This window comes from Melozone crissalis, unplaced genomic scaffold (assembly GCF_028551555.1).
Source record: "Melozone crissalis strain CALT ecotype California unplaced genomic scaffold, PUWL_Pcris_2 ptg000251l_1, whole genome shotgun sequence".
NCBI classification, from domain to species: Eukaryota; Metazoa; Chordata; class Aves; order Passeriformes; family Passerellidae; genus Melozone; species Melozone crissalis.
Genome location: NW_026536010.1, coordinates 299,941 through 423,578, shown reverse-complemented (window position 1 = coordinate 423,578; position 123,638 = coordinate 299,941). Strand labels below are relative to the sequence as shown.

The 123,638-nt window shown below is 49.5% G+C and overlaps 1 protein-coding gene and 1 long non-coding RNA gene across 2 annotated transcripts; both read right to left on the bottom strand.

Moving 5' to 3' along the window:
• Positions 1-35,980: 35,980 nt before the first annotated feature.
• Positions 35,981-51,028, bottom strand: LOC128949582 (uncharacterized). The gene is made up of 5 exons (XR_008484219.1): positions 50,963-51,028; positions 50,154-50,393; positions 45,615-45,751; positions 36,954-37,002; positions 35,981-36,166 (listed from the first exon to the last, which is right to left on the bottom strand). It is a non-coding gene; the product is annotated as an uncharacterized LOC128949582 (long non-coding RNA).
• Positions 51,029-57,027: 5,999 nt separating this feature from the next.
• ZBTB40 (zinc finger and BTB domain containing 40) lies at positions 57,028-90,229 on the bottom strand. Its single transcript, XM_054294438.1, is given in 25 exon segments — positions 57,028-57,061; positions 57,063-57,193; positions 57,900-57,958; positions 57,961-58,008; positions 58,011-58,058; positions 58,061-58,099; positions 59,097-59,119; positions 59,504-59,567; positions 61,087-61,194; positions 62,146-62,171; positions 62,173-62,560; positions 68,288-68,452; positions 68,928-69,101; positions 71,509-71,600; positions 71,602-71,690; positions 80,232-80,268; positions 80,270-80,372; positions 80,894-80,995; positions 81,031-81,114; positions 87,423-87,560; positions 88,153-88,373; positions 88,375-88,485; positions 88,487-88,674; positions 88,676-88,882; positions 90,218-90,229. Coding segments are annotated over 25 exon segments (2,691 nt in total).
• Between the last annotated feature and the right edge of the window lie 33,409 nt (positions 90,230-123,638).

Here is a 123,638-nt window from a genome sequence, read left to right as displayed (position 1 = left end):
CTTTCTGCGTGGAGGAGTGAGAGGAGCTCCCTGCCCGCCTCCCAGCGTGTAGTGGCAGTGATTTCTCACTGAGAATGGATGAGGGCTGTACCTGCAGGGACGTGTCTGCACCACTCATCACCAGGACCTGGGAACAGCACAGAACCTCGGGTCCCTCCAGGCTGTGTACCCTGCCTGCCTGGGAAGCAGGCAGTGCAGAGACAGTGCTGGAGAGATCCTGTCATCAGCAGGATCACAGGATGGGCTGGCAGAGTGCTCAGGCGGGGACACAGCCGTGCCTCAGGGGACACCAGGCACTGCCAGGGCAGCTGGCAGAGGCCGAGGGGGCTGCCAGGTGACAGGTACAGCTACACAGGGCACTTTACATGGATCTTGGATCAAAGGTCAGGGCTGATGGCCTCCAAAATCACAGCAAGCCACCAGGAAGCCCCCCATGATGCCACAGTAGTTGCACCCCTGCAGCTGGTGGGAAAGCAATTTTTCTGCCAGCTATCACATTGCTACTCTGACCCAGACATTTCCATTTGCTGAAAGGGCTTGTCACAGCTCAGTGCTGGATCATTCAGCTCTCTGTCCCACCGGCCCAAGCAGAGCCAGGCATTCCAGAGGGATGATATTCACACTGCCACCATCTGCCTGGCTCTTTTGAAACCCCCCTGGAGAGCTACCTCCAGCTCTGGTGCTCATCTGGAGAAGAGAAGGCTCTGGGGACTCCTTATAGCCCCTTCCAGGGCCTAAAGGGGCTCCAGAAAATGGACTTTGGAGAAGGGATGGAGTGATAAGGGGAAATGGCTTCACACTCATACAGGGCAGGGATGGATGGGATATTGGGAAGAAATTCCTCCCTGTGACTGGCACAGGGTGCCCAGAGCAGCTGTGGCTGTCCCATCCCTGGGAATGTTCAAGGCCAGGCTGGGTAGGGCTTGGAGCAACGTGGTCTGTTGGATATGGGGTGGAATGAGATGGTCTTTAAGGCCCCTTCCAACACAAACAATTCTATGATTCTGTGATCTCAGTCCCAAACTCTGGATAAAGCTCTGGGGAGGCAGAAGCCAGCGTTGGCCTTCCAGCACTGAGTGATTCCACTCCCAGTGCCATGCCCCCAACCCTGCAGACCTTCAGCACATCCCAGCTACCCACATGGGCTCTCCAGTCCCCTGTGCCCTCCCAGCCCCATGTGTGACAGGACTGTGGGTCCTCTGGGGCTTGCAAAGGGGCCAAGAGCCAGCAGCTGTTGCTTGTCCCCCCAGGTTGGGCTTTGCTCTTCTCCAGGACTGCAGAGAAGCTGTGCTGGCTGTCACACACTGTAGAGCAGCTTTGTAGGAGCCAGAAATGCCCTGAAATCCCTGGCAGGGCATGGGAGGCCTCTCAGATACACTGTCAGCTCTGGGGAGAGGGGATGGGGGTAATGGGATGCCTGCAAGCAGAGGTGGGTGCAGCAGGGAGAGGGGTCAGTGTGAACTCTGTGCCACAACACAGTGCACACACACTGGGCACAGAAGGGCTGTGGGGGTAGGGACAGACATTCTGCTTTCTCTGGACACTTGGTTTTGTGGTCAGGATGTGCCTTGAGTGCGTAATCAATGCATGTGCATCGAGGCTGGGCACTGTCAGGGGTGCTGGAGCTGGTACAGGACCAAACACTTTTGGGATGCTCCTGGCTGGGAATGCAGATCCCTTCCACGCCAGGATCCATGTGCAGCCACAAGGGGTGGTCACAAGGTGTCCCAGGAACCCCAAAGAGAGCAGGGAACAGAAGCATGGAGGGCATCACACCAGGATCCCCATCCCTGTCCCCACCTGCAGCTGTCCCCAGGCTCCCATTCAGCTACCTCTGGCCTGAGCCCAGCTGCCTCCCCCTTCTTGCTGAGTGCTGCTGCCTCCTCTCCTTGATGAGTCTCTGGCCACGTCCCTCAGCCATGGTCCTGCACCTGGCTGTCACTGAGATGGGGAGGATATTTATAGATGCAGCAGGGAGAGGAGAGTGCAGCTCAGACAGACAGATCAGCAAAGGGGGGAAGCAGGCCTGGGTTTACCCCCTTTCAGCAGCTCCCATGTCACTGTGCATTCACCAGCGAGGCCACAGCCTCCTGGGTAACTTGGTAGCTCTAACCTGAGTGGTTGCTGCCCTTTGCATCCAGCTTTGCACCCAGGGATTGCCCATTGCAGCCCTGAAAGAGCAAATCTGTGCCTGGACTGAGGAGGGCAACCCTGCCTCTGGTGTTCCAGCACTTCTCCAGCACGTCCAGGCACTTGTGCTCTCCTGTAGCATGTGCAGGGCCATGTGCCTTAGGGTTAAGGCTGGTAGAGACACTACTGGCAGTCATCATGGGAACAGGACCATCTCCACACCCATGCCATTCTGGGTTGGGGCACCAGCAGAGCCAGGACTCGCTGCTCCAAGCCCTGCAGAGAAGGAGATGCTCAGGGCAGAGACAGAGCCGTGGTGCAGGTCTCCATAACCCCTGACACCTCTTCATCCATCTGTCCCCAGCTGTACATCCCTTTCTGAGGAGGAGGAGACAGGATGGGACATGGTGCCCTCACCCAGACCCAGTGCTCTTCCCGCTCATCAGGTGTCTGCAGAAGGACAAGGACAAGCTGTATATGTCCCTGAGCAGTAACAACACTGCACAGAGGTCCAGGATCTTCCCAGAAAAGCACTGATCATTGTCAGTAGGGGGACAGGACTCCTGGGGGACTTTCTCCACCCAAATAGCCTTAAAGTATGCTCCATCCATGTCTTGACCAGGCAACAGCCCTGAATCCAAGGAGCTTTAAAACCTGAGGTTCAAGAAGTCAGATTCCTACTGCCTTCCCCCCTATTCTGAGCCCTCCATTCTGGCTCCACAACAGAGCCCCAGAGGTCACAGGACAGAAGGGGGGTGCTGGACCCACGCAGGTGGGACATCCCCCTCTGCACCTCTGGTGGCTGTGGCATCCCCCAGTAACGTTTACATTTGATGCCCCAGTCTGAGCTGTCAGCAGGAATTCCCTGGGAGCTCCAGTGTGCCCCATGTTAGGATGCCAGTGGACAGCCCTTTAAACTGGCATCTGCTGCATAAACATGCTGACAAGTTCTCTACGTGCATGTAACAATTCACCTGAAGCAATCTGGGTGCTAAATCACTGTAATTCCTTGTGCTGTGTCAGGGCTGGGACAGATTGCTCAGCTGCGAGGCTGAGGATCACAGGGGCCATGTCTCACCTCCTCCCTGCCTCCTGGGCTGACTCAGGCTTTTTTCCTTTTCCAGTGCCTTGGGGTTTTACTTTTCCTAATGTGCCAAGATCCTTTTTCAGCCAGGTGCCTTCCCTGCTTGCCCAGTCCTCCCTGGGGTTCACGAGCATTCCCATCATTGCCTGGCCTCCTACCCAGGGGAGCAGCCATTCAGCCAGGACCTTTCATGAGATCCATGGCTGAAGATTGCCTCCAGTCCTTCAGCACAGCCAGGTGGAGGGTGCTGCTCCCTCCTCATTATCACAAGCAGGTGCCCAGGTTGTTCCATTAATGCCAGCAGAGAGGGCCAGCCCTTGGCATCACTCGTGATGAGGTACGACTGTGGGAACCACTGGCCAGCTGAGCAATCAGCACACAATTAATTCCGGTCAAGGCTGGGGAGGCTGGGCATGCCTCTCCTTGTCATTATCAGAAATGCTGTGAATTAATATCCTTTATATTAAAAAAAATAATCTCATCATAATTTTTTCCTCATTGAAAGAGACAGTTTGGAACTGGAATTGAGACAAACACAAGCCAGGAGAACCAGCTGCAGAAGGGGAGAGTTTAAGAAAGGTCTTTTGGTAATATCCATCGTTCCCTTATCAGTGAGGATATTAAATGTATTGAAATGCTAAGCAGCTCTTTAAGGGCTGTCTCTGATTTTCATTAAACAAGCAGAGGATGAGCAGGAGGGAAGGTGATGCAGCACTGTTCTCTCTCTAAGAAATTCTGATTGCTGGATATTAACAGCATTAGTCCTTTTATCCAAGAGCACCAGGGTTGCACTTGCCTTCTTGCCTATTCTGTGTCTGGCTGAAGTGGAGCTAAGTCTCTGCTGTCTAACATGGGCACACAGTGGCTTTGGAGCTGTTAGGGACTGGGGCTGTGCAGAGATGCACAGTGAGAGTCTCCCAGGGATCATGAGTTGGGTCCCTGCATATCCCAGTCCCACCATGTTCCTATTGCCCAAAAGGAGATGTTAGCTCATGCCTTGTCAGGGCAGTCTGGTCCTGAGAGGAGATGGGGATGAGCAGTCAGAAGTTTAAACCAAGTGAAATCACCCCAACAGCCCCAGGCCCAAGGTGGAAGCATCGCCTGAGGGATGGTGAGGGAATGGGCTGCACCCTTGAAATGTATCTGGCATTGAGTCCTGATGATCCCCAGACATTCCAAGCATGGAGAAAAATACTTCTGTGTCGTGCATGAAGGGAGCCCTGGGGAGCACCTCTGCCCCACTCTGGGGACACACAGTGCTGTAACGACCCCAGGGACCATCCCTCAGCTTCCCAAATGGGGACAGTGCCATGGGAATGTTGGAGGGAGCCACCACAGCACACGGTGCTGCAGCACGGGTCAGCAGCAGGGCTGGGGCACACAGGGCCACAGCAGAGGGGTTGGGGTGCTCTGCAGGGGGTCTCAAGCCTGTCTGCAATGCTGGCATGGCCAGCTGAGCACTTGCAGGAGCTCCAGCCAAAACTGCAGCTCTGACACCCAGGCAGGGCTGCAACAGCCTCTGGATTTCTCTGCCAACAGCCCAGTGATGCTTTGCTGGCTGAAGGAGCAGAGGGGCAACACAATCAAGTCCAACCACTTCAACGACACATCACAAAACAAAGGCCATGAATTAGGTGCTAAAATGGCATAAGTGCCACAAGTACACCTCAGCACTCTTCATATCTTTTCTTTGCCTTCCAGTTTCTAACCTTGGCATGCCCCTGGCTCTGCTCTGAATGGTCATAGAGGCCAAAGACTCTGATGCTATAACCACAGGCCTCCAGGAGCTGGAGCTTGACAGCACCTGAAAATAACAAGGCTGCCTATGGCATTTGTGAGAGACAGCAGCTGTGGAAGAAGGCAGGCAACCCCCATCCAGTGTACATGCATTTGGAAAAGAAAGGGACACAGGGACAGCCCCAGAGCTCTCTAGAGAAGGGCTGGTACAAACAAACAGAAATTAGCTGGAGCTAGTAAAACAGGGGCTGCCACAAGCCCAGGCATGTGTTTAACCCCAGTCTCCAGAGCCCAGCAGCTCCGACATTGCCAAAGGGAATGGCTTTGTGGGCTAAGCAGGTGGTTTGAAATGCTCAGGCTTTGGGAAAACACAGGGTCCCTGCAGGACAGCTGGAATCTGCAACCCAGCTCACTTCCCCTCCCACACAGGACCCTGGCATCATTGATCTGGGCCATCCCTCTTGCATCTTTGGACCCAGCTTGTGTGTCTTTCCTCCCAATTTATTCCACACTTATCTTCACTCCCTTCTGTCCTTGCTCTTTCTTTTCATGTGCATGGTTTGTTCTGTCCTGTCTCTGAGGCTTTATCCCACATGGACAGATGAACAGCTTTGTGCCTGCCAGATGGCTGTGGCACCTCCGTCCCCATCCCCTGCCACCCATCGCCACCCCCTCTGTTCACAGAGCTGGCCACTGCTTCCAGAGAATCCCAGAACAGTTTGGGTTGGGAGGGACCTTAAAGCTCATCTTGTTCCAATCCCCTGCCATGGGCAGGGACACCTTCCCCTAGACTGAGTTGCTCAGAGGTTGCTTTGCTCCCAGCTCAAGCTCACCCTGCCTGCACCATCAGGCTCCTCCAGCAGCAATGAGACAAATGTTCTCCAAGGCACCCAATACTCCTGATATTTGTGCCATGGGATACACATCCTCCACAGGATCAAATGGGGCACTCCCATAGTTGCTTCTTCTTCTGGTTTCTTGACCAAAATTCTTCAGACACTGTCATGAGATGGAAAGGAAAGCAGGACAACAGCACCAGACACCACTAGAGTCCTGCAGCCCTGCATTGGAAGTACATTACAGCAAGAATCACCCTCTGGCATTCCCAGTCTCTGCAATCCCAAGATAAAGAACTCTGTTTGGCCCCAAATTACTGGTGCTGAGGGGCAAAGACACAAGACAGGCAGAAAATACCTCCAGCCCCATCTTGGGCGACCCTTGCATAGCCAAGAGAATGCTCTGATGCTGTTGAAACTGTCAGCTTCACTTCAAGCACATTGTTTCTGCTGGAAGTGGAAATTTCAGAGAGACTTAATTACAGAGCTGGGTAGACCCAGACATAATCCTTTTGAAAGCTGACGATGAGATGCTGTCCAAAAATAATTTGGATGCTACAAAAACAACGAAACAAAGCTGCATTTAAAATGGGATGAGTAATGGGGAAACAATAGCAAAACATATGGGAACACCCACAGCCACTTCAGAGCCCAGGCAGGGTTTCCCTGTGCAGAGGGAGGTACTGGTCAGGCAGGAGCTGCTCCTACAGAGTGATACCCAGGTCCTACTTACCTGGGCTGTGCTTTCCCAGAGCTCTGTCTGTGCTGTCTGCCACTTCAGGGAATTTGGGAAGAGGCCACCAGCATGCAAAGGTGGGGCTGGCAATGGTAAAGGACAGTCCAAAACCACAATTTTCCCCTCTGGTTTTGGTTACACATCCTGGGATCCCCAGCTGCAGCCTCAGGTTTAATATTTGCTCTGTCCAATGACAAAGTTCAGCTGTAGCAGGGACCATGGCACCACCTGGACCTGTTTGTTACCCAGCATAGGTCTCTGTGTATGCAGTGTGAAGCCAGCCTCCTGCCCAGTAGCATTTCCTCTTGTGGGATGTTGGATGCAGGAATACTTAGGAAGAACTGGAGCTATGCACCCAGCCCTGGCTATTGCAGTTATAAATACCCAGGTTACCTTGGGTAACCTTTCAGAATTGCAGCCTAATTTCTTCAAACAGCCACCCTTCCACCTCATGTCACTGAGATTTAACTCCCTGTGGGGTGTGAGGGGTCAGTGAAAAGCCCTTCATCAGTTCAAGAAGAAGATGAAAAAACAAATCGAACTTTCAGAAAGAAAGTGTATTCAATTAATACTGTCTCAGGAAATAATTAACAGACTCACTTGGAAATTGTCCAGAATATAACCTTTGTTTTAACAGAAGGTGGAAAAGGGTAAGGGAGGACACCTGTATTTCACATTGTGAGGACTCGGGTCTGGGACTCAGATGTGGACAAAGCCCAGCCTTCAGCCTGGAGCTGAGTCCCTGCTGCCCCCCAGAAGCACCGAGTGTGATCAGAGGCAGGGCAGAGGCCACAGTCTCCTCTGGATCTCATGCTCAGGCCAGCAGGAGGCTGCTTGCTGCTCCCAAGGGTCAGGGCAAGCAGCCCCAGCTGCACAGGGGAGCCAGGAGCAGCTGAGCAGCCACAGGAGCCCAGGCTGGCAGCATCTGGCACCACCAGCTGCACCCCACGGCCTCCTCACCCCCAAACCTGCCACCCCACGGCCTCCTCACCCCCAAATCTGCCTCCCCACGGCCTCCTCACCCCCAAACCTGCCTTCCCACGGCCTCCTCAGCACCAGCTGCCACCCCACGGCCTCCTCACCCCCAAACCTGCCACCCCACGGCCTCCTCACCCCCAAATCTGCCACCCCACAGCCTCCTCACCCCCAAACCTGCCTCCCCACAGCCTCCTCAGCACCAGCTGCCACCCCACAGCCTCCTCAGCACCAGCTGCCACCCCACAGCCTCCTCACCCCCAAATCTGCCACCCCACGGCCTCCTCACCCCCAAATCTGCCACCCCACGGCCTCCTCACCCCCAAACCTGCCTCTCCACGGCCTCGTCAGCACCAGCTGCCACCCTACAGCCTCCTCACCCCCAAACCTGCCACCCCACGGCCTCCTCACCCCCAAACCTGCCACCCCACGGCCTCCTCACCCCCAAATCTTCCTCCCCACGGCCTCCTCAGTACCAGCTGCCACCACACGGCCTCCTCAGTCCAAACCTGCCACCCCACAGCCTCCTCACCCCCAAATCTGCCACCCCACGGCCTCCTCACCCCCAAACCTGCCACCCCATGGCCTCCTCACCACCCAACCTGCCACCCCTGCTGGGTCATAGCACAGCTCTAGCATCAGAGACCAGCTCTGCCCCTGGACACACTTCAAGGGCTCGACCAAGCTGTGTTGTATTGCTGCCTGCTCAGCTGAAGGCATTTGGAGCAGCAGCCAAGTCAGAAGCAAGGGGTCACGTTGCCAGATTCTGGCAGCACTTTTCCCCATGCCATGTTTTCAAACATTGTGAGATTTTCCTAGTCTGCAGCATGGGGGAAGTTTATTTCTCCCCTGGTTTGGGGAATTTGGGCTAAATGGAAGTCAGGTGACTTCAGATGAGAATGTCATCAAACTTCAGATGAGAATGTCATCAAACTCCAGATATTGCAAGGCCTGAGATGAAATGCCCAGGAATAAGAAGGACAGACACTCCCCAGTCATCTTCCTCTTGCTCTGACTGACAGCAAGCTGTCTCTAACTTTTAAATATATACATTTTTTCCCATTCTATCTTTGGAAACAGTCTCTCCATAAGGCAAAATGAACAGAGCTCCAGAGCTGATTTAGTCACTCCAGCTTTCCCCATGGCTGTTCTCCTCTCCAGTACCCCATCCCAAGGACACTGCAGCAAAGCTCCTCACTCACTGCCAGCAACCCTGGCACAGGCCCTGTTGTGCTGTGTGAGGTCCCATGGGGCACCAGGCACTGGCCAGAGCCACCCAAGGCTTTGGTCTGCCCACAAGGCAAGACTCTCTCCTGCTTAGGCACTCAGCCCACCAAGGCAGCACCCCTAGGCCCATGCCTTCTTTCTAAGCTCTCATTGAAAATATTTCTCAACAGCATGGTAATTCTCCTTCCCACCAGCGTGTCTGGGGTCTTGAGGTGCCCGAATTTAGCAATAGGCTCCCTTTGAAGGCAGCTCTGCTGTCAGTTGCACTTCTGACTGTGTCATGCCCTGAGGGTCTCTCATCCCAATCTGGCCACTGAGAGCTTTGCAGTAGACTCCATGCCCCCTGTTTCTGTCATCTGCCTATGCAGGAGGACAGTCCCTAACACATTCAATTCCTTTGGTCCTCCAGTTACAGCACTCAGGTGCTGATGTTAGCAGAAATAGGTTCTTATCTGGTCAGTGGCACACTCAGGTGATGTTCACACAGAGCAGAGACGAGTCTCTTCACCTCTTCACCACTCTTAGAGTAACTCCTTTTGTAGAGATACTTTCTGTTTTGCTCTCAAATATCTGTATTCAAAGTAAAGCTAGTTGCCTTGACCTGGATATTTAGAGTCCGTTTGCCTTCTACAGCAGCTCTTTCCCTCACTGCTTTGAAGAACTCATCTGAGCTAATAGCATGGGCAATTTCATCTTTATCCTCCCCGTGCATCTGCTGGTGCTCACAGGCTCTTGCATTTGCTGCCTCTCCCAGCTGCGGGTGCTTTGCTTTGGGTGCTTATCAGAGCCCATGCAGCATTCAGGGGCTGTGCTGGCTCCATCCCTGCTCTCAGATCTGCTCTCATCTCCGCCACAGGTCACTTTGGTGGTGTCAAGTGTTTTCAGCAGTTTATGAAGGTTCCACAACTGCTCACCCTTCAAAGGTGTCACTCTGGACAGGGTGACTTCTGCCTGGAAAATTCTAATTGCTGTGCCCCAGCTTTAGCTCTGCAACCACACTTTGCTCACTGCCTCTGCCTCCCTCTCAGTTGCCTGTTCTCCAGCCACACATCAGTCACCAGCTCTTCTGAGATTTCCCTCTCTTTCAGTCCTCTTTGATTAAAGCATGTCTTTTATATGTTTCATTTTTCCCATGGTGTTCCCACATGCCTCAGGTTTCTGTGCCACTGTGCCACACTCCTGTAATTAGCTTTCTCAGCCTCAGTCAGCTGAATGCTACCAGAGAAATCAAATGCTTCTGAACCAGCCAGTGTCAAAAATAAGGCCTTGACACCTTTGTTTTTACCACAACCTACTACTTCCAGTAGCTGTGAGAAAGCTTCTTGAAGCTCTCTTCCCATGCCAGGGAACTGCAGCATCCTCCCACGGAGCCCAGGACACAGAGCAGCAGGTCAGGAGAACAAACACTGCAGGCACAGTGACCAGCAAACTCACCTGTGCTGGGGGACACGAGAGTCACACCTCCCTCTGCCCAAGAGGATTCAACCCCCACCTTTAGCCTCTCCAGACTGTGCTCCAGTGTAGTGAAACCCACAAGTTTAGCCAGGGCCCCGTGGAGAATCTGAATAATAGAAATGCTGACACAGCAGCAAAAAATCTTCCTGACTCCAGGGACATCCACCCTATACCCTATCTCTATAGCCATGTAAGGCAATATCGTGTTAACCCTACTATTGGGCACTTATGGTCACTCTAACACCTTTGCCATTGGTCAGGATTGGATCCGGGCCAAGGGTATAAAAGTAGCATACTGTACCCCTACTAACTCGGAAGAAGAAGAGCTGAGACCCTTCACAAACCCCTAGAATAAAGCCATACACGTGGAACAGCGGTGTCTTCTCCTTCTCCTCTCTCTACCGTCTGCTGGAGCCTTAAGACAAGGGAAGCTACCTAGCAAGCAAAGCTGAAATCATAGGAGCTGCCTAATCACTATAACAGCTGAATATTCCCCTGCTTGCTAGGGGCTGACCCGCGGCCTTGGTCTGAGAGCGAGCTGGCTTCTGGCACTCAGTCCCCTTGGGGGCTGAGCTCTGGAGCTGTCATAGCTTGCCTTAGGATGAGACCAATTAAGGCTCATTACTCCAGCCCTTCACAGATGGTGCATGGCTGGACCCCTTGGGCAGATGTGAGCCTTGAACACAGAGCCTCATGCAGCAGCTCATCCTTCTGCAGGGCTTGGAGAGACAGATGTTATCCCAACAAGGTCCCTGGAGGGTCAGATGTGGAAACCAAACTCAGAAGACTCTGGAGTTAGGATCACACCTTAGAAAGAGTAGAATTTGTGGCTTCTCTGCTTTTCCCAAGCTCCAGAAGACACCAGCCCATCTTGGCATTATTGCAGGTGCCTTGGGAAGGTGGGTTGCACCAATCAAGCTGGGTTTGTGGGGCCAAAATCCCATTCAAAATGTTGCCCCCAGAGCTGAGGCCCATGCGAGGGAACGGTACCACACTAACCAGCCAAGTAAAAACCTTATCTCCCTGCTTGACTGGGAAGCTCAGTCTTGCACAGCAGATCATCCATAACATGATCAATGTTGACGATTTCCAGACCATATTTTTCCTCTACCCACAAGAAAAGGCTGCTGTTCCAGAAGTTATTAAATAAAATGACTGAAGAGGAGAGAAGGGTACAGAGAGGACAGAACTGCCTTTGCAGAGCAGATAGAGACCTGGGTCCTGTTCTCTCCTTTGCTTGCAGGTTTACTCCCCAAGTCTTGCCTTGCCTTGTCTTAAAGCCCAGGAGATGTCCTGTCTCAAGATTTTCCACATACACATTACATGGAATGCCCTTGTCCTGCCCCATAGGGTTGGAAAATTATTTTATCCACTCCCAAGACACTGTGAGTACTTCCCATGCAGCAGAAATGAGGAGATGAGGAAAACCTACATCCAGGAGGGGCATAAATGTCCTAAAGGATGGGCTCCAGCCTGGCACCAGGGTCTCCCACAGAGAGAACAATTTCCTCAGTGGACGTCTGTGAGGAGACAAACCTAAAGTTAAGCTAGAACACTTCCTCTGCCTAAATAATTTGGTGAATGTGGATAAGACATACACACCACCAAGGAAAAGTTTCCAAAATCAATGGCTGAAGTTAAGGACCGGGCCAGGTACTCTCTACATGGCTCTGCAGGATCCACTAACCACATCTCCTTCCCTGCAGGAGAGCTGATGTCCCAGTTATCCCAGGGCAGTGTGAGGGCACTGCAGCAGGTACTACTGTTCATGGGAACAGCAACACAGAGCAAACAGCTTTAAACTGGAGTCAGAATTGTGATCTGAAATCAGAATTAATATCCCTGTAGCTGTTTTATCTTCAGCCTGTCCCACTCTGGCACAAAGCCGTTGAACTTCCCACAAGGCACTGCCTGCTCCAGCAGGTGCTGGGGAGCAAGGACAGGGGCTGCTGGGGCTCTTTGCAGACACCTGCCAGATTCTCCAAGCCTCGGGAGGCCGAGCAGCACCCCTGCAGCTCAGAGCAGCATTTCCAGAGGGCGGAGGAGGTGATGCTGGGGGAGCTGATGCTGGAGAGGTGATGCTGGGAGAGCTGATGCTGGAGAGGTGATGCTGGGGAGGTGATGCTGGGGGAGGCGATGCTGGGGGAGCTGATGCTGGGGAAGCTGATGCTGGGGGAGGCGATGCTGGGGGAGGCGATGCTGGGGGAACTGATGCTGGGGAGGTGATGCTGGGGAGGTGATGCTGGGGAGGTGATGCTGGGGAGGTGATGCTGGGAGAGCTGATGCTGGGGAGCCGATGCTGGGGGAGCTGATGCTGGGGAGGTGATGCTGGGGAGGTGATGCTGGGGAGCTGATGCTGGGGGAGCTGATGCTGGGGGAGCCGATGCTGGGGGAGCTGATGCTGGGGGAGCTGATGCTGGGGGAGCCGATGCTGGGGGAGCTGATGCTGGGGGAGCTGATGCTGGGGGAGCTGATGCTGGGGGAGCCGATGCTGGGGGAGCCGATGCCGGGTGGTCGCTGCCGCTGGGTGTGCTCGGGCTCTCGGGGTGCTGGAGCTCAGCTCTCAGCAGGGCACACACTCAGCCAGGGGTTCCAAGCACCGCAGGGAGACGGCCCCTTGCCCTGGAATGGCTGTCAGACCTTCCCTGGCAGACCTGTCAAAGGCAGAGCCCGGGGATGGGCTGGCAGACAGACGGACAGGGCCCGGGGTGAGGGCAGCGCTGTCAGCAGCACATCAGGCTGCAGCACGGGCCCGGCTGATGCCGGCAGACACGTCCGGATATTCCTGCATTCAGTGAAGTTCCATCTGGCCCTGCAGAGGGATGAGGTGCCTACCCAAAGGTGCCAGCCCGAACCGAGCCATGCTGCGATGCTGCCTGCACCCACTCGCCCTCGTCCTGTCCTTTGCCTCCTCACACGCAGGTGCTGAAGTCCAGCCCAGCACTCACCACTGACAGGTTTGCTCTGGGGAACTGCTGTCTGCCCACCCTTGGGCAGCCCAGGGGCTGGGACCCTGCACAGGTCTCCAGCTTGGCTTAGGGGATATTCCTTGTGCTCTTTGCTGCTCCACCCAGCAATGAAGAAGTTCAACTTGGTTAAACTGAGAGAGGGAAGGGTTGTATTAGATAATGTGAAGAAATCATTCCGTGTGAGGGTAGTGAGGCCCTGGCACAGGGTGCCCAGAGAAGCTGTGGCTGCCCCTGGATCCCTGGAATTGTCCAAGGCCAGGTTGGATGGGGCTTGGAGCAGCCTGGGACAGTGGAAGGTGTCCCCGCACACGGCAAGGGATGGAACTGGATGGGCTTTTAGGTCACTTCCATTTCCAACCCAAACCATTCTGGAGTTCTATAATTACAAGTGATAATTTATTCATTGCTGCTTTACCTGTTTACTCTGTCTAAGCCTGTTCCCCCTGAGCTAGAAGACAGGGCCAGGGAGCAGAATGACACCCACCATTATAAAAGGGTTAATGGTCAGCAAACCACACCAGAGAGATTCACACATGTCTATGGAGTCAGATGCAATCTGAGGGATCTGGTGGAAGTGCTTATCAAGCCACTTTCCATCATTTGTCAGCAGTCCTGGCGCACTTGGGAGATCCCAGTTGTCCCAAAGTGGTGTTCCCCAGGGCTCAGTAGTGGGTCCAGTCCTGTCTAACATCTTTACCAATGATTTGGATGAGAAGACTGAGTGTACCCTCAATAAGTTTACTCACAACACCAAGGGTAGTGGGAATGGGATCTGCTGAAGGGCAGGAAGGCTCTGCAGAGGTATCAGGACAGGCTGGACTGATGGGCCAAGGCCAACTGCACAAGGCCAAGTGCCAGGTCCTGAACTCGGGTCACACCAAACCCAGGCAGTGCTCCAGGCATGCAGAAAAGTCTGGAAAGCTGCTGGGCAGAAAAGGACCTGGGGGTGCGGAACATGAGCCAGTGTGTGCCCAGGTGGGCAAGGGGCCAAGGCAAAGCAGGACCAGGGCAGTGATTGTCCCCTGTGCTGGGCACTGGTGAGGCCCCACCTCAAATCCTGGGTCAGTTCTGGGCTCCTCATGACAGGAAAGACCCTGAGGGGCTGGAGCGTGTCCAGAGAAGGGAATGGAGCTGGGGAAGGGTCTGGGACACCAGGAGCAGCTGAGGGAGCTCCTGGAGCAAAGGAGGCTCAGGAGGGACCCTGTGGCTCTGCACAGCTCCTGACAGGAGGGGACAGCCGGGGGCTGGGCTCTGCTCCCAAGGAACAGGGACAGAACAAGATGAAGTGGCTCAAGCTGTGCAAGGGGAGGTTTAGATTGGATATTAGGAAAAATTTCTTCCCTGAGAGGGTGAAGATATTGAAACAGGCTGCCAGGGCAAGGATGGAGTCACCATCCATGGAATTGTTAAATAATGTATTGATGGGGCATTTGAGGATATGGTTTAATGGTGGTGCTGGGTTGATGGTTGGACTCAATGATCTTAAAGGACTTTTCCAATCTAAATGATTCTATGATTCTAAATAGAAAACAGGGAACCAGCTGCCTGACCTGGGAGGTCTCTTTTCCATCAGCAATGCCCACTGCTAAGCAGGAATGGAGCTGCAGGGGCCCTTCCCTCCCAGCCCAGTGGGGCAGGAAGGAGGGCCTGGGAAGGAGTGAGGGACTCTGGCTGGCTCAGGGCAGCCCTCAGCAGGACTGTGCATCACAGAGAGGCATGGGAGGCACCTCATCCATTGTGGAGGGATCAGAGAATCCCAGAATGGTTTGGGTTGGAAAGGACCTTAAATCTCATCTCATTCCACCCCCTGCCATGGGCAGGGACACCTTCCACTATCCCAGGTTGCTCCAAGCCCTGTCCAGCCTGGCCTTGGGCACTGTCAGGAGTATGGTTACACCTTCTCTGGGCAACCTGTGCCAGGGCCTCACCACCCTCACAGGGAGGAATTTCCTCCTAACACCCAATCAAAACCAGTCCTCAATTAGTTTAAAACTGCGTACAGACACACACACACACACACACACACACACACACATGTTCTGTCACTGACTGCCTGTGCAAAAAGTCTCATTTCCTCCTTTTTATATGCTCGGCTTATCAAAGCTGCAGCTGCCTTGGATTAGCAAAGAGGAGAGGCTGAGACCCCCCCAATCAGCAACATGGTCAGTGGCTGGCACAAGGGAGGCCCTGAGCCCCTGGGCCAGAGCAGGAAAGCCAGTATTGATGCAGCTGGCTGTAGCAACCAGAGCCCATCTAGAATGGAAATGAACAGAATAGAAATAGAAATAGAAATAGAAATAGAAATAGAAATAGGAATAGAATGGAATGGAATGGAATGGAATAGAATAGAATAGAATAGAATAGAATAGAATAGAATAGAATAGAATAGAATAGAATAGAATATCCTGAGGTGGGAGGAGTCCATAAGGATCATGGAAGTCTCCTGGCTCTGCACAGACAGCCCTACCTCCCTCTCCATGAACGAGGAGCTGTTCCAAAGCAGTGATGCCTGGAATCAATGCCAAGAGTCCCTCCTCCTCCTCACGTCCTGTTCTCTCAGCTGCAGGATGGCCCTGCAGGGAGAGGAAGAGGAGGGATGTGTGCTTGCAGCAGAGCATCAGGAGCAGGCTCAGCGCAGCTGCCTGTGCCTGCAGCTCCCTGCCAGGCCACTGCAGTGCAGCCTGGCCTGCAGCAAGCTGCACACAGCTGCCTGCACTGCCAGGCCTCCTGCTGGGCACCAATCTTCATCTCTTTGAAATCCACATTAAAATACATGAGCCACACTCTCTGGCCAGGGCTCCCAGCTCTGGATAATTGCCTTTTAAGTGCTTTCTAAATGCAAACTGCATGTCATTCTTACCACCATTGCCACCTCCCCTGCACCAAGTCTTTGATCTGCTACATCTCATGACAATATTGCAATTACCCTGTCAGCGTGGGGAAGTGCAGGCACTCCCAGATGGAAAGTGCAGGGATGTGCTGGGCACTGCCCTCCCAGCTGACCCTGCAGAACAGGGGCTGGCAAGAGTCCTGCACACTGGCTGGGCTTGGTGGATCCAGAGGAGCACGTGGGGGTCACCAGCGAGGAGCACCAGGACAGATCCCCTCAGGTAACCTGCTGCAGGCTGGGGCTGGGCAGGCAGTGCATCCCTGACTGTGCAATGGATCCCTGGTGATGAGATGAATCCCCTTGTAAGCTGTGTGCCACTTCCTGGCTGTGTCCTCCCTCTGCAAGGCATCTGCGAAGTCCATGGCTTTTAAAACTCAATCAGATCCCTGCCTATGTATCCTTTTTCCTCAGGCATATGAGCCCAAGATCTGCTGCATGCTGAAACAGCAAAAATCACTCAATTCACCCCAAAACCAACTTACAGTCACAGAATAATAGAATCACTGGGGTTGGGAAAGCTCTCTAAGGTCATCAAGTCCAGCTGTTAACCCAGCACTGCCAGATCCATCACTAACCCATGTCCCTAAGCACCACATCCACACCTTTTTTAACCCTTACAGAGACCTTTTCTGTCTTTCTGCTTTGTGGGAAATGCTGAAGGAGAGAAGGAGAAAAAAAAAAAAAGAAGGGAGAAAGAAGCCAATATCATTCTGGACTGGTTCCAGGTGTTGATTTAAAGGTGCTATTCCCAGACTTGGCAGCAAAGCTGAACTCTGACCCAGCCACCACATCCTGGGAGGACACAGCTCTGACGGCAGCAGCATCAGGCTTCTCCACAGCTCACTCAGACTCTGTGCCAGCATCATTCCCAGCTGCTGGAGGGCTGCTGGTGGCAACCTGCCCCTGCCACCACCTGCAGCTGCCCAGCCTGTCGTCCCCACACAGCCAGACCGTGGGGCAGGGCACATCCTTGGCACAGAGGTGAGACAGGGCAGTGCTGTTTGCTAGAGTGTGGCTCTGAAGACCCTCGGGGGTGCCATGTGGATGCAGTGAGGAGCCCTGGGGTCTTTTCCTTCCCCACCTGCTCCATCTGGCCCAAACAGGGATGGTGAGGCTGGGACACAGGCGGTCCCCAGCAGGGAGCACCGACTGGGATGGAAACAGTGTGGAAAGAACCTTGTGGTGGCAGCAGAGCCTTTTGGACTGTCACGTCAGCAGACCCAGGAGAAGCACCCTAAATGATCCTAACACAGCTCTGTGGGAGCAACATGCACCATGTCACTGTCCCCAGCATCCCCCTTCTGCTGTCACTGTCAGCAGGCAGGGTCAGGAGCACAGGGCTGTGACTGGCTCCTCCACCAGCTCCCAGTGTGCCCAGTGTGCCTGGCACAGCTGTGCCCAGTGTGCCCAGTGCGCCTGGCAGTGCAGCGCCCAGGGACAGGGCACAGGGAGCAGCAGCTCCCATCTCCACAGGAAAAGGACAGAGCAGCTCCTCATCCATGGCAGCCCCAGAAGGCACATTGCTGTCTGACCCTGGAGAAAGGGGACAAAAGCAACATAGAAAAGAGAGTATTAATGCTGGTTTCCTTCCCCATTCACTCTGGCTGGGTAACTCCCTTCTGACTTTTCCTAAGTCCTACAGGGATCCCCTGAATACCAATTTCCACATCACACGCACCTCTGAGACTCTGTGCTATGCAGCTCCCCCACAGCCATCTCCCCATCTCCCCCCACCTTTACTCTGGAGTGCCCAACTACATCTCAGGCAGCATTTCCCAGTTTCCAGAGCTCCTTGCCCATGCACTGAGTGGCCAGGACTCAGCAGGAAACTGTCTTTGAGCTTGCCTCCACTTGTATTCCCTGCCTTGGGGTGCAGCACCTGGCAATGCTGCATCTGGGACACGGGCACTCCAATCCCCATGGGTGTGCCCCACTGTGTCTGCAGTACACAGTCATTTCATAACTCATTTGGTGCCCAGCACTGGATTTCATGCCTGGCTGACTCATTTGCAGTGTGCCAGGGCCCTGTGGTCACCACCACAGTCTTTGTGCCTATGAGTGGCCACAGCCACAATCTGCTTGCTGTGACACTAGAGGGAAACACCACACTGGGAGCTGCTGGGCGTCCCTGCCATTTGGGGAAGGAGACACAGCAGAGCAGAGATCCTGCCTTGCTCAGTGCTGGTGAGAGGGTAGAATGACATGGAGACATTGCAGGCAGAAATGAGCTGGTACTTTGTCCTCTGCTTCCTGCTGCCTTGGATCCCACAGGTCACTTGAACCCTGCAGCCCCAGATTGCACAGACAGATCGCTTGAACCTGGAGAAAGCTCCTTCCTGCATCCATTTGCAAGAAGGGCCCTTTCAGCTCCCCAGACACCTCTTGCCTTGTTGAGAGTGGCTGGTGGATGCATCTCCCCTGCCCCATTCATTATTCTATCCATCTCACCCTTTCATTCGTCCCTTCTCAAACTAAATAGCTCCTTTCTCCTCTCTTCTCATGTGGAAATCGCTCTCCACCCATTATCATTTTCATGATTTCACTTTCTGCTGTATCCACTGTGATGAGACATGAGGATGCAGCAGTTCTCTGTGCATTTCTGGGTGTGTGGAACATCTGCCCTCACGATGGTGTGTCTTGTCTTAATGCATGTGGAAAAACTCATTTCCTCCCTTTTAGTGGCGATACAGTCCCCTGGTGAGAGGTCATTGCTCTCTGTTCCCAGGCCGTGTCTCAGTGCAGGGGCATTGGAAACACATCTGAGGGTCTTGTTCCCACCTTCAGATGATCTTCCTCTCAGCTGTTGCACTGCTGTCTTTAACTTCCTTCTTTTCATCCTCTCATGGTGCTATAGGAAGATGCATCATGTACCTCCCCATGGTTCCTCACCAGTTTGCTCCTGGATATCAGGAGCGTGGCACCATGGCCGTCCCTTCAGAGGGATGCAGTGGCTTGGAGGCATTTCCAGCTGTGGGTCATGTGTGGTATGGTCCTGTCCCAGCCATCAGAGAGCTGCCAGCACCGTGCAAGCAACAGGCCAGGCTCACACTGCATGGCTCAGTCTCTCCCTCATATTCAAGAGAGCAGGGCAGGGACGCAGTGCAGGCAGGGCCTCTGCCAGCTGGGATCCAGCATCCAGCCCATCCAGCCCCTGCAGACACTGCCCACTCCCAGAGCCAGCTGCTCAGAGAGCTGAACAAGCACTTGGGCTGGTACACTCCTGATAAGGCTCTTTTTTATTCTGCAAAACAATGTCACACTTCTTATCTGACACAAATCCTGGTGTTGCCCCAGTAGCTCTCCAAAGCAGCAATTTAACCCCAGACACATTGGTGTGAACTTGGGTGATTACAGCTGGGGCTGCCCCCAGCTCTGGGAGGGCCATGGGTGTTACAGGTGCTCTGTCTCAGCAAGGGGAGCTGGATTAGAGACATCATCCTCCCAGGAGAGGGAACCTCAGTCCTGGAATATAAATCAGCCTCTTCTCCAGGCTGATACGTCATTTTCCTGACCCCTAGGGTGTCATGCAATGCTTTACACCAGTTCCCCTGTGACTAACCAAGGCATTAGCAATGGCAGCTGGGCTTTGCAATCTGCCCATTCATGGCCAAGTGGTTTTTATGTGTGGTTTCCAGATGATGACCAGGTGTCACACCAAGCCTGACCAGCACCACCAGCAGAGCCTGGAATGGTGTGGCTCAGGGTGGCCTCTCCTTCCACTCCCCTACTCTCAGCAAAATTCAAGACTGAAAGCACAGGTGAAGCCTTTCCACCCAGTCCATTTCCTGTATAGCCAGGCCAGGCAAGGAAAGGCCATCACCAACTGTCCAACACAGAGAGGAATTGCCAGCCTTGAGGACAGCCCAGGGAGGGGCCTCCCTGCCCGAGGGCTTGCTGGGATGAGGGAGCCTTTCTGAAGGGCAGATCTTACAGTGGGGAGCATCCTGGCACTTCACAGGTGATCAGAGAGCCTAGTGCTCCTCCACAAGGTGGGAACAACCTTTGTGCTGTTTGTCCCCGGCTGTCCTTGATGTCTGAGGCTGCAATCACCTGGGCACAGTGGGGAAGGGGAACAGATCCAGACCATGGCCCTTGGGGTGAGCCTAAGGGACAGTGACATCTGCAGGGGCATCTGCAGCAGCACTGCCCCACTTGGGTACCAGCTTGAGACCCTGGGCAACTAGAGTGGGGCCACACTGGCTCTGCCCAGAGCCCCAAGGCCTCCTAGGCACTGGCTGCTGGTGGGGACAGCAGGGGACATGGCCGGGGTGGCGGACAGGACACAATGACCAACATGCTGCAGTGACATTTGCAGCCTGATCCCAGGAACATTCTCACATCCTGACACATCCCAGAGCCACCGTCTGGTGGCAGACCTTGCTGCTGGAGAAAAAACCCACTCATCCTCCAGGCTGTGGGAGAGAAATAGGGATTTCCAAGGGTCGAGGACAAAAGGATGTGTAAGGCTGGAGCATCAGCATTGTGCATAGGTCTGGGACAAATTTCAGGTCTGATCTCTGCATGTCTAATGGAAGAGAAGCCTCCCCACACAGGCTGTTCCACTGCAGCAGGGACAGGCTCAGATGCACGCCAAGGGAGGCACGCAGATGCCAGCATAATTAGCCACAAAATAGACTTTTCAGTATCACACAATGACAAAGGAAAAAAAAAAGCTCTGCGTGCTGATAATTCCTCAGTGCGCCTCAGTGACAAGGAACTGGGACAGACCTGAGCTTCCACTGAGCCAGAGGAAAAGGTATTTTTAAAAAGCAGATTATCTGGTTAAACAGAGGGCAGGGGGCTGAGCCGGGAGATAATGGGGGTGTCTGTGACAGCTTTATTAGGAAGTGCCTAACGTCGGAGTGATTTCACAGAGGCTTTCAGAGCAGAGGCTAACTCTGAGAGCTGGGTCCCCACCAGGGAGCCTTGGCAGCACTGTCACACGGGCTCAGATGGCAACTGGCCCCAGCTCTGTGCAGCAGGGCGCAGTGGGAGCAGCAGGGATGTGCTGTAGGGGTCCCCACCTGCGTGTCCTCCTGGGGTACTGCCCAAGGGTGGCAATGGGTGAGCGCTGTACCCATGAGCCATCAGCAGCAGGAGTAGCTCTACTATGCCAAAAGAGGGAATGCTCAGAAACACAGGGGAATGCCATTGCCTCCATCATTGGGACTGGCAGTCCTGGTCCAAACACTCCCAGGTTTGGCAGGGGCTGGATACAGCCCTTTATTGGCCTTGCAGCTGCCACTCAGGACACACTCACCTCCTTTTTGCAGGGTTTCCTTGTTGCTTCTGTCTCATTTCTTGCTGTGTCATGTCCCCACATGATGCAAAGACCCCTCAAAGTTGGCATGGCACTGGTGCAGCTGACCCCAGTAAAGGGTGCAGGCACTGCCCAGGCTCCCCAGGGAATGATCATGGCCCCAAGGCTGCCAGAGCTCCAGGAGCATTTGGACAACACTCTCAGGCAAGGGTGGGATTGTTGGGGTTTTCATGCAGGGCCAGGATTTGGACTCAGTGGTCTTTCTGGGTCCATTCCACCTCAGAATATTCCATGACTATGATTCTCATCACATCTCCAGCACCTTTTGCATCCAGGGTCTGCAGAGAGTTACTATCTCCAGCTTTCAGGGTCCTCCTGCCCACCCTGGCAGCACACCATGTCTCACACAGACACCTCCCAGCACTGACCCCTGTGGTGCTGGGCTCCCGGAGGTGTGGGAATGCACAGCTCCAGAGTGCATGGGCAATACACTGATGGGATGGGTGCATGGGGATGCGGCACATGCTTTCCTTCTCCAGGCTCTTCTGTAGGGCAGGGACCCTGCCTGGCTTCAGGTTGTCACCAGTGTCACTAGCAGGATGCTGGCCACTGAGAAACCCAGGCTGTGACCATCCCGTTCCCAGCCAACAATGCAGGGCACCAGAGAAAAACAAGGCTTTGCCAGCGTGACTTCTGGCCTAGGTCTCTGGGAGCAGCTGTAACTGGGAACAGGGGCACTTGAAGAGGTCTCTAATCCGAGATTTTACATGAGCTGAGCAGGTCCTGCCGCTTGCCTGGGCTTACAGTGGGATTGACAGCCGCTCCCATGCTGCCCGCATGCCCTGGCCAGCCAGAGCTGCCCCGGGTGGCTCCCGTCATCCGGGCCAGGGCTTCCCTGTGAGAGGAGGGCAAGCTCAAACGCTGGGAGTGGCCCTGAACATGCCCGGCCGTGGCTCTGTGCACAGGCATCACAAGGGGGATGCAAATGCGGGTCCCGGGGAACAAAAGGCTGCGGTGCCTCTGCCCCCAGCGCTGCCAGCTCAGCGTGAGAGGACTCCCCAGGGCCCAGGGCAGCCAGCAATGAAGCTGTCTCTGACAAGGGAAGCTAAAGATGTAAGAGGCAGCATGAAATCACAGGTGACAACCATAACAGGCAGCTCCAGACGTGTGAGGGGGAGCAGGAGCTGTGCTGCATCCACCCGGGAGGCACAGCCACGATTTTAGCGGGTGGTGCATGGTGGTGGGGTGCAGGACTGACACAGGAGGAGACGGAGACAGGCCCTGCACTGGCCCCATTGCCTGGTGATGCTCTGTCCTGTCTCACAGATCAGGGACTGGGTGACACGTTGTCCCAGTCCCGGCCATGATTCCAGCTGCTGTCCAATGCTGCAACCCTGAATGAAATGTATTTAACACAAAGGGGATTGCAGCACCCAGGGTGCTTCACCTTCACTGGGCTGCCAGCCTGAGTGCCCAGCTAGGACAGAAAACACTTGCTAATTTCCTTGGGAAAGTATTCCTGTTCCATTATCAGTTTTACCCAGAATGCCTGAGCCAGTGCACCCTCTAGTCAAACCCTGGAGCTGCAGATTGCCTGTGCAAGCAGGGTGCTGCCTGTGCTGGGGTGTTACCTGGGCTGGGGTCCTGTCTGTGGTGTCAGTGATGCTGCCCAGCTGCTCCCATCACTTCTCAGCACCAGCTCCACATCTCCCCTTTGTATGCCTCTGCATAAGAGCACCAGAATTTAGCCACCCTGTCTTTCAACTTTTCCCCTCTCTCCTTTCCCCCACTCTGTAACAAATCAGTGAAAAGAGGGAAGAGAAGAGGCTCCAATGACAGATGGAGCTGGCACTATCATCTCTCTTAACTGTCACAGAGAAAATCACATGGCAGCCACTGAAATTCAAATTAGAGTTTTGCTGAAGCTGCTAAAACTCATCAAAAGATATCTTTGAAGTCCACTGTCAGGCTGGTCATTTCTTTTAAATTAGTCCCTGTTGAAAATGAAATTGCAGGGAGTTGATGTATTAGCATATTGGAGTGAGAGAGCAGCATAATGCTGCCTTTCCAGGGAGCAGAGGCAGTTTGCTCCCGCACAGAGCCTGCACTCAGACGGGGCTCTTACTGCATTAGTGCAAATGAGCCAGTCTTTCACAGCTGCCATTCAGGGGCCAGGCTGGTGCTTACAGAAGCCAGGTCAGCTCTGTGCCCGTGTCTGTGCCCTCCCAGCCCCACAGCACAGCCCATGCCAGTGAGAGCTGCCTCGTTAGAGGAGCCAAACTGACACCCAGGGGACAGGGCTCCTTCCCAGCCCCAGAGCAGGGCCTGGCGTTGGCCAGAGCTGATGTGGGGCTCAGCACGTGCAGCTCATCACAGGGGGATGCAGGGCCACGATCAGTCCCACAAAAGCAGGGACACTTCCCTCCCCAGGCTTCTTCTGCATTGTGCTTTATTCCAGCACCTTCCAGACAGACTGGAGCCAGCATCCTGCTGTCCCAGAGGTAGCTGAACCCCAAGGAAGAGCTCTGGGGAACCCCAGACCACGCTTGGGAAGCTGCAGCAGCACCAGCAGGAGCACCAGGCAGACCTCCTCAGATAATCTGGCCCTGAAAAAGAGGATCAGTCCCAGCAGTGGCTTCTCCCCACCTGAACCCCAGGTGCCTTGCATCCCAAAGGTGCCTATTGGGGGTGAGTGCAGGCATTCATGCCCCTGTGAGCCACAGATTGTGGTGGGACTCCCCTGAGACATGGGAAACCAGTGAACTGGATACAGTGGGATGGCGGGCAGTGGCTCCAAGAACAGCTGCCATTAGCAGATTTTTTCCAACACAGACAAAATTGGTGTGTCAACCTGCTCCCACCCAGTCCAACAAGGATTTGCCCAGAAATACTGATTTTTAGGATAAGTACCAGCCCCCTTCTCATTTCCCAGGCCCTGCACCACACCACTCTCCCCTCCCACAGCATTCTTTCTCTTCAGGAGGTAGTCAGCCACTGCTTCTTCTTTCCCCAGCTCCATCAGCCCAGAACATACCGTTTCCTTTGCCTGCCCTGAATCTCCGAGCAGAGGTTTCCCTATCACTCTCAATCCTTAGGCAGACAGTTGCTGTTGGATAGAGCAGCTTCTTTCATTCCCAGGCTGATGTGATGGGATTTAGAGTGGCACTAGTCACACTCTGGTGTCTTGACACAGAATGTCTTCGAGCCAAGAGCTATTGGCTGCAGATTTCACAGGGCTCTGAGATGGGTTGGGAGCAGGTCAGAGGTGGAGAGTGTGGCCAATTCCCCCCTGAACTGCTGGAGACAGAACAGAACTTGCCCCAGAGCATGTAACCTGTGACATTTTCCTGAGCCAATGCAAATTGCACCAACCCCCAGGCGGAGGAGCTCCTGCTGTCACCAGCTCACTTGGCACAGGCTGAGCAGGGGCTTTTGCTGAGGGTTTTGTCAGAAAGGTCACACAGTCCACGGCTAAGCCTGTCCTCCAAATTGTTAGCTCCTTACTGTGATTTTCCCTGGATTTCTGACAAAGAGGCACAAGGAGGCAAAGATCCAATCTAGCAAATACACCATTAGGGTGCAGAGTGAGAAGGTTTTTCTCCACCCCCGTGGCTAGTTTATGGCATTTAACTGTATTTCCCAGCCTTGAGTGGGCTGGACACTGAAGTGTTGGGTGGGATGGGGACTCTGATGGTCATGCAGCCTATGCTGTGATATTGCCCAGCATTCCAGCATCCCAGGCAAGCAGGGAAGCCAGTGCCAGGGTTCTGATCGTGTGTTTCTGACATGCAACCCCAAATCCCCTGCATGGCAGGAGGCTTGAAGCAGCAACTGCAGTTTGGCCAAGGTCACCAACCTTCAACTTGGAAGGAACAGCAGTGCCCAGGGATCACTGGGAACATCCACCATGGCTGCTTCTCATAGTGTCATAGAACTATGGAACCATAGAATATCCTGAGCTGGAAGGGACCCACAAGCACCATCAAAGTCAAACCCCTGGCCCTGCACAGACTCCCCAACAAACCCACCCTGTCCCTGAGAGCATTGTCCAATGTTTCTGGAGCTCTGGCAGCCTTGGGGCTGTGACCATTCCTTGGGGAGCCTGTTCAGTGCCCAACCACCATCTGGGAGAAGAGCCTTGTCCTGATATCCAGCCTAAGCCTCCCAACCTTTGATAAGCAGATGGCCAGTTGGTCTGCAACTGGTGTGATTACATCCCAGTCACCTCCTGCAGGGCACTGCCTGAGCTGGAAATTCAAACCTCCAATCCCGGTTTTCAGGATCTCATCTCAACCCCCTGCATTTCCCCAGAAATCCTGCCACTCAGCTATCAGGAAGAGTAGTAGGATGGCCAGAAAGCCATGACAGAAACAAAACTTCTTCAGCTCTGGACTGTTAATTGCCCTCTCTAAAATACCAGAATCTGGATTACTGTAGGCTCCAACTGCTTTGCTTTCACCCCAGCAGCTCTTCATCCCTCCAACCAGCAAGGCAACCAAGAGTGTGCCTGGGGCAAGGGCAGCAGCCTCCTGCCCACCTGGGCCGACACCTCCATTGCTCACTGCAGCACCAAACCCCATCAGGACCCGCTGAGCTCCTTTCTGCTGCCCCTGGAGCCCTTGGCTCGGAGCGTGGCTGCAGTTGGAAGGGAGAAGGGAGCACAGGGGATCTGCCCCAGCCACAGGAGGACCGGGGGGATCGGGAGGATGGGGAGGATGGAGAGAATGGAGAGGACTGGGAGGATCAGGAGGACTGGGAGGATTGGGAGGACCAGGAGGATCGGGAGGAGGAGGAGGATGTGGAGGATGGAGAGGATAGGGAGGATCGGGAGGATCGGGAGGAGGAGGAGGATCGGGAGGGTGGGGAGGACCGGGAGGATGAGGAGGATGGGGAGGATGGAGAGGATCGGGAGGATCGGGAGGATCGGGAGGATGTGGAGGATGGAAAGGATCGGGAGGATCGAGAGGATCGGGAGGATCGGGAGGAGGAGGAGGGTCGGGAGGATGGCAGGGAGGATGAGGAGGATGGGGAGGATCGGGAGGATCGCTCCTTCCAGCTGCTCCATGCCCCCAGAGCAGCAGCTGCCGTCCCGCTGCTCCTGTGCAGGCCAACAGCCCCAGCCCAGCCGTGCAGGTGTGTGTGGATGGGGAGCAGGGAGGATGGCAGGGAAGGGCAGAGCCCAGAGCCTGCAGGGCACGGCCGCCATCATCAGCTTCTCGTTGTGTGCTCCTCTTCCTCCTAGGGAGAAAGGCTTTAAATGTCACCATTTTCTGCTGCAACAAACCAAGAGGTGGTGACACACAGAGCAATCCTTGAGTCTCAAGCCCTGGTCAGGTTTCCAGCCTGTGGGCATTGCAAGAGCTGACAGGGTCCCACCAGCCTGGGCATCAGCTCCCAAAATATCCCTTTTCTGAGCCCAGAGAGCCTTGTGTGTGGTGGGAGGCTCTTCTTGGGGTATTTCCCGAGGGTTTTGAAAAGCCCCTAAGATGGACAGGATTGTTTCCCATGGGATCACAGGAGAAGTGAGCTGGAGGATGGGAGTAGGGAACTCATGTCCCAGACACAGACACATATCAGTCCAGGGACCAGCATGACAACATCCAACAGGGCTCCCATCTGAAGTGATCTTGACACTTCCCATTTTAAACCTACTTGTTTTACCTTTTGGTAAGATCAAAAGTGATGTAAAACCTCAGTGGGAGACTGCATTGGGAAAGGGATTTATTTAATACCATTTCCAGCATGAACCCTTCCACTTGCCCTCGGCACCCAGCAGTGTCCAAGTGGCATGAGCAGAAGCCCTTGTGTGTGACAGAAGGAACACGGGATGTTAGTCAATGTACCATCCCCAGCAGAAGTGACAACAAACTGGCTTTAACACCCTTTGGGAAGCAGTGGGAATTCCAGGGTCATCTCTCATCTCGGGATCTTGCTTGTCCCACCTCACAGACCATGGCCCCAGCCACTGCCTGTTGTGTTGGTCGTTGTGTCCTCATCCTGCATGGCCAAAGCCACTGCCAGGGGTCTTTGCCAACTGACCCTGTGCTGCTGGCTGTCCCCAGGGGCAGGGCACAAAGGCTGTTGTGCAGGATGGATACAGGGGGAGAAGTTCAGGTCATGAGCTGTTTTCAGGGCAGGGATCTGGTCTTAGTCCTGTGGGGAAGGAAGAACTAATCTGAATTTCTGCAGGTTGGTGGAGATTATCTACTGCTCCAAGGGGACGTTCACGCCAACACACACAAACTGCAGAACATCCCCTCAATGTCTTGCCCAAAGAAAGATCTGTCAGAGAGGCAAAGACAGTTTCAAGTGCTCATGAACAGCTTTATCATGCTTTTGTATTTGTCATCTGCCTTTGTGCCTGGTGATGAATAATCCAGGGTCCACTGAGGCAGTTGGGGAGACAGAAATTGAGTGACTGCCCCATGAATGTAGACAGGTAAGTAGGAAACCAAGATCTTTTCAATGTTGCCCAGGAATCGCAGGAACCTTAGAAGGAACCTTCCTTAGAAGGAACCTTAAGGCTCATCCAGTGCCACCCCCTGCCATGGCAGGGATGCCTTTCACTGTCCCAGGCTGCTCCAAGCCGCATCCAATCTGGCCTTGGACATTCCAGGGATGGGGCACCCACAGTTTCTGCTGGACAACCTGAGGCAGGGCCTCACCACCCTCACAGCCAGGAACCCCTCTCTTGTATATATTCTAAATCTGCCCTGATTCAATTTAAGGCCATTGTGAAAGAAAGGAGCCACATTCTCTGGAAGGATTAATGGTAGGAGTTGCTCGGTCTGTGATGGGCTGAGGGAATCGCTCACTCCTCTTTCTGCTGGGCTCTGGCACTTTGTCTGCATGGGACAGTTGGGTATGGGTGATGGATGGCCACACAGCGAGCTTCCAGAGCTACATGTTCTTTGGGCTGTGTCCCTGTGAGGAAGCCTGACAGCACTGCAGGGTCTGCTCTCCTGCTCAGCATTATCTTAATGAGGGGGCACATAAAAAATAAAACTACATGTATCTTATTTTTCCGTTCAGGAGATAAACAACACACAAATGTGAGTGAGCAGAGTTTGGAGAGGCTGGAGCAGAGTTTGGAAACACTGGTACAGACTCTGGTGCTGCACAGGCAGGCTGGTGCAGAACACCCCAACTCTTCTCACTGGAACTAGGTCACTGTTCTCCTTCCAGAAACAGAAACAACATCTGCAAAGGGCCCAGCAAACACCACAGTGCCCACAGGCACGTGAATAACTGTGAAGGAGTTTTGCATCTCCAGGCAGGAGCAGAGGAATAAGTTTTACTTTTTGAAGCACAGACCAGCTCTGAAGAAAGAGATTCTGATCTTCAATCTTATGGCTTCCAAAGGGGTCATGTTGGAAATCTGGAACCTCCTGAATCCCACATTTTTTTCTAAAGAAGTATTTTTTCCCAAGATAATTTAAAATGTCTTCAAGATTAGCAAAACAGCATTTTCTGTGGAAAAACCCCCAAACTGTCCAGCTCCAGTCCCCCCCCTGCATCTTTGATCCCTCTAAAGACACTATCAAATCCAGCAGACACAAAGCCTGAGATGGAAGCTTCCACACCAGTACCATGTGCCAATGCAGAGCTCACCAAGCATCTCCTCATTTCCTGAAGCCCAGGACACAACAGTATCTTGGACCTCTCCTTCCCACTCCTGCACTGCTGAGGGCTATCTCCTGTGTTGTGTTCTGGAGCTGGCATTGCTGGGTGAGGCCATCGGCCCTGTCCCCACTGCACCTGCAGGGATGGGGACATGGTGGCCCTTGAAGCAGCCGACACCTGAGCAGCCTGCTAATGCCAGAGGCTGCTCTCACCACACATCCCTCACATGAGGACAGGCCCAACCAGCACAGCCATCCCTGGCAGGCAGTGACAGCTCTCCCAGCCCTCTCTGCCTAGCAGGGAGGCAGCAGGATGGATTGGGGGCAGTGTGCCTGGCTCTTACCCCGCTGTCCCACCCACACTCACATCCCAGCCGTGCTGTGTGCAGCAGCAGGTGCCCTGTGCATGAGGGATCAGGCCCTGGGATCACATCCTGCCACACGTGTGCAGACCAGGGCTGTGGGGAAGGAAATCACTGGCTTGCATAGGGGCCTTCCCAAACCTCCCCACCCATATGATCCCCACTCAGATCATCCCTTCCCAAACCTTCCATTCCCAAATCCTCCCTGCCCATACCCTCCCTACCGAAACATTCCGTTCCCAAATGTTTCTTTCCCAAATCCTCCCCACCCAAAACTTCCCTTCCCAAATAATTCCCACCCAAATCATCCTTTTCCCAAACCACCTCACCCAAATCATCCCTTTCCAAACATTCCATTCCCAAACCTTCCATTCCCAAATCCTCCCCCCTGAAAACATCCCTTTCTAAGTCTTCCCTTCCAAAATCATTCCCACCCAAGTCATCCCTTTCTCAAACCCTCCCTGCCCAAAAAATCCCTTCCCAAACCTCCCCCACTGATATGATCTCCACCCAAATAATCCCTTTCCAAATATTCCATTCCCTAACCTTCCTTTCCCAAATCCTGCTCCACGCAAAACTTCCCTTCCCAAATCATTACTTTCCAAATAATTCCTACCCAAATTATTCCTTTCCCAAACCCTCCATAACAAAACATTCCATTCCCCAAACTTCCATTCACCAACCCACCCCACCCAAAACTTCTCACAAGCCTTTCCCAAATCCTCCCCACCCAGGTCTTCCTTTCACAAACCACATTCCCTCAAACCACATCTGCCCAAATCATCCATTCCCAAAGCATCCCCACCCAAACCACACCTGCCCAAATCAGCCCTTTCCTTCTCACACTCTTCCTACCAAAACCTTCCATTACCAAACCATACCTCTCCCAAATCATTCCCACCCAAATCATACCTTTCCCAAACACTGCCTTCCCAAACCTCCCCACCCATATCATCTCTTCTCAAATCTTCTCTTTCCAAATATTCCATTCCCTAACCTTTTATTCCCAAATCTCCCCATGAAAAACTTCCCTTCCCTGACCATTGCCACCCAAATAATCCCTTTCTGAAATATTCTCTTCCCAAATCATCCCTTCCCACAGCCTCCCTACAGAAACATTCCATTCCCAAATGTTCCTTTCCCAAATTCTCCCCACCCAAAACTTCCCTTCCCAAATAATTCCCACCCAAATCATCCCTGTCCCAAACCACCTCACCCAAATCATCCCTTTCCAAACATTCCATTCCCAAACCCTCCCCCCTGAAAAAATCCCTTCCCATTCATCCCTTCCAAAATCATTCCCACCCAAGTCATCCCTTTCTCAAACCCTCCCTGCCCAAAAAATCCCTTCCCAAACCTCCCCCACTGATATGATCTCCACCCAAATAATCCCTTTCCAAACATTCCATTCCCTAACCTTCCTTTCCCAAATCCTCCCCACCCAAAACTTCCCTTCCCAAATTATTCCTTTCTGAAGTAATTTCCACCCAAGTCATCCCTTTTTCAAATCCTCCCGGTCCAAACCTTCCCTTCCCAAAACATTTCTTTCAAGATCCTCCCCACCTAAATCATCCCCTGCCAAAGCTTCCCAAACCATCCCTACCTAAATCATCCCTTCCCAAACCTTCCTTTCCCAAATCATCCCAACCATCACCCCCACTCAAATAATTTCTTTCCTAAATCATTCCTTCCCAAATCCTCCTTACTCAAACATTCCCTTCCAAGATCATCCCTTCCCAAATCATTCCAAACCAGAAATTCTTTTCACAAACCTTCCTTTCCCGAATCACCCATTCTCAGATCATGCCTCCCATGCCAGTCTGTGCTGGTCCCTTCTCACAGTCCACAGCTGCAAAGTTTCCGTGGGCATCATTTGCTCCTTTTTCCTGAGCTGCCCTTGAAGATGGGAGAAATTGGGATGCTTCAGTTATGGAATCATGGGATGGTTTGGGTGGGACGGGACCTTAAAGCTCATCCTCTTCCACCCCCCCCCCCCCCTTCCACTACCCTAGGTTGCTTCAAGCCCTGTCTAACCTGACCTTGGACACCTCCTTGAACATCTTCATGACTGTCCAACCTGCCTTGAATCTTCATGGACCACCAGAAGAGCTGGAGAAGTGAATAAATTCCATTATTTCCCCCTAGAATGCCATCCCTGGCTGCAGCTGCAGCCCCTTAGCTCCCTTCCCTGTGGGAACCCAGCTGGAAACTCAGTGCTCCTCATCCTCCTTCACAGTTTGGAGCCTTCTCAAAGAACTGGGAGAAAGGGTTCAAAATCTTTCCAAAAATTTCCCAAGCCCAATTTGATTTTAAAAATCAATACATGAGTTTCAGGAGGAAAAATGTAAGTAATTTTAAACTTCATCCTTGTCATTGTTTGAAAAGTTTCTTATTTTGATATTATTCGAGATTAGTAATAAGTTTATTACTAATTTTATTTATTACTATTTAGTAGGACTTGTAAAGCCAATCTGTCTTGGTTTGAAAAGACAGGTGCCTGCTAAGGAAGGTAGGAGCCTCCCCTGAAGTTCAAAATGTAAACCCCCTCCATCCAGATTATTATAATTTTGAAATTAAGGGGCTTTCAGGCAAAGATATGGGAGTAGGAATAACAGCTCTTTATTAGGGAAGAAAATAAAAATAAAATTAAAAATGCAATAATATAAAACAACACTGACAGAGTCAGAAGAGGAGCTGACCCCCTGTGTGTCAGGATGGTGGCACAGCCCCATGCCATGGGGGCTCAGCCCTCCTGCAGTGCCAGCTGTGGCTCTGCTGCAGCAGGGATCCTGCACAAGGGGGGAGTTTTCCTCTGCAGCTCCAGGGCTGCTGCAGATGGGCCTGGGCTCCCTCTGGCCATGCAGGGCAGCAGAAAGCTGCTCCTCTGGCCATGCAGGGCAGCAGAAAGCTGCTCCTCTGGCCATGCAGGGGGCAGAGGCTGCCCTGGTGTCCCAAAGCTCAGATTGGATCCAGGTAGGAATGCTTGGCTCCTCCCCTGGGCGCAGCATCTCCCCGTGGGATGCTGGGATTGGATCAGCCCTGCAGGGACACTCAGTGGCCATGGACAGCAGAGATCTCCTGCAGGGAGGATTGGCTGTGGAAGAGATAAAGATAAAACTGCCCCATGGACAGCAGAGAACTGCCCCACTTCTAACAGATGGTGATAGAATAGACACCCTCAGCTATGTCTTCTAACCTAAGACATCTTCCTAGGTGGAAAACTGCTTTTCCAGGGAAGTTCAAGAGCAGGAATAGTGATAACAGACCAGGAAAAGTGAACATTTTTTATAGCAGGAATTCTGCTCAGGAAGAAGCTCTCAATGAATTGACCCAATCCCAACTTTTGAAGGTTCAGTTGTCAAAGTCCTGGATTTGAAAGTCCACTCAGGAGTGCTGGAAATGGATGGTTCCCTCTGCTCTAAATGGCAATTTGTAACTGGGGATGAGCAGCGGGAAATGCAGGAGACTCCCTGGACTGACATTGTCTTCCAGCTGTCACCCTCTTCCATCCTTTTCCAGAGAGAAACTTCCAGTTGCTCCACCTCATCTCCTTCCATGGAAATGCTGTTCATATTCCTTAGAAATGTTGAACTTTTGTGTTCCCTGTGCAGAACAAGCCTTCCCAGGATGTTTGGCACCATTTCATCCTCTTATCTCCGGAAGATTCCCTGCCTGGGAATTCAGTAATCACCAAAATCCCTTTTTCCACATAGAAGTCACTCAGACATTCATCCAAATCTGCAAACAATGCAAACAATTCTTTGGCACCAGGAAGAGGTGCTGACTCCAGAGAGCTGGGAATCAGGGCCCAGTGTTGGTTTAAACACTCTGCATCGGATTGTGGAGAGAGGAATGAGCCAGAGCAAAATGGAAGGAAAACATGGGGAACTAAGGACCTTAATATGTTGATGGGCAGAGAAGAGCTGTCTGGAAGTAGAGAACAGGGAAATACAGGTCCTGCACCTGGGGAGAAACAACCACCCCAGGCTGGGGGGACTTGCTGGAGCAGCTCTGTGGAGAAGGACCCAGGTAGAACAAGGTGTCTCTGCCCAGCAGACCAACCTGGGTACAGAGAGCCAATGGGATCCTGGGACCATCAGGAAGAGCATTCCCAGCAGGCCAGCCAGTGATCCTGCCACTCTGCCCAGCCCTGGGAGGTACCTCTGGAGTGCTGTGTCCAGCTCTGGCTCCTCAGCACAGCAGGGACAGCAGCTCCTGGAGCAGGGCCAGCTCAGGCTGTGAGGATGAACAGGGCCTGGAGCACCTGGGTGCCCAGGAAAGGCTGAGGGAGCTGGGGCTGCTCAGGCTGGAGAGGAGCCGCAGCTGAGAGGGGCCCTCAGCCCTGGGTGTTCCTGTGTGCAGGGAGGGGCAGAGCAGGGCCCAGGCTCTGCTCCAGGCCCAGCAGTGGCACCAGAGCCACGGGCAGGGCCTGAGCCCAGCAGTTCCCCCTGCACAGGAGGCACAACTTCTTCTCTGTGCAGTGCCCAGCCCTGAGTAGAGCCCGGAGAGGCTGTGGAGTCTCCTCCCTGGGGAATTCCAGAGCTGTGTGAACACAATCCTACGCCCTGAGCTCTGGGATGGCCCTGCTGAAGCAGGGAGGGGGCACCAGTGACCCACTGTAGATCCTCCAATCTGACCCATCCTGGAGGATCCCTCTTCCCATTCCGGGGGCGCAGTGGAGCCTGTGCTGACCCTGGAGCCATCGGAGCTGTGCTGCATTCCCATCCCTCCTCTCCTTCCTCACCTCCTGCAAGGAGAGAACAGCTGTGTTTTCCTGCCATCTCTTGGGCCTCCTTCATACCTCACCAAATATCATTGCAGAGAGACAAATCACTGTGTTTACAGTGCTCTGTTTACAAAAGATGCTCTCAATTTAGGGTTTTTATTATGATACTTTATTTTTAGGGCTCTCTGCATGATCTGTTTGTTTGCATTAATTTGAGTCAAAGGCTTCATAATCTGATTATGGGCAGTAGGGCTTGGGAAGAACTTATAAAAAACTCAGAGTCCAGCAATGCACCTGCATTCCTGGGCACTGGCTGGGTTTGCTCCTTGATTCTCAACTTCTTCCTTTCCCAGGGCTTTTTCTGGAGAAGAAAGGTTCTCATGTATCTGTGGCCAGGAAAAGGGACAGTAAAGGTAACACAACAAGGACTTTGAAGACTTGTTCCTTAACTTCTAAAAGTGTTCCCTGGCTGTGCCCTGTGACCCAGGACTTGCCTGTTCACGAGTTTAACAGATCCATAGTTACGAAGCAGAGTGATGCAGACTCCCCAGGCAGGTGCAAGTGAGAACTCTTTATTGCAAAACCAGGACTTTTCAAGCAGTTAGGCCTTTATTAGTTACATTCCATTTAACCACAACAAATGTAATTCAACCAATCACCATAAACCACAATGTGAACATGTAGTAGTTATACAACTTATTTTTCTACCTCTAATTCATCTGATTCACTTTCCCATAGTCCTTTTCTACTTAGTCAAAGTAATAGGCCTGAGCCATATTTTTCGAAGGGTAACAAGGCCCTTATTTTGTAAAGTTTTGCCAATATCAACATCTCCCCCTTTGTTTTTTGTGCGAAGGGTTCATGTACCCTAATGCCAAAACAGTCTGCACCTGTAATAATCTTATTAAGACTATTACTGGTCATCTGCTGGACACAGGATAAGATACAAGGAACACAGATCACAATCAATAAAAACCCATCAAATATAACCATGCCACTGACAAAGACACTCACAGCAGAGGAAAACAAAAAGATGGTGTCCAATGTCCCCAGGAAGTGGAAAGAAATGGGTCCTCTTCCAAAGTTCATATGGCTGGAGCTCAGAGGCCGTGCTGTTTAGGTAGGAGGAAGTCCATTAGATAGAAATGCTGTCTTTGACATTACTGAATGTCCTTCTAGAAGCATGGAACAGGGAATAACTGAAGAAGGTCAGCAGGAACACAATACAGTGGGTGCAGTGCGACACAAGCAGGCTGCCTTCGTGAGCTTCCAGACAAGGCCATGTCCTGGCAGTCCTACCCCTGCTCCTGCATTGGCACCAGGGCTGGGCTGTGATTAGGTCATTTCTCCTCTCACTGGGCCTCATCTCCTTGGAGGCAATCACTGTTTGTCCAGACAAGCAGGTAACCACTTTAGACCTGTTGGCAATAAAAACACACGCCTACGTCTTCCCCTAGGTTAGTAAATCAGCTCGGCCTTGCCATTGCACATCCAGTTGTGGATCCTTATGTAAAACTTCTAGAAACTGGTTCTGTCATAGCCAGCATTGTTCAGAGTGTCACAACCTTCGCAAAGAAGTGTCTTGAAAAAGACACCTTGGGGGCACAGGCACGTCTGTGCTCACACCAGGTGATTTCAGCTCTTCTATGATCCAGGCAGTGCAGAAGGAGAGACAGGGTCATGGTGTGGTGTTCCAAGGAGACCCTTTATTGAGCTTCCTCCTCAAAGGGATCCAAGAACAAAAGAGCCACTCAGGCATGGAAAGCAAGGGTTTATATAGGGATATTGAGGGGTGGGACAGAACACCAGGACGAATGGGATGAGGGCACAGGGGTGGAGCAAGAGGGAAGGGCCAATGGGATACAAGGAATCAGCATAAAAAACCAAGGAGTGCGGGGGATGCTCTTTTTGCTCACCATACCAAAGGGGTTGGGGCTTAGGGGTCAGTCCCCCAGGGGAGGGCAACAGGCTTTTGCTTGGCCAGATTTCTGGCCTCCACAGGTTCTGTATCGGCAAATCTTCAGAGCAGTATCGCTCTGTCGGGGATCAAAATTGATGATCTGCTTTCAAAAATTCTTGTGTAAGTATTGCATTATCTAAATGTTCTTGAGGAGCCGTATTCCCCCTTCTTTGTTTTTTCAACATGCACGTCTCTCACTATGAACACGAAGGCAACATAAAAGTAAAGCAATGTGGCAAAGCAATAAACTCACACCAAGCAAAAATAAGCAAGGTAATACATGTAATAATTAGCACACAAGAAAAAGCATTGTTATTTAGAATGATGCATCATCAATTGCCTAAATATTGTACCATCACCGAGAGTCTGCAATAGCTGGCAAACCCTGATTCACAATGAGGACCCAGAGAACCATTCCTGGGAAAAGTTTCTAGGTTTACCTCAAAAGGGGGTCCAGCTTTTATAAGCCCAAATTGGCAAGTCAAAGTGACCTGAGTACAGTTTTAATGCAGAAAACACCTGGGTCTGTTGGCATACTTCCACCCCAGCTAGGGCTGGGGCTTGGCCAGGGTGAAGGCCTTAAGTGGAAGGCTTTCCCTAACATATCCTATGAACAAGCCTTTAGTAATAGCAGTTGGGAAAGTTCCTTAAAATTATACATGTCCTTCAGATAGCTACCAACGGTACGGGAAAGTTTGTAAAGCAGCTAGCATTGTCATTCATGCTTAGCTAAGCAGTCAATGGTACCACAAACATACTCCAAACAACCAAAGCAATGCATGTGTCAACCTCAAATAATATCCTATGGATAATGCCCATTATGAAAAGTCAGTGGATTCACACTGTGACATCCACAACATATTCAGAATCATTAATACATCAACAGTAACCATCCTAAGAAGTTGAGAGTGTTTTTCCACACATCTATGCATATATGAAAATAAAGCAAAATAAAAGCAAGAAACAAAGTTCTAAACAGCTTACAATTAATAGCAGCCATAATTTGGAATTGTTACTCATTCCTCTGTGTTACCTATGGAAAATAAAACAGCAAAGATTGTTATGAATAATTACGTTAATTGATCAATGTAGAATGTTTAAACCCATAGAATTTTCTTTGAAATTAAGGATCTAATAAACTGCATCCTCACATATTTTTACACAACCTAGTATCTTATATTCTTAAACAGTTGCTTACCAAATTCTTCATCATAATTGTTTCAGTCAGTTCCATCTTGTCTCTATAACAAAATAACTGTATCTTGTCATTTAAATGAACACATTTCAACAGATCTTAAACTTAACGTCATCCAAACATAACAAAAAGTACCCCTAACAAAATTTAAAGTTAACACTACTGAAACTGAACAGAAATTAATCTTAATAGAATTTAAACTTAACAGAGCTTAAAATAATGGACTTAAACTGAAAAACACTTCACTTAAACTTGACAGAAACTAAACTTAACAGAACTTAAATTTAACAGAACCTAAACTTGGCAGAACTTAAATGAATTTAAAGAACTTCAAATTAACAGAACGTAAACCTAACATCACTTAAATTTAACAGAACTTAAAACTTAACATCACTTGAATTTCACAACACTTAACAGAAATGAACCTCAACATCACTGAAACATAACAGAACTGAAAATTAACATCACTTAAATTTAACAAAACTAAAGTTAGAGTTGAGAGTGTTCCTTTAAAAGTTTCAAAACCAAAAGAATTTAACTAAGTTTGACTCCATCATTACAAGAAAACTGTTGAAAATTTATCATACAACAGTTAAGTATCAATGAACAATATGCAGGCAACCAACTGATTTGTAACTTAAATAGCAGCAACCTGGGTTTACTGGAGAGATTATAAAGGTGTGGCAAATGCATTTATGATGCATTAAATGCATTAAATGATTTTATATTATTTATTTTTGAGAATAGCTCATGGTAAGTGCAAATATTATTGAAAATACTTGCTCACAGTCAGGACTTTTCTGGTGTAAGTTTGCCAGGGTTTATTCAGGTGCAGCTTTACTCAGAAAAATGACAACAGTGTATATCTTGCCAAATTGTACTTCAAACCTGTTCAGTTCCAAGATGGTAAGACAGCTTTTCGAGACTGTCTGTACAATAGATTTTGGATTATTAAAGGTAATGAGATATAAATATTTAGGAATAAAACATCAAGGATCTATATAATACTGCCACGAGTTTTGCACATGTAGCTCAGTTAGGCCAGTGAGTGTGTAAGACTCACATGTGGAACTAAACTGCTACAAAGTCATGGTTTCAGATTATCCTAAAGGAATGAGCTACTGTTTACTGTACTTGTGGTCCATCAATTTAAACTGTTTAAATATCAACTCCAATTTTAATTTATAAGTGGCAAGGAAGAATAACTATGTTTGAATCACTAAATAGCTGTACCTAACCAAAATGCTGTCACATGTGTCTTCATGGCAAAAGATTCACAATAAAATTACTTTATCAAAGCTGTGAGGTAAAAAGCAAGCGAACAGGTGAAGCCAGCACAATTCTGCCTGCCTTTACAGTAGAGAGTCATGAACTAATTATATCTAATTCTCTAATAGCTTCTGCAGATAACACTCAGGGTTTGCCTTCAAGTGAGCACAGGAATGCCTAATTTATGAGTGGCATTAATTGCTGTGGCTTAACATTGTGTTACATTCATATCCACCTGAAATATTTCCAAGGAGGGATCTATTGAATTTTCTAAGGAGCCACAATATCTTACAAATATGAATCTTCCTGTCCACAAACTAAAACATTAGCCACATAGTGATAAATGTGGCTCTTAGTGTATCGACTTGCAAATATTTTTCCAGGTATACAAATTTCTAATTTTCATGGTAACAGCTAGCATCATTATAACTTAGCAAATGATTGGTATTAATTCAGTCCAATCAGACTTTTAAATCGAAATTCCTGAAAAGGGAGTATTCATCCCCCATGGCAAGTTTTACCAATCATGCACTCTATCAGCATTTGTGTTGAAGAATTTAGACCTTGCTAAGCAGCCTCAAAGCAAGAAATTACATAATGCAAACAGCATGTGGAATGACACTACCTTCACACACCTAGCCTTGCATCTCTCAAGTAAACAATCCTATCAAAATCCACAGCTCACTGAAAAAAACAAGGTTAGTTTTAACAGAGTTCTGGTAATGATGTCTGTGTTCTGGGGTTTGAGTGTGCAGCATCACCGGTTAACTGAATGACAGTCTCCTGTCCCACTCTCCCCAGATCTCTGATAACAGAGTAGCCTAAGTCCTTGTAAGCAGGTGGGCACACAGTAATAACCAACAGGTCTGCATGTTTCAATGTGTCCTCTTGCCATTCTGACAGTGATGTGCTGCAGCACCAGCATTCCGGGTAGGCTGTAACTCTGCCATGTGCCCCTGGGTTACGGTTCCATGGTTGGAAGAGTAGGCTGAGAGAGAAGCTACATGGATGCTGAGTTCACCTGTGTGGTGCTCCTGGGACACTCATGCTGCACTGAGACAGAGCTTCAAGAAGGTACAGCCTCTGACCAGGGGAAAGCCTCTTCCCCAAAGGGAGGGATGGGGACAGGAGGCAGTAGAGGACGAATCAAAGCAATGGTACCAGTTCTGGAGACTGGGAGAAATAGCTGCAGATGTAGTTGGACTGCATCTCTCAGTGCAAATCCCAAACCAGTGCCAACGTGTAACACAAACACACTCCTGCCATTGCAGCCACATGGTGTGGAGAGAGACCAGCAGCAACACCATCAAGAGTTGCCCAGGAGCTGCTTGAGAAGAGGCTGCAAATAGTGCATATGATCTTTGCTGCTAAATGAGCCTTTGCTGCTAAATTCCTGAGGGCCTCCTTCTGTGGCCCTTAGGAATGATAAATTTGGCATTACTCAGCAAAGAGCCCCAGCTTTTCCCCTGCTGCAGGATGGCACATGCCATCCTGGAGCTCCTCTAAGGGGTCTGCAGCTGCAGACCTGCATCAGCAGGGGGGTGTTGAGAGAAAATGGAGTTAGATGGGACAGGTAAACTGCACCTACAAGAAAAGTCTGGAATGGGCTCCCCCCAGGACCTATGAGCACCCAGAAGCAAAATGTGTAGATTCTGATTAAACTGCAGAAAATAGTTTAAATGCAACTGAGGTCCTTTGCACAATTTAAAACATAAAAGACAGTTTTGGACACCAGGTTTCCAGGTCACATTCTACTGGAGAAGCAGAGGCATCTTTCAGATCCAGAGGATCCTCAGCTGCAGGGGAATGGCCCTGGGAGCCTGTGATGCTGGATCTCAGTCCCTTTGGGCTGTCTGCAGAAGCAGGGGAGAGGGAGAGCAACATGTAATCAGCAGATTAACTTTGTGTCAGAGCAGAAAAACCCATGAAGCAGCTGCTGGTCCACAGCTGGAGCAGAGAGCCTGCCCTGAGCAAGGCAAACTGCTGTCACGCTGCAGACATCATTTGAGGCTCGCTGGCTGGGCACCGTGTCTCCCCCCCATCATTTTAAGAGACAGAGAGGAGATGGTTTCTTCCTCCTGAAAGATAAATGCCTCCAGATTGTAGCCACTTGACAGGTCCACTGAAATTCATCAGTTCTGACTTGAAATGAAAGCTGTAATAAATCTCCCTGCTGAATAGGAGATCAAAGGCAGATCATTAGAGTTCTTGGATTACCCAGTGAGAGCGCACTTCCATCAGCCACTGTGCTGCCAGTCCCCCATGTCCAGAACGACCCCTTTGACAGTGCAGCTTTGACTGTAAAGAAAAGGACAGCTTTCCTATGAGAAGGTCTGGGTTGTGCCCCTGTCCTTTATCCACCTGTTCCTTGACTTCTGTCAGAGAGCTCTGTGAGGCTCGTGTCCTCACCCTTGGCAGCCACAAGAATGGAGTGTGGCGTTGCTCCACCCCACAGGCACAGCAGAAGAATTTGGTGTTGGCCAAGGCCTCAGTGAAAGCCCTTCCCCACATCAAAAGCTTCCTGCATTTTCTTTCCAGGGAAGGGAAGTCCTCCCCAAGACTTGGGAACTATCCCAGCTCAGCTGCTCTTCTTTAATTAAAGACAGACCTCAAAACTGCAAAGTAGAGCCCTGCAACCCTTCAGTGGGACCAGGTGTCCATGTCACTCCTGTCTCTGGAGGCACGTAGGATGTTGCACTGATTTTACACTCTGTTCTGAGGATTCCCAGCAGGAATCAGGAGCAATCTCTATCTCAGCCTCTCAAAACATATTTGTTTGCAACAGCCTATGATATGGCCACAGTTGCAATAAGCTCCTCGGGGAAAACATCCCTCTTTCCCAAATCTGTGTGAGTTAACCCCTTCTCTCTGCTTGGGCTGTGAGATCCCAAACTCAGTCAGCCCCTGGGCTTCCTGCTTTCTCATTTCAATCTCAGTAGCCATGTTCACACATCCAAGCTGGCATCTGTATATGGGTGCAGGGGAAGGTTGTGCAGGAGGAGCATAAGGTAGGGAGGTTTCAAGCTGCAGGTGGTGGCATCCTATCAGCAATACAGCTGCTGGTCCACCCTTCCTGGCTCCTTGGTCCTGTCAGGGAGGATCTTCTCCCAGCCTAATGCTGATCTGGTGAGACAGTTGTGCCTAAGCCAGCTGGAGGATGCCGGAGAGCAAATTCTCTAAATACTAACAGCATAAGGCAAATAGGTCTTTTCCAATGCCCTGACCTGTGGATTGCTAGATTTTCACCAGAACAAGCTGGAAGCCATCATCTGATGTCCCTGGCTCAGCACAGTTGGGATACAGGCTTTGCTTCACTGCAGCAGAGCTGGATCTGGGCTGTGGGCTGCATGCCCAGCCGTGCCTGGGGACAGCAAGGGGACCAGGCCCTGCAGAAGCCACACAGAGGGAACTTTATCTCCATGCAAAACGTGTTGCACACAACAGAATGAATTTCATCCCTGGAAAGATTTTTTCCCCCTGAGACCAGGTTTGCTGAGCTTAGGTCTGAAATGAGGGACCATAATAAGTCCATTAGCTTCAGAGGAGTTATCCTGAGCACATATTCGGCCTGTGATCCTTCATTTTACAAAGGGCTAAACATGGAGAGGATATAACAGTGGAAGAGAGAGAACCTCTGCCATTTTGCACGGCTGTGATGTGAAAATCAGTGCTGGGGTGAAAGTGGGGTTATGTAGGACTTATTTCACTGACTGAAATACATGATCCTGGTAATCAAGCTTCTCATGCTGTAGCTGCTCTTTGTTCTGCAGGATGGGGCATGGGGTGTCTTACACCAAAGGGTGTCTGGGGACATGGAGTATGTGTGTTGGGCGTGTCCCATGACACTGGAAGTCCTGCAGCTGGGTATCCTGTGATACACCCTACCACATAAGTTATCCTCAGTTGCAGGGTATCCCAGAGAATAGAAAGTCCTGACAACACAGATACTGATACAAGACATTGAGCACCCTGAGAAGAGACACTTTGGGTGGACTTGTACTGGATACCAGCCTGGCTGGCTGCAGGGAAATATCTGCAGCTGGGCAGAAAGCCTCATAAAAGGTCCCAGCACTGGGCCTCTGATAATGAAGAAACAACCCTGCAATTTGTATCTGAGCCCAGAGTTTTGGAAGCCCATGGTCTGACTTCTGAAGTGCAAACCAGCACAACACCCCCCATTACTCAGCTCACCCTGGGAGCAGCCCCAGCCCTTTATGTCACCTCCAGCACAGAAGGTTTCCTGGACCCCCAAGCACAGCTCCCGCCGGACACTCGCACAGATGAAACTGCTGAGCAAGATCAAACACAAACCACTACCCAGGCTTCCCCCCCGCCACCCCCGACTGCTCCAGCTGCCTGATAATCCCTCTGACTAAAAGGGAACCTGAACCCTGAGTGGTTTTGTGCACTGGGAAATGGAGCTGAGCCCCTAAACCCTCTTTGTGCTGGGATAATGGTCCCGGTGCCCTCCATCCCCACACTGTCCCCATCCCCACTGGCACTGACCAGCCAGGAAGATGAGCTGTGGAGCTGTCACCACTCTGAGCTTCAATCCAGCATAAACCAAACTTTTTGTTTGAGGTAGTAGTTTGAAAAAAAAAAAAAAAAAAAAAAAAAAGCATATGTCTTTGATCTTGAATAAAGCTTTTATCACAGCGCCTTCAGTCCCGGTGAGCGAAGGGGATTATCTTTCTTTCGCACAAAAGTTCACCTCCCAGTGCAGGTCACGGGAGGAAGATTTCACTGGAGTGGGAGGCGTTTTCTCCAGGGCATTCACCTCAAGTCCAGCAGGCAGCTGCTCCCAGGGAAACCTTTTTATGAGCTAACCTACTGCCTCAAATCCTTTCACATGCAAAGGGAACAAAAATAAGAACCCTCCAGAAGAAAGAAGTAGACGCAAACTCCCTGACAATCACTGCCAGCCTCATTTAGCACAAAGACCTCAGCTCAGCATCCTGCCAGCTCTGCTAACTCCCAGTGAACAGCTAGGACTCAGGGAAGTCACTTGAGACAGTATCCTGGCCCAAATCCAGCCTGCATGCAGAGTAGAGACTGGATTTAGCCTTGTGCAGGGTCTGCTCTGGATCTGGCCAAGGGTGTCCCCATGATGCTGCTCCCCATGTCAGGCAGGCTGATCCATGAGGATCATCCCTTTACCCACAACAGGTTAATGCCAGAGGTGTTTGCTGCCTGGAATGGGGCTCATGACCTGAGCTCTGGGCAGCCTCCCTGCCCTCACCTGCCCTGCCTATGCATCAGACAGGCAGTGCTGGATAATGGGATTTACCGAGAGCGCCTCAAAACTGCGCCTGTTCCCAGGGTCTGGCAAGAACCAGGGGCAGGAGGCAGCATCACCAGCACACTGTAACCTGCCCGTGGGGGCACACAGGTAGGCAGGGCTGCCTGAGGTGCAGCACCCACCTCCACTCTCCTCCAGCCTTCAGGAGCAGGGTGCTGCCCTGTCAAGGAAGGGTGCTGTGGTGGTAGAGGCCCAAGTTCTCCCACTCCCATGGACAGGGACATTAATGAAAGTGACAAATATGCTTTGACATCAATTATGTTGCTTTCTTGTTCAGCCAAGAAGTAATTAACTTAAGTGAAGCAATTAGGTAAACTTATCAAGTGAAGTTTGCAGCACCTTAAACAAGCAGATAATTGGGATAGGAAGGAGTGGAGATAAAAGGAGATAGGATGAAACTCCCAAAAGGGGCCTGGAGATCCCCAGGGGCTGAGGCTGCTGAGGCATCAGTTCAAGGGGGAAATTCTGTAACGGGGATGTCTGAAATGAAACATCCCTCCTCCCATCTGTACCTCTGAAATTGTCCCTCCTGCTCTTCTCAGGACATAGGCAAGAGGAAAAGACATGGCCCCAGGAGTCTGCTAAGAGCAGTGGTAAGAGATGAAGGGATCGATGGGGACCCCCACTGTGTACAAGAGACTGTACAAGCAGGTCTCAAAGCATTTGCTGATAATAACAGGTAAGGCAGAAGATGGACATGGACACTCAGTGATGGACTCCCTGCAGGGACAGCAAAGACACAAGTGGCTGTGTCTCATTCTCAGCCTTCTTCACTAGAGGAGCAAGAAGGGCTGGGGTGTTCTGCTGGGACAGATGGTGACAGAGCTCTGTCCCATGGAAAGGTGGGACAGAGGCATGGAGAGAAGTGTCATGGCCCAGAAATACTCCTGGAAGCCTGTGTGCTCCCAGGACCCTATCACTTTATAAAAGACATAAAATTCTGAAAAAGGTCCCTCAAGAATGACAGAGAATCAGCACAGCCACGCCAGGCACCAGCCCCCTGTCATGTTTGGAAATGGATGGGGTCCCCCGGCCAGTGCCATTCCCTCAGGCAGTTGGTGCCACCATACCCCTCTGCTGTGTCCAATCCACTGCCCTGCCTTTCAAGTCAATGAGCTGCTAAATTTTAAGATTTAATTTCCAGATTTCAGAAGAATCCATGGCACAATCCACTTTTAAAGGTTGCTAAGGTGTCAAATCAACATGCAATACTATAAATCATTAATGCACCCCTGTGTTGCAATGAAGCTGGAATATTTTAATCACTGAATAATGAAGTCAATACTCACAAATCTCAGCTGTCATTAGAAATTCACATGCCTCTGTGCACCCTGCTGGAGAGGAAATTTTGCAAGTGGACTGGATTTACCCAGAGAAGTGCAGGCAGCAGCACCGCAGCAGCGGTGGGACACAAGTGGGTGGGTTTTACAGCTCAGTTTTGTGACCAGCAGTGAGTCAGCAGGCTGCTCTGAGCAGCATGATGGACTTATTGCAAGGGCATGTAGTGATGGGACAAAAGGGAATAGCTTTAAACTGACACAGAAAATTTATATTATTAGGAAGAAATTCTTCCCTGGGAGGCTGGTGATGCCCTGGCACAGGTTGCCAGAGCAGCTGTGGCTGCCCCATCCCTGGAAGTGTCCAAGGCCAGGCTGGACAGGGCTTAGAACAACATGGGAGAGTGGAAGGTGAACACAGGGGGTAGAATGGGATAAGCTTCAAGGTCTTTCCAACCCAAATCTCTTTGAGATTCTGTGATTGCTAAAAGAAAGAAACTCGAGCTAACCCCTGATGTGGTTCCTGGTAGAAATAACAGTGGCTGGAGCATTTACAGCTTGGATGAGCACTGGGGTTTTGAAGTGAACACTACTGGATTGCTCACCTTGGCACCAGGAGAGTTTTGCCACTCCCACTGAGGACAGTCCAGAGTGGGAATGTCCTGCATCCAGGACCAGACACCATCCTAGAGCTGGAAAAGTCCTGGAGACAACAGTGTGGAGAGAACCAGAAAGGGCAGATCTGGAAGGTGGTGAACAGAAGGCAGAAGGGCAAAGTTAGCACAGTTCTGTGAATGCTGGGACATGCCTGCAGGCAGCAAGAACCACTGTGTCTCTGGCACAGATGGAGCATGTGGCTTGGAGCTGCAGCAACTGTGCGGGTGGGAGGAGGGACGGCCCTGCCAGGGAGAAGAGGAACAGGCATTAGGCACTACTGAGTAACGCCAGCTTCCTCAAAGAAAGGAAACCTCTGGAAGTACAGCATCAGGATGGCAAACAGCCATAGCCAGCACAGAGGCTGAACACAGAGAGAAGTGCTGGTGTTTCTGCCTGCCCCAGCTAGGATGTTCACAGTGATGCACTGCTCAGGTGCACTACTCAGGTGTGATAACAAGCCTGAGGCCCCAGCATTGCAACAGGGCTGCTATCCACCTGGATGTCTGAATACTCATGGAACCTGCATGGTCAGATAACCATCACCAGGACAAGAGGGACAGAGGGACAGAGGGACAGAGGGACAGAGGGACCTATCGCTTCATACTTCCACAGCTGGGTCCAAATCACATTAAGACAGAGCTGGTAGGACCTGTGGGAAGTGGAATAGGTGAGAAACTGCCTCTTTATTTCATCATAAAAGGAGGAACAGTCATAAGAGTGCTCTCACAGGGTTGTTGCAGTGGGGACAGAGCTGTCAAATGGTCACCTGAACCGCAGGAAACCTCCCTGTGGCTCAGGCTGAGGTACCGCGCACCCTGGATAAGTGGCATAACTTTGAGTCAGATATTCCTTCCTCAAGAACCTGGTGAGACAAACTGTCCACCTTGAGCTGTCCTGCTCCAACCTGTCTTGGCATGAGGATTGCACTGAAGCCCACACTTAAAAGTTTTTTGGGTTTGCTTCATATCTTCTCTAGCTGAGAATGGAAGCAGCACTCTTGAGTTCACTATTTGCTTAGACCGGAGAGGGACATTTTCAGGGGCATTGTAGTGACAGGACAAGAGGAAATGGCCTTAAGGTGAATGAGGGTAGATTTAGAATGGAAATTAGGAAGGACTTCTTCCCTGTGAGGGTGGGCAGGCCCTGGCACAGGGTGCCCAGAGGAGCTGTGGCTGCCCCTGGATCCCTGACAGTGTCCAAGGCTGGGTTGGATGGGTATGGGAGCAAACTGGGATAATGGAAGGTGTCCCTGCCATGGCAGGGGGTGGAACTGCCACTGTGGAACTGGGTGGGCTTTTAGGTCCTGTCCAATCCAAAACATTTTAAGCTTCTATGATAGTTCTCTGTTCCAGTTAGAGAAAAACAGTTAAGGCCATGGATTCAATACTCAGGGGAAAAATTGAAGAGATATGTCAAAAATTTGCAATCACAGAGTAAATGGAGGTTGGACAGAAGTTCTGAAAATCACCTACTTCACCACAACACCTTGCTCAAATCATTGCTGTTCCTTTTTCTCCCAACTGCACTAAGCCCTCAGAGATGGCACGCTGGTGGTGCTGGTCACATCTCAGGGTGTAACAGCAGAGAGGCACAGCAGGACACACAGCTGGCATCCTTCTATGGGTGACATCAACATCAACAGTGCCCATCAGATTTCACTTCTGTTTTGCTCTTTTTGAGGTAATGATTTAACTGTTGGAGCTTCCTGGAACTGTCCCCCTAGATAAGGGGGGCCTGGAGCAAGTCCTGCCAACCAATCCCTAAATTAATTCCAACCTGGACAACACCAAAGGCTTTGCAGCAGTGTAACAGTGTTTGGCCCTCCAACAGTGATAGCCAAAATATTTATTTAAAATATGAGGGGATACAGTGCTCCAAAGGGATTTCTTTCCCTCTCAGGCTGCTGCAGAAGTGTTCATGTGAGTGGCAGAGGATTTTCACCTTTAGTGCATGAGTCCAGTCACCTCTGAAGAGGGGACCCTGAGTGAGCTGGACCAAGATGGCAAATCCCATTTCCTCATCGATTTTCTTGAAGGATGCTTTGGAGGTAGCTGGGTGTATCTATTTGTGTGAACAAGGGATATTAGAGACTCATGCCGTGAGATTATAACCAACACCAAATGTTGTTCTCTCCTAAATCCCTCTTTTAAGGTGTTAACAACTTTTAAAAAAACCCAGCTCTTTGTGCTGGAGATGTCTCAAGCTTCATCACAGATAAAAGGGTTTTTTTGGGTAATCTGAGCCAAAATCTCTGTGGCTGTGTTCTGCATTATCTGAGCTTGCATTAAAAAAAAAAAAAAAAAAAAAAAAAAAAAAAAAAAAAAAAAATGAGGTGGGGAAGCACACCCTGTTAATACTGTTTTTTGTCATAATTCTCTTCTTCCATCATCCTGCCCAGCAACAGCTGCCTGGGTCTGCCCCTGCCCCTCCTCTGAGATAAGGCCTGTGTGTGCACCTTCCTGCTCCCCCCTTTCCCACTGGAGCCATCCAGTGCCCTGATCCACCTGGGCATGCCCTACTGGACCATCCCTTGGACAGGCAGCTGGGCAACTCTGGACCCCCCATCACCTCCCTGCTGCCTCCAGGGCAGAATGGCCACGCTGAGTGCCCGTTCTCAGTGCCAACAGGGCCATCAGCAATGCCAGGACAAGGCAGGAGGCAAAGAGGCTCAGCAGACGGGGGAATCATGCGGGCCATGACTCCACAGGGTTGTGAGGGGAAACCTCATCCAGCCTGTCCAGGACATGCAGGAAAGAGCATGGAGGAAGACTCAGCTGGAAAGCTCACTGAAGTCAGGGAGTGACATGGCACAGTGAGCAGGGCCAGAAAAGGGCATTTTCTTAAATAGAGCAACCCCTCAATGAGCAGAGACCTGCCCCAAACACACAAGACCAGAGGGTGGAGATAGCTCCCCTCAGAGCAGGGAGGAAGACTGCGCCAGCCCTCATCACTGCCCCAAATTAAACAGCTTGTTCAGGATCCTCAGAGCTCCAGCAGTGTGGTTTCATCCAAGGCACTACCATCAGTGCTGGGGCTCAGTGGGGCACAGGGCCAAGCCAGCAGAGGTGCTCTGAGGATCAGAGATCACTGGAGATGCCAATGTCTGAACCCTCAGAGCCCAGCCAGTGTCCCCAAGGGATGAGAAGATCCTACAACTCCTGCTGAAGCCTATCACCAGCTTAGGGCTCCATTCATTCCCCTCACCTGCAGCCATTGATTCCAGCTGCTTTTGGATTCTTTTTGCTTCCCATCATAGCAGACATCAGTTTCCATATTTAAACCAACACCAGTTAGTCCCCACTCAAAATACAGCCAGGAGAATCCGTCCAGCCCAGAGGAAGGGATTGTTCCCAACAGGAGACCTCTCTCTGCAAGCCCCTGGCCTGAGCACAACCCCAGGAATGAGCTTGTGACACAGAAAAAGGAAATTGTGTTCGATCGCTGTGGCAAGATGAGCTGCCTGCTCCCTGAGGGGAAGGGGAGTGCGGGATCCCTGCTGGTGTTGCAGGGTTCTGGAAGGGCAGAGGAGCCAGGCAGGCTCAGGGACAGGAACACAGCAACAGCAGTGTGTGGGGCTGTCCCAGGGCTGTGTCCCACATCCCTGCGTGGGCTGTGGCTGACACATGGAGAAGTGCAGGGACCTGAGCACCCCGTAACTTCCCAGAGCTGCTCCAAATCCTCAAAATAATCTCTGGAGCATCTGCGATTCTTTGCTAAGTGCTGAATCATCTTCCTGCAATGTTTGCATTAGGAATGCAGGAGTGGTAGAGCCCTTTGCAGGGGGCCAGGGAGGCGGGGACAGGTACTGGCACCCAGCAAAGAGAGTATCAGCAGGACTCTGCTCTCTGTGCTACCTGCTCTGCTGGCCCTGCTAAGTGCCAACACTTGGCAAACAGCTGGGCACATCCCAGAGGGACACAGGCTGAGTCTTGACGCATGGCAAGCCTGAGGGTTTAGTTTCATCACCATTAAATGAGTCACTGTCAAGCCCCAAAGCAAGTCCACTCTGTCCTCATCCTCCACTAGAGCTGCAGGGAGACCCAATCTCACTTGTGCAAAGCTCCTGGAACCCCAAATCCAATCCCCTACCAGGGATTCCCATCAGCTCTTGGCCTGCTGTACCACCAATGATGTGAACCAGCTCATTGGGGGGAACAGCAATGCCTTGCCTTTAAAACAGAAAAACCCTCAGAGCCACAGAGAAATGGATGAGTAAAAGGGGTGTATTTATTTAGACTTTGACAGAAACTTTGATAAGATTCCTACACTGGGGGATTTGAAATCTTTGAGCATATCCTGGTTACACACAAGGACACAAGAACTCGTGTGTATTTAAATAGATCTACTGAGATGTGGCAGATAGCAAAGGATTATCTGGGTGAGTCTGTGTAGAGGCTGGAGCGAGCTGGGGAGGGCATTCACTGTTCACAGACACCGGTCATGGGGCAAGGGGAATGCAGTGGTGATAAACAGGAGTTCACACTCACCATGGGGATCATCTGGCTTGTCCTGAGTGCCACCAAACTCACCATCATCTATAATCCTGCTGGAGAAAGCCCCATGTCTACCAGACAGCTCAATAATAACAGCTTTACATGCTCAGAGACAAAAGATACAACTTCAGGTCTGAAGTGCAATGTACTAAACCAAGGTGATGCTAGCACAGCATTAAGGATCAACAGATGGGGCAGCTCCACTCTAAGCAATGTCTCACTGGACCCTCTGAGCTGGAAAAAATGAAAAGAACACAAGTTGGATAAAGGGAACAACCCCCTCACTTGTAATTGCCAAGGTTATTTTACCAGTCATCCCACCCATCTTCTACCCAGCACAGAGCCCTCCTTGTGACTCCTGCAGAAGGCCAGAATGGGAACTATTTACCTGCAGCTGTAGGCTGTCCAGATGTGCCTCTACACGTCTCTACAGAGAGCAGAGCATGGGCAGACACATGTTGAGAGGCGCCACCTCTGCAGCATGAGCTTTGTGAAGAAGGTCTTGGTGATGCCAGACCAGGGGAATGTGGGTGGAAGGCTGGGGTGAGTGGCTGGGGACCTAGTCCAGGCGAAGGACAGCAAAGTGGAGGGACAAGGGTGGCTGGCAAGGGCTGGAGTTTAACTTTTCCCTTTCAAAGTGGTGACCAGAAGGCCGAGTCCATCAAATAGGTGACTTATGGCCTTGGCCTCCTTGGGCAGAGAAAGACAGCTTCACATCATACCCATCAGCAGGCTCAGCACAGCTGGAGGGGCACAGATTATCTCCCCAGGCAGACTGAAACCCGAGGCAGGGCTCTACTTACCTTATTTCAGCCAGGAGGAGAAGGGCAAACTCCATCTCCAGCAGGAGGCCTCCAGTGGATGGAAAACCTATGAGCGGAGACAATTTTGCACAGTCCCAAGCTAGATCTAATCTATCCAGACAGACCCATTTGTTGGCAGCTCCTTTGTGCTGCTAGCGAGGATGTGCACACCAGACCCATCCTGGCCAGCCCTCCCCATCAGCAGGAGGTTCTGGGGCCAGCAGGAAAGAGGCACAGAGAAGAGCTTTCCATATGCTACAGGCCTCTAAGCATCCCAACAAACCTGACCCTGAGCTCCCTGGGAGTAAGACATGGACTGACTACTCCCATTAGAGGTGGAAAGGTCACTGTCTGGACTGCCTGCAATGCTGGGCATCTCCAGGGTGTCCAAGAAAAAGGAAATAAGGCCAATCTAAGCATTTGTGCTCTGCACAGATCAGCCCTGACTAGTGTTGATGCTCTTCAGCACTTGCCAGAGAGCAGAGATGGCAGTGAGCACCAGCACAGGGGCAAAGGCTGCCACCAGTTCACTCCCCAGACATGCCAAGCAGCTTGAGCTCCTTCACTCTTGTACTCTGGCAGATTTCCCACCTCTTGACTCGTGCTGGTAGTCGTTTCCTGCACAGTCTCCAGTTTGTCATTTACATGTCATGTGCTGCCATGGGTGAGCGGCTGTAGGCAACGACATGTCATGGCAGCAAGGTTTAGAGCAGGGGCAGCACAGAATGCCTTGTGACGTGCCAAAAGAGCTCCTAAAGCCCACAAACATCACTCAGGACTCTGCATGCCTCTAGTTCTGACCAGCAGCCCTCAGGATGAGGTTACATGTCTGACCAGCTCCCTCCTGTCCCCATGCAGCCAGCATTGCTTCTTCCCAGGCACAGAGGCGCTCAACTGTGCCCATGTGCTGGGCAATTCAGATCCTACTGCTCCTTCCTGCTCCTTCAGCCTCTGTCTCAGCAAGGGCTTTCTGTTTCCTTGCAGGTCACAGAAACCAGTGCTGTGGCCCAGTCCATGGGTGTCTCCCATTGTAGATGAGAGCTCTGTGCCATGACTTACAGCATCCATGGGTCTGCTATTACATGGACTAAGAACTACACTTTATCAAATTGGCTTAATATGATTAGAAGCCTGGGTAGATTTCCTACCTTGAGTGATCATAAACAGTGCAGGGAAAGAAGAGCAAGAGCTTCTGCTCCCAATAAAAGGAATTATTGTGTTAACACAGGAAATCAGCACTTGTGGTGACTTACTGAAGGGGGCCCCATGCAGCTGACACTACTGGAGGTTCAGGCACATAAACTGGAGAGGCAGCGGAACACCCACCAGCCAGCCTGCTCCTCCCCAGGACAGAAGGTACCGAGCCCATCTCCTGGGGACATGCTTCAGATCTCACTGTCTGCAGCAAACCACCAGAATTTGGGAAAGCGCCTCTGGCTGCTGAAGCAGCTCATGTCTGTGTTGTGAAAGGGCACTCAGGTTTGCTGAGCTGGATGGAGGCCACTGGAGACATCACTTCCCTTTTCCAGTGCTCAAATTAACTGGGGACATGCTGGCAGTCTGCCAGATCAATAATAGAATTTGCCAAGACATCAGCATCAGCTGGGGCTGCCGGGGCTTGTCCAAATCACAAGGAGGGTTTTCAGACCACTGGCATCCATTCTTCTCCTGCTCTTCCTCACAAGAGGCTTCAAGAAACATCCAAACTGCCTCTGTGCTCCCACCACTGCCATCCCTCACTTCTGAGCAAGCAACACATCTTTGCACCTGATTACAAGACAGGTTGGATTTCAAAATAATAAAACCTTGACCCCAAAACAAAGCCTAGAGCACCAAATTTGCATATACTGTGTTAAAATAGCACCGGGGGCCTATGAAATGACACTTTACATGGGAAATGTCAAGTGAGGGTTGCTCAGGGCCACTAGTGTACCCAGGGCACTCTGCCTTCTTCCAAAGGATCCCACAGCAACAGGACAGACACCGGGTCACAAATGGGAATTGTGTAGAAAACAGACATTTACTAATGGTCACAGGCTTAGTCCTGCAACCTAAATGCAAGGAAATTGTGCTGGTTTTGGCTGGGGTGGAGTTAACTCATAGTGGCTGATGTGGGGCTGTGTTTTGAATTTGTGCTGAACACAAGGTTGATAATATAGAGGTGCTTTTGTTATTGCTGAGTGGGGTTTACACAGGGCCAGGGCCTTTTCTGCTTTTCCTAAGGCCATGCTGGGGAAGAAGTTGGGGATGCAGGGGAGGCTGGGAGGAGGCACAGCCAGGACAGGTGACTCAAACTGACCAAAGGGGTATTTCAGACCACATGACATCATGCTCAGTATATAAAGCTGGAAGGAAGAAGGAGGAAGGAGGGGAGATTTGGAGTTACGGCGCTTGTCTTCCCAAGTTGCTGTTCCATGGGATGGGGCCTTGCTCTCCTGAAGGTGTTGAATACCTGCCTGCCCACGGGAAGCAGGGAATTAATTCTGTTTTTCTTTGCTTGTGTGTGTAGCTTTTGGTTTCCCTGTTGAGCTGTCTTTATCTCAACCCATAAGTTCTCCAGCTTTCGCCCTTCAAATTCTGTCTCCGATACCACTGGTGGGGGAGTGAGCGAGTGGCTGCAAGGGGTTTGGCTGCTGGCTGGGGTTAAACCAGGACAGAGATGCATAAATCATAGAATCATAGGATGGTTTGGGTTGGAAAGGACCTTAAAGCTCATCCAGTCCCACCCCCTGCCATGGCAGGGACACCTCCCACTGTCCCAGGCTGCTCCAGCCCTGTCCAGCCTGGCCTTGGGCACTGCCAGGGATCCAGGGGCAGCCACAGCTGCTCTGGGCACCCTGTGCCAGGGCCTGCCCACCCTCACAGGGAACAAGTCCTTCCTAATTTCCATTCTAAATCTACCTTCTTTCAGCTTAAAGTCATTCCCCTTTGTCCTGTCACTCCACCATTACCTGATCTCACATCCTCCATGGGATGTCACTTCCCAGTTTGTCACAGGCATTCTGCCATTTCCTCAAATGCATCTGGCAGCTGCAACAGGACACAGTGAAGGGCAGGATGGTCTCATGATCTAGCCTGACCTTAAAACAGATTCTCTGCTTCCTTGGAGGATGGCACCAAGGTCAAGAGGGGCACAGGACCCCCCCAAAACTCAACAGGTCACCCAGCACCCAGGACAAGACTTGAAAAAAATCATGTTTTCAAAAATGAAGGATTTTTCCTTCCAGAGAATTGCTTCACATGAAACTCCACAGCCACATCTCTCCTTCTCCATATTTTATTTTTACAGAGGAAAAAAAAAATCATAGTGTAACAAGAAATCACCAGCAATCAGTATCTCCAGTGTGGTACACACCAGACCAGGACATGTCCTGGGAAATTCATCTCCCTCCCAGGTAAAACATAGGTGTTGCTAACACTGCAATTTGCTCTGCTGTGCATATCTCATCCATCAAGAAGGAACTGGAGTGGGGGGATGTGAGTTATTATCTCCTCATAATAATATGGGAGATGCTCAATGGACTTTGTAAAGCTGCAAAGCTCTTGGGTGTGTGCTGCTGCCAGGACTCTGCTGAGGATACATCCACACAGGATCCTGCTGGGCAGGAAGGCAGGAGAGATGGCCCCAAACAGGACAGGTGAGCCTGAACCCCTCCTGATGTAACACCTACATTGTCCTCTTTTGGCTGTGGTAACACTCCAGCAACAAGGCCCAAAGGGCACAGCCAACAGGCCCCATGCTCATGCTCTGCCCTGTCTGAGCTGCCTCTGCCCTAGGACAGGACTAGAAATAAAGCAACTTCTCCTCAAGCCCTGCTGAACCTTTTTCCTCCCTCCACTGTTTTCCAGGAACAAAGAGAGATCAGATTCACTGTAGTGCTCCCTGCAGATATTCACTGCAGTGCTCCCTGCTCACACATAGAGGCCAGGACACCTGTAAAGCACTGTTTAACCCATTTCCCACGCCAGAGCACTCCCACAGCTTGTGCACGCTTTCCACAGCTCCCAGCCCCCACAAACTCAGAAAATGGGGAACAGCTTCCAACTTCACCAGCCTGTGGGACAAAATCCACTGCTTTCCTCCCAACACATCTGTTGTGAAACCACCAAGACACAAGTTGCTTGTTCTGTCATTATCCCCGTTGCTCATCCAAAGTGCTCTGCACAGTGCCCAGGCAGGCAAGAGATGCGCTCCAGTAGTTCACCCTCTGGCCCCTCTCCTCCTGGCCAAGGGGCATCCCAGGTTTTTCACCTCTTCACCTCAGTAACAGGTGCATTTCACTCTCTCCAGTGGTGGCCAAGCCCCAGTTTCAGGCTCTTTAAGCAGTGATATATTCAGGGTTTCGAGGTGACCTGTCTAGGGCTTGGAGTTTTCCTTCAGCCTGGCAGTAGCTCAAGATTTCTGCACAGGTGGCAGCCCAGGAGCTGGGGAAGGCCTGGGAAGGCTCAGAGGAGCTTCCACAAAGGCGCACCTGGGCACTAGCACTAATCCTCAAGGCCTTGAGCACCATCTCCTGGTCATTCATGGATTTAGTGGCAACTTAACCTCATTGCTTCCTCCATGTCACCATCCCCACAAGGCTTGGGGGGACCATACATGGCAGCCCTTCAAGACGTGCAACACTTCAGCAGGGTTACTTATAAGCTTGCTGCCACACACACAAAATGCCATGAGCTCCCCCAGCCCCTCTCCTGAGAGCTCTGCTGCTCTCCTCTTCCTTCAAGTTTTAACAGGAACAAACTCTCACACTGGCACAGCCACACTGGCACGCTCCTGTGCCACCATCTCTGCCTGGTGGCCCTGAGCAGCCGGTGCAAGATGCTTCTGGAAAGCTCCAATGTGTCCCCCTCTGGTGCTGCTGTGGCTCTGGGCAGCAGGATACAACAGGCAATGCTCACAGTGTGCTCCCAGGCTCCAGGATCCAGCAGGATCACCCCTCTGTGTGTAAATATCGCAGTGGCAGGCTCAACCTTTTGGCATGAGGAAAAGGAAGATAAATGCTACCAGTCCCCTCGGAGCCACAGGAACCCTGCATCTAATTGCCCTTCATAATGGATTCAGCAAGCCATTAATTATCAGATTATATTTTAGGAAGCTGCAGATAAAAAAGCTTTATGAAATTTAGTCTCAAAGGAACTGGTGTGCACAATGAAGCTGTTGCATTATGCCAGCACCAGAGAAGCAAACTTTACAGCAGGTACTGAGTGCATTCTACAAGGCAGTGCCCCATGTGCCAGGGGAAGGTCCATGTGCAGTCACAACAGCTATCCCACACTCCAACACCTCCATTAGTGCCATGCCACAAGGGACACTGGCACACAGGCACAGCTCCTTCCCTTTTTTCAGAATGTCCCTGGTGAATTAGAGACAGATCTTAGGGCTGTTTGCTCACAGAAAGGATGGATATGCCAAGACATGCCTGGGAGCCTCCTTCCTAATAGACCACAGCAAAAACATGGATGGGATTAGACCTGTGTGGCACAAGGTGCTGTCCAAATAGTGCTGAAGTAATTTAGCCCAACTCCCAGGAAGTCTCTACTGGAGAAGAGAGGCTCAAAGGTCAGCTCTTCAGCTCTGTTTTCTCTGGAGAAGTTCTCCAGCTGCACAGCAATACAGGTGAAAGAAGGAACAAAGCAGCCCTTACACCTTGCAGAAGATACCTGTGAGCTCATCACTGATTCAGCCATAAAAATCTCCAACCTAAATTCTCAGGACAGTTTTTTCTGGTTTCCCTTATCCATAAGCCCCAGCTTTGTCCTGTACCAGTCCTCTGCTCTCTGTTCACAGCAGTGGAGCATTGCACCTGATTCCCATCTTTTCCTCTGCTGCCTTATTTCTCATGTGTTGGAGGAGACGAGTGTTCTACCAGCGGCTGACTGCAGGGACACTTCTCAGGCAGTAAATGTCCATGAACCTCCCCTGTCCGTGGTTATGCTGTGCTTGCTGCATGCCTGGGACTGTTTTCCCAAAGAAGCCCCAAATCTCCCAAGTGAAGCAGCACACTGAGCTCCTGAACAAGCCTAGTGGATACCAGGTGCCAGGCACAGGCAACCTCCCGTGTCCCTCACTTGATTTCTTCACACATCAGAGTGACTGTTATCAAACAAATTCTCCACAGTCACCACCTCAGAGCCAGTTTGTCTCACTTGGGATTTGGGCAACGTCACAAGTTTGGCATCATCGAAAGAGTTTATGTGCTCTGCTGCTCCTTGCTCTGATGTCTGAGTCACCTGTGTGGAAGGAAGATGACCCAAGAGTCAGACATGTACAGCACCACTTTCCCCTGGACCCCTTTGCTGCTCACACCTTTCCCAGCCTCACACTACAGCCTCTGTAATTACAACAGGCATGAGACTAATAGGGAACATCAAACTACACACACCAATGATGCAAAAGAAGACAGGAGAGTAATTTAAATATTTCTCTCCACAAATTGCTATAATTTAGCTCCACAAGCAGTCGTAGACAGTAAACATTCTGTGATTATCCACTGGAGGAATGCCATCCCACGGAATCTTGCACACTGGACTCCCTCATCCAAGGAACTCTTCTTGAGTGATGGATGAGATATTGAAGAGGATGAGGATGGGTTCAAACCTAGCACTGGGCCTCCAATAAAACAGCTGCAGTGTCACAGGGCATCATCAAGGTGTTAATAACCTCTGAGTAACCATGCACTTCCACACACACTGCCAATCCTCCTCCTCAGCTCCTTAAAGTCATGACTGAGCAGCTTTCCCTCCAGCAAACCTGCTTCATGCCAGCACAGAAATCCCAGAGTACTGTGGGCTGGGGTTTGCATCACAGACCCCTCCAAGAATGGGAAATCATGGAGCAGAAGGGGCAACAGGGCCCACAGAGTGGATTTGGGAAGAATAAAAGTGTAGGAGAGAAGGATAGGTGAACAATGTGACACAGAACAATTCTTATATGCACAATCTGGGCAGTGGTGGCTTGGGAGGAGGTCACCTTGGGATGCTCAGTGCTGAGGTGCCCTCCAGCTTGCCCTGGGAGGGGAAGAGTTCACCCACGAAGGTGCTATCTTCTGTGTCAAGTGCTGGCTGGTGACGTGGCTCTGCAGGGCCCCAGGGAGCAGAAGGCCACGGAGCAGCACAAGCAGCACAATGGTTGGGAAGCTGTGGGAGAAGCACTGTCCGAGTCTGGCCTGGGACAACCAGGGCCAGCCTGAGAGCACAGGGAGCTGCAATGGCCAGGGCACACATGGCTGAAACCCAGGAGGAACTGGGTTTCAGTGTCCCTCCTCCTGGCTGCACCACTGGCCGTCAGTTTGCGGCTGCTTGGGTTCATTTTGGCTCCCTGCAGCCCCTGCATTAAGAAGCCCAGCTGGTTTACCTGCAACTGTAGCTGACCCTGCTCACAGGAATCCCTTCATCCTGTTCCCTCATACCATCCAGCACTGTTCCTTGCTGGCCTAGCTTGCCTCTCCTGATCCAGCTATTCCAAAATCATTACCCAACTCAGCGGTTCTCCACTTTCAGAGAGAGCTTTTTCTAGGTCTTCTTCCTCACTCTCTAGGCTGCTGTTGGCTGTCTCCTCCAATGTTTCCTGATTTATATTCTCTCCTGCTATCCCATGCTCTGCTGTGGGGACCCACCATTTGTCGTAGCCTGGTCTGCCAGTTCCCTCTGTCCTTACAGCTTGAAAACTTGCCAAAGCATGGAACTGGATGATTTTTGAAGTCCCTTCACACCCAAACCATTCTACAATTCTATGATTCAAAGGGTCCTTGACATGGTGTCCCCAAGCCCAGGTTTGTCTCTCATCTTTCTAGTGCTACACTCACTTTTTCTTCAGTCTCCCACTAGCTGTGTAGACAAACCCAGAGCTTGGGGTTCCATCCATCATCTCCTCATGCTGTTGTATCCTCACCTACACTTAGCTCTCTTCTCTACTGTAACAATCAAATCCATAACTTTCCATGATTCCAGTAGGTCCAAAAGCTTAACATGTCCCAGCCTCACCCAGTGTTTTTCCATTTCATCCTTACTTTCTGTTTCTTCACATTTTTTCCTTACCATGTCCCTCTTCACCCTCCCGTTTACATTTCAGACATCACCAAGAGGAACCATCACTGCTCAACAGGTAACCTGAGCAGTAGCAAAGGTGACACACCTGAGTGCCTGCACTTCACTGAACCTGAATGTGACCGTGGTCACAAGGGTTTGCAGGTGAAGAGATAGGCGAGAATGTTGATTCCATGATCAGAAGGCTTGATTTATTATTTTATTATCTATATATATTATTATAACTATACTAAAAAGAAATAGAAAAGAAAAGGCTTCTTCAGAAGCTGGCTAAGCTAAGAATAGAAAAGAATGATAACAAAGGTCTGTGTCCCGGCAGAGAGCAAGAGCAGCTCTGCCGTGGGTGGTCAGTAAATCCAAACATCCACCCGAGACCAATCACGGATCCACCTGTTGCATTCCACAGCAGCAGATAACCATTGTTTACACTTGAAACTTCTCAGCTGCAGCAGGAAAAATCCCAAGAAAGGATTTTAATGAAAAGATGTCTGTGACACCTGCAGGAGAGCCAGCATGGGTAACAGCTCCATGCATGACTCACACTCATGGAACTTCACATCTGCAAACAAAGCCAAGAATACAAAAACACGGTCTCAGGGTCTTTTACAAGAGACCTTCTAGACCACAGCTCTCTAGTATTTCATAACCACCACACCTGCACACAGGCATGAGGAGCATCCTCAGAGGAGCAGCCAGAGCAAGCGAGCTGCAAGATGCTGAGATGAGATGCTGAGCAAGATGCAAGAGCCAGAAGAGACTACTACAGTTCACAAGAATCTACTGTGACTTTCAGGAAAACAGGATGTGCAGCCTTGTGCTATTAGAGTTATAACTGCATCAGTCTCTTCTCCCACATAACAAGTGATGGGACAAGAGGAAATGGTCACAAATAGCACCAGGGGAGAATCAGACTCTGTGCTCTTCCACATTTTCATAAATTACTTGGACACAGGACTGGAAGGAATATGAGGCAAGTTCACAGAGGATACGAAACCGGGAAGAGCTGTTGCCTCCCTCAGAGGCAGGGAGGCCCTGCAGAGAGACCTCAGCAAAACAGAGGACTGGGCCATCACCAACCGTGTGAAGTTCAACAAGAGAAAGTGCCAGCCAGATTCTTTACTGGGGATGGGGCAGCCCTGCTCCTGTGGGTGGAGCAGGCAACAAGAGGCTGCAGAGCAGCTGCAGGAAGGGACCTGGGGTCCTGGTCAGTGGATCTGAGTCAGCAGTGCCCTGGCAGCCAGGAGGGCCACCCGTGTCCTGGGGGACATCAGGGAGAGCATGGCCAGCCCGGCAAGGGAGGGGACTGTGCTGCTGTGCCCTGCACTGGGGCAGCCTCACCTCGAGTGCTGGAGCAGATTTGGGCACCACAAAGTAAGAAAGATAACTATTAGAGTGTGTCCAAAGGAGGGCCATGGCAATGGTGGAGGGCCTTGAGCAGAAGCTGTGTAAGGAGCTGCTGAGGGCACTTTGTTCAGCCTGGAGAAGACTGAGGTCAGACCTCATCACATCTACCACTTCCTCACGAATGGAAGAGTAGGGGCAGATACTGATCTCTTCTCTGTGGTGACCAGTGACAGAACTTGAGGGAATGGCCTGAAGCTGTGTCAGGGGAGATTTAGGTTGGATATCAGGAAATAGTCTTTTCACCCAGAAAGTAGTCGGGCACTGGAACAGGCTCCCCAAAGAAGTGGTTCCAGCACCAAACCTGGCAGTGATCAAGAAGCATTTGGAAAATACCCTTAGACACTCTTGGAGATGGTGCTGAGCAGGGCTAGGAAACTGGACCCAATGATCCTTGTGGGTCCCTTCCAACTCAGTATATTCTGTGGTCAGGGAAAATTTCTTCATGAAAAGCATGGTCTGGCATTGGAACAAACTGCCCAGGGCAATGGTGGAGTCACCATCCCTGGAAGCATTCAAAAATGTGTGGATGTGGCACTTGGGGACAGGGTTTGCTAGTGAACATGGCAGTGTTGGGTTAATGGTTGGACTAGATCCTGGAGAGCTTTTTCAACCTAAATGATTCTGTGATTCTCTCTCTCCAAGCAGTCACTATATCACTTACAATGGGTTCTTACCTGTGTGCTCTGCCTTGATGTGCTTTTGGTGAGCAGCAGTGCTGGTGAAGGTTTTGTCACAGCAGCTGCACCGCAGGGAGGAGAACTTGGAGGAGCAGTGATTCTGAGCTGCAAAGACATCAGAGGGGTGGGTCCTGTTGTGATAACATAGTCCTGACAACTGCTGCAACAACAAGGATCAAATCATGGTTACCATCCAAAGCTGTTGGCTTTAAACCGAAAGAAAGCAGGTTTAGATGGGATACTGGGAAGGAATTCTTCCCTGGGATGGTGGTGAGGCCCTGGCACAGGGTGCCCAGAGAACCTGTGACTGCCCCACCCCTGGAAGTGTCCAAGACCAGGCTGGATGGGGCTTGGAGCAACCTGGGCTAGTGGACGGTGTCCCTGCCCATGGCAGGGAGTGGAAAAAGATGAGCTTTAAGGTCCTTTCCAACCCAACTCCTCTGACATTCTATGATTCTGTTGCAGGGACAGAATGACAGTCAGAAGCCATGTAGAAAACAACAGAACAGGGGAGTTGTGCTCAGCAGGTACAAGACCGGCTTGTCGTCCCACTGGACAAGCACTGACACCTCACTCTGTTTCTCCATTGTCCCTGATGAGCTGAATACAGCTGAATCCCTGATCCTTGTCTCATTCACTGCAGATCTCCTTTTGGTGTGAATTCTTATTCCCTTGCAGCAATGTGGAGGTCTGCCACAACATTGTGAGCTGCCCCAGGAAGGGCAAAGAGATTTGGTTCCTCACACGCATCCTGCTAAAGCAGCCAGGAACTAGAACAGCTCGGTTATTTTTGGAGACTTTCAAATTTGCCAGTAGCCCTACTTTTCCTTGATGAGCTATGTGGAAAACCAATTAGGGAAGAACTAATCAGAAAGTGGTTGTGCTCAGTGGGGCAGGAAAAATAAGCTGAGCTGTGTTTCTCACATATGGAGCACATGTTTCTCACACGCTTCTCTCACTAAGAGCTGAAGGGAAGAAGAGGACAACATTTCAGACTATTACTTTACTACATTGTCCAAACTTCCATCTAAACACCCATGCTCCCAGCAACCCTACCTGAGGCATGAGCAAACTCTCTTCCAGATGTCACATGCCATGGGGAGCCTCTTCTTCTTTTTCTTCTTGGCCATCCCCACCATCCTGTAGACCTCCAGCTGATGCTTCTCCAGCTCATTCTTTGTCGACTTGACCTGGCCACACTCTTTATGCTAGATCTGCTTTTCTCTCACGACCTGACAGCATTTCATGTGCACGTTCAGGTGGCAGTAGAAGTGAAAGACCTTATCACAGGCTTTGCAACAGGCTTTGCAGACAAAACTCTCCTTGGAAGAAGCTTTGTCTTGGGATTCCTTTGCTTCTTTGGCACCGGCACCTCCTGCCTTGTACTTATCTTTGTCCAGAACTACAAATTGGGATTCACTGTTCACCTTCCACCTCCCAGGTTTCTGCCCTCTTCCCTCAATCAAGAGACCTATGCAATTACTGTTTTGGTGCTGACCAGTAGGACTGAGTATCTGCCCCTCAGTCTCCCATCTCCCGAATGCTCCTACATAGTTTTCCCTGCTCAGATGCAGCAGACACACATCAGACATGCTGTCCCATCACAATGGTGACACACAGCTCTGCCCAGAAGTGGTTCTGGCCATGCATGGTTAGAAACATAAAGACTGATCCTTGAATTTCTCCACCACACATGCAAGGGTCTGCATGAGATGCCAAGAACCAGGGCCAGATTCTCCTAAAAGCTTGTTTCTCAAACTCTTGCTTCCAAGCATTTGTCTCCTGCTCAGAAACTTGAAGTTACAGCCATGTTTGCAGACCTGAACCTCAGGTATACTAGGATACTACCAAAATCTGCCACTAAGAGTGGATATCCAGCCCTTAATTACAAGAAATCTCAGAAACACTTCACAAACACAGACCCTTTGAAAAGGAACAGATAATCTTGCTATGACCCTTTTGAGTCCTCTGCTCAGGGCCCTGAGGTTTTTAAACCACTCATTATGTTAATTTCTTAGAAAGCACAAATGCCTTCCCGAGTCCCTCTAACACCATCACCTCAAAAAGCACAAGCTGGAAAATTCACCCAGGATCTCAATCTACTGAAAAGACCCACAGGAAATCTATGTATGGGAGAAATCAAAATACAAACGGAAACATTCGTCTTCTTTACTCTAATGAGAACCCAGAACTGTGTCGCCGTGGAAACTGGCACAGACTTCTCCTTTTGCCACTGTACAGGAAAACTCATCCCTGACTTGAAAAACTTCATCTTTGCCTTCCTCACTGTGGGAATAGCTCAGCACAGTGTCCCCTCGCACAGCACCACTGCCCCAGATTTCCAACCAAATAAAGACCAGACGACATATATCAATGGCCCTGGAAATCTTAAGACACCAAGTGGTGATCCATAATCTGCAAACACATCAAGGGAGAACAGCAGACTGGAAAACTGGTTTCCAGTCTGTCCTGTTCTATCAAAGTCACTTTGACTCGTGACCTCTAAGATTTCTTTCCACATCCCTTCAACCAATCCTGTCAGTTTTTCTGACCTAAGTGAAGAATGATTTTTCAATCTACCAGTGAGATGGCAAATGTCTTTTTATTTAAACAAAACCATGTAGAGCAAAAGCCTTTTTTATAGAGCTCTTGACACATTTCTGATATTTGAGAGTAAGACCAATCTTGACAAATATGATGTCCTAAATGACTGTAGAGAGCCCTGGAAAGCAGAAGGCTGGGGAGGAAGTTATGGAGCTGGCTGAAAGAGCCAAACCCTGCCCTTGCATGCACCAGCTGCCAAGAATGACAGTGCTCTGACTACAGCAGGGTTCAAAGGAGAAGCCAAGAGATTCCATGTTGTACCTCCACCAAAGAAAGCAATACTTGCAGTGCTGAGCATGGTTGGAGATGGATGCAGTTTCTTCCACAGGGATGCTCTGTGCCTTCCAAGTGCTTTGGTTCACCTAACTTAATTACTAGAATTTTTTGAGGTTTTTTGCAGTAGAGAGGCAAAACCTGTTGTTTTCCTGTGGATGTGCAAACAGAATGGATCTCCCATGCAGCACATACATCCCCAGAAATGTAAGGTCTCCTCAGTTTTATAATAGGAAACTCACACCTCCCTGACATGAGGCCTGCAGTTATCACCCATATCTCATGCCAAAAGCTACAAGGTCCATAAAGTCACTTGCAATATGTGGGCCTGGTAAGCAGTGATGTCAGAGCTGAGTAGACTGGCCTGGCCTCAAAATTAAGATATGGAAATTCAGTGCAAAGATCTGTAGGATGCCAGCAAGAAGCTGGTATCTGACAATCCTCCTCTGGACACTTCACCTAGAATAGATGTTTTTGCCAAGCAAATAACATTTTCCATGGCTTTTGTTTTTGATGATGCTTCTTGCTTGATTTCATCTCAACCTTGGCTTGAAGCCCTGAAAAGCCACTCAGTGGCAGCAGTCTGCTCTCTTTGATATTGCTGCCAGAGAGGCAGCAGCTGCCAGAGCAGCCACACTGACTCCCCAGGCCCCTCTGCTACACACGCCGAGGTGTCCAGGAGTTCACTCAGGCTGCACATTCACAGACACATGAATTGTTGGCTCATCTGCTCCAGAGTCATCAGGGCATCAGCCCTGGCCCACCCCACGGACACAAGAGTCAGGGGGAGTGGGACAAGTGCCTGCAGCATCCGAAGGTGACAGAATCAATGGCAGATAAGAAAGAATCACCCTTTCTCTAGAAATCAAAGCCATGACCAGGTGAAAATGCCAGCTGGATTGGTGGCAGCTCTTGCTACAGCTATAAGAGATAATGTAGATCTGAACTGGTGTCGGATTTTCGGCTGTTTAGATGGTCCGGGAAGGCCCGAGATGGCCTTGGGCAGCCCGCGCTCCAAAGGACGAGAAGGGACTTCAGATCTTTTCTCGGTCTCGGTGTTTATTAAATGCTTATCTAAAAGATTTTCTCTGGGCCTGACAGAGTTCTGCTCAGCAGTCAGCCATGGGCACACACTGAGAGCCCCTGGGGCGGCCACTTATCTTTATACTCGGAGTTACGTATACAATATTTATCATTTTTCTCCAATACCTTTCACCCTTATTGACAAGTGTACATTCAGTAAGAACCAATCTCAAACTGCCAACATCACCACAGAAGATGGAGGCCAAGAAGAAGAAGAAGAAGAAGGAGAAGGGCACGCCCCAATTCCTCCATCTTACTTCTCTAGACCCCCCTGTACAGAAATCTTAAACCCTTTATCTCACACTCCAATTAACTTATCCCTTCACCGTTCACCCCAGTGAAATCCTCCTATCCTCATACTGATGTCGTCTCTCGTGTGGGATCAAAGTCCAGCCACCAGACATTTCTGGCAACATTCCAGGACTCCCGAGCCCCCCAGAGGTGGTCTTGGTCACCCTGCACCTCAGCCCTGAGAGGCTGAGATCCCACAAACTGGGAGTGAATATTGGATTTGCAGCATAGGACCTCTCTCAGGAGACCACTGAGGCAAGGAATGGGAGTGGAGCATGTGCTGTCATCCTCCAGGCCCTACTACATCAGTCATCATGTGTTGAATATAGGTAAAACCTTATAAAATAAGGGCTTTGTTACCCTTGTAGAATCATGGCTCAGGCCTGCTACTTTGGCTATGCAGAAGGGGGCTGTGGGAAAGTGACTCAGCTGAATTGGAGGTAGAAAAACAAGCATATAACCATTATGTGCTCACATTGTGGTTTATGGTGGTTGGTTGAATTATATTTGTTATACTTCAATGGAACGTAACTGATAATGTCCTAACTGCTTAAAAAGGCCTGATTTTTGCAATGAAGCAGCTCTCCTTTGCACCTGCCTGAGGACTGTGCACCATGCTGCTTGTATAATCGAGATCCTTGGTTTCTTCTACCTGTGCCCTGCTCCCAGTCACCCACTCCCACCTTCCACCCCAGCAGCATTTCCTCACTGCTCAAGACCATAGGCAGGCCAACAAGCCCAGGGTTCAGAGGCTGACCTGCCCCCTGCACATGGGGGACAGGCTTTGCCTGCCCCTGCCACATATGAAATGATGGCAAGTGTCAAAGCCATGAGGCTTGTGTTCATTCATAAAGACCAACAGCCTTGACCCAAATTTGCATATGAAGTAATCAAACCTTCTATCCCTACAAAACCCCGACATATTAACAGCAAACTGCTTTTCCTGTAACTCCCCAGCAATCTGATGGTATTTCCACACTGCTTGTCAGCTAAGCAGCTCTGGCACCGTAAGAAAATAGGAATGGATTGGGCCTGTACTTGGCTAAAAACCACACTCAGCACATCCCAGAAAACTCTGCAGTCCAAATAATCTCAATATGCTGGGAAACAGATGAAAATATATGTAAGCAAACAGAATAAGCAAGTCACATTTGCATCCTTTCCAGGAGAATTCACACCTGCAATTACCTTCATGACCCTCTGGTATCCTTGTCATTAAAGCATCAAATTCAGTTAAGCATTTTCTTTCAAATGATGGATGCAAAGTTACAATTTAACTCAGTTGGAAAGCCTCAAACAGCACAGGGCAGGACTCACATGTGGTTATTGCTCTGCATTTGTTCTGGAGTTAACAAATTGCTATCTGCATGTGTATTGTCCACAATTTTGCCAAACTAGTATAGCAGGTAACATTGTCCTACTGCTGTCAGACCCTCACAGGGAGGTATTTATCTGTAAAGTGCATACAGAGCAAGACTAAATTAAAACATTCTAAGAAAATTAACTCAGAAAATAGTCTGGGACTACAAACTGCATTGTTATGGTCATCTTTGCACTAGACCAGTGTGCTCTGTCATGACCTTTCCTCCACACATCTAATCTGAATCTGCCTTCTGTCAGCTTAAGGCCATTTGGCCTGGTCTTGTCACTGCTTGCCCCTACAAAAAGTCCCTCTCCAGCCTTCCTGTAGGCCTTCATTTTAATAAAACACCCAATAAAATATCTGGCACACTCTCACTTCAGCAAACGGGCACTTCCAACTTTGGACGGCTTCCCAACTTAAGCAAAGACCCTTGATCTCAGGGCACATTGGGACCTGCCCACCCTTTGAGCGTCAAATCATGCCTGCTATGAGAACATCCCATCATACCTCTTTCACTGCTTCCCTGAGCCCAGCCTACCCCAAAGCCAAGCCCTTCAGGTCTTCTCTTTGCTGGATGGCTTGGAGATCAGCTTGCCATGCCACAGGATGATCTCAAGGCTGTGTTCTCACTGATAGCCACTGAAGATGAAAATAAAAAACAAAGGTATTAAGAACACAAACCCAAGAAGAACCTGAAGCTGAGCTGTTAACAGAAGTGACTTCTTCATGGCACAGAAAACACCCAACTACCACATTCAAGCTTTGGTTGTACTAATTGCAGCACTGACATCCAGCATGAGGTCCTTGCAGACCTCCCCTCTCACTGCTTGTCCAACTTTGGGCAAGAAGATCGGGTTTTCTAAGGTATGCTGCTGAAAGAGACAGTGACAACTTCAAAAGGCAAGGCATGGTTCTCCCAAGAGTCAGGATTTCTTCTCTCCCTAGTTACAGAGATTCCAGCTTCTGCAAGGAACAGGCATTCCTAGGCACAATTTGCCTCATCTCAGGACAGCCCCATGAAAATTGGTTGGATGCACCAGGGATCAGAGGCGCTGGTTTTGCCAGTCAGAACACAGAGGGGATGGGGGAGATCAGATGGAGGCACCTGGCTGCAGGTGAACCCCAGCTCTGTGCCCACAAGGCCAGCACACAAAGTCAGGCCCCACAAAGCTGACTAGTCCTCACACTTGTGTAAGAGTTTGACAACAATTTAGAGGTACAAGCACGGTTTAGGTTTTAAAGCAGGAAAACTGAAAGCCAAGGCTCTGGGGAGGACAGGATGGTGGCTGCACAGAGACCTCTGATGAGCCCTGGGCTCTCAGACTGATGTGCCTCCAGCTGACTGTTACCACAGAATGGTGGCCAGCTCTCAAAGGTTTGCTCATTATAAAACCTGCATGCACAGAGCCACAAGCAAAGCAGCTGTGTTTTCCAAAGTGCTTTTCCAGCTATAACTGTTTCACCAGGGACATAGGTGTTGAGAGCCACTGGAAGAAAAGAGGTTACTGGCCAGGGAGGGATGAGGAGTTAGAAAGCAGCTGCTGCCAGCAGCAGGAGAAACTCAGGGAAAGAGTAGGAGGACACTTGTGAGGAAGAAAAATTCTGAGCTGGGTTGTTTCTAGATATCCTTGATGAACAGTTTTGGGGATGCAGATTCCTGCACAGTCATCAGCAGTTGCCAAACAGCAGAGACAGACAAGGACTGCCGCTCCAGCACTGCCAACACAAGGCAGGTGAAACCACTGCCTCCTACTCACAACCTGCTCCATCACCTTGGAGAGACCCTTAGGGAGGCACTAACAGGGACCCCTTCCACCTGCCTCCTGCATCACACTCAGACACAGAATCCCCTAGAAGTATAGAATATTCTGACTTGAAAGGAACAAGGGCATGACTGAGGCTCACCCAGACCCAGCCTGTCCTTGGTCCTACCTGCTGCAGACTTGGCTCACAGTGCAGCTGAAGCGGGGACCACTTAGAACCTAAACACATCAGCCATTCCCTCAGCTTGCTGTGAACAAACATCTCTCCTCAGAGCTCAAATCAGCCACTCTTAGTTGCTAATCTTCAGCTTCATATACATTAGCCTGCCTCAATCCCACTACAGAATACTAAGGAATCTTTAAACCAAGTCCTGCTGGAAGACTGTCTGAAACCCAGAATGGCAGGTAGTAAATCAAGTCCTTAGGAATTCCAGTATTTCCCCCCAGATGGGGATGAAAACTCTGTATCTGCTTGCACAGGTGTAGGAGCCTGTTCATATCTCTCTCTGCAGGAGCCAGGCTCCATGCAGCAGAGATGTCCTGCAGCAGCACCTGGGTGTCTGTCAGGAGCTCCACAAAGTTCTCTTGGAATTGTCACAACGGTTTGGCCCTATAATCCTCTGGGCCCCATTTGCCTGAATTCAATGAATGGAAAAACAAACAGCTCAGCTTGCAGCATCTTCCCAAAGGGCTCCAAAGGCAGGGGAGACAGGAAAGGCTCAGGCACTCAGTCCTCCCCAGGTCACTAATGCTCAAGGCCTTATGCTCGGCACACTCAGAGTCACATTCCAGCAGAGGATGAACATGACAAATCAGAACTTCTCCAATGCAGAGACAATACAGACTATCTTCTACACTCATGTGCAAACAGAAATTTGGGTGCAAAGAAATGCATCTTTGGCACCCAAATGTCTCCTGAGTATCAGTCCCAGTCTGAGCCCAGAGGAAGAAAATCTCAGTGCTCAGCAGATGAACACGGGGCCTTGTGTGTGAAGGCAACGCTGTCAACACCTCAAGATGTTTTCAAGCCTCTTCTGATACCCTGGAATCACAAAGACCCCATTACTGACTCTTAACTAGAGCTTCATTGTAAGTGGTCTGTAAGTCAGTGTTTGATCCACTCCACCAAGAAGGAGCTTGGAAATGCCCTGGTTCATGTCCCTCTCATGCCCTTGTTTGACTATCAAACACATCAAAATTTTACACTCAGGTGGTCCAAGGTAATCAAGAACTCAATGGACTGAGTTGCCCTTGGTGAAAATGTTAAAGGCACACAAACCAGACTTGCAATTGCAGAGCAGCTGTAGCACCTTCTTCTCCTTCTTACATCAAAAAAAAAGTAACTTTAACCTCATTCCTTTCTCCTGTCTAATTCTAAGCTGGATCTGCTGAATTTGCCTTGATGAATCAGAAAAATGATGACTCCAGAGTAAAACCCCAACCCTTTAAAGACACCCCAGCATAAGGACATGATAGACTAAGTCAGGAAGAGGAGCAGTGTTTATTCAGGATAATGAAGAGACTTGGGCAAAATCTACTGTGTCTCAAAAGTAATCTAGGATTGTACTTGTCACTTGATAAATAAAACTGGAAATTGGCAAATATATTAATCTGAAAACTATTTTTTCACCCCCATTGCAGTTACTATGTTGAAGAAGAGGCACAGTTATACTTCCGTGGAAGAAATCAAACACAAAACCTGCACGTCATCCCAGACATCCATGCATGATTTTTGTGCTTGTGTCTTTTAATCATTCTGGTTCAGTATCAACAAGAACAATCCATCATTCCCACAGCACTACCTGGGAGAAAAGCAGGAAGCACAGCTTGGGAAAAAAAGGTAAAGTCTCTGGGACCCAGAAAATACACAGTGCTGTGTAAGAAGAGAAAACTCTCTGGGATAGGAAGGAAGCAACAGCAGGCTGGGGGGATATGCAGTGGAAGATTCTGAGCTACTGTGAACAGCTCCCTGAAAAAAGACTTCTTGGAGACATCAATCTGGTCCCCAGGAAAGCAAAGGGAAATTCACAGATGCAATATTTTCCTTCTGCTCCCATCAGAATGTTTCTGATTTTATGACATAAAATTGAGTTGTTATGAATGCACTCACTGCTCTGCCACCATGCCAGGGTGATCTTGAGAACCAGCACATGCCATGTGCCACAGTGTAGGACCTCCTGCTCCCTATTAGCTGTACAGCATGGGACACCAAAGGTACCACCAGTTAATTCATCAGTTGCCAGCAGACTCAAATCATCCCCTCCCTCTTCATTTTCATCATAAGAAATATCTGTGCTTCTGTTTGTTCAAGCTGCAATTTGAGGAAATTCAGTTCTGTGTAATTAAGTAATGCCCCTCCTTGGAATGGGTATTACCATGAGATAATTAACCATGCTGGGAATCTGGTGTTTTGAGAAAGCAATCGTGCTTAACGAATGACAAAGCCAAGCGCCTGTTGGGAATGTTTGCTACAGAGGAAATTATCAGCATTATGCGTGCAGTTTTGCTTTCTATTAATTCTTCATTTACATTTCACTGCATGTTAATTTAGTTTTAAATTTTATATGACTTCAGAGTCTCTCGATTTGAATTGTTCAGAGTGTGCCTAAACTTGGAAGGTTGTCCCACCAGGCAAAAGATGGGGGCTCCTGAATCCCTGAACCATCACAGGCAGGCATCAAACAATAAAATCCCACCAAAATGAGTAAGAGGAGTGGCCTGGCCACGCAACAGGATGATGTGTAATGGGGACACTAAGTGTAGGATTCCCATCAGCACACTCTGCTCCACACAGGAGACCATGAGTCAGTGACCAACATAAGCAGAAATGCTACCTGGATCAAGTAAAGAAGCACAGCCCAAATAAACCCAAATAAATTCCTCTCCCCCCCCTCCCATCTTCCCCAATCACACGGAATTCCAAGTAAGACACTGTATTTAACATCAAGACATCTCCAGCTTAGGGGAAGTTTTAGGTATTTGTTTTCAAAGGCAGTACTACCATAGAGTAAAGTCACCAATGGAAGTTTAGTTTGGTCACACCATCACCATCAGAGATGTTTGCTCTTGCCACCAAGTTGTCTGGCAGAAGCTGGAGTCCAGGGAAGGATGCTTTCACAGCCTCCAGAAGTTTCCACTTTCAGGGTTTTCTCTTCATCCACCTTCCTGATCGGATTGTCCATGGCTTCCCTCTGAGAGCTGCCTTCACAGCAATCCAAAGCTACCTGTAACAAAGAAACAGTCACAAAACTGTGACAACTTCCTACAACCTCCTGGATCTGGACAGAGATCAGAAAAACAGCAACAGTACCACAATACTGCACTAGATCCCTACCCACTGCTTACACAATTTAACTGAAATGGGTTATAGGGGGGCAGGGGGCAGTTACAGGAACACCCAAACGTGGCCGACGTGTAACAGATATGTCACCTTGAAAACAAACCTGGTGGGTTCTTCCACCAAGTCCAGCTCTTGGAAGTGGCTGATGAGCCAAAAACTACTTTTTAAAAAAAAACAAAAGTAGACTTAAAGAGAGTGTTCAAAGCAACATTTCATGTAATATTTTTAGTGAATACTTTTTTAAACTGTCAGTCTCGATTTGCTTGTCTCCGCAATTTTTCTGCTTGCCATCAAAAAACTGATGGCCAGAAGAAAATACTCTGATTATTTAAATAAGCAGCTAGCTATTTACTGAATTATTATTTCTGTGACAAGGCCATGTGAAACATCTCTTACGTGAGATGCAACCGCGGTAGTTTGGAAAAGCTCTAGGATGCCAGCAAAATACCTCTAAGGCTCCTACAAGGGAGAGGCACTTGGCAAGAACCAGTGACCTCCTTTCCACCAGCACTGTGCTCCTGAGCAGAAACTTTTCAGGGCACCAGCCCAGCTCCCTGATGTCAATAAGCACTACAGAGTCCTATCAATTAAATTATAAAATTATTAATATCTGTCCTAAAACATTTTTGCTCCCTTTTCCCTGGTTGGTAAGATCTTCCACAGCCTCATTCCCCCACTGATTTTTCTAATTTTCAGCTGAAATTTATTCATGGCCAGTGTATGTCTGTTTGTTCATGTGCCAATACTATCTTTTAGTTTTAAAAGCCTTTTAAACTCTCTGAGGTGTTTACCCTACCCTTCCTCTTTGATTTCATTATAAGAGCATGATCATATTCCCTCTCAGTCTTCATTCCCCTTATCTAAATTAGGCAAGTCCTCTTATAAAACAGCTTCTACACTCCCCTAGCCTTCCCACTGCATATCTGTCAAGTTCCAGTATGAATTCACCTTTTTTGAACCAGACTGCAAGAGAAATTCTGGATGAGGTCTTTACCCTTAGTTCTCATTACTGCACCCAACGCCCACCCGTCACTTCATACTGCCACACCAGTCCGTTCCCAGTACTCAGTTCTCCCACCATGGAACTGGAGAACTGAATTCATGGAATATAGAATCATAGAATCATTTAGGCTGGAGAAGCCCTCTAGGATCATCACGATCACCCATCAACTAGCACCACCACCATGTTCACCACTAACCCATGTCCTCAAGTACCACATCCACATATCTTTTAAACCTCCCCAGGGATGATGACTCCATCAGCCCTGCCTTGGGCAGCCCATGCCAGTGCTTAATAACCTTCACAGTGAAGAAATTTTTCCTAATATCCAATCTAAACCTCTCCTGGCACAACTTGAGGCTGTTTCATCTTATCCTGTTACCTTTTTACATAGGAGAAAAAACCAACTCACACCTGGCTTGGACCTCCTTTAAGGGAGCTATAGAGAGTGAGAAGGTCCCTTCTGAGCCTCCTTTTCTCTAGGCTGAGCTGCCCCAGCTCCCTCAGCCACTCCTTGTGCTCCTTCTCTGGACACTTCAGCTCTTCAGTGACTTTTTTGTCATAAAGAGCTCAAAACTGAACACAGTTCATTCTTCTCTCTCTTGCAGATCCTCCTCTGTGTGGACAAAAGATTTTGATTGTGCTCATCATCAAGATTTGCTAAACATGCCTTGGTATTTTTGTGTCCATAACATCATAATGTTAATATGAAGTAAGTAACAATATTAATTAATATTAAGTAAGTACCAAGAATCCCACTAGTGACCTTGCTACAAGTTGTGAGTCCTGCCTTCAACACAATCTGTGGTTGTCTCCCAAAGAAATGCATCCTTTTTAGTATCACTGTTTCTCCTAGTTTAACAACTTCCTTACATGAAATTCAAATGCTTTGCTCTAGATCTAGACCAAGGCAGGAAAAAAACCCCATTTTTATCTCATGAAATAAAGAACCCAGGTCAAGCAGAAGCAATTTAGTTAACACCTGAGAGGGACCAATCTGATTTTTATTTATGCTGCAACATATATTGTGTTCTTATAGGGGCTGTACATGTGCTAGCAACCCTGACCCCAGGAAGGCTTCGCCTGGCAGCCAGTCAAGGCAGACAAAGCCCCCACTGTGGGTAGGACTGTGAATCACACACACACACACACACAGACACGCACTGACACACAGAGACACACACATGCACACAGACACACCCACAACGACACACCCACACACACCCCGACAACCACACACACAGACACATGCACACACAGACACACACACACCCACACACACACCCACAACCACACAGACACACACATGCACATACACGCACACACACAGACACACACACCCACACACAGACACACACACGCGTGCACACACACAGACATACACAGGCATACACACACGCACACCCACACACAGACCCACACACACACGCACACCCACACGCACACATACACACATACACACCCACAGACACACATGCGCACACACACTCACACACAGACACACAGACACATGTGCAACACGCAGACATACACACCCACACACAGACCCACAGACCCACACACGCGCACACACACACTCACACCCACACACACCCTCCGCCATTTTGCCCGTGAGGCAAATGCCCGGGTGCCTGCGACGAATGCCCAGGAAATGAGACTGTGGGAGGAACGTTAGCACACGAAAGCAGCTAAATGCAGCACAACAGGCCCTCCCCCAGACACAACTGGAGATGCTCTCCAGTTATTCAGCCCCCATTTGCTTTGGGTACCTTGGAGGGAGGGGGGTTTGCCTGTAGGGTCTGCTCAGCCCTTCTCCCTCCTTCTGGCCTTTTCCTCCCTGCGGTCCTGCTTCCCTGCTTCACCGTTCCCGAAAAACCAGCTCGCCATCGCGACGACCTGGTGTTCTGCTGCCTCCCCAGTGAAGCAGGCGCTGCTGCAGCCCGCTGGCCCTCATGCTTCCCAGGCACTGCCGCCGCCAGCCTGACCAGACGCGCCCGCAGCCCCCTATGCTTGCCGCTGTGTTTGGGGCGCTGCCGCCGCACGGACCTGCCCTGCAGCGCCAGCCCGGCTGTGCTTGTGCCCGGTGCCCGGCCTGGTGCCGCCGCACGGACCTGCCCTGCAGAGCCAGCCCGGTTGTGCTAATGCCCGGTGCCCGGCCTGGCGTCGCCGCACGGACCTGCCCTGCAGCGCCAGCCCGGTTGTGCTAATGCCCGGTGCCCGGCCTGGCGCCGCCGCCCGCGCCCGGCCGCACCATCGCCCACAGCCGCCGCGCCCCGACCCCCAACACCCGCGGCTGCTCCAGGGCCGTGCCCGTGGCCACGGCAGCCCGCTCGCCCCGACGGAAGGAACACGCAGTCTGCTACTGTTTAGATATCGTGCCTGGCCCAGCAGAGGAGCTGCGGAGACGCAACGCGGTTCAGAGCACACACGCTCTGCCTGCTAAGCTGATGCCGACAGACCACCTGGGTTCTTGTGGTAATGCTGTCCCTGTCTTCTGTTTCTTTCTCCTTCTCTCTTTTCCTCTCCCTGCTCCTTTTCCTATCCCCCTTAGTAGGAACACTTAACCTTTTTTATCAATAAACAGTTCTCAGATATACTGTTGCATTTGTACTTTATTTTAGTCCAAGAAATCTATCAGAAGAATCCTCCCCCTTTTATAGCAGAACAGGACGATGTCCTTTACTGCATTTTCTCCCCATTGTTTTTTTAAATTTTTTTCCTTACAAGTTTCACCTATATGTGCTCTCCTGCCTGTCCCAAAGAGCTCAGATCACTGCCTTTCTCTCCGAAATGTCTGGTCCTGCTCATCAACTGTTGGGACCACTCTGAGCTTGGAGAACAATAAGAAGCCTTCTGTCACTTGCATAGCACAGGTGTCAATTCTTCCCATCTGTTCACAGAATCACAGAATAGTTATTGTTGGAAGTGACCTCTGGAGATCATTTAGTTCAATGCCCCTGTCATGGCAGGATCACCCACAGCAGGTGACACAGGAACTCATCCAGGGGGATTTGGACTGTCTCCAGAGAGAGGCAGACTCCACACCCTCCCTGGGCAGCCAGTTCCAGTTGTCTGCCACCCTCAATGAAAAGAAGTTCTTCCTCATGTTGAGGTGGAGCTTCTTATATTTTATTTTCTGGCCATTGCTACTTGCTCTGTCACTGGGCAGCACTGAACAGTCTGGCACCATCCTCTTGGCGTCTTCCTTTGAGATATTTGTAGGCATTAATGATCCATTCTCAGTCTTCTCCAGACTATCCAGGTCCAGCTCCTACAGTCTCTCCTCAAAAGAGAAATGCTGCAGGCCACTCATCACCTTTGTAGCTTCTGCTGGACCCTCTCCAGTAGCCCTTGTCCTTCTTGGGCAGAACCAGACACAGCATTCCAGGTGCTTCTCACCAGGGACAAGTGGAAGGGCAGGGTGACCTCCCTTGACCCGGTCACAGTCTTCCCAATGCCCCCCAGGATCCAACTGACCCTCCTGGCTGAGAGGACACACTGCCAGCTCACGGACAGCTTGTCACGCACCAAGATCCCAGGGCCTTTTCAGCAGAGATGCTCTACAGTTATTCAGCCCCCCAGCTGTTCTGGTACTAGGGATTATCCCTCCCCAGGTGCAGGACCCTACACTGCCCTTACTGAACCTCGTTCAGTTTCTCTCCACCCAGTTCTCCAGCCTATTAAGGTCCTGCCAAATGGCAGCTCAGCCTTCAACTATATCAGTTACTCCCTCCAGTTCTGTATCATCACCAAACCTGCTCAGCCTATCCCTTCATCCAGGGCATTGATAAATAAGTTGAATAAGTATTGATCCCTGGGGAATGCCACTCACTACAGACCCCCAGCTGGATTCTATTCACAACTCTCTGCCATTCAGCCAGTTCTTGATCCATCTCACAGTCCATTTACCTAACCCACATTGCCTGAGCATACCTATGAGGATGTTGCAGTATCAAAAGCCTTGATGAAACTGAGATAGACACCATCCACTGTTCTCCCCTCGTCAACCCATCCGGCCTTGCCATCATAGAAGGCTTTCAGACTGGTCCTAATGGATTGTTGAGGGATGTCATTTGAGTTGTGATTTTCCTTTACCTGCAGGAAATTTGTGTCTCTGTGTTTCTCCTAGATGAGGCTCCAAGCTAAACCATGAATTTTCAAGGTCATCTCCTCTATTTTTTTCTTGGTCAGACAATATCTGTTGTGATATCCAGCAACCTGATGTGCCACAAGCTTCCTCATAGCTCCACAGTACATTTGTTTGCCTGTCAGACATTTCAGCCATTCCCTGAACTTCCTAAAGCTCTTCCTCAAGTTATTCACTCACTCAGGTATATAACCTCTCATATAAGATCTCTCTCATTCAGGATGCAAACTTCAGACAGTTCCCCTACCTTAAACATAAAAGAAACTAATCCAACAGCTCCTCCTGCGCTCTAATGAGCACCTGAACTCCTTAATTAGTTTCTCTCATTTCTAAAGATCTGTCCTTTTATAGACCAAACTCTGCTAGTGAACCTGCTGATGTATTTTCCTCTTTAATTCACACTGACCTGCCTCTAGATCCCTTAGTCTGAAGTCCTCTTCTGAGAAAACACAAGAAGAGGTACAAGAGCAGCATCCTTCAGGGAGCTCCTGCAGTAACCTCCCACAGCTCCCAAGCAGAAGAAATGTCCCTGGCAGTGGGAGATGCAGCGGTGACATTTTAAGACTTATTTTGACACCACCAGGTGAGACAATTAGAAAACGGCCCCCAGTTCTGCTTGCAGTAGGATTTTTCCATTCCCAGTGTAACTAGTTAAAATTCCTGCAGTGGCTAACAACCTGCTTGCACTATCCCTAATACCTGTCTGAGCTCTGAAGCAGCTTGGTTTGAGCATCAAGGTCTGCAGGCACTGGAGTGAAAAGGGAGAGAAACGACATAGCTCAGAATACCCAGGTGCCTTCTAGAAGACAGCCTAAACAGAAGGAAAAGGCTGATGTTTCTACTACCTACTCTGATTTTCTGGGTTCAGTGCTGTATTGTGGAATGATCACTGAATTCTGAAACAAACTAAGTGGTGTGGTGCACCATGCAGGAGAAGTTACCCACTCTGTATCCGCTTCATTTCTCTTAAGTGATAACCTGTATCCAAATCCTCTGTCCCTTCCAAATTACAGAAACACCAAAAAAGCCACAGAAGTTAAGCACTCAAAAAAGAGAAAGGCTAAATTCAAAAGTTATCCAAAAAAATAGAGATTTACAAAGATGCTTCACAAAATATCATGTACTGGTTTTCCAGCAAAGAAAATCAAACTTGCTCCATTGCACTGCTCAGACCAGGTACAGAAAGAACCCTGTTGCCATGAAAAAAGGCTGTTCCATGAGAAACTCTACTTGTCTTGCTGAATAACTGTGTAGCTAATGACACAGTGATAGTGAGAAGAAAAAGGAAAGCCTCATCTTTATGAACCTCTGGAGAACTAGACCCCATCCTTGCCAGCCCAGAGCTCCAGTGCAACACTGGATGAACCAGGTAAGACAAAACCTTCAGGGGTGGCTGTTAATTCCATGTTTGCTTTCCCAGTCCTACATCTGAGACACTGGGGATTCCACTTGCATACATGCCATGGGCCCATTATTTTTATCAGTTTAACTTCTGGAATAATTAAACACTTTCCCACTTGTCTGGGGAAGAAGGGGTGGAATTAAACAAATAAACCCCCCAAGGTCAGTCTACGCTTGGCCATTTCTGTCTTGTTTTCTTGTGCTGCAGCAGGACGGAGCTCTGCCCACAGCCTCACTGGAGTGCTTCCCAAACAGATCTGTCATTTCATGGAAACTGTGGGCTGAAACAAGAGCATGAAGGGATCCCATAGAGAGGAGCAGGATTTCATATTCGGAGCAGGGTTTGGGGGCTCTGTAGCAAATGGAGCAGACAGTGATTGGCGAGAATGAAAAGAAACACTGCTCCTCCACCAAACGAAGCAGGGGCTCGGCAGTACATGATGATGCAGTTACAGGCTGCATCCTGTTCCCAAGAAGCAGAATTATGATTGCAGAATGATTTTGGTTTACTATAGGGGTGTTGTATTTGGTTTTTTCAATGTGAAGGGAGAGATAGAATTGACAAATTTTAACCATCTAATTCTATGAAGACAAAGAGAAGTGAGCAGGGAAAAAGTGAAGCCTTTAAAAGAAAGGCTGCACTGCAACAGGAACAGGCATATATGAAGATCCTAATCTCCCCACTGCCGATGAAGCTTCAGCTCCAGGCCCCCAACACGGGTCTCTGCTGACAGCCACAATGCCCCCAGCAGATGCCAACTCCTTTGCTATACTTACACCCTGCTCTCTCTTCTAACATCTCCATTCCAGACTCAGCTGTGTGCTTTCAGAGGCAAAAGTTCATCAGACACCAGTCACATCCCAGTCACAGCAGTCATACCCCAGCCCACAAAGATAGGACAGATGCCTCTGTTGGCAATACCTTTTTAGGTACCCTATTCCAATCTGTGCCTGTTCTCAGGGATTCTCCATGCTGGATGTAGTGAGGGACCATGAGACCTTAATTGAGGGGCTTATGAGCTGGGCCGAAGTTCTCAGCCCACCTGTTGTGGCTCTGGTCAGGCTTACTCAGACAGAAAGCAGAGATCATTCATGCCACTGAACACAAGTTTCCACTTACTATAATCCTGTGTCAGGGGAGCTGAATGATGTGACAAACTAGGACAGGAGGTCAATCTGCATCCTGATCACAGCTTGTGAGGGCACCCTGTAATTTCCAGCTGCACAGGGTACAGCTAGCTCCCCTCAAAGACAAAGGAAAGCAGGTTATAAACAGCATTTTGTCCTTTATGACTTCTGGAAATCAGCATACAGAATGCAGTTGCTTACAGAAAAGGAAAGCAACAGTCCTCCCCACCAACTGCTGCCTGCAACACATAAGAAATAAAACCAAATTATTTAGTAGATGCTCCAGTAGATGTTACAGGCAACTGTGTGGTAAGAGTTGCAAAAATGACAGAAAGCTGGGAGACAGCTGAAAGAGAAGCTGATGACCAGGAACTGACAAGCAGGTAGCAGAGAGGTCGTTAGTTGTTCTTTTCAAACACCCCTATAGAACCTTGCCCTTGCTCCCAAAAAGGCTTTTTCAGGGTATGAGGAGTACTAGGTACCTCCTCTGGCCCTGGCTCCCCTTGCAGGGGTAGTCTGACACTCATCCTGGTCTCCAGGTTGCCTTCACTGCTCAGTTTTCACTATTCCCACAGTCCAGCACAGAAGGACCTGAGAACACACACGTGCAGTCCATGCTGTGCAGAAGGCAGGGAGAAGTGCCAAGTGAGGCTTGCCCATCATCTGGCAAACTATGTGTATGATGCTACCTTGAAGACACACACAGCCCACCCTGTCCACACAGTTTGCCTATTTCAGATTTTTTTTACCTGCTTCTCTGAGGCAGTCAGGAATCCTCTTCTACTGTCTCCAAAACTCTCTGATGGGGCTCAGCTGTGCCACGCTCCGGATCAGCTCCTCCCTGCAGCACAGCAAGCGAGCGGTCAGCGTCTCTTCATCAGCTATGCTCTCTGGGGGGAAAAAGATTCAGAAACACAAGAGAAGAAATAAGTCTGTCTGAAGAAACTGACAAGTTCCTGAAGCAAGGGAGATTTTCTGAAAGATCTAAGTGAATAGCAAAGCTCATCCCAAGCACAAGCAGCAGAGGAAAATCACTTTACTATTCTCTTTAAACTCTGTGAAAGGAAAATGTCTCATTTATCTAACAGAGCACAAAGCCATAAAGCAAGCTGGAAGTTAACACCAGGTTTGCAAGGCCACTGTTTTGTGTCAAACTCGAGTAAAAAAGAAGTTTTCAACCCCAAGCCTCAGCTGTACTCACACTGGCTGCCAGCCATTGATCCAGCCCTCCAGGCAGCAGTGGGGAGAGCCCTGCGCAGCTTCACCTCCTGCTACAGGCAGAAATGCTCCAGGATCTTGGCCAGCACATAATAAACCTCCCACATCCAGATACAGGGTTTCTCTGTAATGTTACCTCCTCACTTTCACAATTTCCTACCTGCTTGGGTGTTACCTGCACCAAATTTCCTACCTGCTTACTGAGGGGCTTCTGCACTGCCCTGTTCCCTCTCCAGCAAAGCCACCCTCAGCTCAGGATTTGTGTCTTGAAACAGCTTCAGAAAAGACACAGGGTCTGAGTGTCCAGGGGCTGAGCATCCCAAGTGTCACTATCCTGGGTGTGAGCATCCTTAACTTTGCCCAGCAGCTTCCTGAACACTGAATGATCCTCTGCCTTGGCCAGAGCAGCCAGAGCTTACAGCAGAACAGAAATGCAGGAAGATTTAGAGAGCAGAGTCAACTGCCCTATACAGACAGACACAACAGGCAGAACCCTGGAGTTTAGGTCAGGGGACAAAAAATTAAACAGAACAAAAAAATAACCACACACACATACCACTGAATGCAAACTCTGGCCTGTGGCCACTCACCCTGGGAAGCAGGGCAACAAGCCCTGCTGCCAGCCCTTATCCATACAGCAAATCCCATAAACTGGAGCTGGTTCCAGCACCAAACGTTTCTTCATGTCCAACTAGCCAAAGACCACTAAGTGTAAAAGACCTGATAAAGCATGAATTTAACACTGCTACTTTGGAAGGCAAAGCTAGGACAAGAGATACTGGATCTCACTGCAGAACAAGGAGGGATCAATTGCACAGAAAGCCGAGGATATTTCAAGCAGAACTTTCAGGAATCTCCATTCTCAACCACAATGGAATTCTGTCTCCTAGAGAAAACTCTGGAGAGGAGGCACATAAACTCTGAGTGCTGTGGGCTCTCAGCACACCTGGCAATCAAACCCAGAGCTCCAAAATCTACTTCAGTGACCTGAAACAGCAATCAGAGGCAGACGTGCTTGTACAGCTATGGAAATAAAAGGCAAAGAAATAAGCTGAAACTCTTACTCCCATTTCCCCAGAGTCCTTTAATGCTGTAAATATTGCCCCTGAAGACTTATGCTCCCCAGCTCTCCAGGAGAGATGGCAGCCTTTCCGAGCAGGCAGCCTTTATTGGAGACTCCAGAGATTCGATAAAGGTACCTTTGAAGTGGGAAGTTCAGCTCCGCTCCAGGGAGAATGGCCATTTTCTGCTGTCATTGTCATTTTTATTCTGATGATAAAAAGCCTGTAGGCAACTGCTTGTGGCCACACCAGGGCCGGTGGGCTGGCTTTTCCTAGCAGGTGTAAATGGTCACACATTAGAGCAGTGTGGCAGTGCAATGACCTATTGCAACGACTCCGCAGAGGGGACACTGCAGCAGTCCCAGCTCTGCCCACGCACAGCAGCTTGCCTGCCTGCCAAACAGAGTGTGGACGTGAAGGGCTCTGGTGTAAAGAAAACACAGATGTGCTGAAGAACAAACATAAAGGTATTTTTTAAATGCAACATTAATTTGTAATGAGACTTGATAACCAGATCATGTTTGTTCTCAAGGTTTGCGTGCCTGGCCCCTTCCAGATCAAAATGAGCATGTAAAACACAAAGTGTCTCCACTCTCACCACCTTAAAGGTGTTCATATCCTGCCAAATCCATGTTTGCACTAATATGGATGAAAAGTAACTTGCATTGTTGCAATATATTTTTCAATTTTAGGGATTTTTAATTAAAATCAGCACAGTATTGCTACCCCGAGCCCCTGGTAACATCCCTTCCTCAGTGCATGGATTTGGTTAATAGAAATGAGTTTTCAGTAACTGAAATATTCTGCTGTTTATAGGCTCTTGCCAGAAGACATTTCCTTAGACAAGTTGCTCAGTGGGAACAACAGCCTTTTAGCATTGTTGTGAAAGAGCACACAGTTTACTTCAGACTTACATCAAAGCACGAACAATTCCCAAAGATCCTGGGAAAAAATGGAGAAATACTGATACCAGCAGGAATCCCAGCTTCCACTTAGTCATGATGTGCCTCCACATTACAGCCTGATCCACCAGGCTTTCACTGCCTCGGACACTACAAAACTCTTCATGGCCAAGTTGGCACAAATTAGCAAACATCCAGCTTCCACTTGGGAGGAAGAGACTGCCTTCTGCACCAGGAAAATGCATCACCAAGACCTGGCTTAAGCATGGTCAGAAGAGCTGTGCCACCAAACAGATTCTATGGCACTCCAGAGGTTTGGTCCCCATTGAGGATATCAGTTCTGGTGGCCAAAACACTCCCACCTCAGCACCATGGAACACATCACACACCATGGAACAGCCTTCCCAGCTCATGTCAAACATGCCCATGTCCACAGCAGCCCCATGGCAAGCTCTGAACAGGTTAACCTCTGCAGGTTAAGGATCCAGGAAATAAGTCTCCTGTCTCCATAGCATCTCCACATCTTCCATGTTTTTCCAGAGATTTCAACCACATGTGCAAATAATGTACACCCCCCCTGAGCAATGTGCAGTGGCCCAAAACTGAACTAAAGAGGGATGTGAGGAGAGACGGAGGGCATGCAGCAGTCATTAGCCCAGCTGGCCATTAACTCTTCTCTGCAGGTGGGTGAGCACGGTTATGGCTTTTCATGCCTTATCCATGCTCCTGCTCCCACCATGAGAGCACATCCCAGCAAAAAGCCACTTTATTGACTATTTATTGATCTCCTTCAAACATCAGCTTTAGAGTGAATGCAAGCATCCAGAGGATGGTGGGTAGGGATCTGCAAGAGACAGATTGGGAAGCACCAGCTCAGGGTGGCACAAAAAGCTGACTCCCTTCAGAGCTGAGGGACACTCAGGTACACTGCAGGAGGTCAGGCACTGTGGGGAAACTTCCATAGCCATAATCATCACTCCTCTGTAAATGCACTCTGCTTTGGGTTTTGATGTACAGGTGGTGATGAAAATATAAAAAAGTGATTGGAAATCTGCAGGGTTAGGGACTGTTTCACTGCTGGCTCTTCTGTGGCTCCGTGGTGATCCAACCTTTGGAAGTTGAGCAGCACTGTTCCATAGGCTGCTGCTGCTCACAGGGTCAGTAGCATGGACAACCTCAGGACTGGCTCCACACACCTCACCCTCAGAGAAGCCCCCTGGCTGTGACCCCGCCATTAAGTCAGTCAACCATCAATCAACTATTGTATTGTGCATACAATAATCAGAGAAAAACTATGTTCATGTTTTTCCTTCAGAAACCTAAAGGGATTTTTTTCAGGCCTGCATCTGTACATGACTCATGAGGGAGATCCCAGGAAGGCTCTGTGGAAAACACTGACCCCCTGCTTGATCCACACAAGAAGAACAAAAGCTCAGCCCAAACTTCTACAAAAATATACCAGAAAACAGGAAAAAAAAGTTCTCTAGCTCTGCCACCATGAAAAAAACCACCAAATCATCACAAGCTCTCTCCCCTAATCAGGATGCAGAAGGTAACAGGAAACTTCTTTCTTCTGCCTCATCCAGAAATCTCTGCAGCTGCAAATGAAGGGCGACAATGACTGGACAGGCCCACAGGCAATGGAAATGATCCACAAACACAGTGACATTTATTCTACCTGGGAGAATCAACGCTCCCCCTCTTCATCTAAACCTGGTAGTAGAGGGAACAAATGAGCTGTGCAATAATTTGAATTGAGTTTCTCTAAGAGAGCGCAGGAAGATAAGACTTGACATCAGCAAAGCTCTTCTACGCTTCTCTAAATTACGGCAATTTCAGTCTTGTTCTCGTTTCCAAGCAGGTTTCATCCAAGCCAAAACCAAATTAGATAGGAATAGTTTATGTGAAATATACAGAGAAAGTATAAAACAGAAACAACCCCAAAAATCACATCTCCCTAAACTGAAAAGCAATTCATCTGCATTTTTCAGTCTGGGGAGCAGAACAGAATATCAAACTCAGAGAGAAGCAATAGTTCTCACAAAAGCCAGCCCCGCACCACAAACTTTGTTGGGGAAAAACCTCACAATCAAATGAGTCTCCACTGGAGGTAGGAGGAAATAGGCAGGAACAGTAGAGGGGAGCAGACCAGAGTGCTGCACAGAACAAGATACCATGCAGGGATGAGTTCACCAGCAAAGGAAAATAAATAGAGAGTCATCCAAGGCCAAATTCCACTAAAACCACAGGAGCCTCAACACCAGGACAGCCTTGGTGCCAATAGCCAGTCTGACAATACTCCCCTAAAATTCTGTGCTGCCCAGGCTTTACTGCCCAAAATAACTGGTGCTTTCCTAGAGGTCAGCTGCTTCCAAAAGGCTCCCGAGAGAATACTCCCGAGGAATGGGAGATCTCCCCTGCAGGAGGGCAAGCACACCCAGCAAGAATGCCTTCTACACAGAAAGTGTCTCACCGGCTTCCAGACACACTTTTACTTGCCCCAAGGCACTCACACTTCAAACAAATGACTAGCAAAAGAATACAAAGAAAGGGAGGGGGGAAAAAATGAGAGAAGAAAAATCCATTGACATCTACCCCTGGCACAACCTCAGCCTGAGTTACACCTCCCAGTTCAGCTCTTTGGAGCTGAACTTGCACTTCAAGCATGACTTTAAAAATACTCTGCTGTGGTTTCCCCCAAAGGAAACACCAGGCTCTTGTGGGGAAAAGCTGCTCTGTGCGCTGGAAACAGACTCAGTGCTAAGGTCCACAGGTCCTGCTGGTCCCAGAGGGAAGCTCAGAGAGGGACAGGTCTGGCTGAGCCCTTGCTTATAACAGGCTGCAGCCTGTTCTCCCACTGCCCTGGGGCTGACACTTCATGCTTGTCACAGTTGAAAAGTGATTTTTCAGGAAGCCTTAAAGAAAATCCATTTTTCATTTATTCAGCACTTATTTATAGCTGCAGAAAAATTGTCCAGCTACCACTCTGCAGTCAGACACCCAAACTGGCTCTGAGCTCCACAACCTCTCCCTTGGCTCCTGCTGTAACAGCTCATTTGGGAGCACAAAAGGCCAGGAATGGATCTGTAAACCTTCCCTAATGGATCTGAAGTGGTGAAGGAACACGAAACGGCAGCGACGGCAAAGCAATAGCAAACAGGGCTGTTGTGCAGTGCAGAAGCTGCAGCACACCTGCCTGGGCACTCCGCCAGCACAGCTCTGCCCTGGCACCAGCAGAAAGGGGAGGCAGGAACAGGGCCAGGGCCAGGGCCAGCTGGCATGGGGGCATGGAGCTGCCAGATCCTTTCTGGCAGCACTGATCCCCAGCACCCACCCCAGTTCGGCTCCATTCGTAAAAGTGCACAACAGGTAAAACCCTAAACCTGACACACTTATCTGATCATGGTGAAAAACAAACATACCAAAATCTAATCCTTCTCTGAGAAGGCACTCAGAGGTGCTTGTCTGCCCAGCTGGGCTTGTGCTTGCTACTACAAATACAGACTAGGACCCACACCTCTCTCTTAAAGCCCCTAATATGTTCCACAACATCAGGAGAACCAGCTGCTTAGGGAACACAAGATTCCCTTCATGAACATTTAAGGGCTCAGCAGAAAACAATCCTGCACTCCCTAACTCAAGGGAATTCTCCTCCCTGCTGTCACAAGTTTGGGCTTTTTTTCTAATAAAGATGTGGTCTTGGGCTTTTATAAGCAGAATGCCACAATGGTAAAAACATATCACGTCCTGTGATCACACATTGCTACTGGAGGGACTTGAATCCAGACAGCTTCCAGCCAGCAACTACATGGGAACCCAGAGAGCATGGCAACCCCCAGCCTACAGAACAGCACTGTTCCAAAGGTTGAATAACCAGGGAACCATGGTAAAGTGAAACAGGAATACTTTTTCCCCTTCAGAAAGGCGTGCAGGACAGTTCATGTAGCTTGGTAGAAAAACGCACTACCAGAAATGGCTGGGTTGAGAACAGCAAGCACAGTCCCATCCTTGTTTTACACTGGCTACAGGTTTTCTGCAGCCCCTGCCACTGCACAGCAGTGTGCAGCCAGCACAAGTGCCCCCCTAGACTCACCACAATCATTCACAAGCTCTGTGTGCTCCTGCTCCACTGTCACACCAGTACAGACATCACATTCTGCTTCTGTGCTGCCCTCGAGCTGGGACAATGAGTGGCACCTGGCTACCACAGCTCAGAGCCCAGAGAACCCCTCAGCATACGCCCAGCTCAGTTAACCCCTCCCACAGGAATCAAGCAGGGTTTACCAACTCTGACTGCTCTTAAATGAGCACGCTGGCAGGAGAAGCACCACGGGGCAGCTCCCAGCTCCCCCTGTCACACCCTGTCCCACTCCTCCCTCGGCAGCTCTGCCGTACAGAGAGCAGCAGATGCTTTACAGCAAGACAGTGCCGAGGGCTCAGGAAATCTATTTTAGGATCTCATATGTCAGCCACTTACAAGTCGATACAATTCCTGAAGCATATGCCAAAAACAGGAGAAGAGAAATCTGTGCTGGAGCTCTCCTACAACACAGGGATGTCTTCAGGGCAGGACATACTTCTTTACCTGCATGCCTGAGCAACTTGCACTTACAGATGCTTCTCTCAGGTGAGCACATGTTGCCCTTCAAACAACCAGGCAGCAGTTTCCCATGAAACAATTTTCTAAACAAGGCACAAAATATTACAGCCCTTCGCAAGGTGAAGAAAAAACTTGCATGATTTATGGAAGTAAACACACCTACCTCCTTTTGAGAGGCATCAATTTCTCTGCACTCTTGGAGTCTTTTCAGCACAGCCTCGGCATCAGAAAGAGCCTCAGAGAAAACATTTTCAGATCAAACAAAGAAATCCATTTTACAGCTTTTGCTCTCTGCTGCTGTGCGAGAGAAACAAGATTAGTTATTTGCTAATTGAATGGATTCACAGAAAGCATGATGTGATTGAAAGGCATCAGTTTGTAACTACCACATTGGCTATAAAAGGAAAACTGTGACTTATAAATCCCTTCTGAAGACATGACACAGCCTGGAGGGAAAACCAACAGTTTATTTAACACCAGTTATAAATGGAACATTTATTTTAAACCCAGTACAGCCTCTGTTTTCCTCCCATCCTGAACAGGAGTTTAAAGGATAAGGTAGCATTAGCAAGCAACTCTGTTCACTTGCTGTTAGACAGATTGTCTAATCAGCCCTATGTCCTGCAGTAACACAAATCCCACTGCGTGGCAATCACATGCCTGGCCAATAAGTTTGCTCACTACAGCTCTGGCAAAGCAATGAGCATGAAGCAACTACAAAAGCCAAAGAAAGAAAATCTCTGCAGATCAGGATACGTTGCTGTAGCTCCCAACCCAGGACAAACTAAAAAGATTAAACAGAGAGTAAAAATTACCCCAAAACAGGCAAATGTGAGCCAACATGTTGCAAATAAGAGGCAATGGTGTGTCCAGACCCATGACATCTCACCTAAATCCCTCGACCGCCCTTTCCCCTCTGGCAGCTCAGCAAGCTCCTGTTCCATACAGCCACTGCACTCAGCTTGGGCAGGCTGGTCAGGGCCAGAGCCTGCATCCTCCCAGAGGGACCTGCACTCACTTGGCATTGTGTCCTGATGAACCCATGTGTGATTCACGGTAAGCTCCTAGCCAGGAGGAGAAACACCTGCTTCCATTTCTGCTTCTACAGGGTAAAGGAGAAACTCCCTGAATGAGGATGATAAATGTTCTTTCTTCATCAGGTCTTCCAGACTGGGGCAGGTAATTAGCTTCAGCTTGGTTTCCAGATGAATCTGCTTCCTGGCTGGTCCTGAGCAGAAGTTATGAGATCCCTGAGGAGGTTTTTGCAACTAACAGCCACATCAAACATCTGCAGACTATCTGCCACCGAGATTACTTTGGTGAAATTGTGTTTCCTCAGTGGGAGTTTGCCATTGTACATAATCTCAAGTAAGAGTGGAAACTCCAAAGGTGTTACCACAGAAGCATCAGTTGGAGATGGTGTCTGTGCTGTCCAACGCGGATTTGAACAGCAGGCTGGCAGGAGCCAAAACCACCTTGTGCATTCTAAAATGCACATTCCCAATGAAGATGGTGCAGTCACAGAAGGACTGCTCCTTGCAGAGAGTGTACAACCAGGGCAGAAACTCCAGCCATAACTGGGAAGCTCCTACTGGCCTCCTCTTGCCTTGGCCTCCACACTGCTTTTACAAAGCTCAAATAATGAAAAGGAAATGGATCCTGGTAGCATTTCTCTCTACAAGACAGAAAGAAAGAGTAAGAAAATGACTTTTCAGTTTACGCGTTTTAGTAGTTTACAATGCTTCAATTCTTTGGTCACAGCAAGATCCTCATTCTGAACTCACACTCCTCAAATTCAGCAACTTACTCTGACACATGAAGAGTCTAGATAGTATTCAAACCTAAATGAGCAGATATGGACTGAGTACTGAGTCCCAGGAGCTATAAAAAAGGAGTAGAGCCTCCCTGATGTGCCATACATCCCATGGAGGTGTGAGTGCCCATCAGAGCAGGCACTGCAGTGCCAGGCTGTGCCTGCAGCCAGGGGCTGGAGCTGATGTTGAATTCAGCCGCTGGTTTCTGAAAGGGCAGGCGGGGAAGCTGTTGTGGTGCGTGTCAGACCGCCAGTGTTCCTGACCCAGCTGGCAGAGGAGCGGCTGGAGACGGGCTGGCAACAACACCCCCAGGGATCTGTGGGGCACATGGGGAAACCCTCTGGTCCCGGGAGCTCGACAATGGTGTGGTCAAGTGGCACGGCAACAAGGAAGGGACAGGTACAGCTGAAATGCCAAAACTGAAGATATTTATTAAATAAATAAAAGGGCGTAAACATGGGTGCAAAACAAAACATAAAGGGGCTACTTCAGAAGACATCGAAGTGAGGCCAACACGCATATGTATAGTCTCTCATAGAATGTAGTCTCTCAGAATGTTCTAGAAGCCTTCTGGCCAATCATGGACTGTTGATCTGCATGGCCACTCCCAACTGGTCCCAGAGTCCCTTCCAAGTCCTTTTCTCCTCACCATAAGCTACTTGGATGTCATCAGTTGTGGTTTCTTCCTTCTTGAGGCCTGATGTTGGAGCGTGGCTGTGTGGCCAGTCCCTAGCCCATCCCTTCCAGGACAAATTTACACAACTCCCCCCTCTTCTTTCATTTAAAATGAAAAGTATAACAGTCTTATTTGAACTAAAATGACACTCTACTTAATGGACTTTATAATCAATTTAACTGAATTGAGAACAAAAATACATAGAATGCTGTAAATAAAGTTTACAACTAAACAGGTGGGTTCATGCTGCAAAGTTAAATAAATAAACAAATGGGTCAACTAGCCTAACTCCGAGGGTCACCCACATAACTAATCAGGAAATAACAGCAATCTCTGCAACATGAATTATAACAAAAATCAGGAACTGCCAATTAAATATAGTAGGAAAGTGGGGGTAGGGTTGAGGGCTGACGGAAAGTGGTTAGGGTAGAATGACAAATCTCCCCTCCTTTTCTGTCCCCTACCCAGGACAGCATGGCCAGTGCTGTCCTGGGTAGGGGACAGAAAAGGAGGGGAGATGGCAGATTCCATCTCCCCTTCTGTTCTCAGGGTCAGTGGGTTCAGGGACATGGGGGGCGTAATGCAAAATCTGGCAAAGGAAGTCTGTTAAATATTGCACAATCAAAACTAAAATTTAAATGATTACCTTATTGAAATGAAAAATAATCTCTTAGCATCCCGACCCACGTAACAAAACAACAACACAATAAATGCATCTCAAAAGAAATCAATTAAATTTAAGAAAAATTCTAGAGGGGAGTGGGGATTGATTGTTTTTGTCTTAAAATGTTGATGTAATGGTTTTAGGGTCTTCTTTGGCAGCTTTTAAATGAAAGCAAGACTTAAAATTGAAAGCTTAGATCCCCTCTCTTCTCTGCTGATCCTCGCGAAACCTCGCCCCCGAGTACCAAAGCCCGCGGTGTTCTAGGGCCTCACATGGGTAATCTCTCTGAGCTGTTCCCAGTACCCCAGTGCTCAGTGCTGGGGGCTGGTGCTCTCCAGTGCCCCATGCTGGGTGCCTGCATCCTCCAGCACGAGTTGCAGCCCATCTCCAGCCATTCCGCTGCCAGCTGGGTCAGAGAGATCACTGGCGGTCGGACACGTGCCGCAATAGGAAGCAGGGCATGGACACCTGTTCAGACCACAGAGGAGAATTTGAGGTGTTGGTTTGAACCTGCAAAGCAGTAAGTGATTTGGGACCAGTTCATTTTCTCCCCCAAAGCACTGGTAAAATGAGCAGGGCCATGTGAACAGTAGAGACAGGACTCTGCTCGCAGCCCAGGGCCTTCAGCATCCCCTTCTCAGCACACCATGGTCTCAGCTCATTGATTTATGAGTCTTTTCCCCTAAAATGTAATTTTTGGGAGAAGTCCATAAAATTAATCCCATCTAGCAGAGCCCCTCTTTAACCTCTATGCCTCCCCACCCCACTGCAGGAGGGAGGACAGATAGGACATCTGCTAACAGAATTTTTATCATTGGGTCATCTGGAGTTTTTATCTAAGATGCACAAGATAAAGATATTACTGCCTTGTCCACACACTAGGATGCCTAACAGTGGCATGTTAGGCAAAAGGGAACAGTATGAGCATTAGAGAAAGAGCACTTGGATGGACACGAATTACATGATCTTCAACGTTTAACATCTTTGCACTCAGCTTTCCTGCTTTCTTGCAGATAACAGGACTAGTATAGCCATTCACCAGGGTACGAGCTTTAACAGCCAATGGACATACACCAATCTCAAAGCTCTGCCTCGCATGAAATCAGGCTCAGAGGATCTCCCACCTTGTACCAAATCACATCATAAGCAGATGCTGGGTGCAGGCTGAGCTGACATCTCACTTCTTGAAGGCACTAACTCCTCTGGAGCTCAGCTTTTGAGCTGTCCACAGGCAGGCAGGACCCCAGCTGTCCTTCTGCATGGCACTGCCTTTGGTGGCTGTGGAAAGACAGAGAATAGAATAGAAGAGAGTAGAGACATCACCTCATCCCAGAGATACAGAAGGCTGAACAACAATGTTGGTAGATACCAGAAATGCAGGAGAGCTCTCCTGTGTAGCCAAGAGCTCCCTCAGGCTTTAAAGATGAAGTGCTATGAAACTTGTTTTACAAGCACCGGGAGAAGATCACAGATGGTTTTGACATCACCTCAATGCAGAGGTGTTATGCTCCTCAGTAGTTCTGAAGCAAGAGCACAGGGCTGCTGAGTCCTTCTCTGTAAGGCAGAAAAAACTGTGGGGGCTGATAGCCCACCCTCCTGCCCCACCTGGCCCCAACAAGCCAGAGCTTCTTCAGGCACATCACTGCCCAAGGCTGGCTGATCTGCAGCTCATCTTTCCAAGCAGCAGATCCACCCCCTCCCCCATGCACAGGGCCAACCACCTGTACTTCCAGTCGATCCAACATGCAGGCTCTGCTTTCCTCCCACACCATTTTAAACCACAAGGAACCAAGCTGCTATCAGCAGCGTTGCTACTGGTCGTGGGAGAAGAGACAAACCCGATTCTTTTGCCAGACTCCATGTAATAGCAGTTTTAGTCCACCCACTCCTTCCTCAGAGGATTTCAACTGGAATCCTTCAGCTGAGTTGAAATTGAGTCTGCTGGTTAAAAAATAATAGCTATGGCTCTTCCTACAAAATGATAAGCAGGAGAAATCGATGTCCTGGAAGAGGCATCTGCTCACTTTGCCATGAACAGCCTCCTGCATGAAACTTACTGCTTGCACCATGGCAAGCTGGAGGAAGCAGCAGCACCGTCTGCTCCCTCTATTCCTGACAGGAATATAGAAGACATATTTGCTCATGAGAGCTCAAAACAGTGAAGCTCTAAGCAGCCTACCAGCATGTCCCCTTCTTCATTACAGCAACTCAGAGTACTGGAAAATGTGTCCTGAGTAATTAGCACAGACATATTTGTTTAAATACATTTTATTTCTTTATTTATAGGAACCCAAACCATCCAGTACCATCAAAGAGAACAGGCATTTATAACAAGGGGTGTTGGCCAAGACCAGCCCCAAGGCATTTGCACCCTATTCAGAGGACCCAAGAGCCAGAGGGGACCACCATCAGCAATCTGATTGCTCATCCATCAGTGCCTCACAGATTTCCATGTTCAGTAACTCGGGTTTGACTGATGTCTCTCTTCCAGTAAGAAACCCAGTCATGACAACTGGTTTTTAAGTGGATTCTCCACCATCACACAGTTAAATTTTGTGTGACTATGTCTCCCAGCCATCCTCTGGATTACTTTTGGGAGATTTGGCTGGGGAACTGGGCAGAACTGGGAATCTCTCTCTGAGAGCAGGTAACTGGTACGTCAGCAGCGATGAGTGCTGACAGAGCCTGCGCTGTCTTCCTCTGCCTTCCTTCCACTGGCAGGAAAAAGCCAATTGTCACTTCTTCAGCTTAAAGCTGCTTCTCTGACTCCTCTTGGGAGTCAGCCCCACTGGGGACTTCAAACTTAAGGTAAAACATGGCTTAAGCAGACTGTTCCTGGGTTGTCTCACACATTAGCCCCACGATAACTGCCCTCTTCCAAAATACCACGCACTGGAGTCAGATAGGGGACAAAGCATACAGGGCATTTGCCCAATCGAGCTGCACAACAGGCCTTGCAGAATTAATCCTTTGAGGGGACATCTTAAGCCTCATTCCTGTCAGCTTTCCAGGGGAAGCACCAAGATGGCTTAGGAGTTTTCCTTCCACTGACTTCCATTGAAACTGCAAGATCAGTCCATTTAAGCCAAATTTTCAACAGTGCCTACAATTTCTAAGGCTTTACTTGACAACATGTTGATAAATATCCCCTTGTCACCCTTAAGCAACAGTTGTCATCTGCGACTGCTCTCAGGACACCCACTTCAGCAAAGATGACCCTTTTCCTTCTGAACCGCAGTACTGGAGGTCCAGAACGTGTCTGCAGAGAACATCACCCTCTACTGTCCAGTTTCAGCTCTTTATGCCTTTTTTCCACTTATTTCTGTCTTCCCACACCTCCACAGTTTGAGGCCATCATGTTGTTTTCTTTAAACTACATTAGAACAGGAAAAAGATCTCTCAATAGCAATGACCTTTCTTTCTTGGGGGAAGTTGAAGGAAGAATGAAAGAGGAAATTCTATCCACAACTGAAAAGTGTGCCCAAATTAAATCACTTCTCTTCATTATTCATATAATTACTTGCATCTAGATCCAACAGACTCAAAAGCCATGCACATCACCAGGTTCATCAAAAGATAATTGAAATTTAGGACCAAGCACTTTAGCAATCAGACTCTACAGAGATAGGTGCTCCAAAGGTGCACGGATGAGACCATCCCTCCCTCACAGTTTCTGCTGCCACTTTACCCACACCTTTAGAACATCCATCACAAGGCACAGAAAGAATTTTAATGCCTCTAAAGTTTGAGCAAAAGGATTCTGTATATCCCTTGCTATATAATTAAGGACGTTTACAAGGTGTGGTCAACACAGCTGCTGTCATTAGTAACATAACAAAAGCTCTTCCTGTATCCATCTCAGTGACTAGCTTGAGGATGTATTCTATGCCTGAAATTCTCACCAGAGATGCACATGGAGTAGGCTTTTTGTAGCTTAAAAAAAAAAAAGAAAGAAAAAAAAGAAAGTTAAAAACCCAACACCTATTGCCTCACTGCCAAATGATGAAGCTGCCCAAGCAGTCTGTGTGGCACAGACCCACAGCTTACTGCTCTGCTGCAGCCATGCAGAGACAGGGAACCTGCAGTGCTCATACAGAGCTATATAAAATCATCCTGCACACCCAGTGCAAAACTATAAGACAGGGAGTCCTATGCAAGATCTAAAAAGCTAAAACTAAGAAGGCAGGGAAAAAAAGTGGACAGAAAGAGATAAGCAAAATGGAAGTATCCAGCTTTTCTGTCGGAGCTGATCAGAGGGGCTTACAGGAGCACTCCCACAACCCTCCTGTTCCCCACACTCAGTTCTCTGCTTGGGGAGCTAAAATCCGAAGTAGTCATTGCAGAAGAGTGGTTGCCAGCCCAGGAAGGCTCCCGGCCCGGTGAGAAGAGCTCACCACATCCCTGCCCATTTGCACTCAATCAAAGGCTCATTTCACAATCCTCACGGAAATCAGTGAACGAAGTAGGAAAGAAAGCTGGGATACATCTCTTGTGTTGCTCAGGCCGGCAGTCCCTTGGGAATGACAGTGGCCTCTGAGTGAGGGGGCAACGTTCTATTTTTAGCTTTGGGGAGTTAAGAGCAGAGACAGCCTTAAATCACGATCTGAATACTTTCTGCGGCTGTTTACCAGTTTCCTGTTTTCTTGTTACCAAGATGATGATCTTACACTGAGGGTTATTGGAAAGCCAGAAAATGAAGGACTGCAATTCAATTTTCTTACCTCTCCCACAAAAAGTAATTCAGCCTTTGAAGTGCTGAAAGAGGCTGAGGGGTCATTACTTGTCTCTGGGGTGCTCCAAAGGGGCAGAGCAGGCAGCTCACCCAGAGGATAATATGAAATCCAGCACAAGGAACCAGGGCACACTAATTTGTTTTTCAATCTATTTTGATGCAGTTCAGAGCATCAGTGCAGACTAGTAACAGAGGAAAATAAGCAACACTTTTACTAAATTCAGCCCTCCACAGTCTCTAAAGGCAGCAGAATATACCACTCAAACCCCACACATTTTGGTTGTCTGTCTGCACTCTGAATAGAAATACAATAGATAAAAAAACAAACAGCTCTGCTACAACTCTTAAAGGCAAGTTTTCTTCAAACCAAGAGCTGCCCCAAAAAGCAAGGAAAATCATGCAGTGGGAAACCTGCACAAACCCAAAGAAACTGCCAGTTTGCTCCAGTCACTGCTCAGCCATGGATCACCGTGCCCAAGAACAACAAAAGTGCTAATTATATTTTGCAGGTTCTCTTAACATCCCCAAAAAACAAAAGCTGGGCATCTGAACGGCTTTTTGTAAGATAGGTTTACATCACAGATGATGGTGTGTTGCAATTGCTTTGTGACTTATTAAGAAAAACAAAGTTTTTGACCACTTTTTTGTGACCCATTTTGCATCAGCAGAAGTACAGGAGCCATGTGTTCCCACAGCCAAGGGCAGACATGGCTCTCCGTCACCCCTAAGGTGCCTTGATGCAAAGGCCTTTAAAATTATACTTCTCAGGCATGGTTACCCCAAAATGGATCGGATTCCCTCAGACTTCTTTTTAAGTACACAGAATTACTGGGAACGAGTCTATCAAGATACCTGGACTTCCACCACTCCACCTCCTGCATCAGGCTGTCAGAGAGGCACCTCCTCAGCCCCAAGACTCCACTAAGACAAAAGAACTTTCAACAACTCTTCAAACATGAGTGCAGCTGCTCCAAAACAGCAGAGGAAGATGTAGCATTGTGAAAGCCAAGCAGGGTTTGCCCACAAAGCCAACATGCCTCCTCCATCTCCTGGAATAATTTTGTAACTGCTGAGCTGATTTTTGAGGGATAACATGGATACTTTGGGCACCTTCTTTAAGTGGTATGTCCAGGCAGTTGCAATATAGTGGAAAGAGAGAAAACAAGAGTGAATAAGTAGGGCACGGAGGCTGGGAAAGGACCTCTCTGTTCTGGTCCATACTTCAATAGGTTGTTCCTGCACCATCCTGTCTTTGAACCAGAGTGTAAACTCAAATTCCTCTTCCAACACAAGACACTTGGCATATCTTAACCAGAACCCTGCAGAACCCTTCTGCCTTATGCTATGTATAGCCCATAAATCAGGTGTGTCAGCCTTCCTGACCAGCACAGTAGAGGAAACTGCCCCCAAGCCTCACCTCACTGCAGCTTCTCCCTCTGCATGGAGGAGGTGGCTCCTGGTCAGGACCCCCCACAGCACCTCTGTAACATATCTCACCTGGCCTGGGGACAGGGACAGCCCTGAGGCTCTCTTCTCCCTGCTCCCCTGCAGCAGCTCAATTGAGCTGGAGATCACAGAGGAAACCAAATGAGACTCATTTTTTTGGTCTAGTGAAGAACTGTTCCTTTGTCCCTTGATGGGTCAGTCTTGATGGATCATCTCAAAGAACAGATGTGATTAGTGGTCCAAAACAAGGAGAGGAATCTACTGTGACCAAAGAACAAGATAAACTCCTTCCATGCATACCTTTAAAAAACTTCCTGGAGGGTCACAGCTGCCTAAGCAGGGGCACAACCCTAATGCACAGGTAATATAAACCCTAATGCACAGGTAATATAACACCTTTGGAGGGTAATGGAACCCAGCAGACAGGCTTTGGCTCACTGGTAGAGACAAAATTTCAGAGGAAACAACTTTTATGTGTAGGTTGCAAAAGGAAAGGCCCCTGCCACAAGGCAACCATGGCAGACGGGACATGGGGAGTGTTTAAAATGAGAAGGACGGCGTTTTATGGGCACTCGAGGAGGTCCTACAAGGCTGACTTCGATTTAACATGGCTGGAGTGTGGGGGTCCCCGCACCCGGCCAGGCTGAAGACAGAGGCATCCTTCGGCCGCCCTCAACCTCCTCATCCGCCTGAGAGGCTCCGTAGCGGCTGGTCCCTCTCTGCCGGGTGGGGGAGCCACCCACCCGTCCCGTCCCGTCCCCCGGCTCCCCGGCACGAGGCGAAGCGCCCCATCCCCTCCGCGGCTCTGGCACCGAGGCGGGGCAGCGAGCGGTGGCTGCAGCCGGGACAGCCAGGCGGCGTCAGGGGGGAGCCGAGCCGCCCCGACCCCCCGGTACCGAGCGGGCCCGGCCGGCTCCGCCATGGTTTTACCTTTACTGGGCACGGCGCGGCGGACACGGCGGGCGGGGGCGGCAGCAGGAACAATAAAGCTTTAACAGCCGTCCCTGTCCAGCCCGCTCCCCCCTCACGGCGCCGCCATCTTAGGGCCGCGGCAGCGCCTCTCGCCGCCTCAGTCCTGCTGTCTTCCAGTCGAATTTTATGTCCCCTGGCTGAATTTTCTCATCTTTTGTAACGTGACTGATGTAGTCAGATAGCTTCTACAACAGAGGTTGCTTAATGAAGAATGTAACACTTTGTTTCGAGCATTGCGCAAGGACACATCACCGAAATTAAATATGCATTAGGTAGGCGGAGAATATATGTTAGATAGGCAGGTTCGTGTGAACGTTACTGCATAAAAGATACAGCTTTTCACCCCTTGGTGTACGTGATTTGTGGAAACCTCCACCTTACACCATGTGCAGATTAAACGATGTATCCTTTCTGAACTAGACGGTGTGTCTGTGTTTTGGGAGCTCCTTAAACCGGTAACACTGGCACCCCGTCCCCGGGCAGCCCTGAGGGACCCACTGGCTAAGGTGACTGCTGTCGCACCCCCACCTCGTCCCCGCACGACTCTGCCGCCGTCGGACTCTGGAAGGGACTGCCCAAGGAGGCGGTGGAGTCACTGTTTCTGGAGCTATTTAAGGGGACACTGGACATCGTGCTTAGTGTCATGGTCTAGTTGACAAGGTGGTGTTAGATCATAGGTTGGACTCGGTCTCTGAAGCATGTGATTCTGTAATAAAACATCACCTTCTTGTGTTAGAGCGGAGGCTCATTTCCGTGAGGGAGGTGGTAGTCGTGGCCGGGTGCAGGCTGTAGGCAAGCAGCCAGCAGTGAGGGGCGTGTGGGGCTGAGGTGGCAGGAGACATGTCTACCTCAGGGTCACCTGCCCTTGGCCTGGGCCAAGGGAATGCTTGGGCAGGGCTGGACCTTCCAGCACACACTCAGAATGTACTTTGGGGTGCTGGCTCTAGGACATGGGGAAGGTGGACACAGCCCTGGCTGTTGGTCCTCATCTGCTTTATTACCTGCTTGCCCAGTTTCCAGCCTTTGGCTCCCTCTGCATGCTGCAGGCATAGCTCCCTGTGCCTTCCTGGCAGCATCTCACCATGGTGTGCTGGGGAGGACACCTGAGGCACCAGGGTCACCTGGGGCAGCAGGTCTAGAATTGGGGTGCTGAAGGGTGTGTGTGTCACAGGCAGGGACCCTGGGGTGTGTAGCTGCCCCTAGGATACTCAGATAGCTAAGAAGCTCCCCGATGTTGAATGCTTACCCATGTTTTGTGCATGTCAGCCGTGTGTCAGTCTGTGTGCAACAGGATGCAGGGTAGGACCAGGCTGTTCTCATAGGCCATGTGCCGGCATCCTGCTCTTGGGGCAGGGGTGACAAGACCCATATTTCTGTCAAAGCAGGGATGCTCCTTGTTCCTTCCCAAGACCCCAGTCTATATTTCTGCCATAGCAGGGGTGCTCCTTGTTCCTCCCCGAGACCCCAGCCTGTATTTCTGCCATGGCAGAGGTACTCCTTGTTCCTCTCTGAGACCCCTATCTGTATTTCTACCGTTGCAGGAGAGCTTCTTGCTCCTCCCAGAGACTTGCTGTGTTTCTGTTCCCTGTCCCTCTGTCGGTAACCTGACCCAGCCCGTGACTCACAAAGGGCCTCCGAAGGCATTTTTTTCAGCAGCTCTGAGAGCTTCCAGATGGCCCCAGTGAGTGGGACTGGCTCTGCTACCAGCAGCCAGTGCAGCGAAGGTCACCGAGTGTTCCCGGTGGCCTTACTAAGCCACAACTGCATGGGGACCGTGCCCTGGCTGGCTCAGAGAGACCTCCTCTCCCACGTGCTAAAACCGAGCAGGCATTCTCTGCTCTCTGTGTGGTTGCACACCTGAAAGCTGCTGGTCCCTCTCTGCTCGGCTCTAACAGAGCTCTGGGGAAGTTTTGTCTGACTCGTGTCATTGGAGAAGCAGAAAGATTTTGGCTGAAATTTATATGAAAAATAAAAAAACCCCAACCCATGCTATCTCACCAGGCAGTCCATGGAGTAGCAAGGTAGTTTCCATTCATATTCCCAGGCCTGAAAGGGATCTGCTCTATCTATTGATAGATTGCAGAGGAGAGCAAATGAACGGACTCATTTGCATAAATAAGTGTTAATTGCAAGATAAGTGCGCAGACGTGTGAAGAGTGATATCCTGGTCTGTGTGTGACCTTGTGACCAGCAGCAGGCAGGCAGTAGGGCCTAGAACTGTGGATCCTGGCAATTGCCAAGCCCTTGTCCTCAGGGAAGAAGATGAAATCCTGAGGCTGGCATGTAGTCAAGCATGTCAGCTTGCAGACAAATGGGTATTAATTAGAAACCCACAATTTCATGGTGAGACCTGGGGCCTCCATGCTCTTCCAGGGAAATGCCTCTTGGTGACCCTGTCAGCCGAAAGTGGCATGGCAGCTATTCTGCTGTTACAATAGAAATGGCGTCACAGCAGCAGGTTTCAAGGTCACTTTTGGTGAATGCAACAAAAGCAGGGCATGCTGTTTTCTTGTGGAGGTGTGGAGAGAGGTTCATGGGGACCTGCTCAGATTATGGTCCTTTGCCAGTCTCCTGCACTGAGTTGTCTTTACTACAGCTGTCAGTTGCTGCTCCATGAGTTTTCTCCTGAGTGCTCCTATTCTATGTATTGAAGAGATCCCTGTGAGAGATCTGGACCCAGATCTGTTTTTTTTTATCCCCAGGCTGGTGATCAAAGCAAGGTGATACCTTGAAGTCACCAGTGATATCACCAGCAAGGTGATAGCTTGAGAAGTCACCAGTGGCTCTTGCTCTATGGCTGCTGAAAGCAGCTGACCTGGAGATGACACCCCAGCTGTGAGAATGCCTTGCTCCAGGCTGCAGGGGGAGAGGCTGGCATTTGCCAAAGAGCATTGATGAGATGAAGAGCAGTGGCTGCTACAATAGAAGCGGCATTCGCATCACTGTCAGATCTACACTTGCTGCAGGGCCTCTCATGCTGTGTGAGGCACACTGAGCCACAGCAGATCAGGAGCTCTGTGTGGCAGTAGATTCTTTCTCTGCAGAAGCAAGACTTTTCCTGCAAGGCCATCCTTGAGTCCTGCTGTCTCTGATACCTTGAAAATTGTTTCTTATGCAAGCAACTTGCAGCTCTGGCACTGAAATGGGTGAAGTATTCGCTACAAGTTTGTGAGCCTGCCTGTCTGGCATTGTGACACTACTTCCTACAAGCACCTGGAGCAGGCATGTGTGGGAACAGCTTGTTGCCCAAATTAGAGAAAAGATGAGAGTCCCTGCTCGGATCAAGGCAATGCAGCGAAAGGTCATAAAAAGATGGCTCCTTGCTCAAACCAGCTCTGGAACTGAAATTGGTGTTTGTTGGTTAGTGTCTGTGATTCATAGGGGCCTAATGGGATGACAGCAGCCTGCTGGAAGAGCAGCTATGGTCTTCTACCTTGGAGGGGATGGATGATGATGTGTGAAGTTGACAGGACAGTGACATGATGAGCAGGAATGGAAGAGAACACACATGCCTTCACAGAAGCCACACAGACTTTTCTCCAAAGGCTGGGGTAAGGTGGTCAGAGGCACCATGGCACTCGCTACAGGGACAAAAACAGGCTCCAAAGTTCCTGTCCGCATCTCCCTGTTTCTGTGCCCTCTGCTGCTTAACTCAGTGGGATTTGTGTCCATGCCATGTAAATCAAACTTATGCCATGATCCAGAAGTCTCCCCAAATATGAAAAAGGGTGAGGAAGCAGGGGACCTGAAGAGGTTCCCAGTGTAGCTTTGTCAATTCCCAGCACAGTAACATTCAGTTGTCCCTTGAAAACATCTTAGTTGTTGTACAGCAAGTCCTGGTGAGTGGACCTGTAGCATTGAGTGCTTCCTTTCCGCAAAGTGTAGGACTGCAGGATAAAGCTCTACCAGGTGACTCTCCAAGGAACCCACGGGGAAAGACCTGAGCAAGGTGAGCTGGTTTTGAGTTCAGCATCCTGCCAGCAATCACGTGTGTCCCCCACAAAGGAGTGCAGGTGACCATGTACCATGTCTCCAGCTACCATTCTCACAGGCAGAAGTCTCACAGATCCAAACAGACCTTATCTCCTGTTCCTTGAAAGAGCCCCTCTTGCTGAGACACCCAGCTCACTGAAGAAGTGAGAGCAGCCCTGCATAGCTCTGCCAAAACAGCCTCCACACAGCTTGGAAAGCTCATGGCAGGGAGTCAGATGGGGTGAAACCCAACCTCCCCTCTGGAGCTGGGACATTGAGATGCCTTCCTCTCCTCTCTAGAGGTCGTGTCTTCTGAAGGAATGGATCCAGGAGGTCTGGCTGGGTGGGATCACTCCAGTGGCCAAATTCAAACTGCTGTTTCCACAAGCTTGTGACATGTGCATCTTTTCCAGGCAACACAGACATTAAATCTGTTTCTCGTGCTCTTGGAGCATCTCTTGGTGACAGATGGGCTATCAGCACAGATCTACCCATTCGAGGAAAAGAAGTAGGAAAAGACACAGACATTTCACCGTAGCTCAGGCAGGACAGCAGTGAGCCACGCTTGAGGTCATGCAACCACATCTCTCCCCTCCACGTTCATTAGTCTCCTCTGTGCCGCAGCCTGGGTGGTAGGAAGCTGCGTCCCTGGCTTGCGGCTTCTCCTTTGAGCACTTGAGGGCACTGTTGGAGTTTGGAAAGAGGCAGATTCCTGGGGTGAGAGATTTGTTTCGTGATGTACCATGCAGAGGCGCATCAGTTTTGTGACTTCTGTTCTCAGGGGTTTGTAGCTTTGGCCTGAATGCTGCATCTTGGGCAAAACCTTTCACAGAAAATATCAAGTCATGTGGACTTCTTTTATCTTCTTTTTTTTTTCTGTACATATTTCTCCCATCTTTTTAACCCTAAGCTTTCTCTCACAAGATCTCAGGGAAAAGGCTGGGCTGCACAATGAGTTCTTGAGGGGAAGCAGAGAGTTTGATCACATGGAATTATACTTCACCTGCACAGAAGGTTTGATTTTCAAAAGCACAGTTGATACAAGGACACACCGCCTGTCCATGTGTGAACAAAAATCTCCTCTCTCCTGGTGCGGGCCTCCATGAAAGGCAGCAGCACAGGCTGTGCTGGGGGTCAGGGCTGCACTGGCTCTGAAGGGTTTCATACAGCTCTCTGCTGGGAGCCTGTGCCAGAATAATTATTTACATGTGCTGGCATAAAGGAATTGCTAATGGAGCGGAACACCATGCTCGACCCCTTCGAGTTGTCCCAGAGGACACACTCAGAGTTACCAAGCAAAGCACACTCTCCAAGTACCAAACCAGATTTCCTTCCACCACAGTCCTCCTCCTTCCTGCCACTGGAGCAGCTGGTTCATGGCAGAGGAGTTTCTGCCCCCCTTTGCACCATCCTCTTGCCTTTGCCAGCACATTCCAGGCTTGCACTCAGAGACTGTGTTGCCCTGTTATTCTATGTAAATTGCCCTCAAAACTGGGTTGGATTTTGTCTTAGGGAAGGGAAGTCCCTGCTCCCATTAAGAAGCAGAGTCTGTATATGGGTTTGAAATATTTCACTTCAGTGTTTCTCCAGGCAAAGTGACGTTTCCCTGAAGAGATGGACTGCTGGCACCCAGACTGACTTTGTAAGGCCTTCTTGTAGTTCCTGGTCCATCAACTACCTTGGATTTTGATTTGATTAATTTTTATTGCAGTGCTTCCAAGGAGAGAGCATCTCCATGGCATTTGCCATTCCTGCTTCTTTCTGTGGGGAAAGAAGTCTTATGTCCAGCTTCCCATGGGATGCTGAACTGTGTTCACTCTGTTGCTGAGTGTGGTGGTCCAGTTTAAGCAGAACATCAGGCTTTGAGTTGAGATCAGGCTTTCTAAAGGCCATCATCTGCTTCTCCACCAGATTCTGACTTCTGTGGCCTCTAGAAAGTCTAGTTCCCAGGCTCTGTGGTTGCTGTTGCAGCTATTACATATCAGTGGTCCATTACTAAATGTGATCAGGTTTCTTCCAGTCTTTCCACAGACAGGTTGGAGTTTCAGGAGGTTGCAGAGATTTCTTTCAGGATGGGGCACAGCACTTGTCTTCAGCTAAGCATCAATATCCAGCCCTGGCACCACTCCAGGCATGCCTTCATCCTCCACTCAGCATGCTTAGGCATCCGTCCATGATGTCAGCTCTCTAGTCCCCTGCTAGTAGTCCCTGGCCTCTTTTAAGCAAAATCCCACCTTAAATGTGGCACTGAGTTCACCTGTTACCTGCTACTGGCAGCTGTTGATACCTGTCACATTGATTTTTTTGTGATTTTCCCAACCTTTCTGCCTCAGTACCCGTGTCTGTTGGGATCCTTGAAATATCCCTTGGGCCTCTCCTGCCAGCCACACCATTACTATCACAAGCTAACAGACTGAACATCCATCTGTGTGTGGTGAAAGGGATGTCCAGCTCAACTTGAACTCTTTCCTCTTTCCAAGACTCCTCACAAGGGGCTTCATGGTGAGCAGGGATGGCTCAGCATCTATGCTCCAATGAGCTGGGCAGTTCTCCCCTGCCAGAGGCTGCAGTCAACAGCTCCTGTTCTATGTGAGCACAACCTCCCTCCTCTCTGTCGCTGCTGTTAGTAGAGCAGAAAACTCCTAGCTTGGCAGGATCCCTGCTCCAAGGTCTGCAAGCTGCAGACTTAGACTGCCCTGGGCATTGAGCATGTGCACTTCTTCCACTGCTTTATTCCCTTTGCAGGCCCTTGCTGCTGCAGAACTCCCTGCTTCAGAACCAAGTATCTATTTCTTCTCCCGTGCCTTGGCTTTAGGTAAAAAACAGTATCTCCATACACTCATTTTTTCTGGTGACAGCCCCCATCAACACCTCTCTCAGCTGTTCTAGTGCTTCAAACACCATTCCTGGACTGAAGAGTCTGTTCTTCCAGAAATCATATCCCCATTTAGATAATAAAGTGTTTTCATTTTCCTGCCTTTGCTCTGGGTGGCCAGCTCTTCTTGCAGCCGGTGTTTCCTTCCATGCATGTGCCTGGGTTTGTCTGTGATCCAGCATCCCTGGTGGTCTGGGTCCCTATGTGTTGTTCATTTGCTTTGTTTCTAGGTGCTGATTTGTTTTCCTATTAATCTCTCTCCCTCCCTTGCTTAGCTCTCCCTAGACTGACTGCTGCCAACATATTTCATGTATCCTGTGCCTGCGTAATAACCCAAGGGAAGGGGACTTCGTGCCTGCACCCTGGGACTCTGTAAGAGCTATTTCCAGAGGTGGCAGGTGCTGGCAGGGCTCCAGCCATGCATTCCCTTGCTGATTTAGTTGCTCTCCCTCCAAACTACCCCCCATGGCACATGTCCCTCTGCACGTCCCAACTTAGTTGTTGCATGGACCATGTTCCTACTGGGACAGAGCACTGCCAACCCCTTTTTGGCCCTCAGCACAGGGAGGCAGCTGCACACCAGTGCCGGCTGCTGGCTGGGAGTGGAGAGCATGCTCAGCTTGCCTGTGACCATGCTTTGCTTTTTCTGCTGGAGGAACAGAGGATGGAATCATCTGCAGTCCCCTGATGGTTCCAAGATAGTGCCATGATTGAGATCAGAAGCTCCTCTCTGGGCAGCAGTGTTGAGCTGCAGAACACAGAAGGGCTTGATCATGGAATCACAGAATGGTTTGGGTTCGAAGGGACCTTAAATCTCATTCTGTTCCACCCATCTTCCAAGGGTAGGAGCTATCCCACATTGCTTCAGGCTCTGTCTAGCCTTGCCTTGAACACTTCCAGGGATGGGACAGCCACAGCTTCTCTGGGCACCCAGTGCCAGGGCCTCACCACCCTTACAGTGAAGAATCTCTTCCTATCATCCAACCTAAATCTAGGCTCCTTCAGCTTAAAGCCTCTTGTTCTGTTGTGGGGGATGTTCTCCATCGCTCAGCCATGCAGGTGAATCTGTGCCCTGTGCACTTGCCTGGGGAGATTAGGCCTCCAGGCCTCCATCACAGAGGAGTAATGCCTCAAACACTTCTCAAGGGTCCTTTCTTGTGGACCAGGAACTGTCCCGTTATAGGATGAATGGAGGCCAAGTGGGAGAGGTCCTGATGGGTGGCATCTACCAAAGTGAGATCCATCCCTAACTGACGCAGGCAGAGCAACATGCACCCCATATATTGTCCCTTGCCTATCCCAGTCCGAATGCCAGGCTGGACATTTTGGGAAGTGGTGTTGCAGAGGAAGCTTTATTTAAAAATCAGTTTATGGGGTTGCTGATGATCATCTCTCCATCCTCAACCACAGTGCGCTGTCCCTGCCATCTAATGACTCCTTTGTTTGGGCTAAAGATTGAGTCCTAGAGATGACTTAAGGGCAGGGAAGGAGTAAATATAACCCCCGGCTGCTTTCTACAGCAGTCACAGTCAGCTGGATTGGAGCAGTGCCAGGGATGGCAAGGCATGAGACAGAGGAGAGAAATTAGTAAAATCATCTTTGTCCCCCAAGACAACATGCTCCTGTTAAGGGGAAAGCTGACCTGAAATCTGGACGTGGTAGAATGAAGTCAGTCTCTTGTGTCTACAGTTACCACCCACTCCTTCTGCTATCACAGAGGAGCCCCCAGCTCCTTCTGATGTGGGAAACCAGCTAGTCTCACAGGGCAACTTTATCCTGACTGGGTTGGCACTAAATTCCCTCAAAAGTTCATTATGTTTTCATGTGGGAAATTCTGTGAGCTACCACTGCCCAGCAGCCTCCCTGAACAGTCCAGACCTCCTCCTCAGGCTGCCCCAGTGCATCCTGCTCCTCTGGGAACAGCCAAAATGATGGACACTGTCCCTGCCCACCGGCCCAGTCGGGGCTGCAGCAACCCTGCCCAAGCTGAGTCCGAGATAGATCACCAGGGCATGGAAGTCACCACATTTATAAACATTGATCCTGTCTTTGGGGAAGTTCACCATTTTGGAGTGGAGGTTTTTCTAAATAGCGTTAAATAGAGATGCTGGAATTATTCTTGGCTCTGTCAACAGCACAGATTTGTATGGCTGCCCTGTGTGTGGGGCTGAGTGCTCTGGCCTGGGCCCACTCCCTACTCCTGCTTGTCTCCCTTGGGCCTTCAGGCCTCGGAGTTATTTATTTTGGGATCTCTCCCAGCAGGGCAGACGTGGAAAAGGTCTGTCTGTCACAGAGCTCTTTGCAAGGGAAGTTTTATAGGCCTCTGGCTGTTTTAGCTCTGTCCCCATGCACTGGGGACAGGTTGTGCATGACCACCTACCCCTGCACAGCTGGCCCAGGGCAGTGCTAACAATGTGCCGGCTGTATGCTGTGCCGTCTTCTAATATGTGAGACCCAGCAACAGTCATCCTCTGGGAAAAATTCCATTGGCACCTCCTCTGTACCTCACAGGCACCTGAACCAGGAAAAATGGAGGGGAGACTCAGGATGGTGAAAGGTTTACAGCAAGCTTGAAAGGCTTCAGGTAATGTGGATTAAGCATTTCTTATCAAGCCTGTGGATCAACCTCTGCAGGTCTTTTACTCCAGAATGAAGAATGGCACATGTTTTGGTAGGCTGGAATACTGCTTTTGGATGTGACAGGTGAAAAGCAGAGACCTAGATTTAGCTTGATCTCCTGGGATGGGAACCTCCAGAAAGAGAAAGTGGTTCAGTCATGATAAAATGGTTTCAAATTCAACTCAATTTCAAAATTTCAAATTAATGTAATCCCTCAGCAAGCAGTGGTGGACATCTCTCTAGCATCAATTGCTTAAATTTGTGGGTAAGACTGCCCTGTCTGGGGGTACAGTGGAGATCAGAGAGATAACCATAATGGGTCAGAAGAAGAAACCAAACCTGTGCTCATTTATCTTGCCAGCTTGGGAGGGTGCTGTGAACCAGAGGTCATCCTCTCTAAAGATGTTCACAGACGTTTTGCTGTTTGCCCTGACCTAGCAGCTGAGGATATTTCTTCCTGGGACTGACCTATAGGAGAGGACAGGCATAGGGACAACAGACCAGATGGATGGTGAGCATTTGATCATCCTCCCAGGAGAGCCTCTGGCCTAGCCAGTCCCCAGGAGTAGTGCCAAGCTTCTCAATGTTACTGCAGTCTGGTGAGGATTTTGAGCAGTAAAGTGTCAGGCAGTGTCTTGGTTTGGAAAGACAGGTGTCTGCTGAGGAAGGCAGGAGCCTCCCCTGAAATGGAAAAATGTAAACCCCCTCCCTCTGAATTGTTATAAATTTTAAATTAAGGGGCTCTCAGGCAAAAATATGGGAGCAAGAATAACAGTTCTTTATTAGGGAAGAAAATAAAAATATGAAATAAACAATGCAGTAAACCAAAACAACACTGACAGAGTCAGAACACAACCTTACACCCTGTGGGTCAGGGTGGCGGCGGCAGTCCCATTGGAATTGTGGCTGCAGCCCTCCTGCAGTGTCAGGGGTGGTTCTGCTGGAGCAGGGATCCTGGAGAAAGGTGTAGTCTTCTTCTGAAAATCCAGTGGAAGAAGAGGCAGCTGTTCCTCTGGGAAATCCAGTGGAGAAAGCCCTGTTGGTGTTCCAGAACCTCAAGATTATATCTGGGTAGGAATGCTTGGCTCCTCCTGGTTGGAGCACCCAATGGGATGCTGTAGTTCTTATCAGTCATGCAGTGACATTCAATAGCTGTTATCAGCAGATGTCTCCCCTGAGAGAGGAGTGGTTGTGGAAGAGATAAGGAAAACTGCCCACTGAACAGAAGACAACAGCTATACAGATGGCAAATAGAATACAATTTGCTTGTCAATCCAGGACAGGCAGTATGGGCTGGCTGGTGCCAGGACAGCACAAGGGGCTCAGGGGACTACATGCATCCCAGAGATTCCACTGCTGAACTCAAATCAGCTCGGTATGAGCCAGCCTGTCCTCCCTGCTCAGCATAGTGGGTTTGCCGCTCCAACAATGCTGGGAACACAGATAGGCTGAAGAGACCCCATTCCTGAGACCAGTGGGGACAAATGAAAGGCCAATCCTGCATTCTCTTGACTTGGAGTGGATCCTTTTCTTTCATCCCAAGGGAAGAACTGTTTCTCACAACAAGAACAGGGACCTGTTGGAAGGAGACCTTCCTGGATAACTGTGCATCTCTTAAGTGGTGAGAGATCTCTCGAGAGATGCACTTTGGAGCTCAGGGTCCACTGGAAATCCTAAGACAAGGTGAGCCACACTTACCAGGCAGCCAGAGCAAGTTCCAGGCTGGCACACACCTAGCCTGGTCACTCCTTTATTCCTGACCTCTGCCCCTTTCGCCACCTGGGCAAGGCTCTGAGGAGGAAGGCAAGTTGCTCTGTGTCCCCACATGCCCCATTCCAGAGGGGAGAGCAGAAAGGCCAGTCTGCAGCACCAGGCAGAGCCAGCCAGGTGCTCCACTGCTGATGTGTGTGGCCAGCCTGGAGCAGAGCACACCTCGGACTGGAGCCCTGGGAACAGTGGGAGCAGTCAGACAGCATCTATCCCAGGTAGCTTCCTCCTGGAAGCTATCACTGGAGGCTGAAGTGGGGCTCTTGAGCTCCCTGCCCTGCCCAGGGAACAGGTAGTCAGTAGAGGCTATACCTGTGTGCAGAGCACACAGCAGCCAAACCATGAACCCATTTGTAATTTGTCAGACACTTTTGTGATCCTTGGTGCACCTGCTGATCACCTGTGCAGGGCTGAGTGTCCTTGCTCCAGGGAGAGGATCCCCATGGGTGGGGGTCTTTTGAGTTGGCAGAACAGACTAACTCGTGGCAATGGAAATTCAGCCTTGGAGTGAGTCAGATACATGAGTCAGCAGGTCCCGGAGCACAGGCTGCGCCCAGCCTTGTGCAAGGAGAGGCCAGCATACTGCTTGTGCTGCACAGGGTCTGCATGGGCACAGCGAGAGCAGGCCTGGCTCTATCCACGGGGGACACACAAGTCTCCAAGGAGGGGAACAGGCCAGGTGGGTACCTCTTCAGCTGCCATGCTCCATGGGGTCAGTGGCCGTGGCAAAAGGGCTTTGCAGGAGTTATGATCCTGGTGAGCAAGACATCTTCTGCCCTGGAAGGGGAGAGCCCCAGGTCTGTGCTTACCTGCCATAGCAGAGCCTGCAGGACAGAGCACTTGATGGGAAGTCCCTTCATGGCAGTCCCTGTGCCATGGTCCCTGCACTCTGCAGTGGTTCCTCTCTGCTGCTTGCACACCTGGTTTTTTGCAAAGAGCAGGCAGCTGATCTGCCCACTCCTGTCCCATGGTATCCTGCATGCATCCTAGTGGGTGCAATGGACAGGTGCCTGATGGTCATCTGTGTCCAGCCACAGAATCTGCACTGGAGAGCTGCCACTGTGGACACCAGGCTCAGGAGCCAAGTGCAAGTTCTACTTGGTTTTGACAGGGGAGGAGCCATACTAGCATGAGACCAGGACAGAGCAGAGGCTGTGGGATGAACATAAAGCCAGTGAGATGCTTAGCTTGATGTCATTCTCAAGATGACCGTACCCCATCATCTGTGCTTTTGCAGAAGCTGAAGCAGATGTAACGTGGCAGAGATTTGGTTTTTATTCATTCTCTTGGCACTGAGCATTTCAGGAGAACAGAAACCTTACAAATAAATGCCCATCCTCTCTGTCCCAAAGCCCTTCTTATGGACCATCACAACCACACTTACAGTGTGCTGGTGAACCAGAGCTCTGTCCTTTAACCCTGACCCTGAAAAAGCATCTTCCTTTGATACAGCTTAACCTTTGTAGTGAGCCTTGAGAATCCTAACTGCAGCAGTGCTTCTGCAGAGCGAAGTCTTTGGATCTTCAGATAACTCTGGAAGTAGAGTGAGACATATAACCATTCTCCCGCAAATGCTCCAAGACCACATGCAGCTCAGTGTTAAATAAATGCATGTTTATGGTAAACCACCAGGGACATTGGCCTGTGAGATATTTGATCTAAGGTTGCTGTCACAATTTTGTTGTTTCTCACCTTGAGGTTAAACCACAAAAGCCTTTTCTTTCTGCAGAGCTGAGAGAATTCCTGACATTTGCTGTAGCAGTGGGTCACTTGCATCTGCAACTACTAATGCAGGTTTCTGGAGCAAGAGCAATACCCTATAAAGAAACTATAAATTCAGAATTACTATAGCAAATCCTACGAACATTTGATATTTTTAGGAATATTTTCAAGCAGCTGAATGTTCACTCATGTTCCAGATTGCAAGCCAAGATGTTTTCTGTTACCATCTGTAGGGCAGTTGTCTTTTGTCAAGTGGGCAGTTTTCCTTATCTCTCTGAGTGATCACAATCACTCCTCCCTCGGGAGGGGACATCTGCTGATAACAGACTATTGAATGTCACTGCATGACTGATAAGAACTATAACATCCCATTGGGAGATGCTACACCCAGAGGGAGGAGCCAAGCATTGCTACCCAGATATAATCTTGAGGTTCTGGAATAACTGCACAGCTTCTCCACTGGATTTCCCAGAGGAACTGCAGCTGCCTCTTCTTCCACTGGATTTTCAGAAGAAGACTACACCCTACAGGACCCCTGCTCCAAGAGAACCACCCCTGACACTCCAGGAGGACTGCAGCCACAATTCCAATGGGACTGCTACCAACACCCTGATCCATAGGGTGTCAGCTTGAGTTCTGACTCTGTCAGTGTTGTTCTAGAGTATTGCATTGTTTATTTTATATTTTTATTTTTCTTCCCTATTAAAGAATGTTATTTTCTGCTCCCATATTTTTTGTCTGAGAGCCCCTTAATTTAAAATTTATAGCAATTCGGAGGCGTGGGAAGGGTTTACATTCTCCATTTCAGGGGAGGATCCTGCCTTCCTCAGCAGACTTCTGTCTTTCCAAACTGAGACACCTCACCAGAGTTGGAGCCCAAGAGAAGATCCTCCAGATCACCTCTGAAGTTAAACAGAGGATAGAAACAAACATGAAGGCTCTAAGTTTTATATACTAAGGGTGGTTATTTAATAATTTAAATGATCAAGAGGCTGGAGGGGTTGTCTTGGGAAAAGTACTGAAAAGGTTGGGATTCATCAATCTGAAGAGAAGAAAACTGGGAGGGATGTGACTGAAGTGACCAAAGGGAGTGAATCGGGTGAGATTGAAATCAATCCCAAGGCCAAGAGCTAGGGGCAGTCAGTGGCACTGGTAGGATATCACTCTGAAACAGAGAAAAGGAAAGATTTGTTCATGCAGTGAGTAAAATCTTCAAGATTTGCTGCCATGAGAGGCTGTCAGCACGAGTGGAAAGAGATTAGACCAGCTAATGAAGAGCTGGTCCATAAGGGAATATCAGAGGGAACAGTCAGACATATGCCTTCTGCTGTCCCAAGCCCAGTGACCATGAATGCTGAAGCAGGTGCTTAGGCCAGCAGAAGGCTCCCCCAAAACAGCATCTCCTACTGCCTTTGCTAGTTGCAGGCAACACCAGCTGTAGCTCTGACCCAGCGAGGTTCCTATTCCCTTTCCTGTTCCAATTTTCTTTGCAGGATTTTTCCATTAGTTAGCACTCAGCTAATGTGGCATCTCAGCAACAAGACCCAGCCTATGGGGATAATCTCCACCCTCATCATGGTGAGGACAAGCTCCTATTGATAGGGATGGAACAGATGGGAAGCATGTGCTGTGCCTGTGTCCAGGCAGTGAGACCATCCACACTCAGCAACAAACACGTAACGCCCTTGGCAGCTCGATCCTTGCCTGCACAGCCCTGAACTGCCTGTGCCTTGTGCTGGAGCCAGAGCCTTGCTGGGCTTCTGGTCTGGAGATTTAAGCCCAGGGTGAGCCCCAAGCATGTCCTGAAAAAGAAAATGCAGGCACTGGTTAAAGTTGTCCTGGTCCAGACAAGATCTGTACCAGTATGGGTCCAATGGAGACATACCATTGTTGCACAAATCCTGCACACCCATCAGTAGAGCTGTGTACCATGTACCATACAGACTCAAGCAGGCTATGCAGTTTTAGTTTCTTCTCTTCAGGGTCTTTGCAGAGGCAAATAAATCATCTACTTTTCCAATATATTTCTCCTAAATTATTTGGACTACTTAGGATGGGACTTGGAGCAACCTGGTCTGTAGAAGTTGTCCCTGCCCATGGCAGAGGGTTGAAATAAGAGGGTCTTTAAAGTCCCATCCAGCATACACCATTCTGTGATTCTGTGAGTCTCCTGAACAGGAGGCCTGGTGTGATGTTCAGACAGGCCTAGGACATCATAATAATGAACCATCTTCCCAGCCAAGCAAAAGCCCGTCTCACTCCAAGTGCTCCATGACAAGAAAGTGCTCATAAGGTTGTGTAGGAAGCAACTAGGGATGGGTAAAATGGGTTTGGTTTGATTAGGAAGAAGGTTCTGTCTTCATCTCTCAGTTTCCAGCATATTCCTCGTTTCACAGATGAGAATTTAGAAGATTTTAAGTCCTTCCCAGGCCACAGAAACTTGTGTGTAAGGATACAGCTGTGTTTCTTCACATCTGTATCAGGATTCAGGACTCCTCACAGCCTCAGTAAGATGTTTAGGTGAAACTTGTCTGCAGCAGTGAGCTGAGGGGTGCAGTTCAAGCCCAGGATTTCAGTTTGACCAAAGCATCCACTCTGGTTTCAGGCATGAGATGCATTTCAAAACGTGATTAGTCAGGGATAAAGCTGCCATTGTTCAGTGAGACAAAGCTGCTGATGAATTTCCCTCTCTTCTGAATCCTTCCCAGGTGATCTCAGTTCCTGGCAGTGACTCCCTCAGTCAGGAGTCTTGGTCAAGTAGCTTGGACAAACAATATTTAGCCTCAAACTATTATGAGAATATTTGTTGCTTATTTACTGTTCATTCACCACACTGCCTGACTGGGCTGCTTGGCCACGTGCGGTGGCTTCTGATCAAGGATTGGATGGGCCTGAATCTTCACAAACAGAAGGAGGGTGGGTGCAGCCAGCACAGATGTGTGTTTGTGCTGTCCTCCAGCCAGTGCCAGCATCCACGGTTACTGTTTGCATCAGCCTTCACGCTGGGCAGAGCCCCAGAAAGGTGGCCAGCTTGCCTGCCGTGTGGGGAGCCTGCAATTGAAGTCACATTAATGTCAGATGCCACATTCCTGCCATGATTCTTGTCTGAATCCTCCCACATCAGAGAAAGGGTGTCTGAGATGCAAAGACTACCTATACAAACCTTCATCTGACTGACCAGAATATATCTTTTTGTGGCAGTGCTGTAACCTTCTTAGAACCATAAGATACAGAGAAGGGATCCCATCCCCACTGAGCAGAGCTACATTATTTGTATGCTGTGATTGTTGTCATATCATCCAGTAATGCCTGAGACCTCCTGTAGTATCTCCCAGTCTCCCTATTTCAGAAACTCTGATTTGTTGTGATGCCACAGAAGGTGCCTGGAGTAGTGATGAGTTCACTGACTCCTCCAGGGCCAAAGCAGCTCATAAAAGGCTTCTGCTGTGCCAGTTGCAGCCCAGCAGTTTTTATCACCACACTCATGAAAGATATATTTTTCCTTTCTAAGGGTAGGAGGACATAGTCCCCAAATGAAAATATCATTAACCCTTCTAATAAAACTGGGAAGAGGGAATTCGTGAACAAAGTGTGTCCTGGGCATCTGCAGGACCCAACATCCCCTCTGCTGACCCTTGAGCAGACAATGTCAAGAGAAGTTCAGGCTGAACTCATTTAATATTTTCATTAAGAAAATTTATTTTCAGTTTTGTTCTGAGAAGCCCAACTTATTGTGTTCCTAGAATGAGGTATGGTTCTGTTGTTCTATATCTGCCTTTTAGGAGAATTACAGACATTTTCAAATGAGGCAACCCAACTTTGGGAATAATGGAGTAATTTTGGGAGTTTGGGAGTAATGAAACCTGGGGGCAGCCTCGCAGAAGTGCCTGGGGAAATTAATTGTATTGCATGCTGAGGGAAAGGAGAACTCTCCCTTCTGAGTGTCATTAGCCAGGATCCTCTCCAAAGGTGACACTCTGTACATTCATTAAATCCTGCCCTTGATACCTTCCTGTTATCAACCTTGTCAGACTGGGCTGAGACTTGTAACACCAATTCACTCCTGTAAGCTGGGCTGAGTGCAAGAAGGAGCAACTGAACTGCCACAAGTCCCAGCCACAGCATTCCTGTTTCACCAAGTTTTGTTCTATACAACTTCCCAGGAGCTTTCTCCTAATGAAAATAGATTTCCAAAATATATTCTCAAAATACCAGTCAGCTGCAGAAAGGTATTCATTCACATTTGCCAGGTTTTGAACAAGCACCCAGGAACATTGCATTAATGGAAAAGAAGGAAGTGTTACAAAGAAGGTTCAATAGCAGACATCTTGCAGTACCAGGCAGGACTTTGGTGCACAGGAAGAGCAGCTTTGTGCTTGTTTATCTTTGCCAATGTCGGCAGGAGGTAAGCCTGGCCCTGCTACCATCTCAGCCTGATGGAGATGGAATATCTCTCTCATACCACCATGGGTCATTTCAGGTTTTCTTAGCTGAAAATTTACATTTTTAACTTCACCAAGACCAACAGCTTATGATTCAGTTCACATCCACAGAAAACTGGCCAGTCTGCATTCCAAGGCTGTATGCAATGAAGAGTTTACCACATCTCTCAGCTCCTTGTTCCAATGGTCAGTTATTCCCACTGTTAAAAGGAGTTCCTTTGTTTCAAGCCCAACAACCACCAGCTTTGCTTTCCAGTCCCTGGATCTTCTTCTGTCTTTGTCTGCCCTCTTAAAGAGTCTTTGCATTCAAAGTATTCCCCCACATCAGTTCTCACAGACCACAATTAAATCACCTCTTAAAAACTAGATAAAATAAACAGATCATGTTCCATTTGTCTCTCACTGAGAAAGATTTCTAGCCCTAGGATAATTTTCTCATTCTTTCCTGAGTCTTTTCCAAGTTTTCAGTGTCACTCTCAAGCATAAGCAGTAGACCTGAATGTGCCATTTTGCTGATGATGTCACTAAAATCACATACAGGAGCCGTGCCACCTCCATGATATTCCATTTGTGCATGTCAAGGTCCTGTCTAGCCTAGTGGCAGTGCGACTGTCTGTTCTTGGGTTTCAGCTGAAGCCAGGACCCTCATAGGAGTCCCCATTCTCTCTGTTCCATCCTGGCAGAGTGGCCTGCACGTCCCATATCAAGCCATCGTTAAATGTTGACTGAAGTGTCCCTGATTTTCTGTATTCCAGTCCCTGTGAATCCCTCATCCCTCCAGCTTGATTTCTTCCTGTACCACCAAGTATCTGTCTGTGTTTTTCTTTAGATAAGGTTTTATCCCATCCCAGACAACCATTCTGTGCTGTCAGTAATCCCATAAACAAGCTTTTCCCATGATGTTCTTGTTCTTGCAGCATACCAGTTGCTTCCAAGAGAGAAAGAAAATCCATTACATCCCTTTGCAGTACAGACCAGGTGATTCCTATGGCATTAAGTTAGGTATTTCTAAAATGAGAATGTTTTAGGAAGCATCACAGGCAGTCCAATGTTTGCATTCTGGGAAGGGCATCATGGGCTTGGCAGAGAGAGTGCATCCCACTCTGAAAAATCATCTAAAGTACTGAAAGGAACTGAAAGAACCTTCCATTTGGTGGGATCCACATTTCTTCTCCAGCTGCAGAGAATCCCAGAGAACTCCTAGACTAGACAGCAAAGTAGCAAAGTGAGGCAAAGCCAAATGACAAAGTCAAATTTTTCAATTAGCAAACAAGAGTAACAGAATTAGGCAATCACAGAATATTCTGAGCTGGAAGGGACCCACAGGGATCATGGAGTCCAACCCCTGGACCTACATAGACACCCCAACAATCCCAGCCTGTGCCTGACAACATTGTCCAAATGCTCCTGGAGCTCTGGCAGCCTTGGGGCTGTGACCCTTCCCTGGGGAGCCTGGGCAGTGCCTGCACCCTCTGGGGGAAGATCCTGTCACTGTAACCAGAGAGCAGAGATCAGCAACGTCCCCTCCACTGACACTTGTGAGGAAGATGTAGATTGTTTCCTCAGGAAGTTATAGAGTCAATGAAATGCAGCTTTCCAATCCCCCCAAAATTCTTGATCCACCATTTCTGCATGTACCTTTTAGGAGAGCTCAGGATCCTCCTGCAGCCCCAGAGCAGCTGGAGCCAGGGCAGCAGCATCACTATGCACCCACCCTGGGCGCTGTGGCTGCCCCTCGTCCCGCCCCCACCAGGTGCTCACACTTTCCTCCAGCTCCCCTCACTACACATCTCACAGGGATCCTTCCCATCTTGCTGTTAAGGCTCTTAGTTAACAAAGTACTTAAGAGGTTTTGGTGCCTTTTAGTAATGCACTTAGAAATATCTTTGATATTAAGAGGTGAACTTCAATGAAGTATTTTGCCAAGGGAGGAGCATGGAAATGTCAGCTGGATTGTACCTGTTTCAGCTGTATTGCTGAGGGGACAGTCAAGCCCTGTGAAGCCAGAGGCAACCTGCAAGATTTCAGCAGAGAAGCTGGGTGGGTTCCTGAACCACCAGTCTGACCCCTGAGCCCTTCACTGTCTCCCTGCAAAGCCCACTTGGCTCTGCATGTGGTCAGGAGAGGGGTGGGCTGAAGCTGTGTGAACGGAGGCTGTGTGAACTGTTTGGTGAACCATAAATTGCATTGTCTCATCCACAATCAGCACAGGGCAGCCTGTGCCCCATGTTCTCTGATGGGCAGCCTAGGCGGAGGCTGGTGGATTTCTGATGAAATAATTTTAAAAAGAGTATTTGAAGGAAGGGGAGAGTGGAGTCAGCTGAGAAAAAGGAATAGTGTTCCCAGACATTAAGGATAATGGAATGGGGAACTACCACAAGTTGTGAGGCCTCCACTTCAGAGTAAACCCAGACCTTCATCTCAGGGCAGAGAGGAGGACCCCAGCATGGGTTCCACATGGGTATCACCTAAAGAAGTGGCAGTCTGCACACCTCTGACCAGCCCAGGCCAAGGGATGAGGTCTCAGGAGCTGAGAAAGGCTTTATTTTCAGAGGAACAGGCTCACAGAGGGTACCCTTTGGGAACAAGATGAATCCCTGAATCTTTCCTGGCACCATCTCATCAGAGCTGTGCTTTCCCCAAGCATCAGAAAGATGCATTCAGCCCCTGCTGCTTGTTTGACTGTACCAAAACATCCTGCACATCTCACTGCTCCCACCATCCATCCACAATAACCCAGCAACTGCCAAGCAAAGGAAATAACCAACTCTGGAGCAGCTGTGTCTCAGATGGCAAAAGCTGGTAAGAGGCTCTTCTAGCTTTGCTGGATGGCTTTTGTACCTCTATTTCTTTCACTCCTTTGCTAAGTGCCAGTTCCTGACCCAGGACCTGGCCTTTGGGGCCCAGGCCACCCTGCAGCTCCCACACCAACACACACAAGCCCTGCAAGGAGGAGAACCTGGCAAGAAGACTGGGAAATATTGTCACTTCAGCTGAGGTCACTCTGCACCCCATCTTCTACCCAAGAGACCTCAAATGAAGGCACTGGAAAATAACACTGGAACAAATTCAGATGTTACTCTCCAGCCTGTCATTACCCTGAGTCAGACGGAGACAAGTGAAGAGCCTCTACCCAGGCTAGATTGCAATTGGAGTGATGGAAAAGACCATTAGGTCATCTGGGCCATCTATCCCCGCCAACACACGCCTGTTCTCTGCTTCATGTTATCTAGTGCTGAGCTTGGAGTGAGTCAAGTGATGCAGCTTCCAGTTTCCCATGGGAGACTTTTCCTAATAAAACTAATAGCTGAGATGGAAACATTTCATGATATCCTGCCTAAATATGCTGTTGCTCACATTCATCCCATTACTCTTGCTGATCATCCCTCTGAAAGCACATCTCTCCTTGGTGTTCATGCCCATCACCCTCCTGCTGACAGTTACAGTCAGATTTTCCATGGGTTGCCATCTAGACGAGCTGCATTTTACTGTTTGGTGGTAATGACTCCAGACTCAAGGCTGCAAATGACTTTCTTTGTCCTTGGAGCCTTTGGACCCCTCCTAAGAAACTAGATTTCCCAGATATTCTGCAAAAGGAAATTGTCTGAAGATTTTTTTGTAGAAAATAACACTTAGAGAGATGGACCATTGAGTCAAGTTTCTCATGATAATTCTTCATCTTTTAATCTGATCTAGTTTTCCTTCTTTAAAATTTATTGTTTGATTTCTCCAGAAATCTCCATCCTGTTTCTACACTTAATTACAGCTTGAAGCCCCAGCAAGGCACATCATGCCACTTGGAGGAATGCTCCAGGTGCCAGGTTATTCAGTTTGTAAACAGACTGTCATTTCCTTGCAAGGTAAAAGATGGGGGAAAAGGGAGAGAGGTAAATCTATAGGTTGATGCCTTTAGGAGCAAGAGATGTAGCCATGAAACTTTCAAAAGGTTTCAGTGCACACAGCCTGGCTCCTTCCCTTCCCTGTGAATAAGAGGCTTATAAAAATAAGTGGATTTTAGGGTTGTGTAAGCCCAACGTAGAGCAGTTCTCCAACATTAGATGCTGCAAGAGTGGGGAATCCCCTCAGTCCCTGGTGACCTCAGTGTGGTGTGTGCTCCTTGCCCACCTGGTGCTGCTCAGTCCTTGCAGGTGAGTGGAGCACCCTCTGCTCCTTGTGGCTTCCTCCAAGGACACAACTGGGACCATCCAGGCAGCAGTGAAGAGTATGGAGAGGAAGGACCTGAATGAGTCAGAGACACACACAGGGTGTGTCATATCACAGGTTTTTCCTCAGAATTGGACCTGGTTCTCAAAACACTTCTTACCATTAGCATCTGACAAAAAACCTTGCCATGCAAAATCCTGCCATGCCGTATCAATGCCACCAGCCTGAAAGGCCACTGTCCCTGAGGGGAGCAGTGTCTTGCAGGGAGCAGCATGAGCCACAATCCAAGATTGAGCCTCTTTGTAGGACAGATAAACAGAGCTGTGCCTGCAACAGGAAATTAATTTAAATTTAGAAGAAATAATTTTTTCCCTTGGTTGAATGAGATGGGAGATCCTCCTTCTGTTCTTCATTAAGCAACAAAGGGTGAAACCAACAGCAAATTGTGTGCAAACCACCCAACCACGGCCCTGAACTCCTGAAACATCTTTATTCACTTAATCTGGGATTCAGGAAATTCTCATCCAAGCCAGTTTTATTGGGTGGTTTGCATTGAGCTCTCAGCCTCCCAATCAGTAACAGATGAACAATTTTGCATAACATTTTTCTCCTGGATTTTTGGCTCTGCTCCTCCTTTCTAGCGGCTGAGCTGATGAAGCAGGCTTGTTGTTCACCCTTTCAGAGACGTCAGCCTTGTTCTGATTCTGGGAATGGACAAGGGCTGCCTTGGGTCCTGATCAATGCCAAGTCCTACCTTTCTGGATTCACCTCCATTGGTGGCTTATCTCCCCATCTCCTTCCTAATTCCTTCCTCCTGCTGCTTCCAGGGCTGGCATCAGGTATTGAGCCCTTAAAAAACAGCCCAAACCAGGTCCCAGCTGCTGGAGGGCAGCAGTAGATGCTGATAAACTGCAGCAGCCTGACTGTATGGGAATCTGCTGAAAGGACACAACAGGCACAGGTCCAGCTGTGGCTGGAGCTGCATGAAGAGGAGGGTTGCTCTGGGGGATGACCTGCCCTCAGCCCTTCTCCAGGCAGGTGGCTGCTCAGCTGGTTTTCATTGTTCCCTCCTGGGCAGAGATGTTGGGACTGGGAGCAGAGCTTGGTTGGGCTCTGTGCCACTGGGATGTCTCCAGCACTAGTGTCCATGTTGGTCCATTACCCCATGCTCGTGAGGGTGACCCTGGATGTGGAACGTGCTGTGCCTGCAGACCCGTTGTGCAGTGTGAGGACATGCGTGCCAGAAGTGGTGGGGATGAGCCGGTGCACGCACCCACACTCATCCCTGTGGCCAAGGTGGTGCCAGTCCACAGGGCTCCCCTGCCCAACTGGGAACGCACAGCATTTGGACCACTGAGAGAACAGAAAAGGGTGAGACCCTGGAAAAAAGGGCCTGGAGAAATCCCAGCTCTTTGGCAAGGGACTGTTTATGTGTGCACCCCATGGCCATGCCCGTGTGTTACTTGTCAGCATCTCTCTGCCTCCACCTCTGTGCCTTGGCTGCCCAGACCTGCCAGGACTCAGCTGGCAGCCAGTCAGGAAATGAAATAGGTCCTATGTCCCTGCCTTGTGTCCCCTCATGGGTGGGCTCCCTCACCTGTCCATCACGCCCCTCACCCTTGCAGACCTTCCAGCAGGCCAATTTCACAGGAGGATGTTGTTGCCTTGATGTTTCAGCACTGCCAGTTCCCAGAATAACTGGGTCCTGGGGCTGGGGAAAAACACTTTGCTCAGCTGATGTGTTTGCTCAGACGCTTGAGCACAGGCTTTTAATATTATAATGCCTCTGAGATCTAGGACTTAGGGATTTGCTGCCATGTGCCTGACAAAGAGGAGTGACCTCAGCGACACCAGAGAGCAGAGAGTGTATAAAACCTTTCTGGGCTCTGTGTAGGAGCGCCTCTTCCCTTTTTGGCTGCTCTCAGCTCCATCTGCTCTCTCCACACATGGGTGTCCCTGATAGTCCCTCTTGGGTGGAGAGAAGACCCGGCAGGAGATGAGTGCTCACACACATGGGCTTCACATTATTTCCCAGTTTCATGCCCTGAATTTTAAGCACAAGAGTGATTCCCCTCATTCCAGCAGGTCTGCACCTTCTCCATCCTTCTTCCTCTCCATCCTCCAGCTGATCTGCATGAACTGCTTTCTCCATGCAGTGGCTTTCCAAGGGTGAAGGTGCTGCATTCCCCCTCTCTCCTCTTGCCCACAGGGACCTGATTCTGACTCTGTTTTTAACCCCCTCTCTCAGGTCTCTCCTAAGTGGTTGGGTGATCACCGCTGTTGCAAAGTTGGAACTGCATCAAATCAACATGTCAAAGATCATATTAGACATTCCTTCACTCACCCTGTGAAATATTGGCCATTTTCTGACACATGGAGAAAAGTAAGTTGCAAACCCAATGGGAAAGGCAGGAAAAACAGTCATTAATAACTGTACTTAATTACAAACTAATTTCTTGAAAAATGTGTTTGAAAGCAGCTGGCAACAAGTTGAGCTGTGTGGAAAGTTTGAAGAACACCAGACCAGACATTAATAAGTCAACAGCCTCCAGTAAAGGTCAAGCTCTGGAAATATTTAAAGGCCCCTTAATAAAATGAATTTTAGCTCCAATGCTGAATTAAAACTTGATTGCAAATCCCCAGAAAATAGACTCACTCCCCACAGACATGCTGCACATATTTGAGGGAGACTTGCTTTCCAAAAAACCACAAGCTCCCCATGAGGTTCCCCAAACCATCTCTTCTAGTGACCTGCTTCTGGCTGGAAACGCCCCACAAGCACCTTCTTTCTACCAAGGGCTATTGTTAGACCAACCTCTCAAAATTATCAACTGGCATCTGTAGTGCAGCATAACCTCTCTAGAAGCCTGGTGCCATTGGTGAAATCTCATCTGAAACCCACAATTGGACATGAAGAGGGATGATCTCTTGGGAAGACCTGCAGAGATGCTATGACCATACACAGTGTTAACAATTATATTTTTGGAAGGGAGCACACATTGCTTGTTTCCAGCAGCTCAATAACATCACTGTTACACTGTTCCTGTTGGTTTACCTGAACTCTGAAACACGAGGACATGGACAGGTATGGCTCATGGTGTGAGTCCCTGCAGTTCTGTCAGGAGCAAGGACCTTTCCCTTTGCCACACCAGGAATCATGTCCTGGGGGTAGGAGCTGTTCACCAAACAAAAAAATCCCAAGGAGAAAAAGAAAGAAAAATATCTATCTGTAAAGGGTGACACTCATCCAAGAGACATTGTAGAAAGCCAATCCTAGCAGACACATTCTGTGCCTCTGTGTTTGCAATATTTCATTGTTCTTTGGTTGTTTGTTCTCCAACCCTGTCCTTATCCTGGCCTTCAAGAGCACCCCTCAACAGGTACTGTGCAGGAGAACCTGTGTGAGAACACCAGGAATGCCTTGACACTTAGAGAGGCACATATACCAGACACCCTCCTTGTGGAGAGACACATACCACCGACTCATCCCATCACAGCCGCTATCACCTCCCATATAAAGGTCCCCTGCTCAGGTTGTGTGGCATTGCCCCAAAAGCTTAGATCCCAGATGGGCATGGGAAGAGCATTCCTGGTCCTGCAGTGTGGGAGCCACATGCTGAGCCTTCACACAAACCGCCCACTGCTTACCCACCCTGGCTGCTACTCCTCTCCGCTGCAGTCTGCTAAGTGACACGGATCTCCTCAGGAAGTGGGGCTGGGACAAGCCAGGAGCTCACTGGTGGATGGCACACAATATCTCTGAACATATGTCATGCATATTTGACTGTGTGTAAGCTGGTACCTCTGAGCTCTCCCACTTCTGCTGGCTCATCTGCCCACCTAGTTCTGAGGCAAATGCAAATCTCAGACCCTCCCATGCTCCTCAGCCACTTCCAGAGCAGCTGGCATGAAGCAGGAGCTTCCAGGTCTGCAGGAGGTTGTGAATATCTTGGTTTCAGAAATAGCAAAGTGTTTGGACTGCAGGTGCTTCCAAAACAAAACATCTCAGTAGCTTTCCTTATTTGAAAGGTTTCATGACATTTGTGTCCAAATCAGACAAAGGCATTTTCCTATGATTTCAAACTTTTCAGGGGAGACACTTCTGCCACTTGACAGCAAAATATTGCCAGTGCCAACAATCACAGAATCAGAGAATGGTTTTGGTTGAAAGGTACTTTAAACCTCTTATCATTCCATCCCCCTGCCATAGGCAGGGACACCTTCCACTAGATGAGAATGCTCCAAGCCCTCTGCATTTCTTAGAAGACTTCCAGGAATGGGAAATCCACAACCTCTCTTTTCAAGATGTTGGCAAGGCTTTGGAGCCACAGGAGCCACATGTCTGACCACCGAAACATTGCTCTGTTCTCCTTTTCTCCTCCTGGCGCATCTCCTGCAGGAGAGGGAGACAGGTGCAGTATCACATTCAATCACTAACAGAGAGCTAGGAAGCAGCAAAATAAAATTCCCAAGCCTTTCATACAAGTGACAGTGGTTTTCAATAGAAATT